The following is a 124380-nucleotide window of genomic DNA, read 5'->3' as shown; positions in this document are numbered from 1 at the left end:
TTTTTGTTTTTTTGTTTTTTGAAACAGGGTCTCTCTGTAGCTTTGGAGCCTATCCTGGAACTAGCTCTTGTAGACCAGGCTGGCCTCGAACTCAAGGAGATCCACCTGCCTCTGCCTCCCAAGTGCTGGGATTAAAGGCGTGCACTGCCACCACCAGCAAAATCCAAGACTCTTAACAGCTTCTAACTATAGTTACTTCAAAATAGGAGCGAGGATGTTTTGTTGTTGTTGCTATTTTGTGTTTTTGATGTAGAGTGAGCAGGACCCAACTGTTCTGCACAGCCAGGGCTACCTTCCCCTTCCCCAGCTGTCAACAGATGGTTTAGCTGTTCTGTTGACAACCCAAACACGTCTCTGGTCTTGGCAGCTAGCTGGCACTGGTGTCATAACTGGCCTCACATGCCCACACCCCACTGTGAGCACCAGGAAGCTGAGACACGGATATCAGGTGTTCCTATGCTCAGGGTAAGTTCCTCCCAAATGTGCTAGCCCTACCTGCCAGTCTCCCCACCCACGAGCTTCTCCTCTGTCTTAGGTGCCTGAGGAGCAGAGGCAGCTGTCCTGTTATAGCAGGTCTGAAGCCAGAACAGACCTGCCATCCAACTCCTTCCTTGACCAGAGCCTTGGTCACTTCTGTCCTATGGGCCTTGCAGCAAGGGTCTGCCTGCCTTCCATTTATCCAAGTCTCCCAGGCCTAAACATCACCCAGGAGGCATTCTGTGAATGGATTCCTTACTCTGGCCTTCAGGCCGGCTGTGTAGGAGCTGAGGGGGAAGAATTCCTGGTCTTCATCAGAATCATTTGATTGATATATATTATATCATTTTATATTTATTATTAAATCAGGTTTATTTGGGGCCAGAGAGATGGTTCAGCAGTTAAGAGCATTTGTTCTTGCAGAAGACCCTGGTTCGACTCCCAGTCCCCACATGGATAATTCACAATCATCCGATCTCCAGTTCCAGGGGATCCAACACCCTCTTCTGGCTTCCACAAGCACAAAGCATTCACATGGTACACATGGATACATGCAGACAAAGCACATATAAAATCAAAAAATGAATAAATCTAATAAAAATGTACAAGTTTTATTTTATTTTTAATTGTATGTCTACATGTGGGTGCATAAGTGTTGTGCCCACAGAGGTCAGAAGCGGGTGCTGCAAACCTTGGAGCTGAAGTTATAGGTGGTGATGAACTGCCTGCTGTGGGTGCTGGGAACCAGACTTGGGCCCTCTGCAAAAGCAATAGGCTGAGCCATCTCTCCAGCTTCCCAGATCAGAAACGTGGGGAGCACCTGTGTTGTGAAAATGCTCCCGGGATGAAGATGCCCCAAATTCAAGAGACTGGACCAGCATCCTTTCTGGAGTTCTTGGCTTTTGAAAAACATACACTTTATTATTCTGTGTGTGTAGTCTGTGCGCCACATGCACGTCTGCTGCTCCTCGTGGGAGCCAGATCCCCTGGAGCTGGAGTTAGAGGGTTGTAAGACATCACGTGGCTGGGAACTGAACCCTGGTCCTCTGGAAAGGCAGTCAGTGCTCTTAACTGCGGAGCCATCTCTCCAGCCCTTGGGGTTCTTGTTTTCTGACAGTCTCATACTTGTGTGCTCTGCACCCGGATCTCCCTCACCCCACCCTATGCTCCCCTCACTGTCACTCAATGACTCCCTTCCTCCTAACTCACCCCCTCCCCCTGCCATCCCGAATGTCCCTCTTTTCCCCCAGGCCCCAGGTAGACAGACAAAGCTGCTCTGTGCTGGTGTTCGCAAGGTCGTGTCATATGCAGGTGACAGCACCCCACCCCGTGCCTCCCTCCCCATCCTTCCACTGCCTCTGTCCTTCCATCCCCTCTCCCATGACATCCCTTGGACTTTGGAGAGGCCGTTTAGGGCCACTGAATAATGACCTCCAACTTCCTATGAAGCTGAGACTGGCCTTGAACTCCTGATTCTCCCGGGATGACAGGCATATGCCACCACACCCAGTGATGACCTGGATCCTCTCTGAGGCTCCTCCTATTCCTGTGATCTGACAGAAGCGTGCCTGGTGTCAGAGAATGACCTCAGTGACCTTTTGAGGTCCCGCCTGGCCACTGAAGCCAGAGGACTCAGTATTTATGTAGATGACTCTTCAGGGATGTGGGGAAAAGGAGGGGACTGGTGGGCGGGTGTGGGGGTAGAGGGAGCTGACACCCAGCAGCAGTGACTCAGGCCCTCAGCACCGTGATGGTGACAGCGTGTCTGCTTTTAGCTGTTGGCTCTTGTTTCCCTGGCAGGCTGCTCTGGGGGGGCCCCACGCGACCCCACCTCTTTCTATCTCACCTCAGTCCCGGTGACCCCCTGAATGAAGCCCTGCCAGTCTCCCTTCAGTCAGGATAGCCAACACGGAGGACCCCGGTTCAGTTCTAAGCCCCCACATGAGTAATTCCTAATCATCCATAACTCCAGTTCCAGGGGATGTCAGGGGGTGACAGATCCCTGTAGCTCCAGCCATCACGCTGACCCCCAGTTCTACCCTGCCCTGTCCTGTCTGTATTACCAGGGATGCAGCTCCAGTCTTGGCTCTGTGAACCCAGAGACAAGAGGAGTCCTCATCTTCAGGAACTCCTGGGTGAATGGGGTGTTGGAGGGAAGACAGGAGATTCTGCCCCAGGAGTAAGGATGAGGGGTACCAAGAGAAGGGTCAGAACTCATGAAGACAATGTCACACTGCAGGTGCTGGGGACTCTGGACAGAAGGAGTCCTGTGTAGTCCAGAGCAACAAGAAGCTTCCATGGGAGAGAGGAATGCGGTGATTTTATGGGAAGAAAGGGCAAGATTTGTGTTCCAAAACTGCTTGATGGACTGATGGGCCACCTGCCTCTGGAAAGTGCCTCCCCTGGTTTCTGTCCCCTGCCCAGTGTCATGCAATCTGGGGTTCTACTCGTAGTAGAAAGGGACCTCTTCTTGGACACAAGGGTCAGGCACATCTGGGGTGGAATCCCAGCCATTCTAACGTGCTTCCCTTCCTGGGAGGCTCGATTTCCTGGTCTAGAGGCTTTGCTGGAAAGGGACAGCAGTGCCCAGAGACACCCCGGGAGCCACCAGCATTCTCTTTGCCTGGATGTGATCTCCTATGACCACGATCCCGGGCAGACGACTCCTCTGAGTCTGAGATGGAGCAGACTCTTGCCGACAACCTAGACTCCCAGATCTTTAAGGATAGTTGTCGAACTATCTGCCCCTTCCCTGAAGCGCCCTAGCCCCACCTCCCGCTGCCAGCTAGCGGCTATTCTGCTGCTAAAGGTTCTGAGAGCTTGGATGAGGACAACGACATGGAACCGGGGTCACTGTGGGAGTTGTCAGGGGTCAGCTATGCTGTCCAATTTCCCTCCCTGGGCTGTCTCAACCTTTTTGAAGATACAGCTAATCCTGGAGCTGCTGGTATCCCACAAACAGTCCAGCAAGGCTCTTGCACGCGCCCTCTCCTCAGGAGTCAGATCACTGAGGCACAGACCCTGAGAATCAGTCTAAGAGGAGAGTCAGGTCCCTGGCTAGGGAGGCAAACAGCAAACCACAAAGTCCTGGGGCAGGCACAGGGCAGGACCCACCCCCTGCCCTGGCCGCTACAGAGGCCCTTGGGGCTGGAGCTCCGGTCTTGGAGTGCCAGGCGATGAGCTCAGCCCTCCAAGCCGGCCCTTGTGTGTCAGGCTGTCAGCAGGGCCATTTCTCCCAAGAAGATTTCCAGGCCCCTCTGGGCCATGAAGAGGCCTAAATTTAGCCAGCAGACAAGGGGCTGGCCTTGAGCCCAGGGACGGCCGGGCCTTATAAAGCGCTGGCAATCTGGCCCCCCGGCATGCTTCCCTGGAGGCCTGCACCCACTTGCTTCTCCAGCCCAGCCCCTGCCTAGACAGGGTCCCTGCTGCCTGTGAATGAGCCACCGGACCTCCTCCGCCTTCAGAGCGGAGAGAAGCTTCCATTCTTCCTCCTCTTCCTCTTCCTCTTCTTCTTCGGCCTCCCGAGCCCTCCCAGCCCAGGACCCACCCATGGAGAAGGCTTTGAGCATGTTTTCTGAGGATTTTGGCAGTTTCATGCGGCCCCACTCGGAGACCCTGACCTTCCCAGGCAAGTGCTGGGAGGGGAGAGACACAGGTGGGAAGGTCTGCTCCATGGCATCGCTGAGCGGGCTGTGGCCACTCATCTGCCAGGAATAGGTGCTGCATGGGTTCCAGCCACCTGGCCACCAAGGCAGATATGTCTATGATACAGGTGGGCCTCTGGGGACAATGGTGAGTCTCACATGGCCCATGTCCTAATGGGAACCCTGGAGGGCTGGCTGGGGCTGAGGGGTGGCTGGCCTCTCAGAGCTTCTAGGTCTGGATAGAATTGCTAAAGGAGGGACTTTCATGCATAGGGACATGTTGAATAGGATGAGGCTCACCCCCAGACACCCCCCCCCCGACAAGGTGAGCCACAAGAGTGAGGAGAGGAGCTGTTATCTGGGAGAGCCACTCATTTCCCCAAAAGAAGAGCAGAGACCTAGGTTTGTGGTTCAGGGCTTGCTGGGTGCCCAGCTTATAGCAGCTCTGCCCACAGCCCGTCCTGGGGGCCAAGGCAACATCAAGACCCTCGGGGATGCCTATGAGTTTACCGTGGACATGAGAGACTTTTCCCCTGAAGATATTATTGTCACCACCTCCAACAACCACATCGAGGTGCGAGCGGAGAAGGTGAGTCTGGAGTCTGCTCCACCCCAGAGTCCCCACCTTCCCCTGGACTCTGCCTAATCTAGCTGGTTCTATGTCCCCTACTGGCACCTGTCTTTTGAGACTTCATACCCTGACCCATGTTCCTAACCTGTCTGTACTCCCCCAGGGCAAATTGCAGTTTGTTTCCAGTGGGCTCATAGGCCAGGGACCTGCATGCCCCTCTCCAACCTAAGGTTCACAGAACCTGTCTTCAGGAGCCCATATCATGGCACCTGGGAGCCTCCAGAGATGAGAGAGGGATCTTGGGATGTGGGCAGAAGGGAATTGGAGTGGTTGAGACATGAGTGGGTGAGGGAGACCATGGTGGAGTAAGGACGGCTCCTTGGCAGAAGGGAGAGGAATGTGGCAGTGACCGAGCGCACCTGGGAAGCACAGTCCACTCACGCCACACCTTCACCCCCTTTCATCCCAGAGCCAGAAGCGTGGGTCCTGTTTTGGCACCCCCACACTGGGCCTGAGGCTGAGAGGAAGCCATGAAGCTCAGAGCCACACCCACCCTGGACCCCAAGTACTTTGCCCAGAGTCTCAGAGCAGCTAGCTCATCAGGGAAGGCACGGCCAGCACAGATAGATAGTGGCTGCCCCAGTCCCTAGGGCCATGCTGATTCTTAGAGGATATTTGCCAAGGCCTCCTTGACCACCCCCAAGCCTGGCTAGCTCCCCTAATTCAGGCTGGACACTAGGAAGCCCTGCCAGGGGTTCGAGGACTGCGGGCCACTGGCTGCACGTGCCAGCCCCACGTCTCAGGGGTGACTCAGCCAGCCGACGCTGCTGGACACTATGTGCTAGCTGGGCTGCGGGGGAGGGTGGTGGCCCTGGTGGTGGATACTCAGGGTGTCTAGGGATCCAGAGGGCACAGCTGTGTCATCTTCCCACCATGGCTCAAGAGTCCTAGTCTTCCAGCTACTTCTATGGAAGCTCAGCCCTTATGGAGCCCACCTAACCCCATTCTACATCCAGTTCCCCCTGGGACCACTGGAGCCCCTCTGCAGAGCCCTTGGATCCTGACCACCCCCAGATCTCTGGCCAGCTCCTCCACACCTGAGAGCAGTGGGGTCACTGGGGACAGAGAGCAAAGAGGAGGCTCTGGCTTGATCTGGGCATGACCAGGACCCAGGATGGGACCAGAGCTGGGGCGGTCACTCCTGACCTGTCACCCCTTCCCCAGCTGGCTGCTGATGGCACAGTCGTGAACACCTTCGCTCACAAGTGCCAACTACCAGAGGATGTGGACCCTACATCGGTGACCTCGGCCCTTCGAGAGGATGGCAGCCTCACCATCCGGGCACGGCGTCACCCACGCACGGAGCACGTCCAGCAGACCTTCCGGACGGAGATAAAGATCTGAGGGTCTCCCCACCCCTGTCCTCCCCCATCTCCTCCTCAACCGGCCTGCTGCTGAGGTCATCTTGACCCCTGACAACGGCCCCCAGAACATCTCAGCCTAGGTTCCAGTCACCCCACACACTCTTAGGCCCCAGGTGGGTCACTCCCTTCCCCCCAAACTAGGGCCCTCCTCTCCACCTGGGGCAACCCCACGACCCTCACCCAGATGGGACCTCCCTATCTTAGTTCACGAATAGAGGTGTTGAAGTATGGACTTGGGGAGAAAGATGGGGACTGTGCTTCTGAGCAAATGATCAGAGGACAGAGAGACATGGATGGCATCTTTGCGGGGCAGGGGACCAGGGACCCTCCTGGCAAGTGGAATATAAGAGTTGGCCGCAAGCGGTGCTGCTGGCCTAGGTGGACTGCCTCAGACAAACCAGAGAGATAGCCATGACAGCCACCTCCCCAGAGCTGCAGCTCTCCAAGCCTCAAACCCAGGGCTACCTGTCACGCTGGTCCTCGATCAGATACTTGTGCCAGGCAAGGCCACCTGCACCCAGGTGGGCCTCCTATGTCCAGCTGCTGGTGCCTTAGGCCAGACTGAGTCTCCTCCTTCCTAGTAGAGACCTACGCTCCTGGGCGGCTCCCCTTGCAGAGAGAGTCCTCGGCAGAAGTGAGAGCAAGAGCTGCCCCAGGATTTGCTAATCCACCAATCTACCCACACATATACAGGCCATTGTCCTAGTCCTGAAATACTCATTCCCTTTGGTTCAAGCCCAGTTCGAACCGTCCTAAATCAGAGTTAGCATCTCTATTTTCATCAATGGGGACATAGCATCTCTGAGCCAGTTGGATGCTCGGTTTTGCCGCTGAAGGTTGGCTCTGAACCCAGCACTGCCTCAGCTGCCCTCAGCCTCTCACCTCTGTGCCCTAGGGAACGGTCCCCTGACTCCAACTCTTGAGAGCCACAGGCCTTCCTTCACATGTCCCCTGCACAGGGTGGTCACAGGAAGAGCCCCATCCCAGATCCCTTCTGCCCTCCAAGTCCAGGACACAAAGACCCTTGTGGGGGGGGGAAATGGGGGGGGGTGACCAGGGCTCTGACCCTGGCTTGTCTCAGTCTCCCATGGTAGAAGCAGGTGTGTGAGAGGGGGAAGCTCTCAGTTAGCTGGGGTCCTTGGGGCCTCTGACTCCTGCTATCTTGGGACCCTGGGGACAGGGAGGGTGGGGGTTCCTGTAGAGACAGGAATCTGGTCTCTACAACCTATACACAATAAAAGGACAGTATGAGAGACCTGTGGAGACCCCACCTGGAGTTCTACCTGAGAGAGGAGACTGAGTGGGTGGGGAGGACTTCGGGACTGGGGAAAGAAGCTTAAGGCCGGAAATGTGAGGAACTTTTGACCTCCCGTCTCCCCAGACCTGCCTGCAGAAATCCGGCGTTATTCTACAGAAAGGCTTACAGCATCCTGTCTCCCTGCTGCCTGCCCTTCCTTTTGTATTCATTCTGTAGTTCAAGAGGAATGTCTGAGCTGGACTCTGTACCAGCACTGCATTCGATGCTGTCCCAAGCCAAGGGCCACAATGTCCCTTCTCGAAGTCCCTCCCCTCGATGGGGCCGCTGAGGCCCAGAGAAGCTAAGTGATAGGCCTAAGGTCACACAGCTCAGAAGATACAACCAACTGGGGTAGGGTCAACCTCAGGGAGAGGTGATGGATGGCTGTAAGCCTGGAGTGTTCCGGGTGCGGGCGGGCGGGGGTGGGGGGTGGGAGTGGGGGAGGAGTGGAGTGGGAATGGGGGAAGGGTCTCCTTGCTCCTACTGAAATCAGAGTAGCCGACTGTGCTCCCCAGAGCAGCTCCGCTGGCGACCGCGGTCGGAGCAGGGAGGGGAGGTGGGGGTGCAGTATTTCCAGCCTCGTGAGTCACGGATTCCGCTGGGCTATTTGCAGCCCCAACACTCATCGGCGCGGGGCTGGGGCGTGGGGCGGGACTGACAGCCTTCCCCATTCGCCCCCGACCCGAGGTCAGGTTCACCTTGGCGAGAAGACCACAGCAGCCCGCCGGAAAACCAGCGCAGGAAGGGGGACTGTCCTCAGCGGTGGGTGGGGGTTGGGTGGGGTGGGTGCCTGTCTCCCCTCACAGGTCGCAGCCCCTGCACAGGCAGCTTCCTGCCGCTGGAAACCAGGTCCTTCTGGTCTAAGGGAGCCCTGGGCTGAGCCAAGGTGACCCCGCTGACCGGGAGGGCAGGCATGTGGGGGCGGCCTTCCAGGAGTCTCTCTTCTCAGCTCCGCCTGCTGGGGCACCACGCTGGCCCACCCTTTCTAGACTAAATATAGGCCTGGCTGCAGGCCCAGCAACCTGCCCTCACTGGTGGAACTTAATTCTGAGAGCCCCATCCATTGAGTCCCCAGTATGTGAGAAGCACCCCAAAAATCCTATGAGCAGAATCCTATTGTCGTCTGGCACAGACGGATGTGGAGGTTCAGAGAGGTCAAGCAAGTGATCCAAGGTTGTCCAGTCTGGAAGTGTCCTCTCTGGGATTTGAATCTTTGCCTGGGTCTCAGAATAACTCCCTGCTGGGTCAGCCCAGATCAGCATGCTCCTTCTCCCCAAGACATGGCAGCCCCTCCTTCTGCAGAGTCTGTGAGGAGAGGAAGATTCCTACATCTTGTTACTTTGGGAAAACGCCTGTGTATCAACCACCGGAGGATGAAAAGATGTAGCCCTCAGGGACCAGAGGCCTCCTGAGAAGCCAAGCCAGGTGCTGCCCCAGGTATCAGGGAAATGAGGCCTCCACAAGGCTTCCGGTTTCAAAGGCTGCTTCCTTCCACAGCCACAGCCCCGAGAGTTTCGTCTTAAAAGCAGGGTCCTGACTGGGTGTTACTTGATAGAGTGCTTGCCTGGAAAATTCTGGAGTCTGGAGGTTTATGTCTGAAATTCTAGAGCTCTGAGACCCGTTCAGGTGGATTAGAAGTTCAAGGTTACCTTTGGCTCCACAGTGTGAGGCTAGCCTTGGGCTGCATTAGAGCCTGTCTAAAACAAAAACAACAAAATTAGAGTCCCAAGCCTGAGGTGTGCGCACCTCCTGCAAGATTGACTTCAGCCGTGTTTCAACCATGCAGGTAGCACGTGCCTGGTGCTGGGAAGTCGGCCCATCCATTGGCACGGCCAGGCTAAGTCTCATGGATTCGGTCCAAACCCTTCATCCAATGATGAGCTCCAGACTTCGAGAGGTCTGGGACCTCACCCAGCGTCACACAGCAAGAGCATTCACGTAGCTCAGGAATAAGTGTGGGATTCCTGAACTCCCGCCGTAGTTCCGCTTTCTTCTCCCAGACCGGTGCCCCTTGTGTGCTCTCTGCTTCTTCCCAGTCTGTCCCTCTTGCTCCCAGACCTGGCACAGAAGGGATCAAAGGAGCCACGGCAAGGAGTGGAGGGACCCTCGTGGGCCCTGGAGGCAGATCACCTAAGGGTCAAATCATTGCTCTGAGCAATGTGTCACTGTGCAAGTAGCTTAACCTCTCTGTGCCTAGGGTAACCACACTGTCCCTAGCACAGCAGGACTTGTACTTGGGCTGATCCTTCGCTCTAGGGAAAAGCCACTAGGGGGTGGAGCTTAACCCCCACCCCCACCCGCCCCCGCTGCCCCTCTGAGATGAAGCCTTCCCAGCCCTAGGGTGGAGGTAGGAAGCCCATGGACACCTTAGTTCTCTCAATCACGAACAGAAAACAGGTCCTTGCCTGGGGCCCTCGGTGAGACTGAAACCATCAAGAGTGTGCAAGAACGGGTCTCTCCCCTCCAACAGACAAAGAACTGAAGGGCAGGAAAGGTTTGGAAACCAAGCAAAGCCAGAGTTAATGGACAGAGGGCAATTTTATTAGAAGAAAAACCCCAGGGCAGGCAGCTGCGATCTCAGTAGCAGGAGAACCCTAGAGCAGCAAAACAAAACAAAACAAAACAAAACAATACCCTGGCAGCAGATCACCTAAGCCATCCTGGAGGTCAGCCACCTGAGCACGGAGAGGGAATAGAGTTCCTCATGTTGTGGCGACCCCCAACCATGACATTATTTCTGTTGCTACTTCGTAACTGTAATTTTGCTACTGTTATGAATCTTAATGTAAATGTCTGTGTTTTCTGATACTGTTAGGAGGACACCCCCCCCCTTGCCCCCGTGACCCACAAGTTAAGAACAGTTGCTTTAGAGACAGACTGAGGAAGCCCTGTGTACCCAGGACAAGTGCACTCCTGCTCTGTGCAGTGTCTGAAGGGGAGGGAGAGAAAAACACAAGAAGCTAAAGCTGGACCTTGCTGAGTCAGGTTTCAGGCAACCTCATGGTGGTCACAGGGGCTGCCCTAGAGTCAGGAACGCTGAGGACAAGGACCTCCTCTCATTGAAGGGATAAATATTCTGCCTGTCTGTTTAGCCTGGCTTAATGTGAGACCAGCTTCCTAGGAGCACTGGCTAGTTTTATCAGCTTGACACAAGCTAGAATCATTTTAGAAAAGGGAACTTCATTGACTTGTACCCAAGTCTGTGGTGCATTTTCTTAATTGATTATTGCTATGGGAGGGCCCAGCTGACTGTTGACACAGCCACCCTCAGGCTGGTGATCCTGGGTGCTGTGTAAGAAAGCAGTCTGACAAGAACTTTAAATCCTTGAAGAAAGAAACTGAAGAAGACACCAGAAAGTGGAAAGATCTCCCTTGCTCTTGGGTAGGTAGAATTAACATAGTAAAAATGGCAATCTTACCCAAAGCAATCTACAGATTCAATGCAATGCCCATCAAAATCCCAGCAAAATTCTTCACAGACCTCAAAAGAACAGTACTCAACTTCATATGGAAAAGAAAAAAAAAACCCAGGATAGCCACAACAATCCTGTACAATAAAAGAACTTCTGGAGTCATCATAATCCCTGACTTCAAACGCTACTATAGAGCTATAGTAGTGAAAACAGCCTGGTATTGGCATAAAAACAGACAGGAAGACCAATGGAACCAAATAGAAGACCCGGATATTAATCCACATACCTTCGAACACCTGATTTTTGACAAAGAAGCAAAAAAAAAATCAAATGGAAAAAAGAAAGCATATTTAACAAATGGTGCTGACATAACTGGATATCAACATGTAGAAGAATGAAATAAATCCGTACTTATCACCATGCACAAAACTCAAGTCCAAATCGATCAAAGACTTCAACATAAAGCCAGCCACACTGAACCTTATAGAAGAGAAAGTGGGAAGTACACTTAAACACAGTGGCACAGGAGACCACTTCCTAACTATAACCCCAGTGGCACAGACACTGAGAGAAACAATTAATAAGTGGGACCTCCTAAAACTGAAAAGTTTCTGTAAAGCAAAGGACACGGTCAACAAGACAAAATGACAGCCTACAGAATGGGAAAAAACTTCACCAACCCCACATCAGACAGAGGTCTGATCTCCAAAATATACAAAGAACTCAAGAAATTGGACACCAAAAGATCACATAATCCAATAAAAAAAAATGGAGTACAGACCTAAACAGAGAACTCTCAACAGAGGAATCTAAAATGGCTGAAAGACACTTAAGAAAATGCTCAACATCCTTAGTCATCAGAGAAATGCAAATCAAAACAACTCTGAGATTCCATCTTACACCTGTAAGAATGGCCAAGATCAAAACCACTGATGACAACTTATGCTGGAGAGGTTGTGGGGAAAAGGGAACACTTCTGCATTGCTGGTGGGAACGTAAGCTGGTACAGCCCCTTTGGATGTCAGTGTGGCGATTTCTCAGAAAATTAGGAAACAATTTTCCTCAAGACCCAGCAATACCACTTTTGGGTATATATCCAAAGGATGCTCAATCGTGCCACAAGGAGATGTGCTCAACTATGTTCATAGCAGCATTGTTTGTCATAGCCAGAATCTGGAAACAACCTAAATGCCCCTCGAACAAAGAATGGATAAGGAAAATGTGGTACATTTACACAATGGAGTACTACACAGCAGAAAAAAATAACGACATCTTGAAATTTTCAGGCAAATGGATGGAGCTAGAAAACATCATTTTGAGTGAGGTAATTCAGACCCAGAAAGACAATTATCATATGTACTCACTCACAAGTGGTTTTTAAACATAAAGCAAAGAAAACCAGCCTTCAAATCACAATCCCAGAGAACCTAGACAATAATGAGGACCCTAAGAGAGACACCTGGATCTAATCTACATGGGAAGTAGAAAAAGACAAGATCTCCTGAGTAAATTGGGAGCATGGGGACCATGGGAGAGGGCTGAATGGTGGGGGAGAGGTAAGGAGGGGAGCATAGAAAAATATAGAGCTCAAGAAAAAATCAATAAAAAAATTAGGGCTGGAGAGATGGCTCAGAGGTTAAGAGCACTGCTTGCTCTTCCTAAGGTCCTGAGTTCAATTCCCAGCAATCACATGGTGGCTCACAACCATCTGTAATGAGGTCTGGTGCCCTCTTCTGGCCTTCAGGCATACATGCAGACAGAATAAATAAAAAAAATATTAAAAAAAAATTAAAAAAAAATTAAAAAAAATAGAAGCAGTCTGAGCAAGCCAAGGGGAACAAAGCAGTAAACAGCACCCCTCCGAGGCCTCCTGTTGACTTCCCTGGGTGATGGACTACAAACTTTAAGATGAAATAAAGCCTTTCCTCTCTGTGATCGTTTGAAAGAAAATGATCCCCAAAGGAATGGCACTATTAGGAGATGTGGTCTTGTTGGAGGAAGTGTGTCACTGTGGGACGGGCTTTGAGGTCTCTTTTCCTCAAACTTGCCTCAGTGTGACAGTCAGTTGACTTCCTGCTGCCCGCAAGATGTAGCACTCTCAGCTCCAGCACCATGTCTGCCTGCGCGCTGCCATGTTCCCTTCCTTATTATAATGGACTGAGCCTCTGAAACTGTAAGTGAGCCACCCTCAATTAAATGTTTTCTTTATAAGAGCGGCCGTGGTCATGGTGACTCTTCACAGCAATAAAAACCCTAAGACACCAGGGGTAGTCCCTCAGGCTAGAGGCTGACTGGCCCAACTTTATTAATTTCTTTAAGTTTTGGGTAGCTCAGAACGTTCGGTCTCCATCCAGGCCACAGATTTTATCCCCTCAATCAGAAGGAATTTGTTTTTTACTTAATGGACCTTAACTGCTGCTGTATTATGCTTAGTAAGAATCTCTGGGGTGCCCTTCTGAAAGAGAACCCGGTCCCACTTACCCAGGTGCTGTGAAATAATCTTTTTGTACACTGTGAAGATGTGTCACTTGGATTGGCTTAATAAAAAGCTGAACAGCCAAGAGCTAGCAGGATTCTTGGGGCAGAGAGAACACTGGGAAGAAGATGTTAGCGTCGCCAGCCAGGCTCAGGTGAAGCAGGTCATGTAGGAGATGAGGTAACAAGCCCCATGTAAATAAATAGTGATGGAGAGTTTAAGTTGTAAGAGCTAGTTAGTAATAAGTTTAAGCTACCAGTGAGCTACTAATATTTCATAATTAATAAGAAGTCTCTATGTGGTTATTTTGGAGCTGGCTGATGGGGTAGAAAAAAAATCTGCCTACATCCAGGATCTCTCTTGAGACCACAGATGTCTTAGGAGCTCCATGGGCTGTGTTTGCTGCACTGAAGCCTCTGTCCCTGAGGATGATGGGCACAGTGCAGGCAGTAGGCACCTGAGCAGCCTGGCTGCAGCTGGCACAGGTAGAAACTAGGTACGGTCTTTGTGGGAGTCTGGGGTTTATGGAAAGGGTTGGGGTTGTCTGGGATGCCTCCCTGAAGGACCCCAGCACACTACCCCCGAGAACCAGAAGGAGAAGGGAAGGGCTACAAATTGACTTGCTTCCCCCTTCCCTCCCTTTCTGGTCCTTCTTCATTTTGCCTTTCCTCTGCTCCTGCCCCTTCTCTCTTCTTCCTCCTTCTCCCTTCTTCTCCCCCCTTCCCTCTTCCTTCTGTTCTCCCACCCTCCTTAATAATTAGTGATCATGAGCCAGGCGGTAGTGGCACACACCTTTAATACCAGTACTCAGGAGGCAGAGGCAGGTGGATCTCTGTGACTCGAGGCCAGCCTGCCTGGTTTATAGAGTAAGTTCCAGGACAGCTATGGCTACACAGAGAAAACCTGTCTCAGAAAACAAACAAAAAAAATAGCGACCATGGTCAAAGCTTCACCTTTGTGGTCTTAATTTTCTCATTTGTAAAATGGTAGTAAAAAATCATGTCTATGCAGACTGAACTGGCGTGAGCCGCTGTGGTGTGCCACCCATACAGCTGCTAGCCAGTAGCTACAAAGACAGCTGCCTGTACTGAGCGCAAGAACAGTGCAGGAACCCTGAACCTTCACCGAGTTACCATGCTTGTCATAAACAGTCATTATCCCGCACTTAGGTGGTAGGAGAAGATGATAGCTTTACTTTAGGAAAACGGAGTCCAGCTGGTGATAGGGCGACACCTGCTGGTGGACAGGGGCTGTGCAGCTCACGGGTGCATCGAGAAGAGGGCAGAACATAATCCACTTGCCCAGTGGACGTGAGCCGTTTATATGACACTGTCACTTCGTGCCTAGTCCAAACTGTCTCTCCCTAGTCTGCGCTAATGTCCAGCCCCTAGGCTTCCTGCCTGCCTGCCCACGTTCTGTAGTGAGGAGGGGAGGAGTCTGTAGTCCTTCTCTTTCTTTTCTTTGTCTGTTTGTTGTTTTTTGTTTTCAATACAGGGTTTCTCTGTGCAACCCTGGCTGTCTGGAACTCACTCAGTAGACACAGTTGGTCTCAAACTCAGAGATCCGCCTGCCTCTGGCTCCCGAGTACTGGGGTCAAGGGCGGTGTCACCATGGCCTGACTTAATCCTTTTCTTTGTTTTTAAAGATTTTTTTGTTGATGTGCACGTGTATTTATCTATGTAAATGTGTGCCTGTGGGAAGCCGGGAAAGCTGAAGTCCAAACTCAGGTCCTCTCCAAGGGTAATCTATGGTCTAACTGCTAAGCCATCGTTCTTGCTGACCCCCACCCTTCTCTGAGAAGGGTTTCATTCAACCCCGGCTGACCATCACACGGGGACACCACAGAGGAGCTCTCCCTGGTTGCTCTGGGATGAGATGTGGGTGAGTTTCCGTAAGGAGAAAAAAATTCCTTGGGGCTGGCTCTTTCTGTTTTTCAGCTCGTACTGCCTTACCTGTATTAGCATTCAGGCATCTGCACTGGCCTGACCATGGGGCCTACGTCCTCAGCTGCAGCCACTAAGGGCACCTCCTGAGCGCATTCACTACGTTCCCTTTTAAAAGGGCCCTGCCCTGTAAGAGGTTCCCATTCCTCCCTCTTTCTCTCTCTGTTTCCCCTTTTCCCATTCACTCTCCCCCAATAAAAAAAAGCCCTCCACCTGAGCTCTGCTACATGGCCCCTCTCTCTCTCGCTGCTTTTTCTAAATTAAAACATCCTGTACAACTGGCCCGTCCCCAAGCCCTGCACCAGGAAAGACACTATCGTGTCACAAATCTGCTCAGCAATGCTCAAAACATCATGTTTATTTATTTGGTCACTTGCTCAACCCCTCTCCCTTCCCAAGCATCAGCAAAGCCGTGACGTCATTGGCAGCACCCTGTAGGGTAGGTAGAAGGTGCTTGGTTGATTCCATGCCTGGTCTTAGCTGAGAGCCTGGCAGAGGACGGGGAAGAGGACAGAGACAGGACTGGCTCTTAGATCCTTTACTTCCAGGACGCCTTCCTGGGTTCAGACTTTCCCAGGCTCCCCCCCTCCCCGCCCCGCACCCGCCACCCCGGACAGATCCTGCCACCAAACTACTCAGCCTGCCCACAGACACAGGAAGAGAGCGCCTGGAGTGAGCATTTAACTGTGTCCCAAGCTGCGTGCCTTTCAGTAGCTCCAGGCTTCAAGGAGCTGCTTTTGACTTGAGGATCGTCCTGAGTACTCGGCGGGCTGGTCGGGGGAGCTAGAGCCGGGAGTCTTCTGTCGGATGGCACGGCTGGCATGGTATCCCTGGTCCTGGCAAGAGGCCTGCAACTGAGCGGAAAGTCTTGAGTCCCACGCAGCGTGTTTTCTCCATAGAACATAACAAAAGTCTTCATGGGCGGAGTGACACGTCCCTGGCTGGGCCTTGATGCCTGGGCTGGTACTGGGGGTGCCGCCAGGGAGACTTGCTTCCCAGTGGCACAGTCAATAACGACAGTGATGTGAGCTGTGGGGACAGCCTTGTGGGGGCCGGCCGACTGCATGCCTAAAAGGAAGGGAGAGGCCAGAAGTTTAGATGAGCATACTCATCTAAGTTGATTGACTTGTTGATTTTATGTGTAGACACACATGAGCCATGTTCTGCATGTGGAGGTCAGAGGTCCGAGGACAACTTGTGGAGTCTGTTCTTCCTTGTACCATGTGGGTCAGGTCCTCAGACTTGGCAGCAAGCGCCTTTACCCACTCGGTACTCTCGCTGGCCCAATACCTAAATTTAAACTGTGTACTCTCCCTGCTCACCTGTTTGTGGGAACCTCAAGCCTTGCCCCTGGGCATGTCTCACTCATGAACTGCCCAGGGAGGATCTTTACACAGTATTTTCTGGGGTGGGGCTGGGGGCTGGGAAGACTACCCGAGTGGTCGGAGACTTTCTGCACAAGCAGACCCACAGCTCCCATGTAAAATGCCAGGTGAGGTGGCACAGGTCTACAGCCCCAGCACTGGGGGTGTGCAGGTGAGGTGGCACAGGTCTACAACCCCAGTGCTGGGGGTGGGCCAGTCGTGGCACTTCAGGCCTTTAATCCCAGCATTTGGGAAGCTGAGTCAGGAGAAATGCTGTTTTGAGACCCAACCTAGACTAAATTGAGAGTCTGTTTGAAAAAAAAAAAAAAGGAAGAAGCCAGGTATGGTGTACATTTTCTCTACCCCATACCGTACTCCCCCTTACACACACACACACACACACACACACACACACACACAGAGAGAGAGAGAGAGAGAGAGAGAGAGAGAGAGAGAGAGTTTATTGTGTAGCCCTGACTGTCCTGGAACTCGTTCTGTAGACTGGGCTGGCCTCAAACTCAGAGATCCACTGCCTCTGCCTCCCAGGTGCTGGGACTAAAGGTGTGCACCACCATGGTGCACAAAACCACTCCCCCCTCAACACACACACACAACTAAGTCAGGGAGACGGCTCAGAAGGCGAAATTGCTTACTATGACCTGACAACCCATGTGATCTCATCTGACAGTGGACTAAGACCAACTCCGAAGCTGTTCTCTGACATCCTGCAAATAGTACCCCAGCTCTCCTCCCTACCTGGTGTAATCTTGGCCCGGTTCAGAGGACACGTATGCTCTGTTTGTTGATTGATAAAGGGCTGTGTGAAGTCCACTGGTGACAGCCACACACCCCCAGTCATCAGCCCCACGCCTGCCCCTCCTCCTCAGCTGGCCTTTCCCCTGGTGCCGAGAAGCCCTGGGCCACATCTTACCGGAGCTCATCTTCGGGCCAGACTCTGTGAGGGTGGCTCCCTGGTCCTGGGGCTCTGCTGAGGAAGCCAAGCTGTCACAGTGCCCGTCTAAGAATGTCCTTGGACACATCTTCCCTCCACCCTGAGACCAAACCTTTTCTAGTCCTGAGGGAGCCTCAGGAACTGGCTCTAGGGGACTCTGTTGATCTGAAAGTTTGTATCAACAAATTGCTGGGCGTGGGGAGACAGGTTTCCTACCAAGCAAGCTCTATCTTTTTCCAATCTAGCTGCTTCCTGACCTGGGATAGTTCTCTGGAAGTTTCCCAGTCAGGCCTCACTCCCCACCCCACCCCACCCCACCCCAATTTCAGCCATTAGCTGACTGCTTTGGCTTCTTATTTATTACTTTTATTTGGTGGAAGGGCAGGGTTTCACTGTGCAGCTGGCTGTCCTTGAACTCCTGATTCTCTGGCCGCAGCCTCCTCCCAGTGATGGAATGACAGACAAGGGCCACCATGCCTAGGGCTCTGTATGGTATGTCACATAAAACGCATAGCCTTCATCTTACAGGGAACAAGAGTTTATTTGAAGCCATTTTGAGTGACCATGTTCTGCGAACACAGATTTAGGTTACCTTGAATTCCTTATTCCAACGCAGAAGCAGTTTCCTGAAGTTTGTAGAGCTTCAGAGACCAGAAAGTCATAAACCAAGGCAAGTTCAAAATACATTGGTGGGGCTGGGCCATGGTGGCGCACACCTTTAATCCCAGCACGCGGGAGGCAGAGGCAGGTGGATCTCTGAGTTCGAAAGCCAGCCTGGTCTACAAAAGCTAGTTCCAGGACAGATTCCAAAAGCTATAGAGAAACATGTCTCGAAAAACAAAAACAAAAACAAACAAACAAAAAACTCCACATTGGTAGGTGCATCCTCAGAGAGGGAGGTGGAAGCTTTTCTGGAGGCTCGAGATGCTGTATCTGATGATGCTTATTTTGGATTGGTGGGAGCTAGTGGTCTGCTAAGTCAATAGATTCTAAAAGGGCTTTGTCTATCGCCACAGAATGTTAGTTCCAACACAGGGGAAAGGCAGGAATGGCTGTCCCAGAGTGCCACAACTGCGCCTCGTGATAAGATAATTAGCCTCTGGGCCCACACATTTCAACCCCATCACAGTATTGAAACTTTAACCCACCAGGCTCTGCACACAGATTCTACTCAGGAGTTCTCACTCACGGGTCCTCCTGTTGGCCAACTATGACGTATTATGCATTCAGGACTACACAGTCTATTAACTATTATAAGGTCCCTCTTAGGTAGGAAGCACATTCTTAGGTTCTCAGGTAGGTGAGGCTTAGTAGTAGGCAGGACTGCAGTCTTCAGGAGACAGGAATTCCTGATAAAGGTCATTAAAGAAGAAACTCTTATGGGGTGGAGGTGGTACACTCCTTTAATTCCAGCATTTGGGAGGCCGGCAGGGATCTAGAGTTTGAGGCTAGCCTGATCTACAGAGCAAGCTCCAGGATAAATAAGTAAGCCTCTGTATCATGTCAGAAGTGTCTGCCATTATGAGCTACGTATGAATTGTTTTCTACACCTTCTGTAGCTGACATGTGACATAGATTGTTGTACTGTGATGCATGATTAATAAAAAGTCAGAGAGAGAGATTGGGGTTCAACCTGAAGATCAGAAAAGCAAAACAGACAGCCACTGGCTCTTACCTCTACCTCAGTCCAAAATGGCGATCCTACCTAAAATAACCAAAATTTACAAGACTAACTATATAGTTCCCCTGTATTTACAGTTATTTGCATTCTATGAACTGTTTTACACACACACACACACACACATGCACACACACACACACACGTATATTACTTCTCTATTTTTTTGAGACAGGGTTTTCTCTGTGTAGCCCTGGATAGCTTGTGTTATTTCTTTATCTAACAGACCAATGTTTATAAGGAAATTTAAATATTTGTCCAGCAGTACCATGTTTACAATCACTATGTAATTTAGCGGGACTATTTTATGTAGGCATCATTCTTTTTTTTTTTTTTTTTTTTTTTTTGGCTTTTCAAGACAGGATTTCTCTGTGGCTTTGGAGCCTGTCCTGGAAGTAGGAATCATTCTTTAAGCAGATTTTATACACTTAAGGCAAGGACTATTTGAAAAGCAAAGGCTTTGTCTAATAAGAAAATATACTTAATTATAGGTTTTTAAATGTTCATTTAGTAAGAAAAAAATCAATACTTAAGGAAATACTGTGATAGAAATTTTAAACAATTTTTGTTTGTTTTTGTTGTTTTTTTGTTTTTCGAGACGGGTTTTTGTGTAACTTTGAATCCTGTCCTGAAGCTTGCTCTGTAGACCAGGTTGGCCTCGAACTCACAGAGATCTACCTATTTCTGCCTTCTGGGTGCTGGGATTAAAGGTGTGTGTCACCACAACCCGACAAATTTAAACCATTTTATCTCAGGATACTGAATTAATTAAAAAATATATGTACTTTATATTTTAGTTACAGTTATAGTTATCTTTAATACCATTCATAACATTATTTCAAAATTTAGCAATCAATTTCAAAGAGTTAATTTTAAGGATTTTTTTTTTTCTTCTTCTTCCTTTTTTTTTTTTTTTTTTGGTTTTTCGAGACAGGGTTTCCTCTGTGGCTTTGGAGCCTGTCCTGGAACTAGTTCTTGCAGACCAGGCTGGCCTCGAACTCACAGAGATCTGCCTGCCTCTGCCTCCCGAGTGCTGGGATTAAAGGCGTGCACCACCACCGGCCGGCCAAAGAGGTAATTTTCAACAAAAGCTCAGGAGGCTGTGAAATGATCCATATGAAATAGTTATTGAGCTGGGTGGTACTGGCCAGGTGGATGGGCTCTGGACAGGTCCATCTCTGGGTCTCCAGAAGATGGCACGGAGTCAAGTAAGTTTTGTACCTGCTTTTGTATGTCCCATCAGGTCCAATCAGGGACAAGCATACATCCTGACCTATAGCCTACACCCAATCAGGGGCAAGCACACATCCTGAAGTACCTCCAGTCTGTGATCCTGTCACCCACATGTGACCAAGCATGTCTGGTGCAGACAGGACAAACAAACTTGTTTAGGGGGAGTGAAAACACATGGCTTGTTATCTCCCATAAACAACAGCCTCCAGCATTTTACAAACTATCTGCCCTTGGGCAAGGGGCTGGCAGATCAGAGATATTTTTTGTTTCATAGAGATTAAACTTACTACAGAGTAATTAAAACTTAAAATGTAACTTTGGCTCTCATAGGGTACAGCATTTTTAAAGGCAAACCCACAGAGACCCTAAGTTAGATGAGGGTCAGAGTACGTTGAAATGTTTGTTTCTGGCAGAGCATAGTAATTATTTCATGGGCATGATTCCAGTTTGGATTGCCACCATCTTTGGGCAGTCGCGTGTCTGACAGCCATCTTTGCTAGGGTTAGGGAAGATGGATGTCATGTGATTTCACCGCAGTCATCTTGATTCAAGGTGACCACGGAGAGTAGGCCTACCAAAGCAGCCAAAACGGGTCTCCAAAATACTTTGATTGGGATGGATTTTTATATGAAATTTCTGTCCTGTCATAAAAACAAGGTTATGAAAGGATTTAAAAACTGTTGGACCCTAGAGTCCAATCACCAAGAAGGAGGAGTCGCCACCCAGAGACCATCTCTCACCACCACAGCTGACGTAAAAGCATGAGAATTTTATTAATTCTATCATGACAGGGTCTTTCAGTACTAGAGGCCAGAAAAGACCCCGAATAGCTGGTAGAGACTATTTTTAAAAGAAAAAGCCACAGAAGCAAGGGGGAGTATCTGGGGGTTGTTCTTTAACTGTTATGATTGGCTTATTCAAAAGGGCTATTACCAATAATTGGCTGGAGAGCGGTTGCTAGATGAGATGAGGTAAGGGAAAACATCTGAGGGTCACTTTGCCCCCTTCCCAGGGACTGAGTCAAAACATCAGTAACTGAGTCAACAACACCTAAGGGTTATCTTGCCCCTATTCAGGGAGATGGAAAGTTCCCAACATCTCAGTACGTGCATGTATAGCTGTTATGTCCTTGGTTCCCAGGGGAGGAGGGGAAGTACTGAGAGGGTTCAGAAATGGCCTCAGAATTGTCTTGAAGTTTTACAAAAACAATGCTTGTTAAATAACATATGAAAGCTGTACCTCCATGTATTCATATGCAAGAATGTACCTTGTGTTGATAGTTCAACTTTTTAAGATCCACTCAGGTGACAATGGTTTAAAGACGTGAAGGAATCGTGGGGGAACAGCTGAGGTTTGCAAAGGTATGGCAGGACTAGAGTTCTTGAAGAGCCCAGTTCCAATGGTGGACATAAGCGGTTTTAGAAATGCCGATTCCATGTAATAGGCACCATAAGCACCAGCCACAACGAAATGGAGCAGGCTGGGAAACTAGAAGGCAGGCTATGTATATGCTCTCAAGGGCGGGGTCAAAAATGATCTAAGTCTCTCCAGAAAACCTAAAGCATTTTTAATGAATCCCAGATCTTGAGCTTTGAATTATTTCTACTGTTGGAGATTAGCTTTATGTTATGCAGACTTTGTGGCTGTGCCCCATATCTTCCCTCTTAAAGTTAAAAAAAGGAACTTTATTTTCGATATTGTAAAAATACACAGGAGAGATTTTAACTTCTTTTTTTTTTTAAACTTTATTTTATGTGCATTGGTATAATGATGTCAGATTCTCTTGAACTGGAGCTACAGACAGCTGCGAGCTGCCATGTGGGTGCTGGGAATTGAACCTGGGTCCTCTGGAGGAGCCGTCGGTTCTCTTAACCACTGAGCCATCTCACCAGCCCCCAGATTTTAATTTCTTTAAGAGAAAACTTTAGAGTTTTACAGAAAATTTAAAAGCCAGATTTTTTTTTTCAAGACAAGGTTTCTCTTTAGCCTTAGAGCCTATCCTGGAACTAGCTCTTGTAGACCAGGCTGGCCTTGAACTCACAGAGCTCCACCTGCCTCTGCCTCCCAAGTGCTGGGATTAAAGGCCTACGCCACCACCACCAGGCAAGCTAGATATTTTTAAAGAAACAGTTTTTTAAAAATATATTTACATTTATAAGGTTATGGCACATTTTAAGTTTATGGAATGTTTTATATTGTTAATATTTGAGCTTAAAAATAAATAAAAGAGCCAGGAGTTTTGTTGATTTATTGACTTTGAATTTTTTAAATGCTGATGAATGAACAGCAGCTGCAGAAAAACATTGGATTATGGAAGGAACTGCTGAATTAAGCCAGCCTATACACTTTAGGGATGTCTTGGCTTCAGAATGGAAGTCAGGAAATGTATTACATTGGAGGAAAGGTTGTTCTTTTGTTTTCATAGGAAATGAAAAGTTCCTTCAAAACTAATAAAGATCAGATTTGACATGGGGAGACCTCCTGAAGATCGTGACTGCAGACGTGAGGGAGGCAGGCAGGAAAGACTACAGGACAGGTGACATATATACTGATCCCTCTACATGGGAACAGCTCTGAGATGGGATAACACGCAAAAAAATCTTGTTGGCTACAGAATCCTCATAACAGTTTGGTTATACAGTCAAAATGGACTTATAAAGTTGACAGATGCCCTTTGTCTGTTCAAACATAAAACACATCATCTTTAACTGACTTGTGTACACCACACATTCCATATTTGTGTTAATACAGATATGTATGTTATCTTTAAAAGTTGGTATGTTTACTGGGGGTGGGGATGGGGTGGCACATTAATCCCAGCACTTGGGAGGCAGAGAGAGGCAGATCTCTGTGAGTTCAAGGCCAGCCTGATCTTCAACAGAGAGAGTTCCAGGACAGGCTCTAATGTAGAGAGAAATCATGTCTCAAAAAAATAAAACAAAAACAAAAGGGTTGTATGTATTCAGAACAAAAGGACCAGGCATGAGTAAAGAACAGACAATTAGTTCAGGTTATCCAGTCTCTCAGAATGCTTTAGTTCCTCAAAATTCTGCATCCAGAACAACTTCAAAGCTGCTAGTTGAGGTGGTCCAGCCTCATAGACTCCTCCAGCTAAGACTTCAGATAAGCTCTACACTTTCCCATCACGCCGAGACTAAACACAAAATCACACAGCTAGCTCTTGGCTATTATTCCAATTTTCTAAGTGTCCCCTAGAGATGCTGTCACCCTGAGACAACAGGAAGCCGGCTAGAGGACACAATGCCCACATTCCCAAGAGGTGGGTGAGTGGTCTCTGTTCATTTAGGGGATGTCTGTGATTGTGTAAGAGGGGCTGTTTGCAAGTTGCTATTGGTCATGGTCAGGGAGGAAGCTAAACAAAGAAGGCAGATTTAGGGATCTTTTTCAAAATTAAGAGAGAGAATAAAGGAAAGGATAGATTATTACATCTACTTTTAAAATAAAAATTATAGAATAGAAAGGTAGATTATTGACTCTACTTTTCAGCTAAAAAACTAAAAAAAAAGAAACTACTAGTCTCAAATATTTCACATTGGTATGGATTTTTGTATGCTGATACACATGTAAGGTTATTTTTGTTAGACTAAATATATGTTTCTACTCTTATTTAAGGCTTTGTACCTATGCAGCTCATTTAAAAATATAATATGTAATTGTGAAATACAGGTTATTAGTTAGTCATCTGTAATAATCAAACATGTAGTCATGTCAGATTTGTTTTCCAAGTTAAGCCTAGGTTTGTTTAGCTCAGATATACTTAATAGATAATGGTCCTCAAACTTGTCAGAGATCTGATGAACATGGCATTTAAAATGCTTAATGGAAAAAGCTTACTTTCACAAAGACTCTCAAATCCCAGCAGTGACCCTGAGATCTCCAAAGAAGGTGATGGGGCACCAAGATATGCCCACCTAGATTGTGGTGATACTGACCACCAGGCAAGACTGCCTGAGTGTAGCACCTACCACCAGGACCCAGCCCGAACTGTGGACCAGCAGGACGCTGAAGAGCTGACTGTCCCACTTCGCCTGGACACAATAAAGTCAGTCTCTCCCATGTTCCGCCTCCACAGGAAAGCCTCTCACCTTGTCGACCTGGCAGCTGGAGAATGATGCTGTCCTGGGACCTCAGGCATCTGGATGACCATCTAGGTAATGACTAGACTCTGTCATTTTAAATGATACATGGGCCATTTGAATTATATATTGTGGTATTTGTATGTGTCCTTCTCAGATCTCTGATGGTACAGATGGCTGGGTTAGCTATAGCTTGGTCAGCTTAGCAGCAGCAGGCATCCAGATTCTTCCCCAAGGCTGCAGCCAGCTTGTTAGCTCACTTCCTATGTAAAAGTCAAACCTTACTTTTTCTAGAGCTACCTGGTGAGAAAAGGTAGACAGGCTTGCCTTTGCTAACAGGCTTTATATTAAAAGATAAACAGGTTTCAGGTATAATTCTCTACTAAATGAACATGATTTGAAATGATTGTTCGCAGTAATAGCTAATTGTGTCTCTGGTAAATGAGTTGTTGGAAAGAAAAGGGGTTAAAGTCTATGCAAGGGTCTAAAACGTGTTCTAAGGTATATAACGGTCTGAGGATAGGAGTCTATGTAAGTTTTCATGGTCTAAGTTATATATAAGGGTCTGAGGATGTCAAAGCTTAAATACGTTTTGAGGGTATCAGAAAATGATTTAAAATGTAAATGTGGTGGGAGGAGGAGTGGGAAGGGGAACTGTGGTTGGAATGTAAACTAAAGAAAAAAAAATAAATTAAGCCAGGCATGGTGGTACATGTCTTTAATCTCAGCACTTGGGAGGCAGAGGCAGGTGGAACTCTGTGAGTTTGAGGCCAGCCTGGTCTACAGAGTGAGTTCCAGGACAGCCAAAACTACACAGAGAAGCTCTGTTTTGAAAACAACAACAACAAAAATTAGATTGAATTTAAAAAAGAAGTAAATGTAAGTTGTAAAGGTATTGATTTAAGGATGAGAAAATACAAACTGTTTCAGATTTCCTTCCCCTTTTATGCTGTTGTTACACTAAGATTTCCAAAGTTCCGAGTTTTAATCCTGCTCGCCAGAGTTGTGATAAGCTGGTAGAACACTGACTACTGTTCAGTCACAAGCTCGCGATTTTAGATTTCTTTTGGTTGTCTTCTTTTTAAGTGTAGACTTAAATGTGCTTCTCACTGGGCCAAACATATTTCTGTCCAATCTATATCTGGCTCTCTGGAAAAGGAAAAGAATGTTCATGCTTTTTAACCCAAATCTGCAGCTTATGCTAGGACCCAAAGGTGTGAGTTGGCTCCAGTTGTTTTACAGACACCTGCTACCTGAATGCTCTACAGTGAGGAAATCAATACATATTGGTAATGCTAATGAATCTAAAAACTTTATATCTTTTTGTAAACTAAAAGAATTATATAATCCTCAGAGGACTGAGGGAGTCATAAGACTTGGATCAACTTCTCACAGGTCATATGGACTCCAGATAAATACAGCCTAAGTTTCCCCACCTGTCTATTCCTGAGCATGGTATTTCTCTCTCGCTCCTGATCTTGGGAATCCCCCTCTTTCCTAATTACTAGCACTACAGGCTGAAAGTTCCAAATATAAGATTTTCCTTTAAGGTCCTAAATTTCAGTTTTCTGTCCCTAGTCTGTATCTGTCTTAGCAGATTTCCACTTGGCTGACGGACACATACAAGTATCAGCTGCTGACTGCAACCTGCTCCAAATGACTGCAAGTCCTGGACTTGCTGAAAACGGATGTGGACCAGTCCAGCCTGTGTAAATGCTCCCTGTCTCTTCAGCTGGGTCAGTGAACCAGATGCTTCTGATGAATGCCCCATTGTCTGAATTCCCTCCTTGCCTTTGTATAGCCTTGCAGCCTTACTGGGCCCGGACAACAATGCCATAGTCTCAGCAGGAAGTAGTTACGGAGAGAGTATTTCCCCTTGCCACCCCCAGCAGGCTGAAATGTTAGATCAAAAGGAAACTCCCTGTTTAAGAGTCAAAATAGCTACCTATAGTACCTGTTGGCATACCAAGAAAGGTACTTGTTAAAATCAAATATACCCAGAGCTATCAACAGCTAAAATAGTTCCATGGTTTGATAGGGCATTCAACCTGCTCTATGTAAATCAGAGAGGCTATTTTATGGCTTTAAGAGAAAATTGTTGTTTCTATGTAAACTACTCAGAAATGGTTAAGAATAATATGGCTGTACTAAAAAAAAAAGTCATTGCAAAACAGGGGCCTTGAGAGGAAGTAAATAACTGTTCCCCATTCTTATTTCCAGGTTCTTTCTAGATAGTAACTCTGATGTCAGCCACCACAAGTCCTTTGGTCCTACTGCTAATTGTTATTGGCTCTTGTGTCACTGATACTTTAACTAAACGATAATTTCTGTCTGGGTACCATTAAGCTGATAGTTTTTAGATCCTCATATAAACAGGTACCATCACAGAGTCAAGGATTTGACTTAGGATACAACTCAAGGAGGAATGTGAGAGCCAAAGTTTCAGTTACTATGCTACAATCACTAGATATCCATGAATCAAAAATGCCTCTGATCTGTAATCCCCTTGCCTAGGGGCAGATAGTTCCTGAAATTACACTATTGTTTATGGGAGATAACAAGCCACATGTTTTTCACTCCTCTAAAGAAGCTTGTTTGGCCCATCTGCACCAGGTGTTTTTGATCACATATGGGCAGGAGAGGTTTTTGTTTATTTAAGACTTACTTATTTTCTGTGTATGAGTATTTTGTCTACATGTATGTATGTGTACCACCTATTTATTGCAGATACCAGAAAAAAAGGCATCAGATCCCTTGAAATTGGAGTCACCGTGCGCGTGCTGGGAACTAGAGCCAAGTCCTCTGCAAGAGCAAACGTGCTCTTAACCTCTCAGCCATCACTCCTGCCCCCTGGCTTTTAATGTGGTTGTTCATGATTGAGCTTGGATTCCCTTGCTTGCATAAGCAAGTACGTTGCCCACTGAGCCATCTACCCAGTCCAAGTTGCTGTTGATCCCCGGTAGTGCAAAAATATTACCAAAACATAATGGGAACCACAACTAGGTTCGCATCTTTGCTCTGTCACAAAGATGTGCAAGTATGAGCAACTTACTTAACCCTTTTTGCACCTAAGTTTTCACTCCTTCAAGAAAAGAGGAGAACCCATTGGTGGTGGCGCTCGCCTTTAATCCCAGCACTCAGGAGGCAGGGGCAGGCGGATCTCTTGTGAGTTCGAGGTCAGCCTGGTCTACAGAATGAGTTTCAGGACAGGCACCAAAGCTACACAGAGAAATCGTTTCGAAAAAACAAAACAAAACAAACAAACAAAAAAAAAGGAGAAATAACACGGTTTTGTGGTGTTACGAACACGTGAGATGATGAACATGCTGTCTGGCACACATTAAGTGCCGTTGCGGATGTATTTGGAGCGGAAAACCAAGACAGGAGTTAAAACAGGGACAATTACCGAAGTCCACTAACGGAGAACTTTGGGCTGGGTAGGCGCATGCGCCTGTCGGCGGTCGCGCACGTAGGGAAGCGCTGTGCCGGCGACGGAAGTCAGTGCCGGGAAGCCGGCGAGGTCGGTTCCGCCCGGCTCTAACATGGCGGCGCCCTTTGTCTGCCGTGAAGCTCTGTCCCTGGCCTTCTCGCGGCCGTGATGCACCTCCCTCTGTGGTCGGGTTCGGGACATGGCAGGTGAGGCTCAGCCAGTGCGGGCGGCTGGGGAGTCCGGGGGGAGGGACGGAGGCGGCAGGGGCCGGGGGCTCGGGATGCCGGGACGGTTGTGTGGGGGAGGGGAGGCCCGGGTGGAAGGCGCCGCGGGCCGGGGAGCAACGGGAGCGGTCCGGAGGGGTGGCCCGTGCACCCGTGCTGCCGAAGGGGCGCGAGTCGCCTCCAGGGCTGGGTGACACCGCGGCTGGTGCCATCTCCGCCCCCGCCGCCGGGCTGTCACCGCCCCTTGACCCCGCGCGCCGGGCCGCGGCGGGTGGGCGTGCTGCGACCGCGTGGGGGCCAAGTGCGGGGCGGCGCGGGGCCGGCCTGGATGTGTTGTGGAATAGAAGCGGACGCTGCCCCCACCGTAGACCGCTCATTCATTCACTCATCCACCCATCCGTCCACCGTGTTTCCTTCCTTCTCTCCGCCCCTGACAGATCTGACGACAGATGCCTGCGGACTAGGTCCGCAAGTAGGACCAGGGTTCCCAGCACCAAGCGGAGACTCTCTCTCAGTTTCCTCACCCTTAAAGCAGAGCTTATGATAAAACCTGTCTTGAGGTAATAGTGTGTACGGAGTCCAGCATGCTTACAGTTAGAAAGTCAATGTCCGGAAAGTCCCCTGCTGGTATTTGTGTCATCACCATTCAGAGAGCAACTTCACGTGGGAGACAGAAAGAGGCTTTTCATATACCACTGCGCTGCAGGAAGGGAGGCTTAGCACAGTCTAAGTAATCCAGGCAGTTCCATTCTCCCAGGAAGCTAGCTGGGCTTAAAGGATGTTTGGGGAAGTGAGGCAGGAGAAGGGTGTATATCCTTAGTTGAAGGCGTTGTCTGTGAGGATGCTCCCCTTTCTCTAGCAGAGATGGGCAGTAAGGCCAGGGAGGCTCTGCTAAGTCTTTGGGACGTTACAGAGTTTAGCACCTTTAACTTTTTGTTTTGTTTTCCAAGACAGGGTTTCTCTGTAGCTTGGAGCCTATTCTGGAACTAGCTTTGTAGTAGACCAGGCTGGTCTTGAACTCACAGAGATCCATCTGCCTCTGCCTCCCGAGTGCTGGGATTAAAGGCGTGTGCCACCATCACCTGGCCAAGCACTTTTAACTTTTAGGTTAAGGGGAAAGCACTTAAGAATCAGCTCTGTGGACAAGAAAGATCACTGGGCAAGTCGAAGAGGAATAAAGGAGTGAGCCTGAAGTCAATTAAGAGATCGCCAGGCTAATTTAAGCGAGGCATAAGGGTGGCCTTGAGTAAGTGTAGGTGCAGACAATGAATAGGGAGAGATAATTTTGGAGGTAGAATTGATACAACTTGGGGATAACTCTAGTGAGAAGGCACAAGATTATCTCATTTCTTCTTAAAAGTGTGTGTGCGCGTGCATGCATGTGTTGGTCAGAGGCCAACCTGTCAAAAGTGAATTTGGTTCGCATCTTCCAGCTTGTTGTTGAGTCGGAGTCTCTCTTGTTTCTACTGTATAGTGTATTGCAGGCTAGCTACCCCAAGCATCCAGATTTCCCATCTGCCTGTCGTCTTTCTCCAGGAGAGCTGAGATTAAAGATGGCCCCCACTGCCTTTTGGGTCCCGGGGAATCAAACTCAGGCTGTCAGGCTTGCACAGCAAAGCTAGCACTTTTGCCTGCTAAGCCAAGTCCCTGGCACTGTCCCCTGTCCTTGACTGGTGGATGTTGGCATTGCTCAGTGCGGTAGGAAGCAGGACAATAGCTCATTTAACAAGAGGAAAGATTTAGTTTTAAATGAGTTGAAAATACATGCCTGAGAAGCATTCAAGAAAGCCTGGGTTGGTGGTGCATGCCTAGGATCCCAGCACTAAGGAGGCCAATCAGAATTTTGGATATTTCAACTCCCTATATAGCCTGAACTCTACTGCAAGTTCCAGGCCAGCCTGAGCTATAGAATGAGACCCTGTCTAAAAACAACAACAAAAAAAAAACAAAATCAAAACCCTGTCTAAAACACTGAGGTCAAGCTATGTGGCGGTGATCTTACTGCTGTCATCCACCAGAGGTCACCTAGGTGAGGGTATGTCTGGGCTGAGAATCAGTGTTGTGGGCATCTCAGGAAAGTGTCTGCTACACTAAACTGGGCAGGTCGTCAGCACTGACCGGACCTATCTCAGGAAGGAGTTCCCGAGTATGGAACCTGGGGGTCCTGATCATTCATCTTGTTTCCCAGGCCCAGCACACAGTCTTTTCTACAGTAGGTCAATAATAATTCTACTTGGGTCTCTTTGATTCAGGTGATGAGCTGGAGGAGGGGAGCCGAGCTGGAGTTCCTACAGGCGCACTGTCTGAAAAGCGAGCCCCCGGCTTTTCGGAGATCTGAGGTATGTCTATAATACTGGAGGACACACGCTGTCTGCAGGAGACAGCTTTTTGTTGCTGTTATTTGTTTGTTTCCTTGGCTGTCTTGGAACTCACTTTGTAGGCCAGGCTGACCTCAAACTCATAGAGATCCTCCTGTCTCCTCCTCCCGGAGATTAGGATTAAAGGTGTGTGCCGCTATGCTGATGGACGTGGGCATTGCTCAGTGCAGTGGGAAGCAGGACAGGGAAGGCTTCTTTTCAGTCATTGTCCACACTCAGCATGGCTCAGATCACCGTCTCAGGACTGAAGTCAGGAGGGGTGGTGCACACCTTTTGTTCCTTGGGGACTCAGAGGCAGGTGGACCTTTTGAGTTTGAAGCCAGCGAGGGCTACATAACAAGACTCTCAAAAAATTTAGTGGGAAAAAAATCCTTGTTACAGTTTTATTGTGAAATTGTAGATAAAACTTTGTTTTCTGTGGTATTTGCTTTGTCACTCAGACTGACGTTGAACTCAGAGTGACCCTTCTAATTCAAGGAGTTAGTCATGAGTTGTGTCTGATCCAGTTACTTATTTTTGACAGCAAAACTAAAGTGGGTATGCTTGCTGTTTTTTTGGTTTTTTTTTTTTTTTTTTTTTTTTTAGTAGATCTGGCTGGCTTCACACTCTGTAGGTGCCATCTGGGCGCTGGGTTTAAAGGTGTGTGTCACCACACCCAGATTTTATTTTACTTTGATTAGGTAAAATCTAAAGTTGTCCTACAGGGCTCAATGGTAGAGTGCTAGCCTAGTCTGTTTAAGGCCCTGGGTTCAAATCTCTAGCATCGCAAGTTCTAGCATTGGCTAAAGTAAGCAAGAAGCTTTTTTCCTTTGCTCTTTAAGTCTAGAAGTACTGGTTCTACAGCCTGTTGAGCAGCCAGTGTCCCATGAGTTGCCTATGCAGCAGGATTTCTTTGACCATGCGGCTTCTGCTTCAGCACTGGTATCCATCTAATGGCCCATGCTGTCTCCTTCGTGTCCTGCTGTCACACATGAACTTCATTTCTCAGGAAGAGAGAGCAGGGACCTCATGCTCTCCTGTAAGGCTCTGATGTTCAGAACGGTGCATTTCTGTAGCATGGGGCCTGAGCCATCCTGAGTCTGGAGCAAAGAACAAGTCATACTAATCCACCACTGGAGGAGACAGAACCTACCTGCTCTGGCTCCAGAGTGACAGGGTTGGGGGTGTGGGGCCTGGCCCCGCCCACGGGAGAGCCCTCTAAAATAGTGAGAGTGGGCTGGGTGTGCTCCCAGGATACTGCACGTGGTAGCTGGTGGTTCTTGAACACGTGAATGTGCTCTGCGCCCAGGTCTAGCAGATGATTGCTATTGCTTGGCAGGACTGGATTCTAAAAGCAAAGCCCTGCTGACCACATACAGCTGTAGTGGCAGTGGACTGGACTGCCAGCTTCCGAACAGCAGCATGGAAACCATTTGTTAATTATGAAAGCTTGCTTTAATTTACTTAGGCTTGTTCCCTACTAGTTCTTTTTGTTTGTTTGTTTGTTATTCCAGACAGGGTTTCTCTGTGTGACAGTTCTGGCTGTCCTGGGACTTGCTTTGTAGACCAGACTGGCCTTAAACTCACTGAGATCCATCTGCCTCTGCCTCTGCCTCCTGAGTTCTGGGATTAAAGGCATAAGCCACTACCGCCCAACCACCAAATAATTCTTAAAGCTTAAATGAACCCATTTATATTAATCTGTGTTTTGCCAGGTTGCTCGTTACCTCTCTTCAGTACCATGAGTCTGACTGGCACCTCGGATTCTTTCCCAGAGTTTCTATCTCTCCCTGGAAGGCCTGCCTATCCTCTCTTGCCTAGCTATTGGCTGTTCAACTCTTTATTAGACCAATCAGAAGGTGCCTTAGGAAGATGAGGAAATACAGAGACACATCTTCATACACTGTACAGTATAGAGGCTGTCCTGGAGTCTGGCCACCAATGCCTGATGTCAGAGGTCTGGGCTGAGGTGATGCAAACTTAGAGTGAAGTAACGGTAAATACTGCTTCAGATGGGAAGGAACAGTGAGGACTCTCTGCCACCCTACCTCATGGCTCTCTCTAGAGAGCCAGCTGTGTCATAATCAAGACTCAGTTTCCCCATCTGTGAAATAGGGCCAACATCTGGGAGGTGGTGGTACATGCCTTGAGAGTCACTCTTCTTCCTGCTTTTCTGAAACAACTGTTTAAATTTTTTGCCCACTTTTCTATTTGGTTGTCTTTTTTTAAAAAGTTTTTTTTTTCAGCTACTACTATACTTTATTGTGTTCAACAATAAATAATAAGCTGCCATAATAAAAAATAAGGCCCCTCCATCCAGCACCAGTTGGCAGCATTTTACTTTCAAGCCTAGAAATGCCATAGACACATCCAAAGGACACAGGCAGCAAAAGAACCACGGCTGTATATCAGTGGAACCACCCAGTGCCCAACCGAGCCACTCTGTGTATCATTTTCCTCCTATTTCTGGTGTTCCATTAATCACAAAGCTCCCTAGGTCTAAACTATGCACTTGAGATGTGTGCACATACTTGTATATAAACCGACTGGAGATGTATGTTAGCTAAGCAAACGTTACATAGTAGGTACAAGCCTGTAAGCGTCATCTTAGCTGGTGTAGCAGCTCTACCAGGGTAAAATGTCCTATGTCCCTTGTGCATCTTCGAGCTCTACACAGGATAACGTCACAGACCATTTTCCCCCCGTGGCTGCTGCCATTGTTTGACTTCATTTTCCGTGCCCACCCACCCCCAGTGCCCCGCAGTAAACCAAAACTTTTAAGATTTTGTTTCTTTGGTTTTTTGAAAAGGTTTCTAAACATCACTGTTGCCTGGTGGTGGTGGTTCATGTTTTTAATCCCAACACTCAGAAGGCAGAGGCAGATGAATCTCTGTGAGCTCGAGACCAGCCTGGTTTACAGAGCGAATTTTCGGGCAGCCAGAGCTGTTACACAGAGAAGCCCTGTCTTTTCTTATTTTATTTTTTTTGTTTTGCTTTTTGTTTTTTGTTTTTCGAGACAGGGTTTTGCTGTAGCTATCAAGCCTGTCCTGGAACTAACTCTTGTAGACCAGGCTGACCTCAAACTCACAGAGATCCACCTACCTACCTCTGCCTTCTGAGTGCTAGGATTAAAGGCGTGCGCCACCACTGCCCGGTTGAGAACTGTCTTGAAAATTAAATAAATAAATAAAAAACAAACATTGCCGGTGTGTGTGTGTGTGTGTGTGTGTGTGTGTGTGTGTGTGTGTGTGTGTGAACATGGACACATGCATGCCACGGTGCACTTGTGGCAGTCAGAGGACAGCTTTATGGAGTGGACTCTCTCTCCTTTGACTTTTACATGGCTTTCAAAGACTGAACTCGAACTGTCATGCTGAGCTGTCTTGCCAGCCTAGTGTGTCTCTTTGGTGTGTCCTGTGGGCGCTCACCCACCCTCTTTCCAGATGACCTCTGTGGGCACCATGTTGTTGATTATTGTGTCCACGCTGATCCTTTGCTCTGCAGACATGTTGTGTTGTAACTGTGCTTTTGTGACTTTTTGGCTTGCCTTTTTACACTGGGATGTCTTCCACCTTTATGATAAAAAGAAAACCTTTTTAGATTTATTTTTTAGGTGCATTTATTTTATGTGTGAGTGTTTTGCCAGTGTATTTGTACCACATGCATTGCCTGGCAACCCACAGAGGTCAAAAGAGGGCATCAGATCCCCTGGCATTGGAGTTACAGATGGTATAAACCACCACGTGCTGGGAACTGAACCCAGGTCCCCTGCAAGAGCAACCAGTGCTCCTAACCACTGAGCTCTCTCCAGCTGGGAAAGAAACTCTTAATGTTCATGTAATTTATCAGTTTTGTCTTTTGTGAGTAGCACTTTTTGCTTAGTTGAAAGAACTTCCTACTGGGTGTCGTGCCCATCTGTAATCTCAGGATCAGCAATCTGAGGCCAGCTTAGGCTATATAGTGAGTTCCACCTGAGATATCTAATGAGACCTCTTTGGGGTGGTGGTAGGGTTAGTTCATATTTATTTATTTATTTATTTATTTATTTATTCTTAAAGAAATATTTTCTCTCCTTTTTTCTTTAAGATTTATTTTTATGTATATTGGTATTTTGCCTGCATATATGTCTATGTGAAGGTACCATAACCCCTGGAACTGGAGTTACAGACAGTTGTGAGCTGCCATGTGGGTGCTGGGAATTGAACCCAGGTCTTTGAGAAGAACAGCCAATGCTCTTAACCACTGAGCCATGTTCCTAGCCCCCCTTTGTTTTGTTTTTAAAGCTGGTTTCCTGCCTGCTGAGTTGTGTTTCCATATATCCAGTAGTCTCTTCCAAACGTCCCATGTTACGTTAATCCACCCGGCTCACTCCTGGTATCTTTAAGGCCTGGTCCCATCTTCATTTCAGGTCATGCTTATCACAGGCTGTAAACACTGTTGAAATTGGTATCATGCCTGCCTAGCATTCACAGAGGCGTTGGTTTACTCTCCAGTTCTGCCTAAACTGGGCATGTAACATTTGAGAAGTAGCAGGAGGATCGGAGGTTCAAGATGGTCCTTGGTTATGTGTTGAGTTCAAGGGCAGCATAAGGCTCTGTCTCAAAGAGAAGAGGTGGGGGTTGGGGACAAGCTTAACAGCCCGAGTCTGAGCCCTGGATTCCAGTGGTGGAAAGAGCCGCCTCACAAGTTGTCTTCTGACATACACACACAGATATAAACTCAATAAATAGAGTTTTAAATTGTTGAGATCTTTCTCTTAGAATTGCTCTGAGCTTGCTCCCTACCCATATAGATCTATCTTGTCACCGCTCTGTGATTTCTGTCGTACTTCAGATGTATGTCGTGGTCATCTGGCAGGCTCATGAACTGACTCATTCATTTAACATTTAAATCTTAACCCTAGAAGAGACTTTATTACTCAGTCCTAATGGGGAAAAACCACAGGAAGGGCTGGCATGTGAAGAACACATGTCATACTGAGGTCCACGAAGTCTCCCTCTGTTCTTTTTCTTTTGAGATAGGCATGTAGCTGACCTGGCCTGGAACTCCTGATTCTCCTGCCTTCACCCTCCTGTTGAGAATCAGGTGTGAGCCATATGCTCAGCATAAACTTCCTTCTTTTGGATGTTGTGTTGTTTTTTTTTATCCCATGTTAATTATATGTGATTTCATTCCTGCACTTCATACATGTACACAGTATGTTTGATCACATTTCCCCATCACAGTCTTGGCACTCCCAATCCTGTTCTCCCGCTCCTTCCCAGCCAGTCCTCTATTTTCACGCCTCCCCCACGTAACCCAGTGAGTTTAATTGGGCTTGCTTATAGGAGCACAGGTGAGGGGCTTTTTACCAGAACATGGGTATGTTTTTCCTTCCCCTAGGGGCTGTTAGCTCCTTGTAGATCCTTAGAAAGGGGTGCCACCTCCTGACTCTGGGCTCCATCTCAGAATGTTGATGGGCCCAGTCTTGCATAGGTCATCACAGCTGCTTTAAATGTGGTAATTTCATGGTCCACAACACTCACCCTCCTGCTGGTGCTCACATCCTTTCTGCCCCCCCACCCCTACCATGATTTCCGATGCTTTAAAGGGTGGTATAGATGTCCTGTTTAAGACTGGCCAACTGACAAATTATGAGTATCTGCCCCCTCCCAAAAGAAACTTCTCTGATCAGTGCTGACGGCAGCATAAATCTACGGGTTAACATCCTTATTTAGAAGGCAATTCGATGGGCATGTCATATCCACTTAGTAAAACAACAGCTGTAACTTCCCTGGTAGGCTCTGCCCTCTCCAGCTCCAACCCTGACCAGGTTGGCAGTGCCATGCATGCATTCCTGTGGAGCATCACTGCAGTCAGTCAGCAAGCTTTTGGTTACCCCCTAGCAGGCTCACCACTGTTACAGCAGTGGGCACTTCCTGCCTGGCTGAGTAGGGCTGCTGCTAAGGGCTCTCCCCAGCAGTCTACATAGCAGCTTCTGGCACCCTGAGGGTCGGCAAGCAGGGAGGAAGCTTTAATCTCAAGTCTAGCTTCCTTTCTCCTGTCCTGCAGCCAGAGCATGGGTTGTGTCTTCAGCAGTAGGTCTTCCCATGTAGTTCGGCTGGGTAGTAACAGCAGTAACTGTGACAGAATACCATTTGGCTCTAAAGGACAATGAAATCATTGAGCACAGACAACTAGTCTCTTTTCTCTGTGGGATGGTGATTCTGTGTCCTTTCTCAGTGAAACCGCTTACTTGTGCAAGCCCTATGTTTTGTAGAACGGAGGTGGCACTGCCGTTGGTTCTCAAGCACTGAGGCTTTGTGTTATATCTGGTTGAGGAAAGTGAGCCCCTTACAGTGGCCCCCTGTTCTCCTGGCTGTCACTGTTGGGGGCAGTGGTCCCCTGTTCTCCTGATTGTCACTGTTGTGGGCAGTGGTCCCCTGTTCTCCTGACTGTCACTGTTGTGGGTAGTGGCCCCCTGGTCTCCTGGCTGTCACTGTTATGAGCAGTGGCCTTCTGGTCCCCTGGCTCACTGTTCCAGCGTGTTTTTACGTATTTATGTATATAATGATGGTATCCCATGGCATCTCTACGAAGTCGAAGCCTCCACTGTTAGCCCAGGAACACAGAAAGAAAGTGGAAGTTCCTGCTGCCTGAGGACCAGCTCTGCTTGGTTCCAAGCCCCAGACTGTAGCTCAGCCTAGGAGCTGTGGTCTCAGCAGTGGCAGGCAGCTCTTCACAGCGTCAGGGCTTCCCCTGTGCCTGACGCTGAGGGTGCTGCTGCTCTAGGGGACTCCTTCAGGGATTTCTGTTCCCAGAATCTTCCTGACTGACACATTCTTTGTGAAAAATTTGTAATTCACCATTTCCCTACAAAATTTTTTTTTCTTTCTTTTTTTTTTTTTCCCTTGAGAAGTTGTCAGTCACCAGGTCTTGTAGAAAGTAGAGAATGTGGCTTGTTGTTATTTTGAGACAGTTTCACAAGGTAGCTCAGGCTGGCCTTGAACTAGCATCAGTCCCCTAGCCTCTGCTTCCTGATGCCCGGATCCCAGGTGCATTCCACCACAGAGATGCCTTAACGGTTTTCTGATGGAAAAGAAGGCCTCTGACCCTGAGTAATGCCCTCCCTCCTAACTGAGCTTCCCCCCTTCCGCTGCTTTAACTTTTAATGGATATTATTTATGAGTGGTAAAACAGAGAAAGGGTGTGGGTAACAGCTGTCCCCACGTGCCCTTTTGAGAGGAGCCCCTTTACTGTGTTTTCACATGCCCTGCAGGATGTGGGTGTCTTCTCCAGAGCGTGAGTCAGTTGCATTGTGACTCAGCAGCACTCAGGACTGTGCTGAATGTCACTGGGGCCTCGGACCCACCAAGGGAGAAGTGTTTCTTGGTGCTGTGGTATTTTGTGGGAGGCTCGGAGACTAACCCTCCCAGTGCCGCAGGGAGGTCCCAGCGCTCCAGTTAAGAATGTCTTAATTTTGTCAGCTTTATTTATTTATGAGGCAGCACCTCACATCGCCCAGGCTTGCCTCAAGCTCTTGTGTAGTTGAGGATTTTGGGGGTGTACCAACACTTAAAGTTTGTACATTGCTGGGGATTGAACACTGTACTACACAGTGAGTCTGAGGCCAGTCTGTGTTGGCTCAAGGAAAAAAGGGAAAAAAAGCCAGTAAATAAATAAATCAAGCCATGCAGTAGTGTCACACACCTATAGTCCCAGCACTCATGAGGCACAAGCAGGTGGATCTCTGAGTTTGAGGCCAGCCTGGTCTACAGAGCGAGTTCCAGGACAGCTCGGGCTACACAGAGAAACCCTGTCTTGAGAAAACCAAAAACAAAAAAGGAATTGGCTTTTTCTAATACAAATGACAGAAAGGACTGTCCTTCAGAACTGGTGACGTGTTCTCAGTCAGGGTAGCGCTGTCCGTAGAGGAGGAGGTGCCCAAATGCGGAGAGGTTCCACGCAGATAGGTCTGGATGTTTATATAAAAGAGGGAGAGCTGCGAACACAGCTCAGTGGTACAGCAGTCGGTTACCAAGTTTGTGCAAGGCTCTGTCCCCTCTCACCCGCTGCAGGGTTAGCTTTCTAGATAGGTTGTGTGTGCGCATGCAAGCTGAGCATTTACTGGACTAGGAGCAGTGTACTAGCGGGGCAGGTTTGCTGCTAATTGTTTTCTCTGCCAGGCTGAACTTGCAGAGACAGGTTGGTAGTGGGGTTGGGTGCATAAATTTCAACCTCCCAGAGGTGGCCTGTTGTGGACTTCTTTTTCCCTGGTGTGTGTGTGTGTGTGTGTGAGAGAGAGAGAGAGAGAGCGAGAGAGAGAGAGAGAGAGAGCGCCACTTGTATTTCTGGATGATCAGGAAAGGTGAGTGGCACTCAGTGGTGACCTCTTTGTGTGGAAGCTTGAGCAGGCCGGTCCATTCTGGGAGCCAGCCAAGCTCAGGGTGTCTGCTTGAGGGAGTGTTGTTTTCTGGCCTAAGATGTGGCACCACCCCCTCTTGCTAGTCAGTGCCTGCCAGTAACTTGGGTCCTGTTTCAGTGTGTGACCGGAGCCCATTTGACTTTGAGAGAAAGTTCTGCAGTTCAGGCTGCCTAGTGCTTCAGGCAGACAGGTGGTTGGCCTCATACAAGAGCACCGGCAGGGCAGGGTTTAACAGTCCAGTCACTCAGAGTAAAGTGCCTCACATCAGAGAAAGTTCACCCCAGTGGCTCTTTGCTCAGCACGCCCTCCCTTTGTTGTCTGTGGTGCCCCCCATAGTATTACAGAAATTTTCCAGATTACATTTAGAAGGAATGATGGGTGTTGATTGGTGGATCTAGTCCCATCCAGAGTGCCCAGGAAAAAGGATGTAGAGATCATGTGATCAGGGTTTTGAGCCTAAAAAAGAGTAACAGTATGTCTGTCTGCTTCCTGCTAGCAGATGGCTGCCCTGCTGCTGAAGGTGTGCCTCTGGCCTAGTTGAGTGGATGATACTAACCATGTAAAGAATGTCTGAGCCCCTTCACTGCTGGAGACATGCTGGCTCCTGGCAGCCAGTGGCAGACCCTGAATTCAAGTCCGGAGAATTCCTCCCTAGTCCTTCCATCTCTGAAGCAGCAACAAGGAAGTTGGTGCCCAGGGTGGCTGTGTGCTTGGTTTTCAGGTGACCAGGGTGTGGTGTTCTGGCTCTGTGACACCTGTCAGGTTGAAACAACTCTACAAATGCTGTTTCTCCACTGCTGGAGGACTTGGTGGGTTGAGCAGGGTAGGTCTCAGAGCCTGAGGTTTGGACTGAGATGTGCCGGTCCTCCTGGATCCTACCTCTATGTGCCTTGTCACGGTCCCTAGCAAACCGTGCAGAGTGTGGCAGGCTTTGCCCTGGGCCTGTTCTTGTGCTTTGTTCGTTCTATTAGAAACCGAACTTGCTGGGTGTGGTGGCACAGGCACACGCCTTTAATCGAGCACTTAGGAGGTAAAGGCAGGTGGATCTCTGAGTCCTAACTCAACCAGGGTTACATGGAATGGTGGCTCCCTGTCTCCACTCAGGAGGTGGTCCACTGTGGCTGTGGAGAAGGCGACTCGGACTCTCATCTGCCCACGACTTTCCATCTCAGAAGACAGTGCTAATGGAGGGTCAGTGTGGTGTGGGCTGTCTGCCCCTCCTGCTTTGTCCTCTGTGTGCGCCCTTAGCTCCTGGGCACCTCAGAAAGGGCTCCTGGACACAGGTTCCTCTCAGTGTCTTGTTTTCTGAACATTAGCATTGGGATTCTCCTCTCCATCCCTTCGGATCCCAGTGAGAATTTGCTCTTTCTGGGGTTTGAGGACTTAGAGCAGCAGTTCTCAACCTGTGGGTCACGACCCTCCTGGGGGTGGGGGTTGAAGGACCCTTTCACAGGGTTACCTTAGTAAGACCTCTGGAACTCACATTACGATTCTTAACAGTAGCAAAATTACAGTTATGAAGTGCAATGAAAATAATTTTACGGTTGGGGTCATCACATGCGGAACTGTATGCCTTGCAGCATCAGGAAGGTTGTGACCCCACTGGCCTAGAAGTGTTTTTACAAGGCCTCCTGATTTGCAGTGGCTTTGCCGCAGGTATCCAGTGCCTAACTTGCCGCAGGCTGCCTTCTAGTTGTAGATGTTGGCACTGCCTGGCCCAGAAGCAGTGCCCCTGCTTAGGCCTGGGGAGCAGGGCTGGTCCCCAGCCTGAGCTTGTATGTGACCTGATAGCGCTGCCATGCTCCCCACTGACTCCTCAGCTTAGTTCAGCAGGTACACACCCCCAGTATTTTCTTATTATATGACTCTGACTGGCTTGAAACTTGTCATCCTCCTGCCTTGGCTTCCTAAGTGTTGAGATTACAGGCACATACTTAGAAGTTTCCAGAAACCACAGGGTGGCAAATGTGCCTATGCTGGCGTGGAGGAGCTCTGTTGGCTCTCTTGAGACGGTCATTGCAGCTCTAGGCCAGTGACCGCCCAGTGTCAGGAGCAGCCAGTGCTGCTGCATTGGGGCAGGGTTCCCAGTCCCTCTCCTGCCCAGGGCAGCCTGGTTCTGGAGTGGCTGGCTGCTATTAGGGCTTGGATCCAGCCACGCAGGGATTCTGTGGACTCTGGCCTCACACCATTGTTTCCCTAGAAGATAGCTGATCTTGAGAAGGTTTTGCAGGGGTGCTGGGCAAGAAGGGGCTACTTGGATGTTATCTCAGCTCTACCTGTGTAGTTCATAATTGGGCACCAGGCCAGGACCTTCTCCAAGCGTAGATCCTTGGAAGTTGTGGGATTTCCAGGCAGCTCTTGGTCAGGGCTGGAGTCACTTCACTCTCCTCAGAGAGGGAGGGACTGATCAAGGGCGGGGTGGGAAAGCCTTGGAAGGAGAGAGCCGAGTAAGATCCCCACCCTAAAGAACCCAGCCTTATGTGAACAGGGAGCTTCCCAGAGCCTGTGGGGGCTGCGGGAAAGGGAGTTCTGCAGCTGATGATGCAAGAACCGCCTGGACTTAGAGCCCCAAAGCTGAACATTTGCGTTTTATTCTAATAGTGTGTGTGTTCTTTGTAAAACATGTTAAGCTATTTTGTGAGACAGCAATTGTTTTGTGTGTTTGCCATCTTGACTCCTTAGCTCATTACTTCCTGTGTATTCTGCTTCAGGAGCAAGCTATTAGGGCTATCTTGGTGCTTTTTGGTTTGGGGAACTTGCCCTGTTGAGTAAGCTTTGGGAGCGACTGAGCCATCTTGGCTTGCAGCAAGTGTCTGGAATCATTTGCCCTTTTGTGGTGGAAAAGCTTCTCCCTTGTTTAATGCTCCCCGTCTCTTCTGTGAGTCTCACCCGGGGCTTGGCAGTTGGCAGCGAGTTGGACTGGCATCCTTTCTCGGTGCTGACAGGAGGCTCTGGCTTTCCGCAGCCATGGATTTCCCCCAGCACAGCCAGCGTGTCTTGGAGCAGCTGAACCAGCAGCGGCAACTGGGCCTTCTCTGTGACTGCACCTTTGTGGTGGATGGTGTTGACTTTAAGGCCCACAAGGCGGTGCTGGCGGCTTGCAGCGAATACTTCAAGATGCTCTTTGTGGACCAGAAGGACGTGGTACATCTGGACATCAGTAATGCGGCAGGTACCCTGTTGGGGCCAGAGCCTCATACCATGCAAGGCCCTTTTAGGGCAGTGCCAGCAGGCATGTCCCACCTAACTCTATGGGTACCAAGTTTATCCCATCTCTGACTGGACATGGTGTAACCAGGACACAGGTTCATAGTATGATCAGGGCAGAGAGGCAGTGGGACCAGCATTGTTAGTAGGGATGGAGCAAGGTTGACCCTAAGCCCTCCTCATCCCTTTCTGTGGCCAGGTTAGTCCTGGGGCTGACAGCCAGGCTGTGTTAAAAATGATGAGGACCTAGCTGGGGCTGGGATGAGGAAAGATGGACCAATCCTAGGTCTGTGCTCCCGCCCAGAGCCCTAGGACCTGTTTTTGAGAGGACTAGGACGAGGTATTCTCTTATTTTATAGATGCGGACACAGACATGCAAATGTCAGGTGACGGAAAGATAGACAGAGCAGGTGACGATGTCTTAAAGATCATGCTGTTTGAGGGATGGGGTGTCCCCAGGTGTATCTTTTTAGAAGCTGTCCCTAGCCCAGCAGACAGGTGCTGGAGGCTTACCGCTCAATTGTCCAAAATGTGTTTCTGCGGTCTGGTGGAGACACCAGTGGTAGGCCCTGAAGTGGATCTGTGATGGCTGTTCTGTCCTTGGCAGGCCTGGGGCAGGTGTTGGAGTTCATGTACACTGCTAAGCTGAACCTTAGCCCGGAGAACGTGGATGATGTGCTGGCTGTTGCCAGCTTTCTCCAGATGCAGGATATTATCACAGCCTGCCATGCGCTCAAGTCACTTGCTGAGCCGGCCAGCAGCCCTGGGGAAAATACAGAGGCCTCAACTGTGGAAGGTAAGGTCCCTGGCAGGCTGTTCCTGAAGGGGTCAAGGAACTTGGCTTGTTATGGAGGCCCTGTCCCTGATTCTGGGTCACCTCACTGGGCCTCAGATTCCTCATCCACCTTGGCGTCACTGCGGGGTGCTGGAAGAGGTTGGCCAGGCACTCCTGGAAAGGGTCCCACACCTGCCCTTTCCTACCCTTGAGCAGCAAAGAGCGGGAGCCACATGTGGGTCACTAAGTGCCCGGGAGCAGAGCTCTCGCCTGACCGCCTGTAGCCGCCTTCCCAGAGCTCCCTGGCTCTCAGGGTGTCCTCAGAAGCCTGCAGACTCCCATCATGGGCAATAAAAGGATCATGTCCCCCTCCTGCTGAGCACTGACACACACCCAGTGTCTTCTGCCCGTGTAAGGTAACATCACTTGTGGTGCTGTGAAGTCAGTGTCCTGGGGTAAGGTGTTCCCTGAACAAACCAGTGAAGCACCCAAATCCCCAGGGGGACTCAGAGGAGCCACCTCATCCCTCTGGCAGTAGACACTTGATGGAAAATGACAACTCTGTCCTGTTCTGTCTCCAGGAGGAGACAAGAGAGCCAAAGAAGAGAAGGCTGCTGCCACCATGCTGAGCAGGCTGGACCAAGCAAGAAGCAGTCCAAATGCAGGCTCAAGCAGAGAGCTCAAAGAAGAGCGGGGTGGCCAGGCAGAAAGTACAGCCAGTGGTGAGTTGTGATTTAGTTCTCATGGGCTGGCTACCTGGAAGAAGGGAATCCACGGTAGGAAGCTGCTTCTGCCCACCACCTTCCAGCAGCAGGAATAGCAAAGGCTTCGTGGCTGCGAGGTTGGCATGCGCTCCGGTACTATTCTGGCTCGTGTCTAGTTCAGACAGTTTGTTCTGCAGGCAGGGTCTTTCCAGCCATGGACAGAGTCCCAATCCATCCCTCCTCAGGCGCAGAACAGACGGAGAAGGCTGATGCTCCCCGGGAGCCTCCACCCGCAGAACTCAAGCCGGACCCCACGAGCGGCATGGCTGCTGCAGAAGCTGAGGCCTTGTCAGAGAGCTCAGAGCAAGGTGCCCTCCCCACAGCCAGGGCTGGCCTTGCCACACATACCGCAACTGCACTGTCCTCTTGGACCCCTCTTCCCGCTAGCCTGTCCTGCTTGGACAGCATTCACTTGAGCTTTTCTTCTTTCTTGACTCCTGAGCTGTCTTGGGTGCACATCCCCTCCATGTTTCCATTAGTCTAGAAGTATCCTGACTTAGCCCCGGGGCTCAGCCCTGGGCACTGCACAGTGCCGTGCTTCCCACAGCCAAGCTAACAAGGACTTAGTGGCTAATAGTGCCACACACATTTCCCTGAGGTCTTACACCCTCCAAGTAGCAGATATTTAGGTGACAGATCCTAGAGTCACTGTCACCTAAAGAAAGGCATTTGTGAAGTGGAGAGGGAGTTAGACCAGACCCAGAAGGTACTGAGCCCAGCCAGGTCCCTCAGTACCCCCTCTTCTCTGTGCAGAAATGGAAGTGGAACCAGCCAGCAAAGGAGACGAGGAACAAGAGGAAGAGGTCAAAGGGCCTGCCACAGTCAAGGAAGAGGGGATGCATCTGGAGAATGGGGAGACCCCTGAGGAGAATGAAGAGTCTGCGGGCACAGACTCTGGGCAAGAGCTTGGCATGGAGGGCCGGAACCTGCGCTCAGGCACCTATGGGGATCGCACTGAGTCCAAGGCTTATGGCTCCATCATCCACAAGTGCGAGGTGCGGGGCCGTGGGCGGTGCCAGCCCTGTGCCTCCAGGGTTTCTGCAGCCCCTCATGCACTCCTTCCTGCTGCGCCTGCAGGACTGCGGGAAAGAGTTCACGCACACGGGGAACTTCAAACGCCACATCCGCATCCACACGGGTGAGAAACCTTTCTCATGCCGGGAGTGCAGCAAGGCTTTCTCAGACCCCGCAGCATGCAAGGCCCATGAGAAGACACACAGGTACCTACCTTGCCTCCCCCAGACTGGGGGCCTCCCTGGACCCTGCAAGACCCCTTCCTATCACCTAGCACCTTCTGACCCACAGCCCGTTGAAACCCTATGGGTGTGAGGAGTGTGGCAAGAGCTACAGGCTCATCAGCCTGCTGAACCTGCACAAGAAGAGGCACTCGGGGGAGGCCCGCTACCGCTGCGGGGACTGTGGCAAGCTCTTCACTACTTCAGGCAACCTCAAGCGCCACCAGCTGGTGCACAGTGGCCAGAAACCCTACCAGTGCGACTACTGTGGCCGCTCTTTCTCTGACCCCACCTCCAAGATGCGCCACCTGGAGACTCACGACACCAACAAGGAGCACAAGTGCCCGCACTGCGACAAGAAGTTCAACCAGGTGTGCACCCTCCCTGAGCCAGCACCGTAGGGTTAGCACACAACAGCCACTGTATCTGTGGCTAGGGACTCTTCTAGGATGGGACCCTGAAGAGCAAGCCATCTTAGAACAGGTTCTGCTGCATTTTCCTTCCACTGCTCTGCCCCTTTGAGAGACCACAAAGTCCATTATTTCCTGGTTCAAGGGTTTGGGGAAAAGCCAGGTTCCTAGGGGACCCTTCTGAGCCCTTGTCTGGGTGCAGGTGGGGAACCTGAAGGCCCACTTGAAGATCCACATTGCCGATGGCCCTCTCAAGTGCCGGGAGTGCGGGAAGCAATTCACCACCTCAGGTAGGCCCAGAGCACCCTGGCTCCCCGCCCTCATCCCTGGGCCCCTGGCAGTGCAGCACACCAGTCTCGCCCCTCATTTCCAAAGGGAACCTCAAGCGGCACCTGCGGATCCACAGCGGGGAGAAACCCTATGTATGCACCCACTGTCAGCGGCAGTTTGCTGACCCAGGCGCGCTGCAGCGGCACGTACGGATCCACACGGGTGGGTGAGGAGGCCCTGTGTGGGCTGTGGAAGGGGCACAGGGAGCTGAGTGGGTGCTAGTGCCTTGTGCCTCTGCCCCAGGTGAGAAGCCGTGCCAGTGTGTGATGTGTGGCAAAGCCTTCACTCAAGCCAGCTCCCTCATCGCCCATGTACGCCAACACACGGGGGAGAAGCCCTACGTCTGTGAGCGCTGTGGCAAGAGGTAGCAGCCTGCCCCAACCCCAGGGAGCATGAGGCCAAGTCTCAGGCTGTGTCCCAGAGTGGTGGGTACTCCCCAAGCCCCCCAACACACATATCAAGGCTCCTGTGGGTCAACATAAGCCTCTGATTTGTGGCCCTGTAGATTTGTCCAGTCCAGCCAGTTGGCCAATCACATTCGCCACCATGACAACATCCGACCACACAAGTGCAGCGTGTGTAGCAAGGCCTTTGTGAATGTGGGGGACCTGTCCAAGCACATAATCATCCACACCGGTGAGCATGCGCTGCCTGCCTTTGTCCAGCCCTTCCCAGCCCATTTTGGAGGAGACGGGTAGTGGGGGAGAGGTAGGGAGCCCTGTACCACACTTGCTTACAGGTAATCTTGAAGTTCAGTTCCAATGGTGACTCCACCTGCCTTGGAGCTTCCAGGAGGAGGGTGCTATTGAGGCACCTGTCAGCACTGGTGGCTGCCAGAGAACTTGCTAGATTAAGATGGGGCTTCTGGGTCCTGGGAGGTCTTCAGGTGGTAGGATGGTAACTCACCTCCCCCCTCCCAGGAGAGAAGCCTTACCTGTGTGACAAGTGTGGCCGTGGCTTCAACCGAGTAGACAACCTGCGCTCACACGTGAAGACTGTGCATCAGGGCAAAGCAGGCATCAAGATCCTGGAGCCAGAAGAGGGTGGTGAGGTCAGCGTGGTCACTGTGGATGACATGGTCACACTGGCCACGGAGGCACTGGCAGCAACAGCGGTCACTCAGCTCACAGGTGTGGACTGTAGAGGCAGCAGAGGGTGGCCACAGGCAGCTTGCCTTGGTGGCAACAATGGGGTAGGTCCCTGTGGCTTCTGCCTCAGGCCCTGCTGACTCTGCCCACAGTGGTACCAGTGGGGGCTGCGGTGACAGCTGATGAGACAGAAGTGCTGAAAGCCGAGATCAGCAAGGCTGTCAAGCAGGTGCAGGAAGAAGGTGAGAGGGGCAGTCTGGGGCATGAACGCCGGTGGACCCAAGGTCCTTCCCATCCTGACCACAGCCCGCACCTCCACAGACCCCAACACCCACATCCTCTACGCTTGTGATTCCTGTGGGGACAAGTTCCTGGATGCCAACAGCCTGGCCCAGCATGTTCGGATCCATACAGCCCAGGCACTGGTCATGTTCCAGACAGATGCGGACTTCTACCAGCAGTATGGGCCGGGCAGCACATGGCCAGCTGGGCAGATGCTGCAGGCTGGAGAGCTGGTCTTCCGTCCTAGGGATGGGGCTGAGGGCCAGCCCACACTGGGAGAAACTCCACCCACAGCTCCGGATTGCCCACCGCCTGCAGAGTGAGCAGGTGGCCCTCTGACTGTTTATTTAAGGACGGATGGCACCCTGGGACTCAAGGTGCTCCTTCCCCAATCCCTAGAGAATAAATTTGATTATTTTCTAATGTTGCTTATGGTCCTTGTGTCCCCGGGTGGGTGGGGACTGTCATCTACGTAGCTCATACTGCAGAATGGTTAACACTAGCTCAGGGACCAACCAGGCTTCCTGGGACATCCTGCTGCCCGTCATGGAAAGATCCATACTGTGTCTTAAATTATTTAGGGTATGGGCAGCACCCTGTGGCTGCTCCACTCACCAGCCCTGTACCAGAGTGCACAGCTTCCCAGATCCAAATAGCCTAGGGCCTTTAGCCAGAGCAGCAACACCAGAGCAGTGTACAGAACACTGGTTGGCTTTTCCGTAATCTAGAGCCTAGAACCTGCTTTACCGAGGCCACAGTGACGCCACCCTGTGGCAACACTAACTTGCTACAGGTTATCACCAGGCTGGCAAGGAGAGAAGGGAAGGGAGCAGCCAGCAGCTTGGACGATGGGACCCTCCCAGGCAGAGCTGTGATCTTTCCCATGGAGGAACCCCACTGAACTGGACAGACCTGCTTTGTCGCCTCCGGGTCCATCACCCAGATGGTGCCATGGTTTTGTTTTTTACTTTTTTGCTCCTTACTACTACAAGGAACAGCAATGCCCTGGGGAGGGGAGAAGGGAAGGAAGGCGTTCAGTATGAACCTAGAGCAGGAGCTTGCAAGTGGGTAGGGAAAGGAGGGACTTCATTATCAAAACCTGAATGGCTTCCCAGTGGCCCAGAAACAGGACCTATTCCAGTCTCTAGTACAAGGTGAAACACTCTTGTTCAGACTTGGGGTGGGAGCTACTGTTCTAGCAAGCCAAGAACCCTGTGGTTCCCACTTGAGTGACAACCACATTCACACTTGAGGTGTTTTGTATTTTTTAATAAAGTTTGTAATCCAATGGACACACAACAAAACTGCGCTGAGAAAAACAGTTTCATAAATTAATAAGTGTTAGGAGTCAGGGAGAGGTCCAAGTCACAGGAAGAGGGAGTTGGCCAGGTCTTTTTGTACAGGTGCTGTGTGACACTTCCATGTTGCCGGAGTGGGACCCGTGCTGTAACGAAGCGCACTTATACAAATGAGTGACGGTATAAAGTCTGAGTATGAAAATAAGATTTTCTTTGAAAACACATTTTTGGCACAGATTAAAAAAAAGTATGTCAGGGAAATTTGATTTAAGTCAGTATTTTATATATATATATATTATATATATATATATTTATATATACACATCCCAAGTTCTGCACATCCGACCAAGAAAGAAAACCCTTCTGTTCGCTTTTACGCAACTGTAAACTGTACATCCGATGAGTCGAAGGTGGCGGCGGTGGCAGGAGAATTAAGAACAATGACATGTCCGATGAGCAGGGAAGAAAGGAGGCGATGGGGCAAAAAATACCCAATGAAATGTTCCTTGACACCAAGGCTTCAGCACAAGTCCCGAGTCCTACATGAGAGTCTGCGGTGTGCTCCTGTCCACATGTCCAGAGAGCCACACCTGTGTTCACTGTGCAAGTCACTAATTCAGTGCAAAGGCTGTTCTGTTGAACACAGACAGACTCTCACTGCCTTGTTCCTTTTCTCCGAACGAGGAAGGCCAGCCCCTAAGGTTTCTGTGAGTCCATGGGTTGGTGGTCTGTCCTGGGCGAGAATTTCATGTAAACATACAAGCAGCACCACCCCCAGAGGAGGTCTGTCCATAGAGCTGGGTGGGCGTGAGAGCCAGGGCAGCCTGCCCCTCAGCAGCTTCCCCTCTGCCTGGCTGGGTTGTCCACGGTTCTGTCCGTTCATCTTTCTGCAGCAGAGCCTCACACAGAGGCAATAACGATCATGAGGTGGGGCGAGATGTTGGAGATGCTGGCAAGGAGGTCAGGGGCCAGGCGGGAGAGGTGACTCTCTGAGAACTCACAGGGTGGGAAGATCTGCAGCACATAGGCGGGCTGGAGGAGGAGACAAAGTGGGACCCTTGTCTTCCATGACTGCCTGGCTCAATACCTGTACCTGGCAGGCCTTGACAGTCCCCCCACCCCTTCCCGTCAGACCGCATATCAGGACAGGGTGTCATCAGCTTCTATAATTCAAGGTCAATACCTCCCCCATCCCGCCCCCTACCCCTCTTCTTTCCAGGATGGGCAACTGGTGGCCATCACCCATGCTCCCGTGTGCCCACCTCCTCTGGGAACTCCTGGCTGGGTCAGCCCTCCCACCCTGACCTAAACTGGCCCTAGCTGTGTGTACAAGTGTTGGGTAGGGATGGGACAGTGGACCAACCTGATTGGAGCCAGGGTTTGGAACATTGATAATCCCTGCTGCCTGCTTGGCCTGCAGGTAAGTGATGAAGGCAGCCTTGAGGGACTCCGTCTGGCTCACCACATCCTCCTGGTCACGACCACAGGGCAGAGCCAGCAGCAGACAGTAATCTGTTTCCACCTGGAGCAGAGGTGAATAGTTAGGGGTCTCCTGACTAAATAGCATGTGTCCTACCAAAGGAGCCAGGCATCTCTAAGATGGCTGTGTCACATCACACTAACGTGTGTGCTTGTACATGAGTGCAAGCATGTATGCTCACTTCTGAGACTAGAGATATTTCTCTACCCAAGTCGAGTTTGTCCTTCATAGCCCACTTCAAGAGTTATCAAAGCCAGGAGTTTAGCCCTGAGGCTGCCTGTTCTTCCCTCCCTGAGTATTGCATAGGCATTTACCAGGGCCCACAAGTCTTACTGTCATCCTTCGGGCAACCCCTTCCAGCTGCGAGGCCTCTAGCCGCATCCTTTGGGCAATCCTCAGCGGGGGACCGCCTTCAGACAGAGGCAGGGACCGATGGGCCAGGACATTGTTGCCAGAGACGAAGTGGAGCTGCACAGCGGCCGTGTCGTTCTTGAGGGCCAACAGGCCCTGCCACACGATGGGGTACTTCTGCTTACCAGGAAAACAAAGCAAAGATGGGATCATGGCATGCCTAGCACGACCCTGGAAGCATCTTTTTAGTCTGTATCAACTGGGAGATTGGGGTACACTTAGGACAGAACAGAGTCAGGGTGTCAAGAGCAGTCTCTGCCCACCTTACCTTCAGAAGCTGGACCATATCCACAGGCCTTTGTGAAGTCAGGTGTGGAGAAGAATCTTGTTTAGGGGCTGGCTGGGCTTCAGTGTGAGACAGAGCCAGTCCAGGCGGGGTGCTTGTGCCCGAGGCCACAGGGACAAACAATGGCTGCTTTGGGGCAGCCTGAGAAGGAAGAGGGTTTGGGAGGTCTGGCTTCATGGAGACTGACACAGGCGAGGGATGGGTTGGCTGTCCTGTGTCCACCGGTGCCTTCTGAACCTGAACATGGGGCTCAGGTGGCCGGCTGGCAGGGACAGCTGAGAGACGAGGCTGCTCTACCACTCCTGTCTGAGTCCCCTTTGCTTCTTGGGAGACCTGGGGCATCTTGCTACTCAGCGGCTGGGCAGGCTGGCTAAGTTGGGAGGGCTGGCAGGGTGGAGCAGGTGGTGCAGGCTGCGTGGGCTGCGTAGACGGGGCAGGCTGTGCAGGCTGTGTGGTCTGCAAAGGCTCACCTTCAGGAGGGCCCTAGAGTTGGGAAAAAGACAAGGGGGCAGTCAGGATGGGCTGTGCACAAGCCCCCAGTTCCCAAACAAGAACTCAATGGACCTGAGGGAGGCCCTTGTCTTACAGTCAGGCCACAGAGGAAATATAAACCAGTGGAGCTGTGTTCTCACGGAAAAAGCCACCTAACATGACCCTCCTGACCCTGCAGGCAGGAGGCCTCGTATAAAGTGTCTCTCCACATCCAAGAGCTGTGGTATGATCTGAGCCACTCCTCGCCGTGCATTTAGGAAGCCCCGCTCCCCTTCCACCTCCAAGGCCTGTCTAGCTTGTCTGTACTTTGCTCACGATCCTTGCTAAAGGTTACTGAGTGTATGTGTGAGTGCATGATGATGGCACACACACACACACACACAAGTGCTGCTGTGTGAGGTCAGAGGACAACTTTGCAGTTCACTTCTTTATTTCTACTTTTACCGGGGTTCTGGGGACCAAACTTGGTTGCCAGGCTCACATTTAAGCAAATGCCTTCACCCACTGAACCATCTTGATGGCCTGTCTTTCGAAACCACAAAGCTCCCGAGCACATGCCCAATCGGTAGGGAGGAAACCTGGCTTCCTCACCTGTGCAGAAGTCTTGGTCCTGGAGGGTAGGCTGACGGAGGAGGCGACAGGAAACTGAGTGTGTGTGAGCTGAGCGGGGGCATGGTAGGTGCGGATATCTCCGTACCTATATTCCTGGAACAGCTCACCGCTGGAGTGCACAATCTGCACCCCATGGGTCACAACCACAGGTGGGGTCAGAGGCAGCCCCTGAAGCTGGTTGCTGGGGGTGACTGTGAGGATGCGGGCTTCACCATGGGGGTTAGGAGCAGGGGTAGGCACAGGGCCAGGGGCCGGGGCGGGAATTGCTTTGGCATCAGAAGTCTTAACGGTTTCTTTCACCAGCTGCTGGGGGGGCTTGCTGGCTGGTGGCACCTTCACTACCCCCTCAGTGGCCCTGGGCTGTTCACTGACAGCAGTCACATGTGGGTGCACCATGATCCTCACGTCTCGGGGCACAGTGTACGGGTGTAGTCGGTACTCAGACTGCATGACCAGCACTTCTGACTGCACGGGGGCTGCAGTTCTAGCCACAGGGAGGTGATAGTGGACTTCTTCCTCAGGAGGGTGCTGGGTGGTCAGAGCAGGTACACCAGCTGCGGCAGGCTGGGGTGTGCCCACACGCTGTGGGGCCCTTGCCTCTATCTGCTGGGGCTGCAGAGGGGCCCGAGGAGAGTGCAGAGTCTCTGGCCGGATGCTGTAGGTGATGCTGGGTAATGTGGGTGTATTCATCCTCACCTCACCTTGTGAAAGGTGACCCAGGGACACAGTCTGAGTGATGCTGTGGGGTGGCATGATGACAGACTGCTCCGGGTGGATACTGGAGATGAACTGGGGCACTGGAATGCCTGCAGCCAGCATGACGGTGGCATTGGTGGAAAGTGGTGTGGATGTGGTGCTGCTGGGATGGCATGCCCTCGGGAACGGGCCCGGTGTAGGCCCACTAGGTCGAGGAGTATGTGTATCTGGCTTTGTGGCTGCCAAGTGGGAGATGGTTCGATCTACTGGGGTGGTGGGTCCTGAAGGAACATGGTTCACTTCTGTAGGCAGTTTGCTGGGCAGGGCAGGAGGGTGGTGGGGAGTAAGGGTGGGCCCCAGGTTAGCTGGCTGAAGGACCTTGGTCTCTATTTTCAAAGTGACGGGGTCGGCAAGTTTCTTGTTAGTGGTGACTATGCTTGGGGTGAGAACAAGCTGGTTGTGAACCAGCACCGGGGGTGTGTTGATGCCCTGAGTGAGAACCTTCACTGTGCCACCTTGGGTGACAGGCGTGGACACTGAGAGGTGAATGGGCTCAGGCTTTTCCAAGGACGGACGGTCCGTCTTCACAGAGGAGATCACCGGAGAGGCATTGTATGTCTGGGCGGTCAGGACCAGGGTGGAATGGGTGGCCACATTTGCAAAAGCTGAAGGGGTCTGAGGGCCTTTGGGTGCAGACTGGGATGGGGTGACAGAATCTGGCTTCACCTGGGACTTAGATACTGACTGCTGAAACTCAATGTCCATTGCACTGGCTGGAGGGATCTGACTGATCTTGGCACTGATCCGCTGTGGGCCTTCCGTCTTCTGTCCTGAGTAGCTCAGAAGCACGACTCCTTCTGAAGTGTTCACACGCAGCCCTGCACCAGAGCCTGTGTCTGCTGGACGCTCATCAATCACTGACATAGACCCAGGGTGGAAGCGACTGTTTTCATTGCTGCTTGACCTCTGTTTGCCCTTTGCTGATGGCGCACTCACTGCACCTGTCATAGCTGCTGTGCCTGTTGTGGCGGTCACGCCACATGCAGCAGTCACTGCACCTGCAGCAGCATTCACAGTAGCCGGGGCAGCGTTCACCGTGCCCACTGTGGCACTCACTGGAGTGGTCAGGACATTGACGGGCCCAGTGAGCACATTCACAGGCCCCTTCAGGAGATTCACAGGCCCAGCAGGGGTGCTCACTAAACCCTTCAGTGTGGCCACTGAGCCCTTCACAGGACCCTTTAAGGCATTCACTGGGACCAGAGAGACATTCACCAGGCCAGTCAGGGCACTCACCAGGCCAGTCAGGGTCTGAGGAGCGGGTTTTGCCAAAGTTATCTTCTGCGAATTCTCCAGGTCAATGCTGACAGGCATCCGGCTGATGACAGACGTGATTTTAGGGGCAATGACCGGAGTCACCTTCTCTTTGTCAGCAGCTACTGGGACCTCTGAGGGCTGTGTATCAGAAGCATTTGATACTGGAGTTGCTGACTTTTCTTCTAAGGGAGGATGATGTTTGGGTTCACCTGGAGGGACTGGTGCCTCGTGCAGACAAGGAGCAGCACTCACAGGCTCTGCGATGGCTGTGGTGACACTTGTGGAAGTAACCCCGGTGGCGGATACATATTTGGGGTCCATGAGGATCTTCCTCAGTGTGCTAGAGCTGGTGTCCACGTCAGAGGCCTTTGTGTCTGGGGGAAGAGCTGGAGATGGGGCAGACTGAGCCTGAGGCTCCTCCTGTCTGGTGATCCACTCTGTCACCTTAGTGGGGGGACTCTGATGTGGGACTCCCCCAGGAATGACAGGGGGTGGGAGCTTTGCTATTGTCACTAAAGGAATTGTGGGTGGAGGTATGCTTGAGTCACTGGGTGGGGTCACCGGATCACTTTCAATGATTGAATGCACCTTGAACCTGGCCTGGGGTTCATCGTCCACCAGCGATGGCTGGGAAAGAGGTGGGAGGTCAGGGGGTGTGGGTGCTTTGCATGGAGTCTTTTCTTCAATACTGCTTTCCTGACACAGACTCTCAGCAGGTGGGGTCTTGCCTGGGTCAGAGGTGCATTCCTGAGGAGGAGGGGACTGAGGCTTTTCGCTCTGCTTTTCTTCCTGGGGAGCTTCTGGGGGTGCTGCTGTTGCCTCATTAGCAGCAGGGCTTTCACTTTGAGCCTGCTCGGCCTCAGAGGTACGAGTCTCTGTGGCAGCGACCACTTTCTTGTTTGTATTCCTTTTCCGGCGTCGTGTCGTCTTCTGACGTCCTTTTTCTTTCCGGGGAGGAGTGACTTCCACTTTAGACCCCTTGGCTTCCTGTACAGACTCACTGCTGTTCCCTCGGGCTTCCTTGGTGTCTGCAGAACCTGCTGAGGGGTCCGAGGTACTGCCTTGTGAGCCAGAAGACTCTGGAGCAGCATCTGCCGCTGAGGTCCCAGATGTGGCGCCAGAGGGCTCTGGCTCCGTTCCTTCCTGTAGATGCGACTGAGATCCTGGGGGGAAGGAGGAAGATGCAGAGAAGTTTTCAGGTTCTCCAGAACTGTCACTGATGATGGAGCCGATGGCCGCCGCCAGTTCGGTCTCGCTTGCCTGGTGTGCAGGCTTGTGGCCGTCCTCCACAGCAGGGCCTGCAGGTGCCCCTGTGGCTGCACCCTTGTCAGCCGCACCCGTGGAGGGCTCGGCGAGCTTTGCAATGTTCTCCACAGCCTGCTCCAGCTCCATCTGCTTGGCTAGCTGTGTGGCTCCTGGGGACACCGTGGAGGCAGACACATCTTCCTTCTCTGCTTCTTTCTCAGGATCAATTGGGTCGTGTTTCAGCTGAGACGAGGAGCCACTCTCCCTTGGGGGGCTCTTGTTTTTCTCAGGAGAGACTGCCACAAGCCCAGCTTCCTTGTCCACAGCCTGCCCTGCAGCCCGGGTGGCCATTTCCAGGCTTTTCAGATGTGCAGCCCTGTCCATTGCTGACCTGGTGTTGCGAGCACGTCCCCTCTTTGATTTGGTGGTTTTCTCAGGAGGTGGTTTTCTCTCCACTGCCTCAGCTGGGAAGGTGTTGGGTCCATTTTTGTCTGTGTTGGTGTCTCTCCTGTCACGTTTGGCCTCACTTGCTGCTTCTCTGTCACCCCTGAACTTAGTGTTACTTTCCCTCGTGTTCACCTGGGCACCGCCCTCAGCAGCAGCCTCGGCTTTTTGCTCGCTTCGCCCCCTTTTCCCATGGGGCCCGCCAGCAGCTGCACCCTTCTGAGACCTTGGAGACCTCCACCCCTCGGCTGGCTTGGGTGTTTCTGCTGGCTCTTTTGTCTCATGCTCTTCATCCTCGTCAGCTCGCCGGCGAGTTTTAGGAGGCCTTCCCCTCCGAGGGGTGGTGGGAGCTGCCACGGCCTCCTGCAGCTCCCGTTCCAATCTCTTCCTGGTCACTCTGGGCTGCTCAGCAGGCTCTTTAGCTGGAGAGCGGCTTTCATGATCGCCCATGGTGGCATAAACGCTCCTGACATTCCGGCGCCTGGTTCGGCTGAGAGGCAGGCTGGGCTCAGGGAGCTCAGGGTCCCCTCCAGAGCTTTTAGATGCAGTCCTTGTAATCTTCTCTGCCTCCATCTTCAGTTCTAACAGCTTCTGTGCTTCTCCACGAGGAGAGCTGGACCGCTTCAGCTTTTCCCGGTCTATCCTCTCGCTCTTTCTGGTGACGGGCTTCTCCACGATGCTTGCGACAGCTGCCTGGACCGGTGTCTTGGAACGCTTGCTTTTGTTTGTTTTCTTGTCTTTCGCAGAAACTGGAGGATTGGCCTCTACATCTTCAGGCGCTGGGGGCTGAACTTCAGGCATAACTTCAGGTTTCTGAGTGACACTGGGTTCAATGCTTGGAGCTGCATCTGGCTTCTCCACTCTTAGCTCTTCAGCTTCCTCAGACTTCTGAGTTAGTTTTGAAAGCGGCTGGGGACTGCTGGGTTTTGGATCTATACTGCTTTCTATCTTGGAAATTGCAGTCCCAGGAGTCGGAGGCGCGGCACTCACAGAAGGGATGGGCTCGGTAGCTGAGCTTTCTTGAGTATCCGGATGCACTGCAGCAGGACTTTCTCTGGAGCCTTCTCCTGGGGGTACCTCTACCTGCTTGGGCTGTTCCACGGGGACAGGAACTGGCTCAGATGCCAACTTTGCCTCCTCCAAGACGGGGGCTGGCTCCACTGGCTTTTCTCCTGCCAGCAAAGGAGCCTCCACCGTTTTCTCAGCCTTCTCTGGTGCTGATGATGCTGGTTCTGGTGTCACAGGGGTGACTGCAGGAAGCCCAGCTGACACGGGAGCTTTCGGCTCCAGCTCTTTAGTCTCAGTGGCAGGCTCCGGGGTCTTGGAAATATTCTCTGGGTCCTCCTGTTTCTCAGCCTCTTTGGGCTTCTGGCCCTTCTCCTTTTCTTTCTGCTGCATCCGCGTGAGCTCCATGAATCTGCTGTGGAACAGGACCACGGGCTCCTGGACCGAGTCACTTGTGCTGTTGGCTCCGTCAGATGCTTGTCTGCTGTACAGCCTCCCGGGAGGGAAGTCGGACTCCTCGCCCTTCCTCTCAAGATGCTGCAGCCGCTTAGAATCTTGTTCAAAAATGGAGCTATGTAAAAACCGAGAGGCAAACAATTCCTGCCTCTCCTGCTCCTCTTCCCTGTGGTCATCCTTCTTGTCATCCATTTTCCCCTCTGAGTCAGTCCTGATTTTCTTCTTTTTCATGTACCAGGATGGAATCGGTCTTGGGGCAGAATCAACCTTTTCTTTATCCTTGTTGTTTCGAAAATTAGCAAAGCGGGAGTCCCAGTCAAGAAAAGACCAGTTTTCTTCACGGGATGAAGAGAGAGACTTAGCTCTTTCTAGCAAAGCTTTAGTGTCTGGTGTGATTGTCTTATCCAGAGCAAAAGAATAAAATTTATTTCTTTCTAAAGAACCAGACAGTCTCTCCTCTCGTTCACGTAGTTTGTCGTCTCTGTCCCTCAATAAAAAAGACAGCCGAGGGCTGTCGTAGAAGGTGGAGGCCCTGGGTGACTGGGATTTGTGCTCAGCATCCTCATCAGAGTCAGAGGGTACCTCGCCAGGTTCCAGATCACGCACAGACCTCTTCCGTAAACTGTCTCTCTTAATTATGCTGTTTGGAAAACTCACATCAAACCTGCTGGGGTCCTGTTTCACCTGAGGGTCCCAACGATGTGGTTCATCTTCAGAATTCAAGACAGACAGCTTTATTCTGGCCATGTCTGCCACATGTTCTCTCTTGCTACAATCATAAGGAGTAAATTTTAAGGGGTCTTCTCTCACTGTTACATTAGAATAGGGGAGACCCTTATCATCCACTTTAGGGGACCCTTTTACTGACATTAGCCTAGGGGAACTCAGGGTGTCGTCATCTTCATGGAAGGAGCCATGGCGGACGCTGGGAGAACAGCTGGTCCTTTCAGAGTCCTCACTGATCTGCCGTGAACTTCTGTAATTTCTCTCCCTTTTGGTACAGATATCAAAATCAACATGATCCATCCTTTTCTTTTTGCTGGGGGGTGAGTCGTCAGTGACATCCTGGGGGGGCTTGCCTACCTCATGAACAAGGCTACGTCTTTCATATTCATCTACATCTTTTTTAGGACTGCCAAACTTCTCAGATTTGGCTATTTCCATCTCCATCTGCTGTTTTCTGCGACTCTGTTCCATCTGTTTTCGGTAACTCTGTGTGTGATCAATGTCAATGCCAAGCTTTTCTTCAGCATTTACTGTGTGTGGCTTCTCCTGGCCTGCTTTATGCTCAGATGGCTCCTCACGAAGACGGCAATAGTTTTTCCTGACTTCCTCTTTCTCCGGCCCTTGATTATCTGGGAGCTGCAGCTGTTTGGGCTGAGGTTTTGAGGGGATGGCTTTTTTGGGCTGGGCTTCTTGACTTTCCACAGATGTGTGCACTGGATCTCCCAGGCCTGTGTGTCCATCTGAGCTGGGCCGTGAGCCAGACCCTGAGGAGACAGCAGCAGGCTCCTGGCAGTCTTTGGGGCTGGGAGCCGAATTAAGTCTGTCCAGCTTGGTTTTTTTTGATTCCCTTTTAAGGATTTCTTTTCTCACAGGCTTTCGTTCGGACTCGCCCTCCTTCACCAGAACGCCGTCTTTTGACACCTCAGGCTGCTTCTTCAGAAGCACTCGCGTGCCCTCCGTCTCAGGGCTGCTTTTCTTGACTTCTGGTTTTTGCTTTTCTGCTTTCAAGTTTGAGTCTGCAAAGCGCCTCTTCCTCGCTTCCAGCTTCTCCAGGTCCACAGCGCTCAGGCCCTCAGGCGTCTGCTCCAGCTTGAGGTGCTTCCTGAGTTTAGGCCTGCCCTCCTTATCCACCACCTCTGCATGGCTGGAAAGGGCCTTTTCTCTCAGTGCTTTCCCTCTAGCGGACTCCACTGTAGACGAGTCTGACTTGGCCAGCTCCATCTGAGAGGCCTGGGACTTCTGACCCAGGGCTGAAGGCTTAGCAGTGTCGTGATCAAATCTGGCTTTGGGCTTTTCCATCGGAGGGTGGTCAATGACTTTCCCCTCCTTTTCTTTCACCCGAGTCAAAACCACACAAGGCATGAGCTCCAGACGGTTCTTGGCCGGCCCTTCCTTGTCGGCTTTGTCTCTGCTCAGTTTGGCAGAACTGCGGGTTTTCTCAGGGCTCCGCTCTCGATCGTTCTCTTGCTCTGTTCCGGAAGACTGGGAGCTAGGAGAATGACCTTTTCCTTTCCGTCTCTGCCTGTCAGCTTTGTCCTTTTCTACTTTTTCCTTCCGAATTATTCGTCTCTCCCTCTCCACTCTCTCAGGATCAAAAGTCCGTTCTTTATCCGTCTTTTCGTTTTTTGTATAGCGCTCCAATCGAGGCTTCTCCAGTTTATCGTACCGTGGGGGGGACAGTGAGCTGCAGCTCCCACTGCGCTCTGAGGACCGGCGGTACAGTCTCCTCTCAGAGTCACTTGGCAACCTCTCCGAATGTGCAGGGGACACCCCAGGACTCTGTGGACGACGCAAGTGAACTGGACTCTGACTTCGCTCAATGGGCCTCCTTTCATGGTCCCGGTCAACCTCAAATCTCTCCCGTTCTCGCTCCCGTTCTCTCTGCCTATAGCTGTATTCCCGAATATCTTGTTCATAAGGATCACTCCTATATTCTCTGTATTCTCGAGGGTCATCATAGTATCGGGACTCATAATATTCTCCTTGGTATGTTTCCCACTCAGAGTAAAAGTCTCTCCCTCGAGCTGGATAGTCCCTCCTGGAGTCCTCGGGGTAGGTGCCTGGAGTCCGAACACTTTCATAGTATGTCCGATCTTGGCTGTAGTCGTAGGATCCTCTTCGTTCCTCTCTACCAAACATCAAACAGACTGTGTCAGTGCTTCTGCTTCCCAACACTGTAGTCTCATCTCCGCAATCCCAGCACTCACAGGACAGAGGCAGGAGGACAGTTCATGGACCTCTCTGGGGTGCACAGTGAAACTACCTTACTCAAGATCTCTGGAATCATTTAGCATGACTTTTCCCTTGTTCAATTGCAGGTGTTTAGTGGCAGCTCCTAAGCTAAGGATTAAAAGCTGACAGCCTAAATAAAATTAGAATGTAAAATGCTAGGTTTTTACCTGGAGCCCTGGCCAGGAACTCTCTATGTAGACCAGGCTGGCTTCCAACTCACAGAGATCTCCTGCTTCCGCCTCTGGAGTGCTGGGATTAAAGGCGTATACAACCATGCATGACCAGCACTTGTTATAAAAGAAACTCAATCTCAAATAAATGACAAATATTTAAGAAGACCCACTTGCTGTGGGACAACAGTCTTGTACCCTGTAAAGGTCTGTCTCTTGTACTTGCTTAACAAAATGCTGATTGGCCAACAGTCAGGCAGGAAATATAGGCGGGGAAACCAGAACAGGAGAACTCTGGGAAGAGAAAAGGCTCAGTCTTGCAGTCATAACCCAGACACAGAGGAAGCAAGATGTGACTGCCTTGCTGATAAAATGTACCAAGCCATGTGGCTAACACAGACAAAAATTATGGGTTAATATAGGATGTAAGAGTTAATAAGAAGCCTGAGCTAATAGGTCAACCAGTTTATGACTAATGTAGACCTCTGTGTGTTTCTTTGGGATGGAATGGCTGAGGGACCAGGCGGGACAGAAACCTTTGTCAACACCTACTGCTCCTTACCAATTCTACTGTACTGTACCATATTCCTGTATTAGGTTATATCACATTGTACCAGTAAACTTATGTAACTGTATCTTATGTAACTGTATCAATTTTTTAAAAAGAATTTTTCAAGTGTTTAATCTCAGGGCTGGAGAGATGGCTTAAAAGTTAACCTCACTTATTATTCATGTAAAGGACCCATGTTTAGTTCCCAAAATCCACACAGTGGCTCACAGCCTTCCGTAACTCTAGTTCCAAGGGAAGTGATGCCCTCTTCTGCCGTCCTTGGACACCAGACACACTTAGAGCTCAAACATATATGCAGGCAAAACACTCATGCATAAACTAAAAATAATCAAATCTTTTAAAAAAAATGTCTATCTGGGCATGGTGGTATATGCCTGTAATCCCAGTTCTTGGGAGGCAGAGGTAGGCAGGTCTCTAGATGTTGAAGGCTAGCCTTATCTACAAAGCAAGCTACAGGTCAGCTGAGGTTTTAGTGAGATCCTGCCTCAAAGCAAAACAAAACAACAACAAAGTTTATTGCAAGGCATAGTGATGCACACCTTTAGTCCCAGCACTGGGAGGCAGAGGCAGACAGATCTTTTGAGTTTGAGGCCAGCCTGGTCTACAGAGTGAGTTCTAGGATAGCCAGGGCTACACAGAGAAACCCTGTCTTGAAGAGAAAAACAAACAAAAACAACTCACAAAAACCCCCTAAAAACCCAAAAAAGTTTAAGTATCATATGTTCTGTTTCTCTAAACGCTTCCCACCTTTCCCAAAAGAATTAAAATTAGCTTCAACTTTCAACATTTCATTTACTTAAAAGCTTTTTTTTTTTTTTGCTTTTCTTCAAACTGTCAGCTAACAAATCAAGTCTGGCTTCAAGCACTATAAAATGTTCCCTGCAGCTGCCCATCCAGTGCACTCAGAACAAGAGTACAACTGAGCCTATCAGAGGGAAGTTGGCTCCTTTATACTCAATTCCCAAAAGCCTTATCTGCTGTGTGTATAATGTGATAATGTGTACGTGGATGTGCACACATCAAAGCACATGTGAGCGTCCCGAGGACAGCCCTGCAGCCTTGGCTCTCTCTTCACCTGAGCTGCGGGAGCTCTAAAGCAATGCAGGCTTCGAAGGCAGGCGTCGACCTGCTGACGCCATCCCACTGACAAATGTCTAACTGCCGAATTCCTCAAGGGCAGATAAAGCAAAGCAGGTGGTACACACCTGTAACCTCAGGAGGTGGAGGAAGGAAGATCACAAGTTCAAGGCCAATTTTATCAGCTACAGGTCAGCCTACAGTATATGAGCATGTGGTGATGATAGAAGTCAAAAATAAATGGCTGCCCATTTTCCACTAGAACCCAAATCACACGTGTTAAAAACTGCAGTCCCGGTGAGTGTGATGACACAGGCCTGTAAGCCCAGCTGCTTGGGGAACTCAGTGAGACCTCTCTCACAGAGACAGCTGGAGATGCACCTCAGGGGCAGACACTGTATACCACAAGCTTCAATTCTAAATACTACCCATATCCAACCAATAACCACTCGCGCTCTAGATAAAAAGCCAGTCTTGGTAGGCCATGCTGTCTTGGGTGGGTGAGGTGTGCTCATTCTAGCAAATATCATCACCAACTGCACAGGCTTGGTTCTGAGCCCTGGTCACTGCAGCTCTCCCATCACTTTTTGGCTCACTGCAACACAGTAACAGTTGGTCGGATGTGGTAGTGCATGCCTTTGATCCCTGCACTCAAGAGGCAGAGGAAGGCAGGGTTCCTGAATCTGAAGCCAGCCTTGTCTACACAGGAAGTTCCAGACTAGTGAGTGCTACAAAGTAAAACATTGAAAAAAAGAAAAAAAAAGAAAAAAGAAAAAAAACCCACCAGGTCACTAGGCATAGAACTAGAGTAACTTTACTACACAAGGCAAGGAAGTGCTTCCCTCTGTGAAGCTGGTCACATTACATTTTGCCCAACATAAACAAAGTAAGATGCCTGCCTAGAGAGCTTACTGCTTTGCTGAACTAACAGTAAGAGCCACATCTTTGGTTCTCACAGCTCTAGACAGAACCTTGGGTCTCGCATGTGTTACGAGTGCATTCTGCTGAGCTGCAGTGACGCACATCTTTAACTTTAGAATTTGGGAGGCAGAAGCAGGTGGATCTCTGTGAGTTTGAGGCCAGCCTGGTCTACAGAGTGAATTCCAGGCCAGGAACACAGACAGGAGAAACCTGTCTCAAAAAACATGCAAACAAGCAAACAAAAAGAATGCATTCTACTGCTGAGTCGCATGCCATGCTTTGTGTGTTTGATTGTGAGACAGGGCCTAGCTACTCTGTAGTTTTGAATACAGGATCCTCTAGGTTCAGTCTCCTCGGTACTAGGATTACAAGTGTAAGTCACTAAGCCAGCCTACGTGGCAAGACAGGGTTTCAAAAAAGCAACATTCCCCCCCACCAAACAAAACAAAACAACACTATCAAAAACAAAAACAAAACAACAAAAACTCCATAGTATCAAGACATGGATTAAGCAAGCTGGAGCTAGGGTAGAGCACAGCACTGAGATGTCCAACACAATGCTCTGTGTTTGATTCTTAGTCTAACAAAATACAACAGAAAACTAAGGGAAAACATGTGTGGTAAAGTGCTTGCCAAGTACCTGCAAGCCCGAGGGCCTAAGTTCAATTCTTGGCACCCATCTAAAAGGCTGGTGGGGCTACATGACTGGAATCCTAGCACTGGGAATATGAAGACAGAATAAGCAAGTGTAGAGCCCCAGACAACAGTGAGACCTTGTTTCAAAAAAAAAAAGCAAGGTGGATAGCTCTTAAAAAATGACACCTGCAATTAACCTCTGGCATCTGCACGCACGCACGCACACACACACACACACACACACACACACACACACACACACCCCTATGTCAAAAACTTATTTTGCTGAGTCCATGAAGCCTAATAATTTCAGCAGGGACCAGAACAACAGAAGCCTGGGACCCAGTCAGCCTAAAGGAGGCATCACTTACAGAAGAATCAAGGCTGCTTGCCTTGTCCATAGAGAGGAGGGAAATCATCCCACTGAAGAGTTGATGCCTTGCACTTCAAACAAGAACTGGCAGCAGTCAAATTTGGAAAAAATTCCGTTCAAATTACCAAACATAGATAGGAAAACCTATTTGACCATGTAAACTCATCCTGTGCTGACAAGTAGGAATCCTGGGTTTTCCCCCAGCATAAAAAATGCTGAAATGTAAGTTACCTAACTGAAGGCTGGAGATTTAGCTCAGCAGGAGTGTGCTTGCCTACTAATGTAAGATCTTGAGCTCAGTGCCCAGCAACAAGGAAACAAGAGTCAGCAGAAGTTGCCCAACCTTCAGTCATAAAAAAGGAAGGTCTGTCTGTGCCACCCACCCCGCTTGAAGACCAAATGCCACAGAGCTTTGTACGTGAACAAGTGCTATAGAAATCAAGGTGTTTCTAATCCTAAACTCAATAACTGGAGTCAAGCACCTTTCCCATCAGACACCAGCCCTCACTTTAAAGCAAAGGAAACATCCTTGAATTTGATGCTGAAGAATGCATTATACATCCAGTAACATCTGAGACCTTCCCCCTTCTGCTTCCTGCATGAGGATGTAAATGACATTAGATGGGGATTAATCATGGAAATGAACTAAAAAACAAAGCCAGAAACAGATCATCACTAAAATTAGTGGATCTTAAGTAGTAATATACAAAAATCAACTCGTACACTACTTCATCTAACCCTCATAAGACTTTACTCTATACACAGAGAAGACTAACAACTGTTAATGTCTCAAGTACAACGAATGAAGCCTCCAACACACTCCTCCCCTCACCAATGTACGACAGCCACCTTGGGAAGGAGCACGGTTGGCATAGTGCTTGCCTGGCAAGTGTAAGGCCAAATTAGATGCCCAGGACCACCTAAGTCAGTTATAGTGGCATAAACCTGGAGAGCGGGCACTCAGGAGGCTGAGAGGAAAGACCATCAAGGTCATCCTCAGCTATAATAAAACAAGCCTGGGGCCAGCCTAGGCTACATGAGTCCCTCTCTCAAAAAAGCAGTAAAACCGCAACCAATGACTTCAAACTGCTACCCTAGGAACTGGGACTAAGACTATTCTGTCCAAAGCGACATACTTGTATACATAAGCACACAATCTCATGTATGTTCTTTTTCTGACGGGCGGGGTGGGGGTTGTGACAGACAACCCCTCACACTGGTTCACTAGCTGAAGAACTGGACATTTTCAGTGTTCAGTAATCTGAATTCTGATCTATTCATGGGAAACTATCAAAAGCCTTACCTACTAGGATTTTGACAGTGGGGTCAGTTTAACTTAAAAGCTCAAGAGTTCAGTGACTTAGGATACTGAGCTAGGAAATGTCTTGAAGAGATGCTGTGTGACTCTAACACACCAAACTGGGCCAGCGGCAGTGAAGGAGACACTGAGGGCTCCAGCAGCCCCCCAAGTTCTGGTGCTTTCTGACCTTAGCTATCTAAAGCCTTTGGATATGTATGGGGTAGAACAGGTGGTCACACTTCAGACGACCACCACAGAGCGATGTCAGGCAAAAGGCTTGCTTTAATACAGGCAATAGTTTCCACTTTCAAACACCATCAGCTAGGAGAAGAGCCTGGTTATTATGTGAGCGCATTTTACAAGGTCATCTAATCAACAGGAGAAAAAGGTCAAACACAGTATTACTGGGATCAAAAAATGGCTTATCTTCTGCACTACCAAAGTCATGTATGTTTATATGAGATCTGACTTTCTCTCTCTCTCTCTTTCTGTTTTTTGTTTTTCGAGACAGGGTTTTTCTGAGTAGCCTGAAGCCCTTCCTGGCACTTACTCTGTAGTGCTGGCCTCGAACTCACAGAGATCCGCCTGCTCTGCCTCCCACCACCACCCACCTGACTTACTCTATTTCAAAGAGTCAAATAAACACTTCACAATTCTTTCCCAATGAGTGCTCAATGAGGCCTCAGACACTGTGTCCCCACCCTACCCTCAACTACATAAAACTAGATTTGTCAGAATAAACCTATGCTTTCTATACGACAGGTTAAAAAATGTGTTTGGAGAGAACTGAGTAGAAATGAAAAAGAAATCAGCCCACAAAAACTAGAATCAAGCTATACTGGCAGGCCTGCTGGACACACCTCAGGCTGGGGAGCTTCAGAAGTAAAATGCTGACCTACTATGTACAATGATCCTGGTGATCATTTCCAAAATTGATGGTCTAGCCCAACAGTGAACAAGAACCTACCTTCTCTCTGTTAGCATTTCATAGAAGTCTCTGATATCTTGACCAGACTTCTCCATGCAGTGATAAAATGCCAACTGGCTTTCCCGATTTGCAAAGTCCACCTTTAAAAAAATAAATAAAAAATAAAACTCATTATTATGTGATGTACATATCTAATACAAATATAAACAATATATAAAAAGATTTTATAAAGAAAGAGTTTCAGATCTCAATTTTGGGAAGTTTTTGTTTGTTTGTTGAGAGAGGGTTTTTCTATACTGGAACTCAATTTGTAGACCAAGCTGGCTATGAACTCAAAAGTTATACCTGCCTCTCTGTCTCTTAGAGATTAAGACTGAAGGTCTGGCCTTGTGGGCAGCCAATGACTGGTCTAATATGAGGCTCACACCATAAGAGGGAGCTCATGACCGGCACTACCTGGATGACAAGGAAACTGAGGCTGGATAATGCAGACAGACACCTAGGGTAGAAGCACAACTGGAAAAAAAATATAATAAAAATGAACTTATCCAGAATGATGATCTGCTGTACTCATGGTCTGGCGCCTGGTTCCAGTTGTCACCAGAAAGGCTGCCTCTGGCAGCTGACAGGAGTGGATGCTGAGACCCACAGAGACCCACACCCAAATATTAGGCGAAGAGAGAGAGAGAGAGAGAGAGAGAGAGAGAGAGAGAGAGAGAGAGAGAGAGTGTGTCCAGGTTGGAGATCTCTATAAGGTGCCCCACCCCAAGCTAGAGGAACACCTAAAGGAGGAGAAGGAACTGTGGGAGCCAAAGGGATGGAGGACAACGGGAGATTCGGCCTGGGGAATCAACTAATAAGGGCTCGTGGGGGTTCAGAGACTGAGGGGGCAATTTCGGAGCCTGCATGAGTCTGCATGAGATCTTCTGCATATATGTTATGCTTGTTGGCTTGGTGTTGCGGGGGGGACTCCTGAAAGTGGAAGTGGGGGTGTCTCTGACTCTTCTGTCTGCTCTCAGGACTCTTTTCTTCCTACTGGGTTGCTTTGCCTAGCCTTGATGTGACAGTTTGTGCCTAGTCTTATTGTATCTTGTGATGTTTTTGGTTAATGTCCCTGGGAAGCTTATTCTTTTCTTGGGGGGGGTGGGGAGGCGCACTGGGACAAAGAGTGGGGATCAGTCTGGGGAAGAAGAGGTAACTGGGAGGAATGGTAGCTAAGGTCGGAATGTATTAATGAGAAAAGAGTAAAATAAAAGTTTAAAAATAATTAAAAAATAAAAAGTGAGCACCACAACACATGGCCAATTTTAGAAAGTTTAAGAGAAATTTTTTTTTCAATAGAAAACTCCCAAATTCTACATAAATTTTGACAGATACAATTTAAGGTCCCAAAACCCATCCAGGAGTGAAACAGCCAGTCATTCAATTCCCAAACTGTGGAGGTGGAATTAGGACAGTCACAGGGGCCAGTTTGGGCTACACAGTGAGACTCATACCCACACACCCACAACTTCTGTCCTTGCCAATCAAATAACAAAAAAAGATCAAAAATAAAATGCTAACAAACTTCTACCAGAATTCTGAGTTGACAAATGCTTGAGTCAATTAAATTGGTAATCTATAGTCAGGCAATCTATGGTGCACATAAATTTGTGAGAATAACCAGTACAACAGAACGTGAGGACAAAACAGCTCTATTTTCCGGCTGCCTAGCTTCATGTTCTACTGCCAAATACTGTTATTTTACTTTAATCTAGCCATTAGTCCTTAAGTTCATAATTATGCCAAACAACTATGAAGAGTGAGTTTTTAAACAAGCAGTACCAGGAACACACACACACACACAGCTACACCACAGGCAGCTTCCTTTTGAAAGCTGACTGACTGACCGTGCCACTAGCACGCAGACACTCCCTGTAATGGGGAAGGAGGGCCCTGCATCAAGAACACAGTAAGAGTGTCAGGCATCCAGGGAAAGAAGTGTGTTGAAAAGGACTTTAGGGAAGGGTCTATGGCTAAGGGCATAAAAGACCTGTGTCAATAAACAGCAAGGATGAACACCCTATTATTTCCCTTAAAAACTGAGGACAAATAAAAGCATGTCTGGTAAACTACTCTTTGCACTGGCAACCTACATTTGAGACTCTGCGTAGAATCTGAACAGACTTTGGTTTTGGTTTTTGAGGCAAATCATACTATGTGGACCTGTCTGGGATTAAAGGCATATGCCACACACAGCCTTTGGCTTTTGTTAAAGTCACTGTGCACACCTTAATTTTATTCCCACCAATTTTCCTGCCCTTGGTCTCCTTGACAGCTGCTTGTGCATACTCAATCTCATTGTAGAGAACCAGAGCCATGCCTTTTAAGCGGTCAAACACCACCTGCAAAAAAATAAAACAACCAATTAAGAATTTTTTCGACTGGTGTGAGTGTCAGTCCCCAAAAACCCTAAATCACAAGAATGTTCCTAAGGAAAAGTACCGTATTAGACCACTCCAGAAAAACCTGGCTTTCCCAGAAGAGGCTTGTCTTAATAAAAACACTAAATTCTGTGTGCAGAGACCACAGAACCATGCATGGTATTGTCTTAGCAAACACACGAAGTTCAGTGTGCAGAGATCATGAAATCATGCATGGTATTGTCTTAGTAGACACACTAAGCTCGGTGTGCAGAGACCATGGAACCATGCTATTGTCTTAGTAAACACATGTCGGATGTCCCAAGGACAACAGAATCATGGTACTGAGGCTTTTAATATATTACATCTTCTTTTTCTATATTTTGCTAAGACCATTCTTCTATCTGAGTCTCAAAATAATAAGAGGATGGAACTGGGCCCAAGAACCTTTCCCTACATCTGTGAGTGTGCTATTTATTAGTTATATGAAAATTCTGCTTCATGAACACATTAAATTCATAATTGTTGAAACATAAATCAGATCTAGGGATATAACTCAATGATAGAGAACTTATCTAGTACACGCAAGACCCAATGTTTAATCCCCAGCAACAGAAGAAGGAGTAAAACTTAATACATTTAGGTGTGAATATAAATCCTCCCTCCCTCCCTCTCCCCCTCATCTGTTATTATTTCAGACAGAGTTTCACGGTGTAACACCTCCTACCTAAGCCTATCTAACGCTCAGATTACAGGCATGAGCCACCATATTCGCCTACTAGACTGGCGTGTGTGTCAAGTTTAAAGGACAAATTCAGGTGCCGGCCCTTCCTTGCCTTCCAACTTGTTTGAGATGGACTGTCATTGATCTGCCACAAACTCCAGACTCATGCCCTATGAACTTCTCGTATTCTCCTGTCTGTACCTCCTATCTCCCTGTAGTACTGGGATTACAGACATGGATGCTGTATCTGGCTTTGATGTGGACTCTAGGGATTTGAACTCAGGTACTCATACTCTTAGCCACCTCTCCAGCTCTAGACTAATTTCCCCTTCTATCAGTGTGTGTGTGTGTGTGTGTGTGTGTGTGTGTGTGTGTCTGCACATATGATGTATGTGTGTGGACAGGAATGCCAGAGAGCACATGCAGACATCAGAGGACATTTTTGTAGAGCTGGTTCTCTCATTCCACCTTTAGGTGGGTGTTGGGAATCAAACTCGGGTTACCAGATTATGTGGCAAACTCATTTACCTGCAGAGTTATCTTGCTGGCTCTGAACTAATTTTCATGAGAGAAAATTATAAAAAAAAAAAAAAAACCAAAAAACCCTCTAGCAACTTACTCTACTGTTTCTAAAAAAAAGAAATCATCTTGCTAGTATACTACAATTTTTTTTAATTAATTTATTTTGACTAAGTACATCTATGGAACAGCTGTCATGGCATCACAGTGCTATTTGAAAATGGAAGCTTGAGGCTGGAGAGATGACTCAGCAGTTAAGAGCACACTGACTGCTCTTCCAGAGGACCTGAGTTCAATTCCTAGCACCCACATGGCAGCTCGCAACTGTCTGTAACTCCAAGATCTGACACTCTCACACAGTCATACATGCAGGCAAAACATCAATGCACATAAAATATAAATAGATAAATTATTTTAAAAAAGAAAATAGAAGCTTAAGAGATATTTTAAATTTATACTGGAATTTTTGTTCTGTTTTTCAAGACAGAGACAGCAAAGATAGGATTCCTCAGTGTAGCCCTGGTTGTTCTAGAATTCGATCTGCATCTCAGGCTGGCCTCGAACTCATAAAGATCGGCCTGCCTCTGCCTTCCGAATACTGGGATTAAAGGCATGTGCCACCACGGCCTGGCACAAACTGGAATATATTTTTAAAAACTTTTACAACAGCCGAGCGGTGGTGATGCACGCCTTTAAGCCCAGTACTTGAAAGGCAGAGGCAGGTAGATCATCTTGAGTTCAAAGCTAGTTTGGTCTACAGAGCGAGTTCTAAGATAGTCAGAGCTACACAGAGAAACCCTGTCTCAAAGAACCAAAAATAAAATAAAAACTTATACCTACAGAATGTGTAGTTTTAAAAGCATAAATGAAACTTGAATTACCAAATTTAAGGTGTAGAAGCTGTTCTAAAACCATTTTCTTAATGCTTTTCTAAATAGGTAGGTATTGAATGTGAGCATTTCTACGCAGTATACACTGGTCAACAGAACAGACTGGTATTTAATTTGATGTTTTATTTTTTAATTTATGCACATTGATGTTCTGTATGCATGTGTATCTGGTGGATCTCCTAAAACTGGAATTACAGACAGCTGTGAGCTGCCTGTAGGTGCTGAGAACTGAGCCCAAGCCCTCTAGAAGAGCAGCCAGTGCTCTTACCTACTGAGCCATCTCTCCGGCCCCAGCTATCTTATTAGAAACTTCACGAGTATAAAGACAAATTTTTATATGAGACTTTCATTTTTTAAAGCTGTATGACGCTACCAGAGACTGTGGAAAGGTCTATGTCATGAGTAAGCAAAATGTTTTTTAAAATCCTATTTTATTTAACTTTATATATAAGGAGCTCCAGATTTTTCCCAGCATCTTGTATAATCTGAGAAAGAGCTTTACTGCTGGTTATTTTACAGCGCTAGGCACTGAGTCTAGAGCCTGGCCCAACAGACCATAAATCTAAATTCAATTTTGAAACAGCATATGTATGTGTATCTGTGTGTGTGCAGTATGTAAGTGCCTGCACAGCATATGTATGTGTATCTGTGTGTGTGCAGTATGTAAGTGCCTGCACAGCATATGTATGTGTATCTGTGTGTGTGCAGTATGTAAGTGCCTGCACAGCATATGTATGTGTATCTGTGTGTGTGCAGTATGTAAGTGCCTGCACAGCCCAGAAGAATGTGTTGGGTCTCTGCAGCTGCAGTTCCAGGCAGGGTCGAGCTACCTGGCGTGGGTGCTGAGAACTGAACTTGGATCCTCTGGAGAGCAGCAAGGGTTTTTTAAGCACCGTGCATCTCTGCAGACCCAGCCAAGAGTGTTTCAGGATGTGAATTATTAAAGGAAAGGAAAAGACAACAGTAGAAAGTGAGACCGAAGGACAGAACACAAAGAAATACTAAGAAATAAAGTAAAGAGCAAGAACCTACCTTTACCACAGGCCCATAGCGACAGAAATGCCGTGTTAAATACTGATCAGACACGTTTGAAGAAAGCCCGTCTAGCCACACACAGTTTGTAGGCATGCTCTTTCCGAAACCCAGCTGAAATTCAAAGAGAAAATTCCATCACCACAGATCACAATTACCATTCTCAGAAAACTAGTCTTCTATAAAAATGCTGAACTGTGTGTCTGTCGCGCTGCATATTGAACCCAGGAGCTTACATGGTAAAAAGTGTTGACGTCTACCACTGAGCTCAAAACAATGTGCAAGTAGTTCATAAGTAATAAACAACAATTGAAATTTACAACAGGGCAATCCTGCTTGGCCCCGAGTGGTCGGCTCCAATGACAGGATGAGGACATAGAGAAGGCTACCTTTAGCACTAACTGTCCTTCTGCAGCCCTAAAATAATAAGGTCCCCAAAATCTTAAAGGAATTCAAATAGTAACAAGGTAAGTTATGCACTTCACATACCTTGAGGCGGTTATTTCCAAGGTACTCTCCGTCCATCTTCTTGATAGCCTTACACACACTGGCAATATCACAGTACTGCAGAAAGGCATACTGAGGGACTCCATTCACTTTCTTAATGTCAATGTCCTGCAAGAGTCAATCAGCATCACTTAGCAATATGGTAATAAGAAAATAAATCAGAAGAAGCCAAGTCTACATAGATCGCTTCTTTCTACAAGTCATGTTCCCAATAACTTTAGTTGGATCATGTCTGCATACACTGTAAACTGAGGGTAGAAAGATCATATATCATGAAAGCCATCCCATATGAGGTCCCTGCAGAAGAGCAACTGTCCTGCAACTTAAAATTTTAAATCCATGGTAAAGAGAAATTAATAACAAAGGAGAGGTTGCCTACTTCGTGGAATACCAGAAAGTAATTCCCTTTGGTACTGTGACATAATCTTTTTGGTACACTGTGAAGATGTGTCACTTGGATTGGTTTAATAAAAAGCTGACCTGCCAATAGTTAGGCAGAACTTTGGGGTCAGAGGAGGATGCTGGGAAGAAGAAATGAAGACGCTAGAAGACGCAGGGCAAGCAGGATGGGCATTATCGACATGAGGTAATAAGGCCACGAAATAGAAATAAATTAATATAAATGTGTTGATTTAAGTTTTAAGAGCTAGTTAAAAACAAGCCTAAGCTATCAGCCAAGCTTCCATAATTAAAAAGAAGTCTCTGTGTCATTATTGAAGAGCTATCAGTCCTGATTTAAAAAAAAAAAAAAGTCTAACTATACTTTGGCACTGTCAAAAATCTTTAGTAGAATCAAACCCCTTAATACACTACCTGAGCCTGGCATTGGGGGTATGTACCTTTAATTCCAGTACTTGGGAGGCAGAGGAAGGTGGGTATCTGTGAGTTTGAGGTTAGCCTGGTCTACAGAGCTAGTTCCAAGACATCAAGACTATACAAAGAAACCCTGTCTTGAAAAACTCCAAAACCAAAAAACTACTACTTGAAAAGAACAATCAAGAAATCAAGTTCTCAAGATGTGCTAAATCCATCACTATGTTCATTAGTGTGTGTGCTCATGCCTACAACTCTCACATTCGGAAAGGTGACAAGAGGGGAGCTCGAGTTCAAGGCCAGCCTGCCACACAGAGACCCTGTTTCAAAAGAAAGGACTACACTGTATCATTTAAAAAACAACGGTCTTTTTCTTCAAGTACAAAATATGAGCAAGAGACAGGCCAACACACAGAGGCATAGAACACACAAAGTTATAGAACACACACACACACACACCAGCTGTTACTATCATATACTCTTTACTCCTCCAAGTCCAAACTTAGAGCTTCTTCATTGCTGTTCAGTCTAGAGCTGGGTATGACATCTGTGATCCCAGCACTCAAGACAAAGGCAGAAGAGAGCTCACAGATTTAAAGTGAGCTCAGTCTGCACATCGAGCTCTGGGCCAGCCAGGGCTACATAATGAGATTCTGTCTTACAGAATACAGAAATAAAAGGCATTTAAAACATGCCTGGTTTGTCACAGAACTCTGGAGGAGAGGCAGGAGGATCTGTCTAAGTTCAAGGCTAGTCTAGTATAAAGAAACTTTGTCTCAAAAACAAACAAACAAACAAACAAACAAACAACAACAACAAAATCCAACAAAAGTGGGGGTAGGTTAGAAGTGCAGTTCAGTGGGTAGAAAGTATGTGCCTAGCATGTATGAGGCCCTGGATTTGTTCTTTAATGCCTAAGAAGTACCAGTACTATGGACGGCAGGAGTTATCAAAAGTTCAAAGTCACCTTTGGCTATGGACAACATTCGGTGGCAGAGTGGGCTACATGGGACAAGCACATCTCACTCTCTAATTTACTAATTTTTATTTTATGTGTTACGGGTGTTTTGAATGTACGTCTGTACCATGTGTGTGCAATGCCGGCAAAGGCCAGATGAGGGCCCTGGATCCTCTGAAACTATAGTTATTGGTGGTTGTGAGCCACCAGGTGGGTGCAGGAAATGGAACCTGGGTGTTCCAAAGCACTGACTCATCTCTCCAGCATGATTTCTCTGAAGAAAAAAAAAAAAAGAGAGAGAGAGAGAGAGAGGAAGGAAGGAAGGAAGGAAGGAAGGAAGGAAGGAAGGAAGGAAAGGAAGGAAAAGAAACCAAGCAAATAAGTGAAAGTATTGGTTTCTGTTTTAAAAACAAAAGTCTCTGGCTGAGAAGACAGCTCAGTGGTGACAAGCAAGCACTTCTCTTGTAGAGGACGTGAGTTCAGTTCCCAGCATCCACTTTGGGAAGTTCTTAACTGCCTGTAACTCCAACTCCAAAGGTATCTTGATACCTCTGGCCTCAGTGGGCATCAATACTCACATGCATATATCCATACACAGACATATACACAATTAAACATGATAATTAAATGCCCATGTGCATATATTCATACAGACATATACACAATTAAACATGATAATTAAAAACAAAGCAAACATTATGTAGCCCCAGCTGACCTGGGAACTCACTATGTAGACAAGATTGCCCTTGAACTCACAGAGACCTGCCTGCCTCACTACACAACAAGACATTGTCTCAGATTTTTTTTTTAAAACAGGAAGCTGGAGAGATGGCTTGGCATTCATTTATGAGCACTGGCTGCTCTTATAGATAACTTGAGTTCAGTTTCTAATATGCACATGGCAGCTTCTAATCACCTATAGCTCCAGTTCCAGGGAGTCTAATGTCCTCTTGTAGCCTCCAAAGGTACCTGGTACACACATGGTACGCAGAAATATATGTAGTCAAAATGTGTATATTCTCTCTCTCTCTCTCTCTCTCTCTCCATTTTAAAGAGTCTTTTTAAAAAATGTTAACAGGAAAATGGTGGTTCACATTTCAAGGTAAGCTTGGGCTATATGAGACACTAGGCTTTAAGAATGAAAAAAGGAGGGCTGGAGAGATGGCTCAATGGTTAAGAGCACTGACTGCTCTTCCAGAGGTCCTGAGTTCAATTCCCAGCAACCACATGGTGGCTCCCAGCCATTTATAATGAGATCTGGTGCCCTCTTCTGGCTTGCAGGCACGCATGGAAGGAATGTTGTATATATAATAAATAAATAAAATTAAAAAAAAAGAATGAAAAAAGGATAGGGCAAAGGGGAAATGTTTCATTTGTCCTTAAACATCACCCATCTATATCCATTCTGTCGTCCTCATGTTCTACAAAGACCTACAGCATTTTATCACTGAAGAAACATACCACAATTTCTCCAAAGCGCTGAAAGATGTTTCGAAGGTCGTGGTAAGTAGTCGTCTTTTCAAGGTTGCCAATAAAAAGAGTTCTTGTTGCTTTGGGATGGAATTCATCTATCCTTTCATCCAAGGGCCGAAATTCATTTTCACTTTCTGTTTCTGTGAGTGGATGGGGCAGAGTAGAACAGGGTGCTTTAATACATTCTCTAATACATAATTTACTTATTTGGAAAAATATGTGCTTATAACAAACTGTGTCATCCTGGGCCTGGTGGCCAGGCCTGTAACCTCAGCACTCCGGAAACAGTGGTGCCAGGACTGGGAGTTCAAAACCAGCTTTGCCGCACAGTACATACTGTCTCAGACAATCAAGTGAGCATGCAAAAACTGAAGGTATCGTTCAGAGAATTTAACAACAAAGGTTTTTGTTTGCTTGTGGGTTTTATTTTGTTTTATTTTTGAGATAGGCTTTCACCATGCCGTTATAGCTGACCTTCAATTCATAGATATCTGTGAGTTGTACTCAGTGCTGAGATTAAAGGCATGTACCACATCTACTATTATAGTACGTGTGCATGACATATGTGTATGGGCATGTGTGGAGGTCAGGGGACAACTTTGTGAGTGGGTTCTCTCTACTCACCTCTACATGGGTCCCAGGGATGGACTCAGGTTACCATATAGGTACCTTTTACCCTCTGATCTTAACACTGAGTATGAAATTATAACCTGGCTATGCATGGTGATACACCTCTGCAGTCCTAGCACTTAGAAAGCAGATACAGGATAATTGAGAGTTCAAGACAAGCCTGTGCCATATACAAACTCTAGTCAACTGTGGGCTTCATAGGGCAACCCTGTCTCAAGCAAACAAAAATCACAAATACTCTACAATCTAAAGGAAACTGCAACTCAGCAGAAAACAATCCCAGGACCTTGTTTAGTTTCATTTCTTTGAAGATCTTAATGATAGTCAATATTTCATGTTTACTACATTAATAGTAATTTTTACTACAATAATAGTAATTCAAATGTTTAAATCAAGACTTTAGGGGATGGAAAGATGGTTCTGAAGTTAAGTACTGGCTGCTCTTGCAAAGGACCCAGGTTCAATACCCAGCGTCCATAGTAGTTCACAAACCATCCAGCTCCAAGGTATCTAACAGCGCCTAGCTTCCATGGATACTAGGCACACACATAGTGCACAGACATATGCAGGTATAACAACCAAATAAATACAATACTAAAATAATTACTTTGGGGGGGTTCGAGACAAGAAAGGTTTCTCTGTGAAACAGTCTTGGCTGTCATGGAATTCACTTTGTAGACCAGGTTGACCTTGAACTCAAAGATCCTCCAGCCTCTGCCTCCCTGGTGCTGGATTACAGGCATGTGTCACCATCGCCCAGCAAAATAATTACTTTAAAAAGGCTTTTAGATACAAGAATAATTGTGTGGAAAGTGTCTAGAGTGACATCTGTGAGCTCTCTATTTAGGTGTTATGTGGTCCCCAATGATATCCAAAAGGTTTCTATTTTTCATGATGAAAAGCCTTGGCTTAACTTCTAATTTAATCACAGCCCTTTGCTAAAGCTCCACTTATTAATTCTGTCTGAGACACAGACATTCAAGGTTTTCATGGTAATTATAGCTCAGCACTACATGTTCTCTTCTTGTTAAAAATGTAAAACAAAGCCATCAAACAGATAAGTAGACAGGATAAGGATATAGCTCAGAAGCAGAGCACTGTGCAGCACACAAAACTCTGAGCTCAATCCTCTCTCTCTCTCTCTCTCTCTCTCTCTCTCTCTCTCACACACACACACACACACACACACACACACACACAAACAATGAAGCCAGGCAGAACAGGAGACACATTCCTATAACCCCAGCAGGTGTGGGCAAGAGGAATAGGAGTCTAAGGCTAGCCTTAACTATATAGCAAGTTCAAAGCTAGCCTGAGCCCTATGAAACCTTCCCTTAAACAAACAAAATTAACAAATAAAAGATTAACTGAGCATGAAGAAACACAGTTGTAATTCCAGCGCTTGGGAAGTGTAGGCAATAGATGTTGGATTTAAGACTGCCCTGGTTTACATAAGACTTAGTCTCAAAAGTATGACTAAGAACCCCTGTTCCCAAGTGCTACATAACAAGATTAAAGGCCTATATAACAGCCATCTTAAACTCTTCTTATATGCATAAAGATCAGAGCGCTATACCTGTCACTGACCCTGACTGAGATCTCCGTAACAACTGACTGATGTTTAAGACCTGCGTAAATTAGATGCACACTGAACACGATGTTTAAGACCTGCGTAAATTAGGTGCACACTGAACACTCCTCAGGCGGTACTGACACGTCCCGAAGCAACCCAACAAGAATCCCGGCCACCTGTGCAGATGCCCACTTGTAACTCCAGCACTCTGGAGGCTAAGGCAGGAAGACTGCCCTAAATTCAAGGTAAATCTGAACTACACGGTGAGTTCTAGACTAGCCTGTGCTACAGAGTGAGACCCTGTCTCCAGAAAATAACAAAGAACTCATGAGCTGCTCTGAGTTGGGTATAATTTGGGGCAGCACACCTGAACCTCAGTCAATAAAGGGAGAGAAGGCATTCTCTGAGAAAAGAATTTCCTTCTAATTGTTATGATGTTTAATCCTGACTGTCGCCTTGACAGGATTTAGAATCACCGTGGAGACAAATTTCTGACCGTGTCTGTGAGGGTTTTCTAGGTCAGGTTAACCGAGGTGGGAAGATCACCCTACATGTGACTGGTGCCACTCCATTCAGGTGCTGCTGCACGTGAGCAGCCACCTCCCCTGCCCGAGATACCAGAACTGTGACCCTTTCTCACTCAGTCACCCTCACCGGTAGTGCTTTTAGCAGCCAGTATACTTCACATCATAAAGCCATGCACACTTCACAGTATCCACTCTACCAGTGCTACGGCTGGTTTAATATGTAAATACCGTTTACATATTCATAGGGAAAGTATGCTCCCTCTTATCAAATAAGATGAATATTCTGAGAATATTTACCATTTAAATGAGCCATAAATTTTATTCCAAGTCTAAAGTTCACTTTTCTCAGACTCACAAACCCACTATAGAATACTCTATTAAATTAGGCATTTCTGAATGAGTGTTCAAATTCTCAATCAGTTAAGCGGCTGGGGGGTGTGTGTGGACAGTCCACTTTAAAACAAGCACTACATGTTTTCTGAAAGACCACCACTGACCTGAGACATGCCTGAGCCTTCAACCTTCCACAGTGGGTCTTATGCGAGGGATAAAGGGTTTCCTTTTAGTCCCTAAGGGGCCACACCCATGCCTCACAGCTCTAAAAGGACCCCCTGCATTCCTGGATCTACTTGGAGGCTCTAACCAGCACGACTGTTAGCCGTACACACCTTCTGCCTTCTGTTTCAACTCTGACCCTCATGTCGGGGCCCAGGAGAGAAACTGTGGGTGTCCACGGGACTTCCTTTGTTTGTTCTTTTCATATAGCCACTGAATAAATGTGGTATCTCCTTTCTCTGCTTTTCTTTTCTTTTTGAGCTTTTATTATTTACGTGTCTGTGTATGAGAATGTATGTCATGTGTACGTGAGTACCCAGAGGCCAGAGAGGGTGTCAGATCCCAGGCAACCAGAGCTGAGGCGGCTGTAAGTTGCCTGTTGTTGAGCACCAGGAACCAAACAAACCCAGTCCTCTGCAAAGGCAGTGAGTGCTCTTAACCTTTGAGCCCCCTCTGCTGTTCACTCAAGGACTGCCAGTTGAGCCTAGCTAAGGCTGCCAGGATCCCAGCTCTGATCCTAGAACTCAGTAACAAGACAATCCACATTCTTTAACAATCTTTCAAGTTCTGGTCATCTAGAATAACAGATCTAAGTTATGCTGGGAAAATGCAAATGAATCCCTCAAATGATATTAATACAGAGTCTGCTTTTTGGGTATCAATCAACTCCATCCTTTAGGGAAGGCTGACGCCACAGGTGCCCTGAAGCTGCACTCCGCACGCTAAGGTAAAGTCATCTCCCGCACAGAGCAGGACAACCACCGCTCCCACTCACTCCAACTCAGTGTGCTTCAGAAGACTTGAGCCACTTTTTAAAAGCTAAGACGCTGGGCCAGTAAGTTAAGAAATGAAACGCAAATTAAGTCCACACACTGGACCGTAACCCGCCCAGCCTTACCTGGCCCTATCCACGCGGTCACCTCAATCTGCATGCCAAAGAAAAGTTTTCCCTTTGATGCAGTCAGTGCTTTTTCTTGGTCCTCTTGCTGCCGGAAGAACACCAGGCCATACCTCTCCTCAGAGGCCCCGTGGATCTGCACTGAAGTCACCTTGCCAAACTTCTTAAATTCATGAAAAAGGCCATCTTTAAGGCTTGTATCTACATTGCCAAACAAAAACAAGGACATCTTCTTATGTTAACTACAATCTATAGCAAACTATTTCCCCAAAACCAAAGTATTTAATCCACAAAAATATTTATTCAAAAGCAAACCATGTTTTGTCTATGTCCATGAAATTCTTATACATATAAACATGTGTGCACTGCCTTTAACTAAAATGCCATTTGACACACAATCTTCCCGCGTGCAAGGGAACCGAACTAGAGGGCAGCTGTGCCTACTTTTCTAACTCCAAAGCCCAACTTCCTTTTTTTCCTGAAAGTCCTAAGCTTGCTGTCCCCGAGCCTCTAGGCTTCCTCACTGTGTTGCCAACCATGCAGCTGCTTGCAGACCAATCCATGCTGACCCTGCCTGCTTCCTCAAAAGGCCTGACATCTTCCTCCTTTCTCCCTTCTGGCAATGACAAGATGTGCCTTGCCTTCCCTGTTGTTCGCTCTCAAGCTTTAGAAAATAAACCACATACAATTATAACAACCACCTGGTTTTGTTCATGGCATTACGTACGAATGAGCCACAGAAACACCACACGTAAAGTCAAGTCCCCACTCTAGCTCATCAGTGAGCTGCACTCTCTCAACAGCTGGGAGGAAATTACACTCATATAAAACCTTACCTGTAGAGCGTACTGGAAGATTCTGAACTTTGATCCCAAAACTTTTCCGGGGCTCATCTTTTTCAAGAGACGAAAGCAACTGGGAAGTGGGTGCGGGGACTGCAGCAGACAGAACTGACCGGGCTGGAGAGTCATCACTTGAGGTGCTGCTGGAGTCAGTACTGCAGACAGGAAGACAAAACACAAGGCAGCCCCAGGGGCATTAGTGTCAAACAAACAGAAAAGGAGCAGCACAAGAAACAACACCCAGCAGCAACAATTAGCTAACGGCCACACTGAGGCTGAGGTTCTGCTGCGTGTGTCTCACACTCTGTTCTCAGAGGGAGAAGGCGGCTCACACTGGCCTGGGGTTGGAAAGGAAAGAAACACTCTTTCACCGACATAGGCCACTGAACAGCAACTGCAACTTCTACGACTGATCTCAACTTTCCCCTCCCAGGTCAAGTGCGTCTACTGAAAGGCCGGCAGGTGCACTGTAATCCTACACCCTGGAGGATACGCACTAAGATTTGAGAGCTCAAGACTAGCCTGGGCTACATAGCAAGACGTTACCACAAAAGAGCCAAGCAATACTGGTGTGTGTGATTCCCTGAGAACATCGACAGTGCTGGCCACTGTGACAGAAGACTGGGTCAGCTCTGGAGCCACAGATAAGGGTCTAAATATTGGTTCAGAAACATGCACATTTCTTGGACAAATCACTTAACCTCTTACTAAGTGTCACAGAGATAAGACTCAAGTCAAACACAAAGTTTGTTCAGCCCTCAAGGATATACTACCACGAGCCTCAAGGTAACAGCATACAATACTTTGAATTTCATGCAAGTAGGGTGGAAGTGACACACACCCTTAATCCCAGTACTCAGGAGGCACAGGAGCAGGCAAATCTCTGTGAGTTCGAGATCAGCCTGGTTTACAGGGAAAGGGTTCCCTGACACCCAAGGTGGTTACACAGAGAAACCCTGTCTTGGAAAACCAAACCTATCCAGCCAGAATCGACAAAGCAAGAGCCTGCCTTAAACAAAAGCACTAGCTAAGCATGGACAAGACCCTAAATTCTGGCTTCAGAAATAGCCAGGCAACAAGTTCTACACAAGTCCACATTACGGAAATGTAGACAAGGGGCCAGTGAGACAGCTCAATGGGGTAAAAGTACTTGCCCAATATCCAGAGTCCATTACTGGGGAACCGTATGGTAGAAAGAGAGGATCAATACTGCCAAGCTGTCCTCTACATCACAGGCATACCATGGCACGTGCACTCGGAAGGCAGAAGCAGGTGGATGTCTGTGAGTCTGAGGCCAGCCCGATCTACATAGATAGTTGTATCCAGGCCAGCCAAGGCTACGTACTTAAAAGACCCTGTCTCAAAACAAAACAGAACCAGCAAAAAACCTAACAGATATAATCTGCCAGACGTGATGGCTCAAGTGCTGTAAGTTACACTAGAGGACTGCCAGTGGATCCCGGGCCAGGTCCAGACTCAGACCGACTCCCTGCCATCAGGGCTGCAGGCGGTGAAGACATAATATGAAGCAGTATTTTTTATTTGTATTTTTTCTTTTCTTTCTTTAAGACAGGTCCCTCTCCATAGCCCTGGTAGTCCTGGAACTCACTAAGTAGGCCCAGATGGCCTTAAACTCATGTGTTGAGATTAAAGATGTGCCACCGTGCTCAACTCTGACTCAGTCATTTTTAATGACTAATAATCAGGTAGCTAATAATTTCTTTCTTCTATATAATTCATAAGCTTGAATAAGAGGCAAAGTGTGCTAAGTGGATTTTATCAGACTTTGACAATTCAAAACATGCCACAGTCCCTGGTGTCTTCCTCAGATACAGAAGAACCATCATATATATAGAATATACCACTGCACCAGGACAGATCCCCCTCACACTGCACTAGGATAGACCCCCCTCACCACTGCTCTAGGATAGACCCCCCCCCTCACCACTGCACCAGGATAGACCCCCCTCCTCACCACTGCACCAGGATAGACTCCCCTCACCACTGCACCAGGATAGACCCCCTCACCACTGCACCAGGACAGATTTCCCCCTCACCACTATTCCAGGATAGGACCCTGATATGGGATTTCCCTCTGTATGCTGTGATTACCATTGATAAATAAAGGAACTGCTTTGAGCCTATAGCAGAGCTATAGGGGAATAGAGCTGGGTGGGGAAGACTGGCCTGAAAGCTGGGAGAGAGAAGGCTTAGTCAGAGAAAAGCCCTGCCAGAGCCAGACAGGACTTTAGCCAGTAAGCCACAGTTATGTGGTGATACACATATAAATAAAAATGGGTTAAATTAATATGTAAGAGTTAGGCAATAAGAAGCTAGAGGTAATGGGCCAAGTAGTGATTTAATTTAATTAACCCAGTTTCTGTGTGATTATTTTGGTTCTGGGTGGCTAGGACAAACAAGCAACTACCTACAACAGACCCCTCTCACCACTCCACCAAGACAGATGCCCCTCTTTCTTTTTTTGAGACAAGGTTTCTTCACACAGTGCAGGACAGACCATAATTCATGATCCCCCTGCTAGGTAAAGTGCTGGGGTGCAGGTACACAGTATTAAATCCAATATTAAGCTCCTTTTTTGAGACAGGGTCTTATATAATCCATACCAATTTGAAACTCTTTGTGTGACTAGGGAAAACTAATCTTCCTGCCTCCACCGCATGAGTGCTGTGAATATAGGTGTGGGCCACCATACCTGGCATTTTTCTAGTGCTCCTTTCATAACTTCCAACCCCAACAGCACTAATGATCTCTCCATCAGAATCTCTAGCCAAAGGCGGAGTATATTGTTTTATTTTACTTATTTGTGTGTGTGTGTGCGCGCGCGCGCGTGTGTGATGTATATGAACATGTCAAAGTCTGTGGACATCAAGACATTCTCAGGAGTCTTGTTTTCCTTCCATAATGCCAACTTCTAAAACTAGACTAAAGTGAAAGCTAGGTTTCAAATTTTGCTGGCATCAGTTGATTACAGGAAAAGTAAAATGCAGAGTTTTTCTTTCTATCAATACCAAGGCCAAAGAATTCAGCAGCTGATTTTATTTTTTGAGACAAGGTAGCCTAGCTGTCCTGGAACTCACTCTGGAAACCAGGCTGGCCTCAAACTCAGGGATCCACCTACCTCTGCTCCACCCCCAATGTGTGCACCACCACTCCTGGCTTGCAGGTGGCATTATTTTTTAATTGTGAAACAAATAATAATCAAAATACACAGCACTGTAACCACTAACAAAGGTGGCATGGATGAAAACCACTCCAATCGTTTTAATACGGACGCTGTAGTCAGCTTTTCTTCATTTCGACTAGGGATTTGAGGTAACAGGTTTTATTTCCTCACCAAAGCATCATCATTATTGCTTTGGTTTTACAAAACAGGTTTCTCTGTGGAGTTCTGGCTGTCCAGGAAATAGCTCTATAGACCATGCTGGCCTTGAACCCAGATCTCTCTCTCTCTCTCCCTCCCTCCCTCTCCCCCCCCCCCCTCTCTCTCTCTCTCTCACACACACACACATGATCTCCCACTTGTTCTTCCCTCAGCTGCTAGAGTCAACTATTCTGTTCTCTGCCTATGACTTTGGCTACTTTGATTGTCTAATATGGAATCATAGATGTGCTTTTGTGATTGACTTTTTTCACTTAGCATAGTGTCTTCCAAATTCTTCATATACCTAGGATGTGTCAGGTTGAGTAACAGCAGTATTGCATGTGCCCGATCCATGCTACATTTTGTGCATCCATTCAACTGTCTCGCCCTTCTTTTTAGCTCCCACCCTTTGACTGCAGAATGTGCTGAGGGTGGGTTATACAGATACCCATGAGTCTCTGTTCCAGGTTTTGGGGAGAACTGTCATATACTTTTCCCAGTGACTGTGTGGTTTCGTCCATCCAACACCGCACAAAAGGCTCCAAATTCTTTATGTTCTGATTGTTTGGAGTCGTAGCCCAGGCTGTAGCCCAGCCTTGAACTCTTCACCTTCCTGTTTCAGCTTTTCCAAGTGTTGGAAGCCACTGCAAATCCAGTCCTGGAGAATTGCTGCAAGTTTGAGGCCAACATAGGCTCCATGAGTGAATATCATCCAAATGGATGAGAAGCAACATCGAATGCCATTTTTGCTGTCCTTTGCTTGTTTCTGGAAACAGGGTCTGATTCTATAGTATAGACTGGCCTCGAGCTCTCCACCCAGATCGTCTGATCCTGCTCCCAGGTGCCAGCAGCACAGCCTCCGTTACCAGTTCATTGTGCTATGTGCTTTTGATTTCCATCCCTGTGCTCAGTGCTTTGGCCATTTCGGGACGCCATGCGCCCCGCCCCCCATATTGTTGAGTTGCATTATTTTAAAAGACAAATTAAAAATACTCATTCAGGGGCTGGAGAGATGGCTCAGAGGTTAAGAGCATTGCCTGCTCTTCCAAAGGTCCTGAGTTCAATTCCCAGCAACCACATGGTGGCTCACAACCATCTGTAATGGGGTCCGGTGCCCTCTTCTGGCCTGCAGGCATACACACAGACAGAATATTGTATGCATAATAAATAAATAAATAAATAAATAAATAAATAAATAAATATTTTTTAAAAGTGCTCATTCAGAGGCTGTATTAGGGTTCTCTAGAGTGGCAGAATTTACAGAATGAATCTCTCTCTTCATACGTGTGGGGGGTGTGTGTGTGTGCACGCACGCATGTATGTGAGAATAAAAAGGGGATTTGTTAGAATGATTCACAGGACACAGTTCAGCTAACTCAGCAGTAACTGGCTATGAATGGAAGGTCCAAGAATCCAGAAGTTGCTCAGTTCACAAGGCTGGCTGTCTCAGCTGGTCTGCAGTAGATGTTGGAATCCCAAGAAGTGGGCTCTAGTGCAGTGAAGGGATGTTCTTGCTAACAAGTTGAGAGCAAGCAAGCAGAACAAAGCTTCCTCCTTCTCCTTTCATGTCCTTACCTAGGCTTCCAACATCAGGTGTGGCCCAGATTAAAGGTGTGTCCTCCCACCTCAACGTCTAGACCGTGTGTGTGTGTGTGTGTGTGTGTGTGTGTGTGTGTGTGTTTGCACACGTGCATTCACATGAACCCACATGTGTGGAGACTGATACTGTGTGCCTTCCTCAATTGCTCTCCACTTATTTTTTGAAGCAGGGGTCTCTCACTGAAGCTAGGCTATTTCAGCTACAGCAGCTAGCCAGCAAACCCCAGGGATGCTCCTGTCTCCACACCCCACCAGTGTTTTACATGGGCACTGGGAATCTTAACTAGGACCTCATGCTTGCACTGCAAGCTTACTGAGTCAGCACCCTAGCCCAAAAACTTTTTTTTAAATAGGTGCTACACTAAAATTTCAGTTTGGAGGGCTGGACAGGTGGCTCAGCAGTTAAGAGCACTTGCTTATTCTAGTACAAGCTTTTGATCCCAGAACTTGGGAGGCAGAGACAGGATCTCTGTGAGTTAAAGGTCAGCCTGATCTACAAAGTGAATTCCAGAACAGCCAGGGCTACACAGAGAAACCATGTCTCAAAAAAAAAAAAAAAAAAAAAAAAAGGTGTGTGGGGGGAGAGACATTCATTCTTGTAGAGAACCTGGCCTAGGTACAATTCCCAGTATCTACATGATGGCTCACAATCATCCATAATTTAGCTCCAGAGGATTCAATGTTTTCTTCTGACCTCCCTGAGTACCAGGCACACAGGTGTGCAGGCACATGAAGGCAAGATGCACTCACATAAGATAAAATAAATAAATCTACATTTTTTTAAAATTTCAGTTTGGAAAGGTAGGGAAGTTCTGGTGATAGCTGTACAATAATACAGAATACTTACGCCACAGAACTGGACATTTCAGGTAGCTAAAATGGGGAGTTTTCTCTTATTTACTCCTCCCCAGGCAACTTGGAAAGTAAGAAGAGTTCCCTTTGTTTCCTAAGAGTGAGCAGCTGCCTGCTGCTTTTCAGTCGTCCTCTCAAGGGTAAATTTCCTGGAAATGACTGTTGTCCTGAGTCAGCTGGGACTGCCCAGCTGACACCCAGAGCAGGGGAAAACACAAAGCAGCAAGAAGGCCTGAGGGTGGGGATGAAAGCCCTGGGCGTGCACTCTGCATTCAAGTCTTACTGTATCAGGGAACCAGAGACAACAGCTATCTGACAAAGAACAGTGATTAAGTTTGAAGAGGAGAACTCACAGGGGAGCAGAGCTAGCTGTCTGTCAGGCAGAGCTAGAGGCAGAAAACAAACACCTACCCAGCAATAATTCCTGCTGACAGAAACAAACAGTAACAATTTACATTAGGTCTAAGGTTTTGTTTTTAGCAGGTGTTGGGGATAGACCCCGGGGTCCTCCCTCACACATACTAGGCACTACTACACCACTATACTGCATGCATCCGAGCCCAGGAACTCTTTTTAAAGAGTGCCTGGTTTGCCAGGCGCTAGTGGCGCACACCTTTAATCCCAGAGAAAGGGACAAGCTAGTTTAGTATCAAGTGACAGTAACAAGTGCTGCTGAGGAAATGGCGCTGGTTTAGAGGGTGGACTGATGGCTGGGGGGTTGAAAGGATCATGGAAGGTGTATCTGTCAGTTGTGACTGTACAGCAAAACCCCCTTGCCGAGTATGGTGGTCCATACCTTTAATTCAACACTTGGAAGGCAGAGACACGCTCGCTGACTTTGAGGCCAGCCTGGTCTACAAAGTAAGTTCCAAGACAGCCAGAGCTACTCCGAGAAATCCTTTCTTGAAAGAACCCTCCTCCCCACCCTACCCCCGCAAAAAAGCCTGATTTTAGCAGATGCTGCTGCTTAAGACTGTGTACTTAGCACTCACAAAAGGTTAACTATGACTCCATTCTTCAGAACGCAGTGACTGCTGCAGCCGAATTTTTTAAGCTTATGATTATCTGTGGGAGTTACGTAAGATATAGGAATAGTTCATCACACCATGCTGGAAAATAAACAATGAACTAATAGAAGAAGCTGACTACAAGGCAGCTTGGCAATAGAGCACTTGCCTAGAACAGTCAAGACCCCGATTTTAATCTCTAGCCACAAAAGACAATAAAATGAAATAAAATGCCCCCCTTCTCCAGGCGCTCAAGCACTGACCCTGAGCTCAGGGCTGCTCAGTGGGACATTCTGCTAAGTCTTTACCCCATCCTCTTACACACACCTTTTTGAGATAACTGCCCAGGCTGGCCTTGAACTTCCTAACATACCCAGGCAGGTTGGAACACTGAACTTTCCCTTTTAACCTCCCCACCACCACCCAGGTCTGACTAAAATCGGATCAAAGAGAGGAAGCAAGAAAGAGTGCTGGGGGAAATCAGGCACATGGGCATCTTCATAGCATGGCACAGCTGTAATATTCCAACACGGGGGGGAGGGTTGAGGGTTGAGGCAAAAGGATTGCAAGTCCAAGACCAGTCTGACTTACCCACAAAGATCTTGTCCCCAGACAACAACAACAAAGTATTGCTCAGCCTTACAAAGGGATGAGTGGAATGAGCTGGATGAAGAGAATAAATGTATGGCCCATATATTGAACACATCTAAGGGTACCTATACTGGTCCACAACTCAGCAACAGGGCTGGCAATATATCAGTGGTGGAGTGCATGCCTCACGTGAGGCCTTGGGTGTGAGGGTCAGAGAACACGGTGACAGAGGTAAAATGTTAGTCCCTAGGGGCTAACAGAAGAATTGGGAATTAAAAGAAAAAGAGTTGTAAAGGGCCTTTAAAATAGCTTCTTGGGTAAGGGCACCTACCACCAAGCCTGATGATCCAAGTTCAATCCGTGGGCCCCTGTATGTTGTGGGATAATCTTTTTGTACACTGTGAAATGTGTCTCTGTCAAGGCACCTTCTGATTGGTTTAATAAACAGCTTAATGGTCCAATAGCTAGGCAGGAGGAAATAGGTGGGACTTCCAGGGAGAGAGAGGAACTTGGGGTAAGAATCTGAGACGGGGAATTCACCAGCCAGGCATGAAGAAAATCAGATATATACTGAGCAAAAGTAACAAGCCATGTGGCAGAACATAGATATATTTAAGCTATAGGAGCTAGTTGGGAACAAGCCTAATCTAAGGCCCAGCTTTCAAACTTAGTAAGTCTCCTTGTCATCATTTGGAAGCTGGGGGTCCAAGAAAGTCCAGCTATTCTCATAGTACAGAAAATCAGCTCCCGGAAGTTATCTTCTGACCTCTGTGCACACAGACCATAGCACACAAGTCTATCAGCACACAAACATACAATACCTTAAAAAGACTTACAAGTGCTGGCACCAAAGTGCTGGATCCAATTTCAAGATTCATTGTTCCATTAATAACAAAAGCCTATGGTTTCATTAATATAGAGAATACTTTGCCATTTCCTGATGAGCTGTACTGAGCACTAAAATTCCTTAACTAAGAATTTTTATGTCATTTATGTGAACATGTACCCTTATATGTACATGTGAGACCAGAGTCTGACATCAATCACTCTCTGCTTTTTTTAAAAATTATTCTGCCTCAAAGTAATGTGTATGGGTGTTCTGCCTGCAAGCCAGACATAGTGTTGGACCCCTTGAAACTGGAGTTATAGATGGTTGTGAGCCACCACATGGGTGCTAGGAATTGAACCCTGGTCCTCTGGAAGGGCAACCAATGCCTTTAACCCCTAAGTTATCTCTCCAGTCCCTCCACCTCATTTTTCTTTTCTTCTTGAGACAGGGTTTCTCAGTAGCTTTGGAGACGGTCCTAGAACACGCTCTGTAGACCAGGCTGGCCTCGAACTCACAGAGTTCTGCCTGTCTCTGCCTCCCGAGTGCTAGGATTAAAGGCATGTGCCGCCACCACCTGGCCACCTCATTTTTTTAAGACAAGGTCTCCCAATGAATCTGGAGTTTACTTCTGTTAAACTGGCTGAGCAGCCAAGCTGAAGGATACCAGCACGACTTTCCAGTGCTTCTTACAGATGTTCAGCCACCAAAAGTTCTGGGACCACGCACTATGACTGCCTGATGTTCAGCTGGGCTGTTGTTTATTTTTGTCATGTGTTCAGATTCTGCCTCAGAGTACAAAATGCAGTGGGTGAAACAGACACTGTTTTACCACTGACTCACTTTTGGAGAACAATGTTGGCTGTGGAGTACTTTCAGTCTAAATTCCAAAGTGGGAAAGCCCAGGTAGTTGCCATAGGCTGGCAATCCTCTTAAGATTCAGAAAGCAGGTTAGAGGCACAGAACACTGGCACAGCATCTGCCGGGCCTGCCTGAGGCCCCAGGTTCCCTCCCCAAACCGTGTTTGTGTGTTCTTTAGAAAGCCTGCTACTCGAGTAACCTTCAAAGCAACAGCTCAAATAATACCCACAACGGTGACACGCACCTAGAATCCCAGGACTTAGAAGGGTGAGGCAAGAGGACAGTTTGTTTGAGAACAGCCTGAGCTACACAGCAAGACTTTGTGTCAAGAAAAGGAAAAAAATAACTACAAAAGCATCCCGCACAACTGTCCTTTCCATAGATGAAGCAAATAAGCCCAAAGAACAAGAGCACCTTCTTCACAGCAGCACTTTTAGAGCTCCCAGGGGGCTCCACGGGTGCAGGCGAGGGGGCGGTACCCACAGCACTGCTTTCCTGTTGGGGGCATTTGCACTGTGTGAAAATGTACTGCTGTGGTTGGTGTAATAAAAAGCTGAATGGCCAATAGCTAGGCAGGAGGTATAGGTGGGGGCTTCCAGGTGGGGACTTGGGGGGGGGTAAATCTAGGCCTGTTAAGACACCAAGGAGATATGGAAGGAGTTAGGCATGGACATACAAAATGAAAAAAAGGTAAAAGGCCACAAGGTAAAACATAGATTAATATAAATGGATTAACTAAAGTTATAAGAGCTAGTAGAACAAGCCTAAGCTAAGGTCAAACTTTCGTATTCGAGAGTTGGCGGTACACAGAAAGACTCTGCACTCGGGAGAGAACCACCAGAGGCATCTGGAAGACTCCAAAGCAGAGAGAGGAAACAGACAGGAAGCTGAGAGGGGGGAGAATAGCAGGGGATAGAGAATACAGCTGCTCTATAAGAAGGGTGGACAGCTGAGAGAAGAGAAGGGCCAGGAGACTACCAGGGGTCTTTGAGACAGACAAGTCTTGAAAGTAGGAGCTGAAGGAGCCTGGATGCTAACATGGACCTTCATATGCTAATAGGCAACACAGGAGAGCCATTTCTGAGGAATTCTGGCTTTATCTAACCACCAGCAATCCTGCTGTAGACTAGGCTGAGCTCTCATTCCTGGATATTTTGACAGGCGCTAGGAGTTTGGGGAATTGGGAAGTTTCTTTTGGACTTGACAGGAGATTGATGAGAAAGTCTCATGTGTCAATAACGTCACATGGGATTTACTTATTTACTTAACTATGTAATATATAAAATCAACTAAAATGCTTAGAAAGGCATGAACAAATAGAACATGGGGAGGTTTTTTGTTTTGGGGGTTGTTTGGGGAGGTGACTTTTTGCTTTGTTTTGCAACAAGATCGGTTTGTCTTATTTTTTTTTTTTTAATTGCTGTGATGAAACATCATGACCAAGGCCAACTTAAAGAAGATGCATTTAGTTGGGGGACTGCTTATAGTTTCGGGGAGTTAGTCCATGAATATGGAGGGAGTGTGGCAGAAGGCAGATGAGCATGGCGCTGAGCAGTAGCTGAGCTCAGCAATAGCTTCTGTCCTGATCCAAAGGCAGAAAGCAAAGAGCAAGAGTTGAGTGGCCCTGGTGAGGAATTTCAAACTTCAAAGCCCACCCCCAGTGACACAGCATCTCCAGTAAGGCCACACCTAATCCTTCCCAAACAGTTACACTAATTGGGGACTAAGCATTCAAACATATGAGCGTATGGGAATCATTCTCATTTAGACCAGCGAGTCTGACTATGTAATCCTGCTAGCCTCAACTCATCGGAGATCCCCTTGCCTCTGCGCTTTTTAGGTGCTGGTTACAACCCACCTCTTTCTAAAATCAGAATCTCATCCTGTAGCTCCAGTTGGCCTTGAATAAGCTCCTCCTTCCTTGAGTGCTTGAGTGCACTGATTCCAGGTGTTGGCGGCCATATCCAGGAACATGTGGGGTTTTTTTCATTGCAGATACACCAACTGGGTACATCTGATGGAGCCTGTATCAGTGTACTGTGAGAGTCTGTCCTCCCCCGACTTAACCATGGCACTGACTCTCCTTTCTACCCGGGACAAGAGGGAAACTTGCTACTGCCTGCTTCTAAACTGCGTTTAGAAGTGGTTTCAGGCCCAAGAAATTTGAAAGGCACTAACCTACCCATGCTTAGTTTTTATAATTTGGGGGCACTGGTTTATTTTTTAAGTGACTACAAAGTAAAAGAAACAGTCTAAAACTGTTCCCTTTAAATGTAGCCATTTCTTTAGAATCTTCACCCAAACACACAAAGTTATGGTGCAAAATGGCTGCAAGCACTGTGACACAGTGCATTCAAAAGTGGCTGTGCTTGTCAAAGTAAGGAAGAGCCCTGGAACAAATGCCCTCGGTTTTGAGCCTGTGAATCATGGGAGCAGCACAGGTGTCTCTTGGGCTCCCTCTAATCCCAGCACAGCTGTGCTGTGTGTCCAGAGACACAGAAAAACCTCTACTGAAGACATTACTCATCACTTGAAAATAACCCGCACAGTAGCATTCTTTCCCATATCAAAATAAATTTTTAGTCAGGTGTGGTGGCACAGGCATGAGGCCAGGGGACTGGAGAGGCGCTTGTGGTTAGCAGTCCTAGCCTGAGGACCAGACAGATATAACAAGCCAGGCACCCTGCAACCCCCCCCCAACTCCCGCTACAGGGAGTGTGCTGACCCTTCTAGTCTCCAAACACATGAATACACCCCCCCACACACACAGTTCAAGTTCAAGCAGCTCTGGAATACAGAATGAAATTTTGGCTCAAAAAAGGGGGAAGGCAACACTAGGGATACAGCTTCTGGTAGAATCCTGCTCAGAAGCATAAAATCTTAACTTTCATTCTCATCACTAAAAATACAGCGAGGAATTAATAAGTAAAAGAAGATGAGAACCAATCTTCTCACACCTATAAGCCACCACTCAGGAGGTGGAGGAGGGGCAAGGGTCAGAATTTCTAGGTCCAGAAAGTAAAGGTCAACCTAGGCTACTTGAGACCTGAACATTACAGCACCTTTAATCCCTGCACTCGGGAGACAGGCAAGTGGATCTTTCTGAGTTCTAGGCCAGCCTGGTCTACACAGTAAATTCCAAGACAGCCAGAGCTATACAGTAAGACCCTGCCTCGAAAAAAAAAAAAAATACATCAAAGTTAAAACTCACACAATATCAAAGCACAGATTTACCCCAACTTATTTTAATTCCGTTCAACCTAACAAATCCAAAGCAACCCCAGCACAAGCCAAGGGAAAAGGATGGGAAGCCAGGCAGAGCTCAAAGCAGCCCCAGGGCCGCCAACCACCAGTTCCCAGATTATGAGGGAGCGCAGCAAGGCAGCAACAGGGCCAGACAGCAGGGGCTCTGGGCGGCGACCCACAGCAGAGGTGGGGGGACAAATAAAACCGGCAGCGTGATGACGGCCGCTGGCCCCGCCTCTAGGCTCGCTGGGCCCCGCCCCTGAGAGCACACCCACGTCACAAGACCTGTGGCAGCCGCCATCCCTGAGCCCAGCAACGCCACAAACAAGGCAAAGGCTGGCAAAACAAGGAAGCCTCCAGGAGGTGGCAAAGGGCCAGCTCAAACCGGATAATTCCAGTTCAGGCTAGTTCGAGATACAAACACACAATTCCTAGCTTCCCAAACAAAACTCAACCTCGCCCCTGGGTTCTATTCTCCAGAGGCAGAGCAAACCCTGGTCAGCCCAGCACTGCTCCCAAAATGCAAAGTCTATTCTTTCAGCCCTGGCACTACCAGAAGTCACACTTTTTTTCTTTTTCATTTTTAAGTGTTCACAAAAATATATACAGCGTTTCTGGGAAACAAGATAGGAAGTGGACATGCTCCTAGATCCCCACAGACAGAACCAGGCAGGTTCGCCAGCGCCATCAGGAAGCAGGCGCTTTGCTTTTTCCAGTTCCACACTTAGCCGGGGCCGTGCTCTCAGCCTTGATATCCAAGGTTGTGTGGCATCAGAGGAACAACAAAGCGAAGCACGCAGCGGCAAAAAAAAAAAAAAAAAAAAAAAAAAAAAAAAAGGAACATTAGCAAAACAGGGATCTGCAGTGACCTCTGCTGGCTGCCCCCAAGGGGAATGCAGAAAACAGCCTCTTTTCTTCCCTTACCTTTAAACAGCCTAAAACTACAAGAAGCCGAGAATGTGCAAACATTCTTGTTTCTTGAAGAAGAAAAAACAAGAGGTTTGGGAGGCGTTTTAGGGCACAAAGACTTGCTGCTGCCCCCTCAGCTCTGGCCACTGACTACCTGTTCTAACAATAACTTCCAGAAAAACCCAGATACCACGCTTCAGGGAGGCAGAATAACTAGTGGGTAACACCGTGAACTGACTCTTACTGGATAACATCACAGTTGATAATCACAAGCAGAAACTCCGTCTAATAGCTAGAAAGGCCAACAGTAAAGAGTTAGTTTTTGTTCATAACAAATTTTCTTTGACTTTTTTTTTGGGGGGGGGTACCAGACAGGGCTTCTCTGCGTAGCCCTGACTATCCTGGAGCTCAGAGATCAGCCTGCTTCCATGTGTACCACCACAGCCCAGCTGGCACTATTTCTGAACCCTTTCTTAGATAAGGCAATACAGCACCTTACTTAGGCTTAAATCAGAGTGCAGGTATTTGCATTTTAGGTGAAAACAAGGGCCACAAGACAATGAGGACCAGCCTCTTAAGGAGTGTGTACTGGTTAAGGGACGAAGCTTAGTGAGAGAGCATGTGCAAGACCCTGGGTTCCATACCCAGCACCCCCTCCAAAATCCGACATCTTTAATCTTTGACATTGGCTGCTTTAATGCCCCCAAATACAAATGCATTTAAATTATTATTCCAAAAAGAGCAATATAAACCTAACTGTTGACTTTCACAAACTCGCATGTATATATTTCTTTTTGCAGCTGGTAAGAGTCCGTTTTTAATGGTCTCTTAACACTAGCAAACTTTCTTCATACCACTCAAATGGAAAAAAAAACCTTTCAATGATGTGGGATTCCCCTCTGTAGATTGTGATTACCATTAATGAATAAAGAAATTGCCTTGGCCTGTGGATAGGGCAGAACTTAGAGGCAGGCAGGGAAAACTAAACTGAATGCTGGGAGAAAGGAGGTGGAGTTTGGAGAAGCCATGGAGCCTCTGCCAGAGACAGACATGATAAAACTTTGCTGGCCGGCCACAACCTTGTGGTGATGCACAGATTAATGGAGATGGGTTAAATTAAGATGCAAGAGTTAACATATAAGAAGTTAGAGCTAATAGGCCAAGCAGTGTTTTAAATAATATAGTTTTTGTGTGATGATGATGATGATGATGACGACGATGTGATACAGGGTCTGTCCCAGCATGCTGGGACTAAAGGTGTGCAATATCAAAAAACCCAGCAAGAAACTTTTACTTAATATATGCGTGAAAGTTACTCCCACTTGTAGTAGTTTCCAGCAAATAATACATTATCATAGCAAAGTACATGACCAGGTAATAAAATGAGCATTTACACAAACGATAACAGTATGTATCTATGAAAATTCTTGAACACAGGAGGTAGGGGCACTGCAAGAGCCTCTCTCAAAAACACAGAGCAAGGGTTAGGGAGACAGCTCAATGGGTTCAGCGCTTGCTGTGCAACCCGAGGGTCTTAGTTTCCATCCCTATAACTATAATAGCTCCCATATATTCTGTATGGGAGCCTGCGTCTTTAATCCCTAAGAGAGCTATGAGGTGGCGGCAGAAGAGGTCTGCAAGCTTGGCAGGAGCAGTTGGGAAAGAGACCCCACCTTAAAGACAGAAGACAAGGACAGACATGCTCATCGTGACAGGAATGTACTGCCATGCACACACAGGGTAAGATTTTACAAAGCATTCATTCTCCTAATTAACACCTAAAAAAAACTACACTTACAAAAGCTAAACGCAGGTATCACCCGACACAGACCATGTCACCAACCCCAGGGTTCCCTCCTGCTTTCAAACTGCAGGTGACTGCAGTTATGGAAGGGTTTCTATCTGAACTGGAGGGACCTGCAAGAGCTCCTCGTAAGGTTAAAAGGTCTTCAAGAAAGCTATCTCTGATCTGGACAGGACATTCAGATGCTCACAGGGCCACATGCGGCCTTGGTCTTCATAGGAAACAAGAGCTTATTACACAGGAACAAAGTCTCACTATGCAGGCCAGGCTGCCCTTGAACCTAAGCTGCCTCAGCCTTCAAGGTCTGCAAGGTGCAAGGATTATGTTATGAGTCAGAAGCCATAGCTCTACCTCAGTGGTAAGGCAAGGTCTTCATTTGATCCCCAATAGCAAGGTGTATGTGTGGAAGGGAGGTGTGTGAATCTAGAATTTATTCAATATTTTATTTTTTTTATATTTTTCTCCAAACTTGGGTAAGATAAAATTCCAAATGTCCACCATTAAGGAAAGCTTAGTGGCATTGTAGGTAACTGTAGTTTCCATTTCAGACAAGGTCTCATGTAACAGAGGAGAGCCTCCACCTCCTAGGCTCACATCATACAAGACCATGCCCACTCACAGACAATTTTTAATATAATTTACTCAAAATTTTTATTTAAAACTAATAACATTTACAACTATCCCTAGAAAAAAAACTTAAGCAAAATTTTTTCCAAGACAGCAGAGTAGCTAATAGGGTTAAAAGGAACTTGACACACTCTACACCCCTGCAAGCTGTCCTCCAGCCTCCACACAAAATGGTGCACACGATGGAATTTTCAGTCGTGTATGGTGACACACACCTTTAATCCCAGCACTAAAGAGAGAGACGAAGGTAGTAGGTAGGTGGTTTTGAGTTTGAGGCTAGCCTGGTCTACACAGTGAAACTCTTCATCATAATTTAAAAACAAACCAAAAAAATGTTCATTTTTCTTTCAAGGAAAAGTCAACTACTCTAAAGTAAAGAAAATGTATCAAGGAGGAGGCAGCAGTGCTGCAGCCAGGATGAAGCCCTGGGCTTCATGCATGTCTGGCAAACAGTGTACTAGTAATCTAGACAGGGATGGCCTAAGACTTAAGGTCATGGCAGTCTCAGTCTCCCAAGTGTTTGATTTGGTGGTCTGTGCCTCTACTACCACACTAGACAAACGAGGCATCCAAAATCGGTCTAATAAAGATCCACGCATGTATCTAGTAAAGAAACACCTAAACCCCATTGGGTGGTGACCATAGCATCCAATTCATTCTGAAGATTTCAACTATCAGTTACATAATAAATATTCTGGTTTCAAGCACTAAAACTGTAATGCATTTACAGTGTTCTGTATTGGGGGCGCGCTAATTTTTCTACATTCTTCCAATTTTAGTGTATGTGCTACCGAAAGGAGCCGTGGTGGCGCACGCCTTTAATCTCAACTGGGGAGGCAGAGGGAGCAGATCTCTTGAGTTTGAGCATAGCTTGGTCTACCAGGACAGCCAAGGCTGCACAGAGACACCCTAAAAAATAAATAAATAAGTGGATAAATAAGTAAACAATGACATGTTGTGTTGAGGACCCACAAGATGGCCCAGTAAGTAAAGGGTGACATTGTGTAAGCCTGGCCACCTGAATTCAATCTCCTGCATCCACAAAAAGGTAGAGAGAGACCCCGCTCCAATGTTGTCCTTTGACCTGAACAAGCACATCACAGCCGCACAACCATTCATATAACACACACACACACACACACAGAAATTTAAAACAAATATGTAAAGTGTTCTGTTAAAGGAAAAAATGGCCAGAGGTGTTGGTGGACGCCTTTAATTCTACCATTCAAGAGGCAGCAAGTGAATCTTGCCTGGTCTACACAGCTTCTAAGACATGAGGGCTACACAGAGGAACCGTGTCTCCAAAAACAAAAAAAAAGAGTGACACAGTGAACGGCAGCTGGAACAAAGACAGTACCTCAAGCAGCACAGGGCAGCACATGGGAGTTTGTACAAGAGGCCTGTTTCTCATCAGCTAGATGTGTGACAAGCTATGAGGAAGAGTAAATGCCTCTCTTTCGGAAAGACTATGCAACCACAGTCAATAATTGTGTGCCCGCTCACTTCAGGTGGGCTACCAGAGTCTTGTCAGCAAAGCAGGGTCAATCAGTCATGGTGGATCAAAGGAGGGCCTCCCAGTCAGCCAAGCTGACAGGAGAGAAACCACGGTGTGAACAAGCTACATTGTGTCAATATACAATGTTAATTTTAAACATCTCTAAGTAGCTTTTGTGACTATTACATTCAAAAGTCATCCAAAAAGAGAGAGGGAGAGGGGCTTTTTCTTTCAGTTTGTCTGTCTTTTCATATGATTTAGTTGTAGAGGAAAAAAAAACATCTGATGAAGGAACAAGGCTAAGAGACCCTTCTCAATGCCACAGGACCTAATTTCACTCACAATCACATGACCAAAGTGTCCACCTATCTCCACTGGTTCTGCTTCCCCCTTCGCGTTAACTAAGAATCCCTCCCATGTGTCAAAGCTTTTCAGCTCATTCTAGAAAAGCAGACCTGGTCCTGTTCCTGGTGGAGAGCCCCAGTGACGCACCACTGATTCAGTCACCACGAAGTTCATCCTGGTTTTCATGAGTCAGCACAAGCTGACTCTAACAGACTGTCTCCCATCATTCCCAGTCAGGCTTTCCTTCTCTGAGGTCTAACAGTTTATCTATTCTAGTTTAAGCTCCATGGTTTCAATGAGGTTGGTTTGGTTGGCTGGTTGGTTTTCTGGAGAACAGGGCGGTAAAGTTTGTGAGTCTGAAGGCCTTTCTTTGGTTGCTGTTGCTGTGTGTGTGTTAGAGAACAAAGCCCTATGGCATGCTATGCCAGCACGTTACCAAGTGACCCCAGAAATTGCCTTTTCCAAAGTACACATCTCACAAGTTATGTCTCTGAAAATCCTTCAAGTGCTTGTCTCTGCATGAAGAACAAACCCCTGGGGCTGGAGAGATGGCCCCACGGTTAACAATACTTACTGGCTCTTGCAGAGGACCTGAGTTCAGTTTCCAGCACCCATACAGTGGTTCATAACCATACATGATTCCAGTTCCAGCATATCTGAAACCATATTCTGATCTCTGTGGAAACCGTGTACATGTGGCACACATATACATATATAGGCAAAACACTAATGCACATAAATCTAAAAAATTAATTTTAAAAGCTTAAAAACCTGAATTATTAACATGTTTAAACTATTTTTAAATTATCTGTTGGTCTTAGCCAGTAAAGGTGGTGCACACCTTTAATCTCAGTGCTCAAGATGCAGAGGCAGGTGAGTTTGAGACCAGTCTGGGCTTCATGGTGAGGTTTCAGGACAGCCACCGCTACGTAGAGAAAACTTCTCTCTCTCTCTTTCTCTCTCTCTCTCTCTCTCTCTCACACACACACACACACACACACAAATTATTTGCTGATCTCAAAACATTTAGATCATTCCTGTCAAAATTAAAATACCTTTCTCTTCTTTTTTCTACTTCTACACATCCGTCACAGCCTGACCAGTGTTACCCTAGGTCTCCAGAGTTAGATGACCTTTCTGTCCTCCCACTGCTCCATACATAGACACCAAACTGCCATCACGAAGCAGCTGTCAGTCACACTTTAACAGAAGGAAATCAATAAGCTAATTTGAGGCTCAGGTAATGGCTGAACTATGACAGGTCCAGAAAACACTGCTGTGGGGCGTGTTACCTTTAAAACCCTCTTGCTTTCCCTTGATCAAGGGAATTAATTGTGCAGGAGAGGGTGGTGCACACCTTTAATCCCAGCACTAGGGAAGCAGAGGCAGACAGACTCCTGAGAATTCAAGGTCATCTGGTCTACACAGCTAGTTCCAGAACAGCCAGGGCTACACAGAGAAAACCTGTCTTGAAAAACAAACAAAAATGTGCATGTGAATTGTGAACACAATCAATCTTGTGTTCCCTCTACTAAGGAAAAAGAAACCATGTGTGTATGTTTTCTGTATTACCATATAGGAAAGGAAATCAATGACCCAAAAAATGTATTAGAACCTCTTCAAATGGGAAAAACACTTAACCAGGAAGAATTAAGTTGGAGACACAGTTCAGTTGGTAGCAGGATTGCCTGGCACGTAGAAAGCCCAGGCTCAACCTGTAAAACCCCAGAGAACAAGACATGGTATCATACACTTGTAATCCCAACATGAAGGAGGTAGAAACAAGAAGGTTATCCTCCACTACATAGTAGGTTTGAGGCTAGTCTAGGATACATGAGACCCTGGGGATGGCAAGTAGGAGCAGAGCAAGAACCATCAATGACCCTTCTCCAAACCCATGGAGAGCTGTCCTCAAGTAGCAAGCTTGAATCCTTGGCCTCCTTATGATGATATGACTTACCAGTACAAGGAGCACAAATAAGCCCTAAAGTTCTAAATTTTAAACTTATAAAACACTGTGTAAAAGGCAAATTAAACTGCTCAGCTGGTCAGATGTGGTCTTCCAGACCCTCAGCTCACATCCTCTATGTAAGAAGGTAAACCTAGACACAGTCACCTGCCACAGTCATCCCCAGTATCTATCTTCTTGCTCACCCACTTTCTCCCTGAGATTTAGTCCTTAAAGTCGTTTCCAGGTACATCCTGCCTTTCTCTAAGTTCAGAAAGTCAGAAGACAGATCTTAAAAACTAAGAACAGGGCTGGAGGTGATGGTTCATGCCTTTAATCATAGCAGTTGAGAGGCAAAGGCAGGCGTATCTCTGTGAGTTCGAGGCCAGTCTGGTCTACAGAATGAGTTCCAGGACAGGCACCAAAGCTACAGAGAGAAACCCTTTCTCCAAAAACCAAAACCCCAAACAAACAAGCAAAAACCCTGTGTGAGCAAAGATTAGCTCCATCAGCAGCATCAGATCACTTCTGCATTTAAACTTTGAGTCCCACTCAGACTGTAACCACGCATTCAGTGTCAGGCTGCCCAGAGCTTCACATCGCAGACTTCCCTGACATCAGCATCAGCATCCACACATCTTCACTGAAAGCTCTGCCCCAGACACTGACATCAGCGCCCACACACACTTCAGTAAACGCTCCAACCCAGACACTAACATCAACACGCACAGCCGTCAGGGAAGTTCTAACCCAATGAAACACTGAGGGATTCCTTCAATGGCAGATTTTAAAGAAATGACAAAAATGTGAGTATCTTAAGCAACCCCAGGCAGGAGAACGAAACAATGAGGTTCTCTGATCTGTTAAGAAGGTTAGCTTCATCAACCATTCGTCTAGACAACACGCCAATCTAACTTCTCTGACTTCCAAAAGTGCCCGCGTCACTCAAATATGGCAATTTCCCAAATATTTAGATCACAGCTAGATTAGGAAGATGAGGCCAAAATTTCCACTTTATTATTCTGAATTAGACAATTTAGGAAGCCTGAGAGCTATTCAATTATGTGACTTAAATCTAAGCACTTTTTTTTTTAAATTTTCATTGGTGTTTTTCCTGCACTATGAGGGTGTTGGATCCCCTGGAACAGGAGTTACAGACAGGTGTGATCTGCCATGTGGGTGCAGCTGAGCCATCTCTCCAGCCCAAATCTGGACTTAACAGGTCAAAGAAGCTGTGCCCTCCAAGTTTATAATATGTATCACCTAAATTTACTATAGGGCACCTGGTTTAACAGTCTAACTAGAGAGAATGCTGCTGGCTACACAGTAGAGTTTATATTCTGAGGTTGCAGTAAGCACATTACATGCCATTTTCATTTTAATACAAGAAGTAAGTCTCACTTGTTTTCTACGAATTTGGGGTTGTTTAGCTATGAGGAGTAGCAGATTCAAACAGGGTTTTACCCTGGAGGCAGGGTATGGACTCTCTTGCCTTAGCCTCCTATGTAGTAGCCATAACAGACAGATGCCACCATACCTACTTCTAAAGTATGTTTCATATACACAATAAGAAAGCTGAGGCCCAGAAATCACAAGCAAACTATCCAGTTACATAAAAAATATACTATCTATTGAACTCTATAACTTCAAAATCCACACAGCGTGACCTCTAAGTCTCCTTTTTAAGACGACCTTCAACTTATTACTGCTCATCTTTAACATAAAACTCAATACAAAAAAAATCCCAATAAATTCATTATCTCAGCCTTGGAAAACAAAACAGTAACCCTGGGTGAAGGAATGCATTTATAAATGTAGTAAAGCACACTGTAGTGATAAAATACGATTAAAGCTGGTTTGCCCAATGACAATAAATAATGTATTCTACCAACACATTTACCCAAACAGCTTTTAGAAATGCTCATCCACAATGAGAAGTTGACGCCACACACTTAAATAAAAATAAGACAGGCATGGTGATGCACGCCTTTAATCCCAGCACTCGGGAGCAGAGGCAGGAGGATATCTGTGAGTTTAAAGCCAACTTGATCTACAGAGAGAGTTCCAGGACAGTCAGGGCTACACAAAGGAAACCCTGTCTCACACCACTTCCTTCCCTCCCCCCACAAGAAAAGAAAGAAAGAAAGAAAGAAAGAAAGAAAGAAAGAAAGAAAGAAAGAAAGAAAGAAAGAAAGTCTTCAGAGATCCACTGTCACAAAATCTGCCTCACTAGGTTTCCGTCACTATTTCTCTTCCTTTTTAGCAATTTAACATCAAACATATAAGGGATAAAACAGTACTGGTAAACCATCAGCTAGATTCCGGTTAATTCAGTGCCTGCATGCTACTCATTAAATATATAATCTAGGATTACTTTCAAAAATGAAGTACCGCTGGGCAGTGCTCACGCACACTTTAGTCCCAGCACTGGCAGGCAAATCTCTGAATTTGAGGCCAGCCTGGTCTACAGAGGGAGTTCCAGGACAGCCAGGTCTACACAGAGAAGCCCTGTCCTGAAAAATACCAAAATAAAAGAGAGAGAGAGGAAGTGCTAGATCAACACCATTAGCCCTGCCCCTAGCATCGCAGGAGGGGTGCGCTGAGCAGATGAACGGCTGCACCTACCTGTCGGTGCTGGTGCTGCTGCTGCTGCTCATCGACTCGCTGCTGGAGGATCGACTTCGAGAGCCGCTACCGCTGGGGGACCTGGTGGGTCTGGATGCTTGGCTAGCCAGCCTCTGCGGAGACTGGTTTCTAGACTGGGACGAATGTGGTGATCGGCTCCTGCTGTGCTGGTAGCTGCGCTCTGGCCTTCTGCCTCGTACCTCCCGGGGAATGTCGTCCCTGTAGATATCCCTGTGTACCACGCTGGGCAGTGTAAACTGCTCCCGAGCCCTAGGTTCATATCGGGGGTCATGAGCATCAAAGCGGTTTGGACTTCGACTCCGAGAAGTGTAATAGAGCCCGTGTTGTAAAGTCCGCTCTCGAGGGTCTCTATAGTAATCCTGATCGTAATGTCTCGTCCGATCAAATGCTCCTGTCCCCCGTTCATGGTGTCCATAGGCACTATGTTCATAAGCACGCTCCCTGTTATCTGAAGCCCTGCATTTAGGAGGGGAAAATATTTAATCAGAAAGGAGCAAGCAAAACTGAAAGCAAGTCATGCAAACATCCACTTCAGAGTTGTCTTCGCACCTCATCACTCTCTACATAGGATGGACCTTAGTAAGCAAACATTGACAAGCTCAACATTTTACTTGACTCGAAAACTTCACTAGTGAACATTGTTTTTACTTATATTGGGCTGGCCTTCCTCGGTAGTGTTCTGCATGTCAAATGATCCCTTTATGGGAGATTTTTCAACTTTTATAAAAGGGTGTGTGTGTGTTGTGAATACCATTGTTTGATTGTTTTGGGTTTTTGTTGTTAGTTTTTTTGACAGTCTCATAGCTTAGGCTAACCTCAAACTTCCTATGTATATAAGGATGACCTTAAACTTCTGATCCTGTATCCACCTCCTAAGCACCAGGTATGTACCACAATGCACAATACCCAGTTTATACCCTGATAGTTTGGACTCCAACACAGAGATCAGCCCCAAATGCTGGGATTAAAGGGAATGCACCCACCAGGCCCAGCTTAATGTTGGAGTATTTTTACAGTTTCAACAGAATAAAACATATACTAGACTTCTATTTACTTGCAGTTTATTTCAGAACACTTCTGTGTACTGCACTGAGGAAGACACTGACACCTTTGACAGCCCACGTTCTGCAGTAGGAGAACAGCCAAACAAAGCAAACAATTCAAACGCAGTGTTTTCTTCCTCCTGAACTTTCCGTCCCCTGGAGACAGGGTCTTGCTATACAGCCCAGGCTAGATCTGAACTTTCAGTCCTACTGCCTCACTCTCTCTAGGAGTCAGTGCTGTAAGGCACACCTCACAACCATCCCTAGGAGTCAGTGCTGTAAGGCACATCTCACAACTGTCAGGCCTCTCATCATGTTGATGCTTGGGTCCTCTGAATAAATTACTAAGCTATATAAATTGCCCAAACAATTATATTTAAAAATGAGAATGGCAGCTTAAAAACAATTAAGATATCAAAATATTGGGATGTTGCATAACACTGTCTGCATAACTTTACCTAAGAATGAAAGCTGTTTTATCTCCCAGCTGCTACATAATTTTTAAGTACTTATACCATGACTAATTTTTCTTAATATATGTGTTCAATGACTGGAAGAAATAGGTTTTCTTGGCTTTGACAGTATCAAAGGTGCCTGAGATGAAAGTGGCAATGCTGGCAACGGTGAGCTACTTGTGAGCAGTCATTAGCCATGACCTGACTTAACAATACTGGCTTTGATTTTGCAGTTCTGAGTTCCAATCCAGGGCTCTGGACATGTGGGCCCAGTGTTCCACCACTGAACTACATCCTCAGTTCCCTGAGATTTTTAGTTAGGATGCTGATGTTTGCCAGCCCAAGACTACAGGATGTAATGCATGTATAAGAGTGCACAAGTGGTTTGCGGTAACTCAGACACTGGGCATGGGAGCCCAGACCCTTCATGGGAGGCAGAGACAGGTGAGACCATGACTGTGATGCCAGTGAGACTCTTGTCTCAAAAAAACAACAGAACCAAACAAAGGGAAAACAAGGAAGGAAGGAAAAGCCCTACTCTTTTAAGAAATTCTAAATTCTCTACTTCTGCAGGGCATGGGCACAAGTCACTGGGGCTGTTCTACAACCTCACCTACTATCAATCTTCTATCAAAAGAAAAAGAATCTTGAGAGATAAAGAATTAGAATCTCTCCAACAAGGCTAGATTCAACGTTCTCTAAGAATCACCATCATTTTCTCAATCCGTTCCCAGATTCCCAGTATCTCCTTCAGCAGTCCCTTTCCCTCAGCATCTCATTTAGTACCAGCCCTACTATACTAGACTGTGTGTCTGTGTACACACGTGCATCTCCACGTATCCAAGGCCATGTGGAAGACACACTGGGTGTGCCTTCCTTGACCATTTCATGCCTTATTTTCATTCTCATTTTGTAGCCTTGGCTAATCTGGAACTCATTGTATAGACCAGACTGGCCTAGAACTCATAGACACTCACCAGCCTCTGCCTCCAGTATTGGGATTAAAGGGTTATGTCAGCACACTCAGCCTACATCTTAGCTTTAGAGACAGGGTCTCTCACTGAACTTGGAGCTAGACAAATGAGCTAAGTTGGCTGGTCAATAAGCTCCAGGAGTCCCCGTCTCCAGCTCCCCAGTGGGGGTGATGCTGCACATCACCGTGCCAGGCAGTCACTAGGTGCTAGGGATCTGAGTCCAGGTCTGTGTGGTTCCATGGAGAGCATCTTATCTATGGAGCCATCTCCATGGATTCCTGATAGGCTTTTTTTTTTCTGCCAATATGGGAAACTAAGCTGACAAAGGGAGAGGTAATCAGTAATATATTTTCTTCTGAAGTGTACTAAATAGCATTATTTTCCTTTTTCATTAACTACAATTCCAAAATTTTTCAGTGTCTAACAAGGTTTCCTTTAGATTTATACGAAAAAATCGTAATAGGGCAATTCTGCACACTACCAAATGTTAATTGGTAAAGCCGTAATTAATGATGTAACAGAAGCAACAGACTGTTACTGCTACAGCTGGCATTTCATAAGCATGTGCAGCTCTTATCCATTAAGAAGATACAGAGGCAGGCATGAGAGAAGCAGAGCTGAGATCTGACTGCTAGTCTTGGATTCATCTATTAGTACTAAATGCATCTAAAGTTAGTGGGGGAAAGAAAGGGTGTGACTTGGGTTAGAAGAGGGGCTAATATACACAGGTCAGGACATACCAACCTTTTCCAACTGTGGAAACACGACCTATAATCCCAATTAAATCTAGGGAGAGAATTGTGAACATAACTTCCCCAATTTTGGCCCCTCTTACAGGGGTAATCCACCTTCTTAGTGGGCAAGGGTGTCAAATGATATTTAGATGAACCACAAGAAAAAAAATCTTAGTGATCAGACAAATAATTCCACAGGAAGCAAGTAGTCCCAGACAAACTGTAACTCTCAAACCCCCAGACTTCTTTCTTGAGATAGTAGACAATTATAAATTGATCCACATTCATAAAAATCTGCAGCCCTAAACACGATCAGGCAGCTGGCATCGAGGAAAATCTCTCTACAATTCCAGTGAATGAGGAACAAAGTTGCTGACAACTGTCCACTTTTGTAGACATCCAGCCTAGTCAATGTGACTGCTGTATCCACAACTGACAGTGCTGTGTTCAATGCTAAAGGTCCTTCAACAGGGTGGCAACCTGCGTTAGAAGTGGACAGTAATCCTCTTCCCCTCGGCTAATGGAGTCTGAGATGGCAGCATCCCATACATTCCAGCAGTTAGGAGGCGGCTGTACTCCAGCATTTACGAATGTCCACAATTTCTATTTCCCCATTCCATCAAGTGTAATTCCACAGAAACTGAATATATCCAAAAGGGAAAAATCCAGCAGTGCCTTTGTTTTTCCTCACCCAGGTACACATTTCCATGCTCAAGTATTGGTTGTAGTATCCAAATGGTTGAATCAACGATCTGCTAGATATTTTGTGACAATCCGATTTGTTTGTAGACTTTGCATACTGAAAACTGAGAGGTGCTTATCAGCTTGTAAAAGATCTGCAGGCTCTTGATATTCCGGAAATATTCCACACAGCCCGAAGACAAAACCAGTAGCCAAATAGCTCCATCTGGTAGTAAGGATATATCCAAGGAAGGCCTTGATAATATCCAACAGGAGGGATACTTCCTTCTAGAAGCCAGGTAACTCCAAAATTGATGATGCTGCAGGACCTCTTCCACCACGTCAGCTCAGGAGTAGATATCCAATCTGCTGCAGCAAATATCCTCTATGGTTCCATGAAGTACCAGCCACTGGGACAGACATCACTTCCGTTTCCAACCCAAAATAGGAAACATGAGAATGCCCAAAACTTTAAATCCATCTGGGGCCCCTAAATTTGAGTTTCTGTTTCTCACCACATCAAATACAAAATACCTGCCTACAAAAACCTTGGAACTTACCCATCGAGTCTCCGTTCATAGCGTCCTTCTCGTGCATGAAGTGATGGTGGAGGGCCATAAGCAGGCCCTCCACCACTTCCTCTGAACCCAGAAACCTCTCTACTACGAGATGCTATGGAAACTGTATCATCCAATCCCCGAGCAGCACTTGGAATAGTGCCTGGTTCATTATAATCCGTGCGTAGGTCTCTATCTCCCATTTTGTTGACTGAGTTGTGAGCTTTCTGTGCACTTTTGATGTCCACAAAATCCACAAAGGCAGCCACTCCTCCTTCAGACCCCCGCTTGGGGAGAATTTTGACACTTTCCACGCGGCCATATCTGGAAAAAATGAAGGAAAGTTATTTGTGTGTATCACTACCATCCTACAATGTTTCCTTTTAAGGTAATTTACATTATATATGTATGGAACATAAACTACAAAGTGGCTTTTTGTTGGGGATACCTATTTGTAAACGTTTATGGTGTAGGAGGCCAGAGATCCACTACGGGAGTCTTACTCCCCCTCCTCATTTTCTGAGACAGGGTATCGAGCTTGATCTGGATAGATGGGAAACCAGCAAGGAGATCAAAAGGTTGTCTAGCATTGTGAAGGTACTAGGGGTCAAACACCAGTCTCTGTGTTTGAACAGCAAGTACTTTACGAACTGAGTCATCTCCCCAGGTCCCAAAATAGCTATTTAAAAGGCTCCCACGTAAAACACACACACAGAATCACACAATTTTTGAAAGTTCATTTGCACTCAACAGGTTTTATACTCTCTGAGACAAATATTTGCACATCTTGTTTGGTCTGGTTTGTTTTTTCGAAACAGGGTTATTCTGTGTATCTCTGGCTGTCCTAGAACTCACTCTGTAGACCAAGCTGGCCTCAAACTCACAGAAATCCGCCTGCCTCTGCCTCCCGAGTACTGGATTAAAAACGTGCGTCACCACCGCCTGGCTGCCACATCATTATTTCTATTTCTCTCATTTGTATGTCTGAAACTAAATTAAACTTTCCAGATACTTAACCAAAACAAACCCCTCAAAAGTTCTCAGTCATCTTTACATTGTAACAAAGATTATTAAACCTAAAATAAAATTAAAGTGGCTTTAAAATATTGAAGTGGGATCTGGTAACATATGACTACAGTCCAGACACTCAGGAGATACAGGCAAGAAGGTTGAGAACTATTGCCAACCTGACTACATGGAGTGTTCTAGAACTCATGAGATAGACAGTCTACTTCACGAAGAAACACTTTATTTATTTATGTACTCATGTAGATTAGACATCCACGTGATACAGTGGACAGGTGATGGCCAAAGGACAACTTTCCCAGAGTTGGTTTTTCTCCTCCCACTGTGTGGGTTCTGAAGATCAAACTCAGATTGTCGGACTTGGTAAGCGCTTCCCCCTTTATTCACCTATCCATCCCACCAGCCCAATAACTGTACTCTATGACTTCTGGGGGGAGAGGCCCAGGAACTCTAGTGTCCTCAAACTCACTGGAAATGAGTGACCTTAAGCTTTCAGGGCTCCTAAAGGGCTGGGTTCACAGGTATGCACACCACCATGAACCGTTTGTGCAACGTTAGGAACTTGTGTGCTCAAGCAAGCACTTTGCCAAACTCACTGTACAGACCTGGCTTAGACTTGAACTCAGAGATCTGCCTGCCTCTGCCTCCCCAAGTGCTGGAACTAAAGGTCTGAGTCGTCGAGCATGGCTAAACTCACTTTTTAATTAAATGGACAAAATGCTTTGACAAAATAGATTTCCTGTGAGGTGACACATCCTATAATCTTGATCCTGTAACCCCAATACTTGAGAGTTAGAGGCAGGAGGATCAGGAGTTCAAGACCACCCTTAGTTATATGCAACTTTGAAACCAGCCTAAGCTCCAGGAGACCCTGTTGGAGGGGAGGACAGGAAAGAAATCTAGATATTTTACTGTAATTATCCAGCTAGTCTGTGACTATTAAAAACTCAAACCCTCCACCTCCTGGGTACTGCAATTAAAGGCATGTGCCACCTCACCCAGCCAGAGGTAACTTTTCTCTTTTATATTTATTTTATGTGTATGAGTGTTTTTTGCCTGTATATGTATATGTGCACCACATGTAGTCTGGTGCCTTCAGACGTTAGAGGAGGGGCTGAAACTGGAATTACTGACGGTTGCTGGGAGTTGAACTTGTGATATCCTTAAGAACAAGTGTTCTTAACTACTGAGCCATCTCTCCAGCCCCCAGAGATTGTGTGTGTGTGTGTGTTTCTTTTTTTTCTTTTTTTTTATATCCACCATTTTCCACCCATAGCTGGCTAAACCCAGAGGGCTGACTAATCCACTAATCATCTAAGCTTTCTGGACAGAATAAAAAACTACCCAAAATATTGTCAGGTTTCCTCACGGTTTAGTCTTTCAACACTCTAAAGTGTCTATAGTAAACATTAACAGTCCTTAGAAGTTCCCTGAAGAATGCAATTTCAGTATGTTAATGACCTCAGAGCCTCTGTGTGGGAACTCAGCAACACAGCAGAAGAAAAGCCTGAGACCCAGTAGAGACTGAGGCCGCTCCAGGAGTAGCGTGGCTTTAAAAGTGATGTTCTGGGTGCTGGAGAGATGACCCTGTGTTGTGTCAAATGACTTAGAACTGCCTATGGTTCCAGCTCCAGGGATCTGATGCCCTCTTCTGGCCTTCACGGGCACCTGCACAAGCATTACATACCCACATATACCCAACACATATACGTAATTTAAAATAAAAACTTGCCAGGTGGTGGTGGTGTACGCCTTTAATCCCAGCACTTGGGAGGCAGAGGCAGGCGGATCTTTGTGAGTTTCAGGACAGCCAAGGCTACATAGAGAAATCCTGTCTTGAAACCCCACCCTCAAAATTAAACAAGTAAATTGAAATAGATAGATAGGTGGGTGGGTGATAAAAATTTGGGAAAAAAAAAGTATTATTGGGTGGTGGTGGCCCACATCTTTAATCCCAGTATTTGGGAAACAGAGGCAGGCAGAGCTCCAGGTTTGAAGCCAGCCTTGTCTACAAAGTGAGTTCCAGGACAGCCAGGGTTATACCGAGAAACCATGTCTCAAAACATCAACTTCCCCACCTCCAGAAAAAGAAAGAGAGAGAAAAAAAAAAAAGAAAGAGGAAGAACGGAAGGAAGAAAGTCGGTCTTAGGGGCTAGAGAGCTAATTAGCAGGTAAGAGTACAGGACAGGCTATTTTTTCAAATGACCTGGGTTTGGGTCCCAGCATCCTCATGGCACCACACAACCATCTGTAACTCCAGATCCAGGATTCTCTTTTGGCCTCCACAGGCACCAGGCACACAAATGGTGCATAGACATATAGGCAGGCAAAACACTCCTGCACATAAAAAATTGACAGAGCAAGTGAGACTGAGAATGAGTGTGTGTGTGTGTGTGTGTGTGTGTGTGTGTGTGTGTGTGTGTATACCGGGCTGAAAAGGTGGCTCAGTGGTCAGGAGTATGTATGATCTGTTCCCTGTTCAATCCCTAGGATCAGTGTCAAGTCCACAGCATGTGTCACACCAGCCTTCGCAGATCTGGCCCTGCTAACTCCACAGGCCCCTGCACTCGCTCCCATGTGGGTATCCACACATATACATAATTAAATTTTGAATTTTTTTTTTGTTTTTTTGAGACAGGATTTCTCTGTAAAAGAGCCCTGGATCTTGTTTATAGACCGACCAGGCTGGCTTCAGAGATCCACCTGCCTCTGCTTCCAGAATGCTGAAATTAAAGATATGTGCTACCACTGCCCAGCTTAAAATATTTTTAAAGAGCTTATGTTCTAGGGACTTAATTTATATGGTAACAAAACCAAGACTATTTGTTTCGTGGAATTTAAAACTGCAGTTTCCTTAAAGATGAAAAGAAGACCTTCCTAGTCTAAAACAACCCCCCAGTTTCACAAGAAACTTGCTACCCAATTTCCAGAGCAACACTAACCACGCAGAACCGCATCAGCCTGCCCAGCACCACAGTAACAGTAGGGCAGCCCAAGAAGCACCTCCGTGGTGGAGCGGGCTTCACTTGCATGAGTGGGTTCAGTCCCTAGTAGCCAAAATCAAGAAGCATTGGTATGTTAAAAGTTAATAATTTCTTTCAACTTCTCCCTCATTAGCTGGAGCTGGATTAACAAAAATGTATGAATAATTTTAATTTCACCTTTTGAAACTGGTCTCATAGGCAACAACAACAAACTGCCACATACTTCATTTCCATAGTCCTCCCCCTTCATACAACAATCCTCCCTGAGTCATTCTTGAAACAAGACAAGAGAACTACACCCTACTAAAGAAAATAACTCATCAAGTTTTCCACCTTACCCCGCTTTGTCTACAGCTAGAGGATCGTATTTCAGGAGCTGGGAGTATATATAGCTCAGTGACAAGAGTACTTGCCCAGCATGTACAAGGTCCTGGGTTCAAATCCTAGCACACATATATACACAAAGATCAAAATTCACAACATAGCCAGGCACAGTGGCTCACCCCTATAATCTAGTGCTCTGGAAGTTAAGGTGGGAGACCAACATTCTGAGGCTGAGCAGGCCTATAGCAAGACCCTATCTCAAAACAACAAAATTTGAAGCATGAGGAATACCTATGATCCCAGCACTCAAAAGCTAGCTGCAGTAAGATCAGTCATTCTGTCCTTGGCTGCATAAAGTCTAACCTGCCTAAGCTATATGATATCCTATTTCAAATCAGAGGTAGGAGGGGATCCTCATCTACCAATATGGAAGTTTCTTGTTTCGTTTTGTTGTTTGTTTTTTTTTTAATTTGGTAACTATTTATTTTTTTGAAACAGTATCTTCCAAAACAGCCCAGTTTGGCTTCACACTGGTGACTGTCCTAGGTCACTCTCCTGAGCCCTTGGAGCGCCAGGTGCACTCACCAGTCACTGCAAAGCTTGCCTTCTCCTTTGCAAACAAGATTCTGAGGCTAGGGCGGTTGGGGGTGGAGCGCTCAGTGGCTGAGCTCTTGTTACTCTTGCAGAAAATCAGGCTTTGGTTCCCAGCTCTCAGATGGTGGCTCACAATCCTCTGTTAACTCCAGTTCTAGGGGACATGATGCTCTCTTCTGACCTCCACAGACACCAGGGACACACGGTGCATGACACATGCACATGCAGACAATATACTCATACACACAAAATGCAAAATTCTAAAATACAAAAAAAAACCCTCTAGGAATTAAAGAAAAAATCTAACGTGCAATTAATTTATGTTATGAAATTGACTTACAAATTTTAGTTACTAAAGATGGTTAAAAACCCAAAATCAGCCAGATGGTGGTGGTGCACGCCTTTTAAATCCCAGCATTCAGGAGGCAGAGGCAGGCAAATCTCAGAGTTTGAGGCCAGCCTGTTTTACAGAATGAGTTCTAGGGCAGCCAGGGCTATACAGAAAAATTCTGTCTTGGAAAACAAACAAAACAAAATATCCCTAAGCCAGCACAACAGTTGACCAGAACACCCTCATTGCTTTTTTTCTTGGGGAAGGATGGTGAGACAGGTTTGGTTTTCCTGGACACCACTATGGAGAACAAGCTGGTCTTGAACCTGCAGCAATTTTCCTGCCTGTCTCTGGATTACAAGTGTGAGCCAACACATTGGGCTCCTGGTCTCTACAGAAAAAGCTAATACCCTGAGCTATCCGTGTCCTTGGAGTGCCAGGAAAGGAAGGAGGGAACAGGATTTAAAACTAATATATGTTCAACCTCTGCCAAAGCAAGCAAACAAACAAACAAAAAATCACTGGGCTGTGGTATAACCTCGAGGAAAGAAGCAGAGATTGGTTGCAATGCAAAATCCCTATGATACAGGAAAGGGCCCAACCAACACCCAACCCCAAAAAGAAAAAAAAAAAAAAAAAGAGAGAGAGAGAGGAGGAAAATACTAAATCAATCAACGTAAGCCGCTCAAGGGCTGGGGAATTAGCTCAACAATGGAGCCTATATGTAAGGCTCTGGGTTTGAGAGGGAAAAAAATTCTTCACATGGGGCTGGTCAGACAACTCAGCAAGTCAATTCTCTTGCAGAGTTCAGTTCTCAGCACCCGCACCGGAGGCTCACAACTGCCTCCCGCTGATCTAGGCCCTCTTCTGGCCTCTTCCAGCACTGCACCACAGCAGAACGGTTTTTTTTTAAGAAAAGAAAAAAAAAGAAAGGTATTTTAGGATTATAGCTTTGAACAGTCACTCGTGTTTAAAAACAAGGGAAGAATTAGTCATTTCGGTGTAATTATGATGATAATAGTACTGTGGTATCTTTAAATAGTCTTACATTTGAGAAGTACTGAAACACTAATAGATAAAATAAGACATCTGAGATCTGTTTCAAAACAAAGGGTTGAAGTGATAGCTTCTTGGTTAAGAGTGAGTCTGGCTGGGCATGGTGGCCCACACCTTCAATTCCTAGCACTTGGGAGGCAGAGGCAGGTGGATTTCTATGAGAACAACAGGCTGCTCTACAGAGCAGGTTCCAGGTCAGCCAGAGCTACCCTGTGCCACTCTGCCACAAAAACAAATCAAAACAAAAAAGCCTGTATCCCAGCAGCACTTACGGACACTGAGACACAAAACTGCTTCAGGTTAAGAAAGAATCCATTGGAACTCAGCAGTTAAGAGTACCTGCAGCTCTTCCGGAGGACATGGGTTTAGTTCCCAGCACCCACATGGTGGTTCACAATCATCCGTTAACTCCAGTTCCAGGGGATCCAATGCCCTCTTCTGACCTCTGTGGGTACCAAGCGTGCACACAATGCACGTACATACATGCAGAAAAACATACACAGAAAGTAAAACTAATAAATCTTTAAATCTTGGGAACTGGAGTGATGGTTCAGTGGTTAAGAGCACTGACTACTCTTCCAGAGGACCCAGGTTCAATTCCCAGCACCCACATGGCAGCTCACAAGTACCTGTAATTCCAGTTTCAAAGGACCCAAAACCCATGGCAAAACACCAATGCACAAAAAATAAAAATAAATACCAGGGCTACACAGAGAATCCCTGTCTCAAAAACCAAAACAAATAAATAAAGAATTTTTAAAAAAAAAATGGAATCTCTTTCTTGATGTAGTGGTTTGCACCTTTAATCCCAGCACTCCAGTGGCAGAGGCAAGTCAATCTCTGAGTACTAGACCAGCTTGGTCTCCAGAGCGAGATCCTGTCTCCAGAAGGGGGGCAGGTTATAAAGGAAAAAAGAGTTCACGTTCAACCTTGTAGTGAATTCTAACCCATCATTGGCCACAGAAGATCGTACTGAAAGAAAAGAAAGGGGGGAGGGGTGACAAAGGCTGCACTAGGGTTTCTCTGAAGTTCAGAGCTGTACATGCTCTGTATGGTAAACTTCAGGAAAATGATTTTCCCAAGTCCACATTAAAGGCTGCTGCTTGCATTATTCATTGTTAGACAACATCATCATAATGAATTTCCTAAAACTTGTTCTCAACAGAATATAACAAAGTCGATAAATGAATTATTTGACCAGCAGGAGAAAAAACACACCCCAGACCAATGAACTGTTTAATCCCAAACCTAGGGTGCAAGCAGATCATCAAGTGCAAGGTGGTACTGAGTTTGCTATAAAATGCACCAAAGGCAACGTCTCTGACAGAGAAGGAAAGGGCAAAACCAGGGAAGTCACTTCCTATGCCGTCTTTTTTTCCTTGCCAGCCTCATCATGCTGGATTCCAAGGAATTGCTAAGAGCCTCCAGAGGCCATGTCCTCAGAAGTGGCAGGAGTGGGTGGGAGTCCGAGTAACTGGGAGAGCAGATACAAAGAACAGTAACTAGTGAGCACAGCTATACATATAAGGAAGGGAGTCTGGTTCACCACTGCTTCAGAAGAGATTTATAAATACAGAAAAGGGGAGGATAAAAACTTCTCATCCCTTGAGACAGATTAGTGGGTTTTTAACAGGGCTTGCTGTGGGTGTCTGGTGAGCTGGGTTTGATTCCTGGATCTTCTTAAGGGAAGAGAACCAACCCTCCAAAGTTGTCCTTTGAGCTACGTACTACACACACACACACACACACACACACACACACAAACACACATACCCCACAGCATGCTCAGGCCTGCATTCATGCACACCATACACACAGAATCATACGTGGACTCATTTTAAATTATATGGTACGTAGGCGGGTGTGATGACTCAGTGAAGAAAGGTGCTTGCTACCAAGCCTGTCGACCTGAGTTCAATTCCCACGGTAGAAGGAAAGAACTGCAAGTTGTCCTCTGACCACCACTCGCCTGCCATGGCAGATGTGCATACATATATGTACACGCAAGTAAATGTAAGTTAAGACACAGCTGCGTGTTCATGATTATACACGCATGTACAAATAAATGACACACAGCTCTGAAAGAGAAGAACCCTACAAAACTGAGACTTAAGATCTTGATTTCTTCTGCTGTCTCTCTTCCTGCTCAGATGTAGCTATCATTCTGTGTTTCTCAGCAATAAATCTCTTGTGGGGGGCTGGAGAGATGGTTCAGCAGGTAACAGAACATACTATTCTGGAAGACCCAAGTTCAAGTCTGAGCTGCCCATGGAAGGCAGCTATCTCACAACCAGGCAAGTAACTCCAGCTCCAGAGAATCTGATGCCTTTGGCCTCCACAGGCACCTGCACTCACAAGCACATACCCAGAGAGACCCGAGCACATTATAACTAATTAAAAATAAATCTAAAAGTTTTTATTTCTGCACAACTACACCCAGAGCAAAAAAAAATGTTTCTTCTAGAACTGGGATGTTAGCAAACAATACTAAAAATAAGCCTTTGTCATTCCTAAAACCCTTAAAAAAAATGAGGGGATACAGTAGGTAGTCACCCCCCAAAAGAGGGGGGTGGTTGGGAATTCTCTCTTTAAGAGTCCACCCTGGGCTCAAATTTATCCTCCTGCCTCAGCCTCCCAAGGAAGACAATCGCAGTGGCATGAAACACAAGGAAGAGCTGTCGGCCAGTGCTGAGGCTGCTAGGCAGAGACTTGATAGAGAGACTGACTACCAAGGCAATCCCAGGTACCTCCCACCAAGTACCCATCACAAGGGGAAGACTATAGTACGTAAACCAACCTAGTTAGGCAAATTTTCTGTGTTGTTTTAAGAGAAAGTCTTCTTACATAGCCCTGGCTGTCCTAGAACTCATAGACTGGCCTCAAACTCACAAAGATATGCCTGTCTTGGCCTCCCCAGCGCAAACTTAAAAGCAAAGTGAGGAGGACAAAGATGGAGAGGCACTGGATGCTTAAGAATGCTTAACGCTACCCACCACTCCCCCTAGACAGGGTTCTCTGTGTGACAGCCCTGACTGACCTGGAACTCTATAGACTCCGCTGGCCTCAAACTCACTGAGATCTGCCTGCCTCTGCCTCCCGAGTGCTGGAGCTAAAGGCCTGCACCACCACCACCCTACACACTTATCACTCTTGTGGATGGGGCTTCAATTCCCAGCACCCACATGGTGGCTCAAAACCGTCTGTTATTCCAGTTCCAGGGCACTTGGTACCCTCTTCTGATCTCCTCAGGCACCAGACACACGTGAGGTACACACACATACATTCAAGCAAAACAGCTATGTACATAATATAAAATAAGTCTTCAAAAAAACAAACCACCAGTGAGTAATGAGTCAGGTTATTACCCCCAGATCTAATCTGAAGATGGGAATCCATCAGCCCTGTGGTTTTCTTTCCAAGAACATGTGGCCTGATCTGGTCATAAGGAAGAACCAGAGAGACTCAGTCATCCTGAGAAGCTGTGTTCTTTAAAACTCTGAAGTGCAGGATGGATGGACTAGAAATAGAACCCAAAGATAAAAGAGAGCTTGCCACATTAGAAGGAAACTAGAGTCCAGACAGACAGCTGAAAGGACTGTCTATGTGGTACTACTGGCTAGGATTCTGGAAGAGCACATCCGATGAGCAGGTTTGCCCACCCTATAATTCTAGCACTCAGGCTGAGGCAGGGACTCATGGGGAGTTCAAAGTGAGACAGGCATTATCTTAGATTGCGCTAACTTCCTGAAATATGAAAATATACAAGCTGGGTGTGGTGGCTAAACCTATAATCCCAACTCAGGAGGAGGCAGGCTGGGGAAAGAGGGTCTCGTTTCAAAGACAGCCTACCTGGTTCCATGTAGTGAAACTGTCTCAAAAACAACATGTCAGAATTTCTATACTTAAAATCATAAAAAACTGAATCCAAATACTAAAATCAGAAAAGAAGTTCCCTTCATAGGCTGCTTGCCTACCATGCATGAAGCTCCAGCTGATGCCTACAAACCACATAAACCAGCCCTGACAGGTCACACTAAAGTCCCAGCACAAGGAGGTCATTCTCAAACTAGCAAATTCAAGGCCAGACTGAGAATAGGGAGACCCTGTCTCAAAAACAAAAAGCAACCCAGTATGCTGGCTTAATCCCAGCAGTTGTGAGGCAGAGGCAGGAGGTGAATCTCTATGCTTACTGGAGGTCAGTTTGAACTATGCATCAAGTACCAGGGCCAGCCAAGGGTACATTAAGGAGACCCTGTGCCCCCCCCCACAGAAAAACAAAACAAAACAAGGCACTGGTGGTGTATTGTATGCCTTTAATCCCAACACTAGAGAAGCAGAGGCAGGTGGATCTGTGAGTGCATGGACAACCTGGTCTACAGAGTGAGTTCCAGGATAGTGAGGGCTACACAGAGAAACCTTGTCTCAAAAAAAAGGGGGGGGGAGGGAGGGAGGGAAAGAAAAGAAAAAATAATCTACAGTAGAATGACAAAAATCCCAATTTAAATTCAGTGAATTCTTTGTCTGCTTTTTTGTGTGTTTGTTTTTCGAGACAGAATTTCTCTGTGAACTCTGTAAATCAGGCTGGCCTCAAACGCATGGAGATTTGCCTACCTCTGCCTCCCAACCTCCCAAGTGCTGAAATTAAAGGCATCTCACTATGTAGCCCTGGCTGGCCTGGAGCTCATAAAGATCTCCCGGCTTCTGCAGATTTGCAGATTTCTAGAACTAAAGGGGTTAAGCGCCACTCAAAAGTCCTCACACTAACTTTTAACTTAGTGGACAAGGACACTCTGAAATATGCAAAGCACATATTTGAAAACCAGTATGTATGACTCAGAAAAATCACAAGCTGGGGGTGCATGAAATGGCTCAGCACTTGCTGCTCTGCCAGAGGACCGGAGTTAGGTTCCCGGTGCCCACATGGGTCTCTAACTTTAGTTCTAGGAATCCACACCCTCCTTTAGCCTCCCTGGGTGCCAGACATGCAAGCAAAAGAGGTTCAACCCAGGGATCCAATAGTAAGAACTTGCCATGTCTAAGACCCTGGTTCCATCCTCAGCTGAAATAAAGAAGGGAAGCAAAAATAATAGAAAAGAAATCTCCAACTGGATATTCAAGTTTTCATGAAATATATTAAATAATTTTAAAAATGTAGTAGAGTCTACTGGGTCAGGCTTGTAATCCCAGAACCTGGCAGGTGGAGAGAGAAAGCCAACCTGGGTCATACAATTAATAGTAACTACCGCAGCCTGGTACGAGAAGACCAACTTAAAAATAAAATTTAAAAATAACCAAATACTTCAAACTAAGGGAATGTGAGAGTTGGAAACACATGGCAAGGCTTTGCTCCCATCACCACTACTATCTTTATGGCATTCTACATAAAGATTTCCAAAGTTTCAGCATTAACATGGCTAAAAACATCTCATAAACCAAGCCTGAGACCTCTTCATAAGCACAGTAAACAGTATAAGCCAAGGCAACCAAGAGCCTGGGTTGAGTGCCTTCTCCAAGACAAACGCCGGCATACTTCTTTGAAAGGAACCCTCTATTTTCCTCCAACCTGCCACATACATTTTTTACAGGACATAAAATATTATCTTAAGCATTCTATATTAATTTTAATGCTACTTCAAGATAACTGAATTTTCCTGAGATTTCAAAATAAGCAAAAAAAAAAGTCCAACATGAAAATACACACTCAAAGTCACCATATTCCAAACTAGAGGTGACATCAAAAAAGCCATCTGATCACAAGTAAAAAAAGGACACAGCAATGGTGGCATCTAAGAATATCCTCGTGAAGAAGTATGGATGAAAACGCATGCTATTATTTTACTTTGTGATCAAAAAGATATATGAACATATGTAATAACTTTTAACAGAAAAACCATTGTGCTAAAACATTTCAAACAAAAAATTGTTTTTAAGGAGGGAACACCCCAGTCAATGGCTATATAATATTTAACCTGTCTATATATAAAGGACCAGTGATGGGTGGATGAGAAAAACCCAGTGTGTGACTCACTTAAATCTGAAAATAAGACAAAAAGAGTGTTTAGGTCTTTACGGGATTCTATTCATTTGTTCATTCCAATTCAAAGAGTCGCCTTTGCACACACCTCTCTCCGGCCAGACAGCAACCAATTGTGCAATTCCTCCCTCCAACGCTTCAACTCTGCTAATATACAAAGGAAAGGACTTTCCATTGTGGCCCTGCAATGAATCTTTGTTAACTAAAACTCTATTCAGAAACAGTCGTTTAATTTTCTTAATTCAGCATACAGAAAGCTGTAAAGAGAACGAACACAGAAGATTTATTATATGCAAGAAGGTAAAGCCAATTTTTAAAAAAATACTCTTATGTTCTAAGGTTCGGCCTTTCTTTGGCGCTGGGTTTGGGGGGAAATCAGCACCCTTCCCTCCATCTTCCGTACAGTAAAAGCACTAATGAAAATACAAACTGAGGGAGACCTTCACTTCTGCCACCGTGGCTGTCCGATTTAGCCTTCATGGTTTTTTGTTGTCCTTTTAATACGAATACCTACTGCAAAAGCCTAACCACTGTTAAAAGAACATTCATCTTCAGAGCATTTTATGTAATGTATTCCCAGTATACACCTCTTAATCCTGTAAAACAGTTATTAGTTAATGTTGCAATCAGCTAGGGAAAAGGGTAGAAGCAGGCACTCAGGTTCGGTTTTAATACAGGTTTCGTGTGGGTTTTTCTCATTCTGAGGTCTACAAAGCACAGAGGTTGAATGCCATTAAGTTTCCTCATTTTGGTGCCTTTTCATCCCTTTTGATTAAATGATTCAAATTCTGTTTTCCTTCCTAGTAGCGATCACATATTTAACAAAGCACATTCCACATTAGGGATAAAAGGCTGGTCAACTTAACTCCACAACTGGATCGCCTAGTACATTTTTTGTAGGCAGAAAGATAAGCAAGAAACCAGAAACAGAGAGTACCTGTTTGGGGCTAAGTGCAGGAACATGAGAACTGGGAATTCCAGGGTCAAGAGGGAGAGAGAGATTACTTTCTGTTACCTTCTCATGCTCTGCACCCATTAAAGGTGTACTACCCAAATAAAAATCCATTCCTTTGAAAGTGAGAACTGTAGTCTTTACAATAGGCGTTTCGGGGACACAAGTCTGCAGAGGCTTCAAATAACCTGCTTTTTTTTTTTCTTTTTTTAAATCAAGAGCATCTGCTTTTGCCCTATCTACATCAGGTAAATGCTGCTGTAAAAGCAGGGTCAGCAATGTGCGGGTGAGCCTTCTGCTAGCGTGGTGTTCCCCGGGCTCTCCAGACAACCCTCCTGCGCGCCTCCTCCCTCCCTCCCTCCCTCCCTCCCTCTCTCCCGTGCATTCTGAGCGGCTCCGCCGATTCCCACATAAAGTGGGTCCTGGCCGCCATCTTAGAGAGTCATTCACACCAGCCGGACCGTGGCACCACACTTCCCAGCCTCCTAGAACCGCCCCCGACCACTTCCTCCCTGCTCTCCATCATCTTGCACAGGGGGTCAAACTCCAAGTCTGGGGCAAGCAGTGTCTCTGAAATCTGCATAATATAAAATGTCAAGTCTGACCACAGAACACAGGAGCTGAGCGAATGCGGCAATGCACGTGTCTGCACGTCGGTGCGTATCAATTTCCCATGTAGAGACCCACAGGAGATCCACCGAGAGATTAAAGTGAGCACTCCGCTGAGGGTTTCCACTCCAAAAACCCGCTAAGTGTTTCCTCCTCAACACTACAGATATGCTCCGGAGGGCAGGGACCCGGGTCGAGTGAGGGGTGGAGCAGCACCGGCAGAGAAAGTTCCCATCTGCTCGCGCTCCAGCTGCGGCAGTCCCCCTTCATCCCGGGGCACGGAAGCCAACTGCGTCCCAGGTCTCCCCCTCTCCAGCGTCTCAGGAACCATGTAGTAAACACCCGCAGTCCCGGGCAGCGCGCACCTCCCCCAGGCCTGCGGAGGACAGCCCGGCAGGTTATGAATGGCCTGCCCAGCTCCTTTTCACACGCGGGCACGCGCACATGCGCGCTCCAGAGGCCAAGATTTAATACTCCGGTAACAGCAACGGCCAACAGAATCAATGGCCCTCTATCAGTCAGACAGAAATGCGCTCACGCTTCCCAGGCCTCCTCAAAGAGGATCCAGACCTGGTGACACAACCCATTTACCTAGGTTGACTCTAATGAGGATGCCCCCCCCCCCAATGTCACTGCCTTCACACACTGGATAGTGGGAATTCAAAGTACGCCTAACTTGGAACCTTCCAGGATATTGGATATGGGGAAAAACTAATTTCCACAGACGATCAAAGATTTGCTGTGTTCCTTCTCAATAAGTCAAAGTATGAATAAATCCTCATTGTATGTAAGGATGCATTCTGAGGCCTCTACCAGTTACCGGACACATGTTTCTGGGAGCAAACAAGAGCTAAATGCTAACAACCTATGAAAAGTAACATTTATTTTTTTATCTTCCACGCGCGAAAAAAAAATTAGAGAAACTAAAAGTCACACCTAATCGCTAGAGATAATGCACTTTTTGGCTATTTCCTTAACGAGTTCGGAGGTTGGAGGATCTCCTGTAACAGTGCGGCGCGGGAATGCATCCGCGGCGCTTTGGCGTCCACGCTCCCTTCCCCACGAGCCCCGGGACACGGGCAGCCCATCTAGCCGCCGCTGCCGAGCGCCGGACAGTCCGCTCCACCCCACCGCACCGACAGCAGAAGCATCTGCCGCTGCACGAATCTTCGGAGAGGAGCAGTCCCTGCTCCGGGTGCCTGCCACCTCCCGGTGCCGCACGATGCCTAGCACGGCTGCGGCACCCGCGCAGCCCCGGCTCTACGGGCGCTCCGGGACCGGACCAGCCGCGCTGTGCTGTGGGGCGGCGCGCAAAGACGCGACCCCACGGGACACACCGCTCCCGCTTCCTCGGTGGCCGCACAGCAGTCGTCCGCCCAGAGAGCCGGAGCCAGCCGCGCGTCGCCGCTCCGCCCGTGGCCAGCAACGGGCCGGAGAGGTGCCCGAGGTGCCAGCGCGGCCCCGGGCCTCGTGTCACTCACCGTTTGAAATGCTCGATGATCTTCTCTTCCCGCACGTTCTCCGGTAAGTTTCCCACCCAGAGGTGCCTGGTTTCCCGGACCATGCTGAGCGGCGTGCCGGCGACCGTGGTGGCTGGCTCCCCCTCGCCGGCTTCGTACGCGGCCGTCGTCAGCGCTGGGAGGCGGGCGCCGGGGCGGCGGCGGCGGCGGCTGCGGCGGTGGCGTCGGCAGCGGCGGCGGCTCCTCCGGCTCCCCCCGGTGCAGAGACCATCCCTCTCCCCCAGGTTCTGACTCTCGGGCCTCGCAGCTCCGCTCTGCCGCCACCACACACCCGAAGCCGACCCTCGCGCTCCGGCGGCGCATGCGCGCGGGCGGCGGCGGGCGGGGGAGCGGGAGGAGGGGCGAGCGAGACCCGGGCGGCCGCGACTACGACGGAGCCGGCGCTGTGGCTGCCGGACGCTTCCCACCGGCGCGCGCGGCCCGCCTCCCGCCGCCTGGCCACCGCCCCCTGGCCGCGGGCGCGCGCGCGTTCTCCCGCCCCGACGCCGAGTTCCTCCCAGCTGGCGCGCAGGCGCGCGGAGCCCCGAAGTGGGAGGAATGCGGAGCCGGGAAGCGGCGCCCGCGCACTCAACTTAGTGCGCAGGCGCGACGCGGGGCGGGAGTCTGGCAGCCCGAGGTGCCCGGGGATGCTGGGGCTGCTTTTTCCCCCGCGTTCAGGCGTTGCTCTGGGGAAACACAAGCGAACCGGGTTAGTTTCGAGGCACAGCGGTTTCTAGAGGCCAAAGTCCCCATCCCTCTCTGCCCTGCGTCACGCCCCTGACCGTTTCCGGTCGACTGAATCCCCGCCTGCTTGGGAAAGTGGTCGGAACCAGGACGCCCTTTTCACCGCCCAGAACAAGGGACTACAGCTGCAGAACCCATCCCTCCCAAGAATCATTGGCTTGTAACATTAAGCAATTTTTTATATGGGAGCTTGCGAAACCTTTTCCAAGATGTGTCTTTGCTCATAGTTACGGTACGCAAGAACTAGAGCTGAAATGATACAGGCGTCTCAAACAGTTCCCCTCAAAGAGTTTGGCATACTTTGTTGTTTAAACAGGGAGGATTAGACCTCCAGCCTTTCCAGGTTTTTGAAACTTTGACTTTTTACAAAAGGCCTCCTTACAGAAAGATAAAGCCTTTAAAGGCAACTGTAGAATAACAGGGGGGAATATCTAGTTCATTAAAACTGTCAGCAAACTCATTCTTTTAATTCTTCATACACAAAAGTAAAATGTGAAACCAAGGTTCTATGTCTATTTGTACCATTAAATATTATGAAGTACGCCGGAGAGTGGTGGCGCACGCCTTTAATACCAGCACTCTGGTGGCAGAGGCAGGTAGATCTCTCTGAGTTCGAAGCCAACCTGTTCTACAAGAGCTAGTTCCAGGACAGGCTCCAAAGCTACAGAGAAACCTTGTCTCTATAAACAAAATATATTATGAAGTGCATAGTACACACGGGGTTCTGACCAAGAGCCTTGCTCACCCCTAACAAGGGCTCTTTATCACTGAGCTACACTCCCAGTTCTTCCTGTTGTTTTGTTGTTGTTTGTTTATCTTAAATTGGAGGGTCTTTCGGAGCGGTTGTTTGTGTTTTGATAAAAAGGTTTCCTATAAGGGGCTGGAGAAATGACTCAGCGATTAAGAGCACTGACTGCTCTTCCAGAGGACCCGGGTTCAATTCCCAGCACCCACATGGCAGCTCACAACTGTCTGAAAATCTGGTTCTAGGGGACCTGACACCTTCACACCAATGCACATAAAATAAAAGATAAATTTAAAAAAAGTTTCCTATAGCTCAGGCTAGTCTTCTAAGTCTGCATCAACCTCCCAGTACTGAGACTGCAGCCCTAAGCCCACCATACTGCTACACGAACTGAATAGGCAGTATTTTTAATTGGATATATCATAAACAATAGCAATACTATCTGGGGTCACTTGCACATAATTGTTTCTTTTGTTCTACAAAGGGTGAAGGTGTCATTTTTTTCTGTCTTATTTGTTTATTTTCGTCTGCCAATATTCCTGATGGTGGTGAAATCTGAGTACTCATTAGTCTTTCTTGTATTGGTTTAATACTCTTTACTGGATTTAATATATCTGACTTCAGCCGATTTGCTCACCTGAAATAATCTTGGGACGTTCACAAAACTAAACAAGTCCCAACACTGAGACGATACAAATGTGAGCTGGGTGTGGTAGCACTTCAGATGATGTGATGCCAGCACTCCGGAGGTGAAGGCAAGATCATTAATGCAAAGCCAGCCTGAGCTCCAGACTAAATCCCTGTCT

At 47.4% G+C, this 124380-nt stretch overlaps 4 protein-coding genes across 9 annotated transcripts; 2 read left to right on the top strand and 2 right to left on the bottom strand.

Annotated features, from left to right (window-relative positions):
• Nucleotides 1-3819: 3819 nt before the first annotated feature.
• Nucleotides 3820-7372, top strand: Hspb7 (heat shock protein family B (small) member 7). Its single transcript, XM_048426707.3, has 3 exons — nt 3820-4105; nt 4577-4710; nt 5917-7372. The coding sequence occupies exons 1-3, from the start codon at nt 3913-3915 to the stop codon at nt 6094-6096; spliced, it is 507 nt and encodes a 168-aa protein (XP_048282664.1). The 5' UTR covers nt 3820-3912; the 3' UTR covers nt 6097-7372.
• An 8471-nt stretch (nt 7373-15843) lies between these two features.
• Nucleotides 15844-17736, bottom strand: Srarp (steroid receptor associated and regulated protein). Of its 2 annotated transcripts, none has more exons than XM_048426694.3 (2): nt 17541-17736; nt 15844-16313 (listed from the first exon to the last, which is right to left on the bottom strand). In XM_048426694.3, exons 1-2 carry the CDS (start codon nt 17647-17649, stop codon nt 15877-15879), a joined length of 546 nt encoding a protein of 181 aa, XP_048282651.3. In that variant the 5' UTR covers nt 17650-17736; the 3' UTR covers nt 15844-15876. The 2 variants fall into 2 exon arrangements, with proteins under 2 accessions (XP_048282651.3, XP_087762822.1); XM_087906696.1 differs by lacking the exon at nt 17541-17736 and adding an exon at nt 17366-17518.
• A 10321-nt stretch (nt 17737-28057) lies between these two features.
• On the top strand, nt 28058-47498 carry Zbtb17 (zinc finger and BTB domain containing 17). 4 transcript variants are annotated; one of them, XM_048426643.2, is made up of 16 exons: nt 28058-28205; nt 30476-30562; nt 41950-42156; nt 42799-42987; nt 43548-43688; nt 43916-44038; nt 44484-44725; nt 44808-44950; nt 45036-45336; nt 45578-45665; nt 45751-45867; nt 45949-46069; nt 46211-46341; nt 46626-46835; nt 46946-47035; nt 47115-47498. In XM_048426643.2, exons 3-16 carry the CDS (start codon nt 41952-41954, stop codon nt 47396-47398), a joined length of 2385 nt encoding a protein of 794 aa, XP_048282600.1. In that variant the 5' UTR covers nt 28058-28205; nt 30476-30562; nt 41950-41951; the 3' UTR covers nt 47399-47498. The 4 variants fall into 4 exon arrangements, with proteins under 4 accessions (XP_048282600.1, XP_048282599.1, XP_085546457.1 ...); XM_048426642.2 differs by having other exon boundaries at nt 41930-42156; XM_085690330.1 differs by lacking the exons at nt 28058-28205; nt 30476-30562 and adding an exon at nt 40156-40175.
• An 830-nt stretch (nt 47499-48328) lies between these two features.
• Spen (spen family transcriptional repressor) lies at nt 48329-122252 on the bottom strand. Of its 2 annotated transcripts, none has more exons than XM_085690329.2 (15): nt 122068-122252; nt 106680-107000; nt 102212-102688; nt 80089-80249; nt 79253-79453; nt 75058-75209; nt 71808-71933; nt 71319-71432; nt 68022-68135; nt 65791-65891; nt 53647-59671; nt 50533-51033; nt 50187-50381; nt 49737-49895; nt 48329-49405 (listed from the first exon to the last, which is right to left on the bottom strand). In XM_085690329.2, the coding sequence occupies exons 1-15, from the start codon at nt 122148-122150 to the stop codon at nt 49274-49276; spliced, it is 8862 nt and encodes a 2953-aa protein (XP_085546455.2). In that variant the 5' UTR covers nt 122151-122252; the 3' UTR covers nt 48329-49273. The 2 variants fall into 2 exon arrangements, with proteins under 2 accessions (XP_085546455.2, XP_085546453.2); XM_085690327.2 differs by having other exon boundaries at nt 51634-59671; nt 122068-122251.
• Between the last annotated feature and the right edge of the window lie 2128 nt (nt 122253-124380).

Source organism: Myodes glareolus, chromosome 6 (genome assembly GCF_982192425.1).
Source record: "Myodes glareolus chromosome 6, mMyoGla1.1, whole genome shotgun sequence".
Classification (NCBI taxonomy): domain Eukaryota; kingdom Metazoa; phylum Chordata; class Mammalia; order Rodentia; family Cricetidae; genus Myodes; species Myodes glareolus.
This window is presented reverse-complemented; position numbering and strand designations above follow the sequence as displayed.

Coding starts and splice junctions, on each gene's coding strand:
- Hspb7 (XM_048426707.3), top strand. CDS start 3,913: ATGAGCCACCGGACCTCCTCCGCCTTCAGAGCGGAGAGAAGCTTCCAT. Junction 4,106..4,576: donor GGAGACCCTGACCTTCCCAG/GCAAGTGCTGGG, acceptor CTCTGCCCACAG/CCCGTCCTGGGGGCCAAGGC. Junction 4,711..5,916: donor TCGAGGTGCGAGCGGAGAAG/GTGAGTCTGGAG, acceptor CCCCTTCCCCAG/CTGGCTGCTGATGGCACAGT.
- Srarp (XM_048426694.3), bottom strand. CDS start 17,649: ATGTGTCCAAGGACATTCTTAGACGGGCACTGTGACAGCTTGGCTTCC. Junction 16,314..17,540: donor TGGCCCGAAGATGAGCTCCG/GTAAGATGTGGC, acceptor CCTTCCTTTTAG/GCATGCAGTCGGCCGGCCCC.
- Zbtb17 (XM_085690330.1), top strand. Junction 42,157..42,798: donor GGACATCAGTAATGCGGCAG/GTACCCTGTTGG, acceptor TGTCCTTGGCAG/GCCTGGGGCAGGTGTTGGAG. Junction 46,070..46,210: donor TGTGAGCGCTGTGGCAAGAG/GTAGCAGCCTGC, acceptor GTGGCCCTGTAG/ATTTGTCCAGTCCAGCCAGT.
- Spen (XM_085690327.2), bottom strand. CDS start 122,150: ATGGTCCGGGAAACCAGGCACCTCTGGGTGGGAAACTTACCGGAGAAC. Junction 68,136..71,318: donor GCTATGGGCCTGTGGTAAAG/GTAGGTTCTTGC, acceptor ATTTTTTTGCAG/GTGGTGTTTGACCGCTTAAA. Junction 65,892..68,021: donor TTGGTGGGAATAAAATTAAG/GTGTGCACAGTG, acceptor ATTTTTTTAAAG/GTGGACTTTGCAAATCGGGA.